The 124,296-nt window shown below is 37.0% G+C and overlaps 6 protein-coding genes and 2 long non-coding RNA genes across 8 annotated transcripts in view; 5 read left to right on the plus strand and 3 right to left on the minus strand.

Moving 5' to 3' along the window:
• The window catches only part of LOC127107144 (7-dehydrocholesterol reductase), a 5,135-nt gene extending 3,055 nt beyond the window's left edge, over positions 1-2,080 (plus strand). Inside the window, exons 8-13 of the mRNA XM_051044422.1 lie at positions 241-341; positions 520-645; positions 795-859; positions 1,143-1,224; positions 1,305-1,387; positions 1,753-2,080. Of these exons, the coding sequence (XP_050900379.1) occupies positions 241-341; positions 520-645; positions 795-859; positions 1,143-1,224; positions 1,305-1,387; positions 1,753-1,819 (524 nt within the window). The 3' untranslated portion in view covers positions 1,820-2,080. The remainder of the gene's footprint in view (positions 1-240; positions 342-519; positions 646-794; positions 860-1,142; positions 1,225-1,304; positions 1,388-1,752) is intronic.
• A 22,105-nt stretch (positions 2,081-24,185) lies between these two features.
• LOC127107145 (uncharacterized) lies at positions 24,186-26,163 on the plus strand. The gene is made up of 3 exons (XM_051044423.1): positions 24,186-24,330; positions 24,602-24,751; positions 25,501-26,163. Exons 2-3 carry the CDS (start codon positions 24,604-24,606, stop codon positions 25,761-25,763), a joined length of 411 nt encoding a protein of 136 aa, XP_050900380.1. The 5' UTR covers positions 24,186-24,330; positions 24,602-24,603; the 3' UTR covers positions 25,764-26,163.
• A 392-nt stretch (positions 26,164-26,555) lies between these two features.
• On the minus strand, positions 26,556-29,935 carry LOC127107146 (uncharacterized). The gene is made up of 5 exons (XM_051044424.1): positions 29,842-29,935; positions 28,778-29,452; positions 28,547-28,675; positions 27,808-28,149; positions 26,556-27,727 (listed from the first exon to the last, which is right to left on the minus strand). Exons 2-5 carry the CDS (start codon positions 28,967-28,969, stop codon positions 27,167-27,169), a joined length of 1,224 nt encoding a protein of 407 aa, XP_050900381.1. The 5' UTR covers positions 28,970-29,452; positions 29,842-29,935; the 3' UTR covers positions 26,556-27,166.
• Positions 29,936-31,490: 1,555 nt separating this feature from the next.
• Positions 31,491-35,287, plus strand: LOC127107147 (uncharacterized). The gene is made up of 3 exons (XR_007795639.1): positions 31,491-31,559; positions 31,672-31,785; positions 35,052-35,287. It is a non-coding gene; the product is annotated as an uncharacterized LOC127107147 (long non-coding RNA).
• A 308-nt stretch (positions 35,288-35,595) lies between these two features.
• Positions 35,596-36,330, plus strand: LOC127104872 (uncharacterized). Its single transcript, XM_051042017.1, has 2 exons — positions 35,596-35,840; positions 35,943-36,330. Exons 1-2 carry the CDS (start codon positions 35,596-35,598, stop codon positions 36,328-36,330), a joined length of 633 nt encoding a protein of 210 aa, XP_050897974.1.
• Positions 36,331-39,122: 2,792 nt separating this feature from the next.
• Positions 39,123-49,979, plus strand: LOC127107148 (uridine/cytidine kinase UKL1, chloroplastic). The gene is made up of 14 exons (XM_051044425.1): positions 39,123-39,439; positions 39,531-39,622; positions 39,709-39,778; positions 40,800-40,918; positions 42,634-42,730; positions 43,688-43,767; positions 43,967-44,161; positions 44,887-44,970; positions 45,064-45,124; positions 45,308-45,368; positions 45,610-45,703; positions 45,804-45,876; positions 49,338-49,420; positions 49,525-49,979. Exons 1-14 carry the CDS (start codon positions 39,175-39,177, stop codon positions 49,669-49,671), a joined length of 1,521 nt encoding a protein of 506 aa, XP_050900382.1. The 5' UTR covers positions 39,123-39,174; the 3' UTR covers positions 49,672-49,979.
• A 2,313-nt stretch (positions 49,980-52,292) lies between these two features.
• LOC127107149 (uncharacterized) lies at positions 52,293-53,017 on the minus strand. The gene is made up of 4 exons (XR_007795640.1): positions 52,898-53,017; positions 52,719-52,811; positions 52,593-52,643; positions 52,293-52,485 (listed from the first exon to the last, which is right to left on the minus strand). It is a non-coding gene; the product is annotated as an uncharacterized LOC127107149 (long non-coding RNA).
• An 18-nt stretch (positions 53,018-53,035) lies between these two features.
• Positions 53,036-67,573, minus strand: LOC127104873 (zinc finger BED domain-containing protein RICESLEEPER 2). The gene is made up of 5 exons (XM_051042018.1): positions 67,525-67,573; positions 66,985-67,417; positions 65,911-66,868; positions 53,211-53,351; positions 53,036-53,095 (listed from the first exon to the last, which is right to left on the minus strand). The coding sequence occupies exons 1-5, from the start codon at positions 67,571-67,573 to the stop codon at positions 53,036-53,038; spliced, it is 1,641 nt and encodes a 546-aa protein (XP_050897975.1).
• Between the last annotated feature and the right edge of the window lie 56,723 nt (positions 67,574-124,296).

A 124,296-nucleotide genomic window follows, 5' to 3' on the forward strand; every position in this document is an offset into this window, starting at 1 on the left:
GTTTGCACATGTTTTATTATTGTTTTTGTTGACATACTTGCTCTTCCCTATCATTCAGCTGTTATGCTTTCTTGACCTCATTAGTTTTCAAAATTTATTAAGATCATATCTTCCATGACAGCTGGATTTCGTATATTATGTTTAAATTAATATTCACATGTTAGTGCTAAATTCATTGTATTTGTTGTATTCAAACTTCTTTATTGTCTCATTAAATCTTAAAACCCCTAAATCTGGCAGCTGGATTTTATATTTGCTGGGGCTGTTTGGTTTGGGTTCCATCTGTGTATACATCTCCTGGAATGTACCTTGTCAACCATCCAGTAAATCTTGGCACCCAGGTACCATCCCCTTCCAGTTTGTGTCTTTGCTCTGTGGTAGTTATACAGTTAGGGAACAATAGGAAACGATAGGGCTGAGTTGTTCAAGTAGTTTTGCCAGCAGAGTATTCCATATTTTTAATATATATTATTCAACCTTCTCCCATTTTTAATGAACATTATCTTCCTTGTCTTCCAGCTAGCACTCTTTATTTTAGTGTCCGGCATTCTGTGCATATACATCAACTATGATTGTGACAGGCAAAGGCAAGAGTTTCGTAGAACAAACGGAAAAGGCTTGGTCTGGGGAAGAGCTCCATCAAAGGTAAATATGCCTTGAATATAGTATATTATCATTTTCTAATGGAATATACTTTCTATTTTCTATGTAATGTAGGTCAGATTGGGAATAACTTATATAAAAAATTGACGTAAGACATGCATAATTCATTCATATTGAAACTGTACTTGCAGATAGAGGCCTCATATACTACTACTTCCGGGGAAACAAAAAAAAGCCTTCTTTTAACCTCTGGATGGTAAGTTTTTTTTAAATTAAAACATTTTTTGAAGCATATTAAACAACTTGCGTACAAGCGAAGTTTTTGTAATGATTGGGGTAGTATGATGATTACCAAAAGACCAACACCCGTGTTCCTTTCTTGGGTAGTGTAAGCTCCCCATTTGTTACAGTTGGTTTATGCTCTAGGTTATATTGTCTCGTAATATATTTTGGATTTTGATATTTGATGTAACCTTATTTTCTTAGGAAACATGTTGTCTCAGATAATAACCAGCTCATTTTTTCTGTGCTACCTGCAGGTGGGGGTTAGCGCGTCATTTTCACTATGTCCCTGAAATACTAGCTGCATTCTTCTGGACAGTCCCAGCGCTTTTCAGTCATGTAATAAGTGTTTATTTCTCCGTACAAGATGAAAGTTGTAGAGAATCTTAAAGCTTAACTGCTTCTTTTTTCCTGTGCAGTTTTTGCCATACTTCTACGTGATATTTCTCACCATCCTTCTTTTTGATCGAGCGAAAAGGGATGATGATCGGTGCAGATCCAAGTAAGCATTCTGCTATATCTATTAGTGTTACTTCTTGGACATTTTCTTTTCAGCTTGCATAGACTAACCATAGACGCCCTTTTTGTCATCATTCTATTCTTACAAACAGTTTGCTTATGAGTCGTGATTTTAACTGCATGTTTGGATTTATGGTGTGTTTGGCTTCCAAATTTCAATAACACCATGTTTTGGTTAAAACATCAAAATGTAGTTTTTGTCAAAGCCAAAAACGAACCAGTCTAGTACACCTACAATTCGCCTGGTTATAAAGCATACAATTCGTAATGTTACTGAAGTCTTCACATTACAAATAGATTAGTAAATTTCATGGTTATGTAGTTGAAAATTTGCATTGCTGCATGCAGGTATGGCAAGTACTGGAAACTCTATTGTGACAGGGTACCGTACAGAATCATTCCAGGAATATATTGAAGAATGATTATTGAAGATGACTTATCTGGAATCCTTCAATTGGTGCCATGTACCTTTGTTGTTTAATGCCTCTGATTGGTGAACTTTAGATGCAATGGTAGACTGTAGTTGTAAGAAATAATTCAGTAGTTACGGAACTCTCTTTTGTAAGACATAGAGACTTGGTTCTAGAGCTGTTAATCAATAATGTCAAACGACTCCTACAGGCTGCTTCTGATTTTTCATTTTAGAGATTACGGAAATAGTTTTGCTTCGGATGAATAGGAATCTTCCCCATTGAATCCTCGTATCTATATGACCTAGTGAGCCAGTTGTTTTTTCATTAATCCAACCGTGATTGAGTAAACCTTCAAGAACATGATTCCTTTTCCAGTAAGAATATAATATTTTTAATCAATAAAATTATAAAATATCATTTTTATTGTGAAAACTAGAATATTAAAGGATTCAAACACAAAAAATAAAAATTATGTGAGTCAAACAATAACATCTCATGCTAAATAACTTCAAACAATAATAATCTACCAAGTAAAGTATAAGCAAACCATAACAACAAGAATAAGATACAAGTAGAGAATTAACAGAGAATTTTTTTTATTCAGTTTGATTCAAAATATCTTTTTTTTGAGATAATATTTTTAGTCAACTAATAATTAAGAGTCTAAATCAATTATAAATGAGTAACAAATTAATTCAGCAAATTACAAAAATATTTTCTAATTTATATTCATTTAGACCAAAATCACTCATCTTAGGAGCCACTCAATTCTAAGGTGTATGAAGTGTTTTTCAACTATTAGGCAACTACACTTGCGTTTGCGCCAAGCACCTTGTCAACCGAAAATTTTATTTCATACCTTACCGTTATATTTATACCTTAATATTTTGTTAAAAATATCAATTTTATCCTTATTTGTTTTTAATTAATTTATTATTTTAACCATTGGAAAAAAAATTACATCCTTCAGTCTCATACCGAAACACATTGGAAAAAAAATTGGTGTATATTTTTTCTTAACCGGAACACTTTGTGTAAGACATCCGATTTAGTGTGCAACGTGTTCCGGAACACATATTTGAAGAGTTCTGATTTAGTTTTGAAAAAGTATCGTTCCGGAACACTTAACATATATGTTCTAGTTAACACACTAATATATACCGGAATCTTTCCTAAAAAGTTCCGGTGTGTTATTTGTAACACCCCGATTTAAAATAAGAGAATTATTTAATTGAGTTAATATTATTTTATTAATTTAATTAAATAAATTGGATTATTGGATTATTATTATTATTATTATTTGGAATAATAATTATTATGGGAAAATATATAAGTTGGAATTAAGAGAAGAATTCATTCATTCTTGGAACAGAAGAGTTTTCACGTGAAAAGTTGAGAAGCTGCAGAGAAGAGGAAAAGGGCAAGAGAAAAAACTGAAGAGCACGGTTGAAGAACGGAAAAGCTAAAGCTTAGAGAATTGCCGGATTATCTCAGGTAAGGGGGGTTTATCGTCGTTTAATGGGTATTATCGATTAACATGTAATGGGTAGTGATAAGCCGTCGATTGACCCTAATTGGGATTTAGAATGCTGAGAAATTATGTTGAATAAGTTGTATTAAAGCTGGAATTGAATTTGTGTTTGAGTGTATTGTGAAATTCTGAGCGTATAGCTTTTTACGGAAGTTGAATCGGAGGTCCGGAAGTCCTCCAACGGCGGAAAATGCGGAAACTCTGCATTCTGCCTTGTGTTAGCGCAGGAACTGCTGTTTCGCCTGCGTTAACCGGTTAACCCAGGGCGTTAACCGGTTAACACTGTTATAAATTGAGAAAATGTTGAGTTTTGCCTGCGTTAACCGGTTAACCTATAGCGTTAACCGGTTAACACTGTTGCGTTTTGCCTGGAAGTGTAATTTTCCTGCGTTAACCGGTTAACCTATAGCGTTAACCGGTTAACACTGTTGCAGTGTGGAAAAATAGTTGATTTTTATGTTGTAAATGCAATTGGTAGTTGGCCTATTGCAGTTAATTGTGATGAATAAAATTGTTGAGTTTATGTTGTGAAATATTGATGCAAATATGTTGATAAGTTGTTTTGTGGAAAACATTAAGTTGTAGGCTGATGAGCCAAAGTTGAATATAAGTTGTTCTGTTGAAAATACTAAGTTGTAGGCTGATGAGCCAACGTTGATTTTAAGTTGTTTTGTTGAAAAAGCTGTTGTGTTGTTGTTGTTATTATGTTGTTGAAGTTGCAAGTCGTACATGCCATATACATTCATATGCATAGAGTCGGGGCTTTTGCTCACACCACGTTGGCCTGGATTGGCAAAATTATGGGGCTTTTGCTCACACCACGTTGGCCTGGATTGGCAAATTTTTAAGTTGAAAGTTGAAGGCTTATGCCTTGATGCCCACTAAACTGGCAATGATTTTAAGTTGGGAGTTTTACTCCAAATGGTACCACATGCATGAAGAGTCGAGTCTCATTTGAGTTGTATTTACGTTGTGTTTGAATATGATGTTGAGTTGAATATGCTGCTACTGAATGCATGATATGATGTGGGTGATTAACGTGTAAAGTTACTTAACATAACATGATGATTTATAATATTTGTTATATCGATTGAGGAACTCACCCTTACAGTTATATTTTTCAGGTAACGAGCAGTGAGTCGAATAGAAGCTAGTGCTTGAAGTCTAGTGTGGTTAGAGGGTCATGCTCTGATAGATGTAACATCGGGACGGGATGTTGAATTGTTGAATAAATGTTAATTTTGATGAATTACAGATGTTGAAATATTTTATCCGCTGCGTATTGTTAAAGAAGTTTTATGTTGAATAAAATTGAGTATGACTGCTTTTATGTTGAAATTTGTGAAGAAGTTGTTATGTGACACCCTTGAGTTGCAATATTTACTCTGATATGTATGATTTAATTGTTGTTGTTTTAATTAAATATTTGGGGTATTTAGAAGGGTGTTACATTAGTGGTATCAGAGCAGGTCGGTCTGTCCGGCCAGTTGTCGTGTCGTTACTGTCTAACAATTGTGTAATTGTTACTAGTCTAACTTTTAAGTTGTGCTGTAGTGACAAGTTGAAATGGCTGGAAGGAATGACGCTGCAATGGCTGCTGCAATGCAAGCAATGGCACAAGCTGTGCAGAACTTGCCGAATGCTGGTGGAGATGCTGGATCACGTAGCTTGGCGACTTTTCAAAGAGAGAATCTGCCGGTGTTTAAAGGGAAGCATGATCCAGATGCAGCTTTAGGATGGTTGAAAGAGATTGAGAGAATCTTTCGTGTTATGGATTGCACTCCAGCTCAGAAGGTTCGGTATGGTACTCACATGCTAGCAGTCGAAGCTGATGACTGGTGGCTAGAGACTCACGAGAGGTTGACTGTGGCAGGTGAAGACGTTACTTGGGATGTATTCCGTAGGGAATTTCTAAGGAAGTATTATCCGGAAGATGTCCGTGGTAAGAAGGAAATTGAATTCCTTGAGCTAAAGCAAGGGAACATGTCCGTCACTGATTATGCTGCGAAATTTGTGGAGTTGTCCAAATTTTATCCTCATTACACTGGTGCTGGTGCTGAATTTTCGAAGTGCATCAAGTTTGAAAACGGATTGCGCTCTGAGATTAAGAAGGCTGTTGGGTATCAGAAGATACGCATTTTTACTGAATTGGTTGATAGCTGCAGGATATTTGAAGAGGACAATAATGCTCATTACAAGATTGTCAGTGATCGCAGAGGCAAGCAACATCAAAACCGTGGCAAGCCGTATGATGTTCCAGCTGGAAAGGGGAAGCAAAGAGCTGCTCCGGCTCAGAGAGCTAGTGGGGGAGGTGCTCCTGCTGGTATAGTTTGCTTCAAATGTGGTCAGGCTGGTCATAAGAGTAATGTATGCACTGCTGAAGTAAAGAGGTGTTTTCGCTGTGGTAAGATTGGCCATGCAATAGCTGATTGCAAGCACAAAGAAGTGATTTGTTTTAATTGTGGCGAAGAAGGGCATATTGGAAGCCAGTGTCAGAAGCCGAAGAAAGGGAATCAGTCAGGAGGCAAGGTCTTTGCTTTATCGGGTTCTGAGACTTCTGCTGATGATCGTTTGATCCGAGGTACGTGTTATATTAATGGCTTTCCTCTTGTAGCTATTATTGACACAGGTGCGACTCATTCCTTTATATCTTTGGATTGTGCTGTGAACCTTAAGTTAGAGATATCTGAGATGTTTGGTAGTATGGTAATTGATACTCCTGCGAAGGGTTCAGTGACTACTACTTCGGTTTGTTTAAATTGTCCTTTGAGTATTTTTGGTAGAGACTTTGGGATAGACCTTGTGTGTCTTCCGTTAGTGCAGATTGATGTTATTCTGGGTATGAACTGGTTGGTGTTTAATCGAGTTTCTATCAATTGTTTTGATAAGACTGTGGTCTTTCCGGAGATTGAGGAAGGAAAGAGTTTGTTTCTATCAGCAAGACAGGTGAATGAAGAAGTAGTTGATGGAGCGGAGTTGTTTATGCTGTTAGCAACCTTGGAGGCTAAAGATAAACTGGTGATTGGCGATCTAGCCGTGGTGGGCGATTTTCCTGATGTGTTTCCGGAAGAGGTGAATGAATTGCCGCCAGAGCGTGAAGTGGAGTTCTCTATTGACTTGGTACCTGGTACTAGGCCGATATCGATGGCTCCGTACCGTATGTCTGCTGTTGAGTTAACTGAACTTAAGAGTCAGTTGGAAGATCTGTTGGATAAGAAATTTATTCGTCCGAGTGTGTCACCGTGGGGTGCACCAGTGTTGTTGGTTAAGAAGAAAGAAGGTACTATGAGGTTGTGTGTGGACTACAGACAACTGAATAAAGTGACGATCAAGAATCGGTATCCGTTGCCAAGGATTGATGATTTGATGGATCAGTTGGTTGGTGCAAGTGTGTTCAGCAAGATAGATTTGAGATCTGGGTATCATCAGATTCGTGTGAAAACCGAGGATATTCAGAAGACTGCTTTCAGAACAAGGTATGGACATTATGAGTATTCTGTAATGCCTTTTGGTGTGACTAATGCGCCTGGAGTATTTATGGAGTATATGAATAGGATTTTCCATCCGTACCTAGATAAGTTTGTTGTGGTGTTTATTGATGACATTTTGGTGTATTCGAAATCGGAAGAAGAGCATGCTGAGCATTTGAGAGTGGTTTTAGAAGTTCTACGAGAAAAGAAGTTATTTGCTAAATTGTCCAAGTGTGAATTTTGGTTAGAAGAGGTTAGTTTTCTTGGTCATGTGATTTCAAGAGGTGGTGTTGCTGTTGATCCTTCTAAGATAGAAGCGGTATCTAAGTGGGAAGCTCCGAAGTCTGTTGCTGAGATTCGAAGTTTCCTTGGTTTGGCTGGTTATTACAGGAAGTTCATTGAGGGATTTTCCAAGTTGGCGTTACCGTTGACAATGTTGACTAGAAAGGGGCAAGCGTTTATTTGGGACTCAAAATGTGAAGGAGGTTTCCAAGAGTTAAAGAGAAGGCTGACTACTGCTCCTATTCTGATATTACCGAGTTCGTCGGAACCATTTGAGGTTTACTGTGATGCTTCATTGTTGGGTTTGGGTGGCGTGTTGATGCAGAATAAGCAGGTTATAGCTTATGCTTCAAGACAGCTGAGGGTTCATGAGAGGAACTATCCGACGCACGATTTAGAGTTGGCAGCCGTGGTATTTGTTCTGAAGTTATGGAGGCATTACTTGTATGGGTCAAGATTCGAGGTTTTCAGTGACCATAAGAGTTTAAAGTATTTGTTTGATCAGAAAGAGCTGAATATGAGACAGAGAAGATGGTTAGAGTTTCTGAAGGATTATGACTTTGGTTTGAATTACCATCCGGGTAAAGCAAACGTAGTGGCTGATGCATTGAGTCGGAAATCATTGCATATGTCTATGCTAATGGTTAAGGAATTGGATTTAATTGAGCAGTTTAGAGACTTGAGTTTGGTGTGTGAGAGTACTCACAATAGTGTTAAATTGGGAATGTTGAAGTTAACAAGTGGTATTCTGGATGAGATCAGAGAGGGTCAGCAATCTGATATGCTTTTGGTTGATAAGTTGACTCTAGTGAATCAAGGTCAAGGTGGCGAATTCAGAGTTGATGAGAATGGTGTTTTGAGATTTGGTAGTCGGGTGTGCGTTCCGGATGTTACCGAACTTAAGAAGAGTATTCTGGAAGAAGGACATCGTAGTGGCTTGAGTATTCATCCTGGAGCTACGAAGATGTATCATGATTTGAAAAAGTTATTTTGGTGGCCGGGAATGAAAAGAGAAATTGCGAGTTTTGTATATTCCTGTTTGACTTGTCAGAAGTCAAAGATTGAGCATCAGAAGCCGTCTGGGCTAATGCAACCGTTGGCTATTCCAGAGTGGAAGTGGGATAGTATCAGTATGGATTTTGTTTCTGGTTTACCGAGGACGAGTAGGAATTTTGAAGCTATTTGGGTGATTGTTGACAGATTGACGAAGTCAGCTCATTTCATTCCGATTAGAATGGATTATCCGTTAGAGAGATTAGCTGAGTTGTATATTGAGAAGATTGTAAGTTTGCATGGTATTCCGTCTAGTATTGTTTCGGACAGAGATCCTAGATTTACATCGAAGTTCTGGGAAGGTTTGCAGAAGGCTTTGGGAACTAAGCTGAGATTGAGTTCTGCATATCATCCGCAGACTGATGGTCAGACTGAGAGGACGATTCAGTCACTAGAGGATCTTTTGAGAGCTTGCGTTTTGGAAAAGGGAGGTGCTTGGGATTGTTATTTACCTTTGATTGAGTTTACCTACAACAATAGTTTTCATTCGAGCATTGGTATGGCGCCGTTTGAAGCTTTGTATGGTAGGAGATGTCGGACACCTTTATGTTGGTATGAGTCCGGTGAGAGTGCTGTGGTTGGACCGGAGATTGTTCAACAGACTACAGAAAAGATTAAGATGATTCAGGAAAAGATGAGAATTGCTCAGAGTCGTCAGAAGAGTTATCATGATAAGAGGAGGAAGTCACTTGAGTTCCAAGAGGGAGATCATGTGTTTCTTCGTGTTACTCCGATAACAGGTGTTGGTCGAGCTTTGAAGTCGAAGAAGTTGACACCGCGATTTATTGGTCCTTATCAGGTTCTGGAGAGGATAGGAGAAGTAGCCTATCGTATCGCTTTACCGCCGTCACTTGCGAATTTGCATGAGGTTTTTCATGTGTCTCAGTTGAGGAGGTACATTCATGATCCGTCGCATGTAGTCCAAGTAGATGATGTACAGGTGAGAGACAACCTGACTGTTGAGACATCGCCTATGAGGATTGAGGATCGAGAGTTGAAGCAGTTGCGGGGTAAAGAGATTGCCTTAGTGAAGGTAGCTTGGGGAGGACCAGCAGGTGGCAATGTGACTTGGGAATTGGAGAGTCAGATGAAAGAGTCCTATCCAGAGTTATTTGCTTGAGGTATGTTTTCGAGGACGAAAACTCTTTTAGTGGGGGAGAGTTGTAACACCCCGATTTAAAATAAGAGAATTATTTAATTGAGTTAATATTATTTTATTAATTTAATTAAATAAATTGGATTATTGGATTATTATTATTATTATTATTATTTGGAATAATAATTATTATGGGAAAATATATAAGTTGGAATTAAGAGAAGAATTCATTCATTCTTGGAACAGAAGAGTTTTCACGTGAAAAGTTGAGAAGCTGCAGAGAAGAGGAAAAGGGCAAGAGAAAAAACTGAAGAGCACGGTTGAAGAACGGAAAAGCTAAAGCTTAGAGAATTGCCGGATTATCTCAGGTAAGGGGGGTTTATCGTCGTTTAATGGGTATTATCGATTAACATGTAATGGGTAGTGATAAGCCGTCGATTGACCCTAATTGGGATTTAGAATGCTGAGAAATTATGTTGAATAAGTTGTATTAAAGCTGGAATTGAATTTGTGTTTGAGTGTATTGTGAAATTCTGAGCGTATAGCTTTTTACGGAAGTTGAATCGGAGGTCCGGAAGTCCTCCAACGGCGGAAAATGCGGAAACTCTGCATTCTGCCTTGTGTTAGCGCAGGAACTGCTGTTTCGCCTGCGTTAACCGGTTAACCCAGGGCGTTAACCGGTTAACACTGTTATAAATTGAGAAAATGTTGAGTTTTGCCTGCGTTAACCGGTTAACCTATAGCGTTAACCGGTTAACACTGTTGCGTTTTGCCTGGAAGTGTAATTTTCCTGCGTTAACCGGTTAACCTATAGCGTTAACCGGTTAACACTGTTGCAGTGTGGAAAAATAGTTGATTTTTATGTTGTAAATGCAATTGGTAGTTGGCCTATTGCAGTTAATTGTGATGAATAAAATTGTTGAGTTTATGTTGTGAAATATTGATGCAAATATGTTGATAAGTTGTTTTGTGGAAAACATTAAGTTGTAGGCTGATGAGCCAAAGTTGAATATAAGTTGTTCTGTTGAAAATACTAAGTTGTAGGCTGATGAGCCAACGTTGATTTTAAGTTGTTTTGTTGAAAAAGCTGTTGTGTTGCTGTTGTTATTATGTTGTTGAAGTTGCAAGTCGTACATGCCATATACATTCATATGCATAGAGTCGGGGCTTTTGCTCACACCACGTTGGCCTGGATTGGCAAAATTATGGGGCTTTTGCTCACACCACGTTGGCCTGGATTGGCAAATTTTTAAGTTGAAAGTTGAAGGCTTATGCCTTGATGCCCACTAAACTGGCAATGATTTTAAGTTGGGAGTTTTACTCCAAATGGTACCACATGCATGAAGAGTCGAGTCTCATTTGAGTTGTATTTACGTTGTGTTTGAATATGATGTTGAGTTGAATATGCTGCTACTGAATGCATGATATGATGTGGGTGATTAACGTGTAAAGTTACTTAACATAACATGATGATTTATAATATTTGTTATATCGATTGAGGAACTCACCCTTACAGTTATATTTTTCAGGTAACGAGCAGTGAGTCGAATAGAAGCTAGTGCTTGAAGTCTAGTGTGGTTAGAGGGTCATGCTCTGATAGATGTAACATCGGGACGGGATGTTGAATTGTTGAATAAATGTTAATTTTGATGAATTACAGATGTTGAAATATTTTATCCGCTGCGTATTGTTAAAGAAGTTTTATGTTGAATAAAATTGAGTATGACTGCTTTTATGTTGAAATTTGTGAAGAAGTTGTTATGTGACACCCTTGAGTTGCAATATTTACTCTGATATGTATGATTTAATTGTTGTTGTTTTAATTAAATATTTGGGGTATTTAGAAGGGTGTTACATTATTTATGTGTTCCGAAACTCTTTTATGAAGTCTTCCGATTTGTATTATTAATTTTTTTTGGATAATTTTTTATTGTGCGGCTGAATATGTGTAGATACTTTTGGTACTTTTTCAACTATTCAAAGATTTGGTACACGAGAATAGGTGATAAGGTGGACTAAAGAGATTGGAATCCATAAATAAAATATCTGTTATTATCACTCGTTTAGATACTAAAACAGACAAGAGAGGGATAAGTAACAAATTAATATTTGGTTGTGATAAAGGTGTGAAATAGAAGGATATTGATAATGGAACTTAAAGTGCAACCAAAAAATATGGATGCCCATTTAAAATCAGGCCGACTCCGGCGAAAGATGGGTTTGGCTGGGAGGTTGATGTAAAATGTGGAGTCCATAACCATGGTTTACCTGATAGATTAGAAGGTCGTTCATTTGTTGGTAGGTTGACCACAAATGAGAAGCAGCATGTCGTTGATTTGACAAAGAGACATGTACCACCAAGACACATATTACTTTTCTTGTAAGACCGAGATCCAGAGAATGTCACTTGGATCACGCAAATATACAAGCATAAGAGTATGATAGAAAAAGAGATAAGAGGTTCTAGAAGTGAGATACCACATTTGTTTAAGTCTATTGAGGATGCAAACTATCTGTATTGGAGTAAAAAAAGAGATGACTCGGAAGTTGTGAGATAAATATTTTGGGCCTATCCCGATTTAGTTAAGTTGTTGAATATTTTTCATATTGTGTTAGTTATGGACAACACCTACAAGACAAACAAATATAGACAATCTTTGTTTGAAATTGTTGGCATGACATCAACCGAGTTGAATTTTGCTGTCGCATTTACGTATATGGAGTCCGAGTAGACAGAGAATTTTTGTTGGATATTGGAGAAACTTAAAGAATTATTTGTGAAGAAAGATTTGTGTCCACAAGTGATTTTGACAGATAGAGATCTTACTTTAATGAAAGCAATTGAAATTGTGTTTCCTAGGTCGATTAATTTGCTATTTAGATTTCACATTAACAAAAATGTTTGTGTAAAGTGCAAGCAATATATGGTGAATGACATGCAAAAGACGATTGACACATTATGGATGAAAGTTGTTTGGGCTAGTGATGAGGTTGAGTATGATCAACGGTTGCATCAACGTGAGAAATCATGTGTTGATTTTAGTGGATTTATTAATTATGTGAAATACACATGGTTGACTCTACATAGACAGAGATTTGTAGGAGCATGGATTAATCGAGTGCTACATTTGGATAACACGATGACTAATCGGTATGTGCTATACTTTTTACTATGTATTTTTTTTAATATGTGATATTTTTAATATTTTCAATATGTATTATTTTTAGGGTTGAATCTGCTCATTGGAAGTTAAAGCAGATGTTGCGAAACAGTATAGGTGACATGGTCAAATATTGGGAAGCTCTGAATAATAGCTTAAGGTTACAATTGAGCAACACTAGAGTTTCTTTTCAAAAACGTTTTTACGAAGTTGAGCACGCACACATAAGTCTATTTTATGGTAATCTACGTGGTTCAGTGTCTCGAGCTGCTTTGAGACGTACTGCCGAAGAGTTATTGAGAGTTGATTATGTTGGAACTAACAGGAAAATATGTGGTTGAACTCTTAGAACATCTTATTTGTCACTTTGTGATTGCGAGTTAGGAAGATACACACTTTGTGGTATACCGATACCAATAGATGATGTTCATGTTCATTGGAGAAAACTACGTATGGAAGTTGGGTTAGAGGTAGATGCAGATGATGGATCAAAGGTGGATATGATATGGGTTACTTGATAGCGAATCACTATAATGTTAACTCTACCAGCCACCACAAAAATGGTTGACTCTACCAGATATGGGCAAGTGAAGTAGACAAAAGACGTAATCCAGAGTAATGCTCGTCTTACCAAACGACATGTGAAATGAAGATGTCTCTAGCTGTCATCTCTCCACAAATGCGGATACCAAGTTTGTGTCTATCTTCGTCAAACTGGTTCTCTGAAGTGAAGATAATCCATACCTAGAACCTAACTCTCCATCTATTGTGGAAGAGCTTATGGAACCCTCAATGTCTGCTTAAGCCCGTGTCCAGCTACCTTCAACTCTTTCTTCGGATCTCTCTCCTGAAAATAATTAAAACACATATTATAAAACACAATATAAAATATTCAAATATTATTCAATATCAAATATACATCGTTTACTTACCTCACCAAACCATAAATGTCGAGCAACATGATGTTCGTACTTTACCAAAAGAGACATATTGTACGACCCACATGGAAAGCCAATAGGCTCTACTGCTGATGTAGATTCGTCTCGTCCTAAACTACGATGTGAAATCCTACCATCCTTGCATCGTCTTCGAATCACTGTTAATTTTTTTTTATTTAAAAAAACAAAAAAAAACAAACATCAGAACACTTCTTAAAAGAGTTTTGATGTGAAAATCAAACCACAAATCCGGAACACTTTTAAGAAGAGTTCCAGTGAAAATAATGCAAAACCGAAAATCTTTTAAGAAGAGTTCCGATTCAAAGTTTGAAAATCGGAAGTCTTTTAAGAAAATTTTCGGTTCAACGTTTGAAAACTAGAGCGAACCAGAACACTTACTAAATGTGTTATGGTATGTTAACTGTGAATCAGAAGACTTACTCTATGAGTTTCGATTTGCAACGACGAATGTGATATTCTGGAAGTCTTGAAGCGAAAGTGAAGTAAAAAATGGAAATTTCATATATATAACTTATTTATATGAGTACATTTTGGTCCAAAAAATTATAATAGAGGGATAGAGGGATAATTGATGGGGTATGGGATAAAAATTTTAAAAACAAAAGTTTTTTACCAACTCAAAAACACCACACAATACTAAGAATAAAGAGATAAAGACACAAGTATTTTTATCCTGATTCGCTTGAAATCAAAGATGCTTCAGTCCAGCCGCCATTGTGATTTTTCCTTATATCCAAGGACTTAATCCACTATGACCAAACAGATTACAGAACAACCACAAAGAATAACTTTCTTTGTCTTCTCAAGGATCCGACTAAACCTAATCTCTTTAAGGAAAATCACAAAGAACACGTGTCTTCTCTAAAATATCCTTTAAAATTATGGTATATGCATACTTTACCTAATATTGTTTTTTACACCATAGCCACTTGTCTTCCGAGTCTTCTCTCAATACTATTCTCTGTGTTTTTTCTTGATTTTATCTTCCAACTTTCTTTCCTCTTCATTAAGGTTCATTTTTCACATAATGTTCAAGTTCCCCTCTGCTCTTCTATGCATCATTTCACCGATCAAAACATCTTTGTTCTCAACCAAGTCAAACATTCAAAATTTGCCCATCTGGCCATGGATCCATCAAGAATTGTGTTTCAACTACGTTCCCAATTTTTCTGCATAGTTTTTTTAAAAATTAATTCGACTTGAAGGTCCAAACCCCACTCTAATTTTTTATATCCTGCCACCATGTTGAGCCCAAGCTCTCCTCTCTACTCACACTACCATTTTTTCCTGATGCGTTTACTTAATAAGACCTTGACCCACAATCTTTATTTCTAGATACGAATTATCCATTTTCACCTTCCTAAAAGTGTAATATTGAACGCCCTTAAGTTTTTCTTATAGCTAGTCCTCCCTTGTGTCTTTCATTACACACCTTATCCCACTGTATTCAGTTTATTTTCCTACTCTCCATTCTTCGTCCCAACAATTTTAAAGAGTGACTCTAGATTAGAAATTATATGTGACGGTGTGTTAGGAACCCAAATTCAAGTGAAAAAGAAATTATACTATTAATGGAAAAATAGTAACTACTACAAAAGATGAATCTCTACAATCTCGGAGCTAAGCTCCTCAGTGCCCAAACCATTATAGTTCCTAACCGAACAACTCTCCGCCCTTCTCTCTTACTACCCCTATCTTTTATATAATTATCGTTATCCTCTAATCAACTAGACACTTTAAAAAATATAATTCATTCCTCTATTTGACACATTTGTTGGGCTTAGACCCAAACCAAGTAACTAACAATATCTACCCCTTGAAAAACATGAGCTAAGCTCCTTAGTGCCCAAACCATTATAGTTCCTAACCGAACAACTCTCTGCCCTTCTCTCTTACTATCTCTATCTTTTATATAACTATCGTTACCCTCTAATCAACTAGACACATCAAAAAATATAATTCATTCCTCTATTTGACACATTTGTTAGGCTTAGACCCAAACCAAGTAACTAACAATATCTACCCCTTGAAAAACAACTTTGACCTCATGGTTGAGATATTAAATATCTTGCTACCAAATCTTTCCTCGGGACAAAAAATTGTCTATGTCAAATATAAACTTGAGCAACGTATGGAACCCTCTTTCTTTCTTTAGAGATCAGAGCTTGAAGAGATCTATGTATGCGAATTCGCGTTTGGCGGTTCCAGTGGGGGTTAGAGTTTGGCGACAATTGCTTGGATTATTTGAATCTCGTTAGCCACCACATGAAGGTCGGCGTTTGGTGGCTCCAACGACGGAGGTGGCTCAAAACATCTATTTCTTTCTTCTTTGCATCCCATTCATTCTTCTATTAAATATTGCTTTTGTTTCTCTCTTCCCAAACAATTACGGTTTCTAATTGAAAAACTCTCCATCCTTCTCTATCATTATCCTTATCCTTTATATAACTATAATTTTCCTCTAACCAACTAGCAACACCAACACCAGCAAATATAGCTCAATCCTCTATTTGACACATTTGTTTGGCTTAATCTCAAACCTGGGTATTGGATACGAGATATGCTTATCTCTCCTCTCTCAAACTGATAACCCTTCAAAAGGTTTAATTAAATTTCTTTTTATATCATTACATTGAATGCTTCCGCTACTATTAGAAAAAGAAAAGATAGACAAAGCCAATTTTATATGTTGGAACAAAATATTTCATTTATTTCTCTCTTTTTTTTATTCCGGTCACTTCATCACTCTTCCATTTGATTTTAAAATATTTCACTAACTAAAAATTCAAGAAAATTTTCTCAAAATTTCTATATTTTTCTAAGAATATTTTTATTTTCAAATTTCTTTAATTTAGAGAGTTTGTTTTGTATAAGATCTTTTAAGATTTGTGAAGTAACCTTTACTAATTTCTTTGGCCAAATCTAAAGGAGTTTAGGAGAGGTCAAGACTCAAAATTGTCTTATTTTGAAGTTTCAACTTTCAAATCTTCTTCAAAGGAGAAATTTCAAAAAAGTGTATCATTTTAACAACTTTTATATAAACACATGTTATTTGTTAGAAAACATGCAGTTTTATCACTAATATTAAATATATGATTAAGAAATAAAATATAAAGTATAATAAATTATTATAACTAAAGATAATGCAATCTAAATTTTGCTTTACTTTTATTGATTAAACTTGGATTATGTTCAGCATAAAGAAAACTTTGGATTTTTTTAATAAAAGATTAAATATACATATTCTTACCTCATTTGTCTTTATAGTAAGATAACTATAGACAACTATGTTAACAACAATCTTATTTAAAAAGTGCTATAGACAAACAATGAAGTGTAGATATTGTCATGTGTCACTATTATAAAGACTAGTTGACTCTAATTTCCACCTAATAAGTGGTCATTCTTTTTAGTTGAGAGGTATGTAGATCAAAGCTATTTCATTTCCTTTTAACAAACAACGAATCCCTAGTCTCAATCTTCTTTTAACAAAATATGTCAAAGGTAGGTGTTGCAAAGGAGTTAATTTGAGAATTATTTCATTTTTGTGTGGTTTGCAATCATATACTATATATACCATAAAATCATAGCAAAAGATATTATCAAATTATGCCATAGTTGTTAGAGACAATAAAAACACAAGTGTACAAAATTAGACATAATCTTCAAAATAATTTTAGGAGAAAAATTAATCGTGTGCAGTCTTTTTTTCATTAAAATTTTTATAGGATGCATGTGTTTATATATATATATATATATATATATATATATATATATATATATATATATATATATATATATATATATATATATATATATATATATATATATATATATATATTAATTTCTTAGAGAATATAAGGATAAATTAAAAATTATATTAATTTATTGATGTTTTTCTATATTTTCAAATAAATATTGTTGTAGATTATTTTACCTAAACTAGAAAATATTACACTTTATAAAATTAATTTTACTGATAATTAGTTTTTAAAAAAAGTTCTTGATTTATAAGTATTAACAAATTATTTCTAATAAATTATTATGAGAAAATAAAAAATTGCTATTTGTAGACTCTTATTCATAAATGATCATTATAAATGTATATTAAATAGTTGTATAACTTCAAAAATTTATATGAAAATATTACACTTGTATAAAATTAATTTTACTGATAATTAGTTTTTAAAAAGAGTTATTGATTTATAAGTATTAACAAATTATTTGTAATAAAATATTATGAGAAAATAAAAAATTGCTATTTGTAGACTCTTATTCATAAATGATCATTCTAAATGTATATTAAATAGTAGTATAACTTCAAAATTTTATATAGTACCAATTCAAGTATTTTTTTAAATAATAATAATAACAATAATATTACATTGAAACACATAAGGACACTTATTTTAGAAAAGAACATAATGATCTGATAAAAAAGAAAGAGATTAATGCTGTACTAAATAGTTGATTAAAAAATTAATAAATATCATATAATTTTATTATAATTATTTATGCTACACATCTTAGTCTTTAGATATTTATACACATATTTTATAAATAGTATTTAAATACATCTAAATGGTGAATTCCAGAGTAATAAATATAAAATGAATTGTATGATCTTCTTACATACTTAAGTTTTGTATGATTTAAATTACATTAAAATTGTATGATAGTATGAACAATTCATACTTATTATATAATCATAAAAAATAAAAATATTATAAAATCATATTTTTTTTAAGGATTTAATTAAAATACACTGATAGAATAAAATAATTTTACACCGTCAATTAATTTTGAACATTAGATATTAAAATAAGTTTGACTTTTATTTTGAAAACATATAAAATAATACAAACGAATTATGATAATGAAACAACAGTGTAAATCTTTTTATTCTGACCGTGTACGGTAATTAATCTCATTTTTTAATCAAATACGTGAGTTATATAATTATAAAGACTTTAATAATCAAATGAATTAAGTTAATTATAGTACAAAAATAATATAAACGAAGAAGAGTGAAAACATTTTAGATTGGAATAGAAGCAAAAATTATATAAGGAAATGAGAACATTATAAGATATATTAACTTATTAAGCATACAACCCTTAAAATGATTGCTAATAGAAAGCTAGTGGGGTTCATATATCTCATAAATTTTTTAGTTTTGTATGGTTTATGGTTTATTTTAGTCACATAAATTTTAAAAAGACTATTTTAATTCTGGCAGGATAATGTCCACAAATTGAGTTTAATTTAGTCTCCATGACATCAATTTGACATATGTGTTATCACCATCATCATTTTTTTTCTTTTCCATACACATGAACGCTTTAAACCCTATGTTGAATTAGGTTAAGAACTTAAATCCTCTTTCTCTTTGTAATCGTTGTAACCTCCATTACAATCCACTTCTTTTCACCTTCTTGTCAAATTCTAGTCATAATCATAAATGATACATTCATGTTCTTCTCTTTATCTTCTCATCTCATTCAAAGAACATGAATGAGTTATGCACGTTCTTCTTCCATTGCGAAACAATATGGTAAACACAAAGAAAGTAATTGTTCCAATTGGAAGATTTACTCAAGCTCGAAGTAGCAATGTAGACTAAGTTGTCAATGTAGGGATATTGACATGCTTCAAAGGGAAACATCAATTATCAATTATGGAAAGCAATTCAGAAAATGTCCACACTATATGGGTTGCCTTCCAAATTCCTTCAACAAATTGGATATTTTTAAAACTGAATGTGTTCTGTAACTTTGAATTATGGGAAATTATTTTCTAAATTAATGCAAGGTTTTACTCAAACTGGTCGTAGTTAATTTGATTGGTTATATGAAGAAGTGGAAGATGAGAAAGATAATTTAATTATGAAACAAAAACGAGGTTGAAATTTTTAACAAAAGCAAACGAAGATTAAGTGAATAAACTTGTTTAATATGAAGGAAGATTTGAAACAAAAAGAGTCCGAAGAGTTAGGTGAACTTGACGTGACTCTCAAGAACACTATGAAGTGGAAGAAATTTTGGAAGAATTTATGTTTTGGTGTTTTTTACTGTTTTGATGTACAAGTTGTTTGTGTAAATTTGATGACTAATTTTATTTTTGGGTTAAGTAGTCTATTGGCTAGAATTCATCCTTTAAAGGTGAATAAGTGAGATGACACGGATTTGAATTTGCATCCTTACTTCTTACACAACTACTAACTGAGATGTCTTAATGAGACGATATCTAATTTATTTTAATAATGTTAATATGCTAGTTTTTTTATATTATGTTTGTACTTGAATAAAATGGAGTTAATGAAATATAATTCATTAATTATGCAATTGATAAAAAAAATGTCAGTTGATTTACTATCAAAAATTGTGTTAGAGTCAAATTATCCAAAAATTGTGTATTATGTCAAAAACAAAATTGACATATGAACATAGTCTATTTTTATTTTGTGTAAGAAATGATAATAAACAACAATGATATAAAAACATATGTAATTTTTCCTTTTGTTTAAAAATTAAAACATGTTTTGCATCAGTTCAGAATTGCGTACATAAATAACACAGACATAAGGAAAAATAAGCTACTTCATTTTAAACCTAACTAGTGCATGCTTTGTATAAGTTCATTAATTGAATTCAAAAAGGTCCAAATAGACTCAAGATAATTATAAAAAAGGTAGCATTCATCAATAGTCTTCATAATGATACAATTTAATTTGTAATGATACAAATTGATTCATAATGATCCAAATTGATACAACATTCATTAACACGACTAAAAAATATTCATTATCTAAATAACATTTATAAAAAAATAAGTGAAAAAATAAAAAGTGATTCGAATTAGATCATACAATTATGATTTTAATCAAAAAAAAGAATGATTGAATCAAGGTGATAAAATTTGTAAATGAATTATTTGATTTGATTCAAGATTTGAATCAAGCAATTTCAGGATTTGAGTCACACAACCAAAGATGATCCTTATTCAAGTAATGTCTGATTGTGGTTCGAGTTAAAGTGTCTTATGATTTGAATCAAGAACTTTCTTGATTCAAATCACAAATGCATAACCAAAATCTAAGTTTCACATTGAATTATTGATTCAATCCAACCATGTACTTGATTTGAATCAAAACATCAAAAACTCATTGTTTCAATATTTTTTTCTTGTGATTTAAGACAGATATACGATTGTCTTTGACCATTTACTCTGACACAAAAAAAAATTTATAATGCTTTCAATCTAAGTGAGTAAGAGGGATAACTCAAAGTACATTTTTACGATAAAACGAAAAAATTATTAACGATTAAAATGATAAAGTAAAATAGAATAAAATGATATAGTCAAATTACATATAAATTGATAGTCCAGAAATATCCAAAAATGAAGTAAAACACCAAAATTACGTAGATTAATTTAAACGAAATTAAAACAGCTATTGACAACGCAATTTCAAGAAGTGGACATATTTTATTTCCCAATTGATTTTATGATAATGGATATCTTGGAGGAGTCAGAAAATCCTCTGATTCTTGGACAACCATTCATAAAAATCGCAAAAATGAATATTGACATGGGTAAACAGAAAATGTGGGAAAAAATGGTCAAAAGGTCGTATTTCATGTGTTTGATAAAGGTAAGAGAAATGACACAAACAAACCACAACTTTCTTAATCAATCAGAAGCCCCCGTAAGAAAAATGATAAGATCATCGAGGGTTAAATGATATCATCCAAGAGAATGGCACAAAAGTTATAGTTAAGCACCTTGCTTGCCCAAGGTATGCATTTCGATCCTCCTAGAATTTTATGAAAATGTACGTAAAGTTGATTATGTAAAACAAGTGTTTGTTGGGAGACAATCAAATCATATTTTAAATTTAAGCACTTTTTATTTTTTAATATCAATTTTTCAACACTAAGCAAATTTCTGATGAAATGATAACCACATAGACCGATGATCGGACCAATATGTTTAGAAACCTAAATTACATTTTTTTGAGGTCTTATAAAAATAACATAAGACTTGTAAAATAAGATGAAAAATAAAATTTTGGCACAACCAAATTTTTATCCCAAGAAATAAATTATACGAAGCTTCATTTTGAACAACTAAGTTAACCGAATAATTGTTCATAAGTTGTGATATTATATATTTGTAACTAAGTTATATTTTTTAGGCCTTTTCCCCCCAAAATTTAAGGCCTAAAGCCCTATTTTGGGTAGCTTGGCACTTGGGTCAAGTATGCCTATACCAGTTAAGTGAGTTAAGTGATACTGTGGATGGTCTAGTCTACTTACTTTGGTTGGTTATTGTCTAGATTGTACTTTATATACGATATTTTGAATCACACTTTCGGCTTTACAAATTATGTTATGTATTAATTTTGGATATTTTTGGTTAATTTTTTAATTTTAATACTATTTTATGTTATTGTTTATGTTGGTATAATTTTAAGGTGTTATTCACAAAAATATGTACTATTTCAAATTGAGTAATGTTAAGAGGGTGCCAAAGAGATTCAAATTGTAGAATATGTGTGGAGGTGCTTAACATGTTTAGATTTTAGAATACGAAAATTTAGATTTTTGTTAAGTTGTTTACTACTTTCCTGTCTCATAAAAAATGTTGTACTTGTATTTTTTTCTCTATTTCAAAATAAATGTCTCTTTATAATACTAATGCGATATTTATTATCATTTTTCCTAATATACTCCTATTTATTAACTTTCATTTTATTCAATCACTCTATTACTTATAATTAATAAGGGTATACTAATAAATGATATTAGTTTTATCATTAAAATCAATACATCTAATCATTTTTTTAAATCGTACATTGCTTAAATAAACATTTTTTATGAGAGGAATGGAATAACAATTTGTGTGTACTAAAATGCACGGTGACATCGATAAAATGATGTGTTTGGATCATTTGTAGTTCATAATGGAAACCAATGAACTCCTCTTACTCATATCCAGTCAGAATAAACTCTAATGTAATTGGAGTTTACTACAACAAAGAGACATCTTTCCATGTGTTCAAGATCAATGTCGGTATTAAATTGTCTGATTTGAATGATCAACTAGACCAAATAAATCATTGTCTCAATCACAATGACACAAGAGTCAGGAAGGATGGTTAGTGTTAACTATCTTTGTTCATCAATCGACGATGATGGACATGTTTGGTTCACCAACATGCAACTTCAAAAATGACAATGATGCGAGAATCTTGTTCATAATATTTGACCAATATAATATCAAGGGAATGCTTGAGTTAGATGATACCTTGATCAGATTCATTTGTGTTATCTGGTCAACTTGATTCGTCCTAGGATATTTGATGAAATCATGTCGTGCATGGTTGAATCAGATGAAGTAACAAGGGGTGAGAATAGATTTGATGGTTCTAGACTATGGCAAGCCCGAGTCTGCCCTGCTAAAAATTCAAAGTCTAAGCATGGCTTGTATTTCAGGTCTGAGCCTAGTCTTTCCAAAGATTTGATTGGGCTACTAGCCTACTTAAAAGCCTAGTTCATTTGAACATTTGTAAATAAGCAATTCAACTAATGTTAAATAGACTAACAAATTAAAAGATCAATGAGACTAAATGTATGTTTTCATTGACTCATTTGAGTTTACCTATTAGCAAGTTTTGTGATATTATTTGTTTGAGAGAACTTATGAAAACAACTTATAACAACAACTTATGACATTTTACATAAGATTTTTTCAACTTAGTTTCATAATTTCTTCAAGATAACTAAATTTTATTTTTGTATTTTAATTAAAAGTATAAAATTCAACATACTAATAATAATAAAGTTATTCATATTTACTTAAAATGACTTGGTTGATAGTCGTAAAATCTAAATCTTATGGATTTAATTGAAATACATCGACAGTGTAAAAAGATTTTACACCGTCATTTAATTCTATACGTTGGATACTAAAATAAGTTTGAATATTTTAAAAATTTATAAAGTAATGCAAACGGATGATGGTGATAAATCGACAGTATAAATTTTTTTACACTGACCGTGTATAGTAATTAATCTCAAATCTTATCTATTCAAAAAAAAAAGTTTAACTTGATGTGAGTTGTGTATGCTAAGTCGTAAAGCTCTTTTAGTTAGTATAGCATATTTTCACCCCTCAAAAAATAACTATATCTTTTATAATTATCTATGTATTTAATTTATGATTTTAATTATTCACAACTTATTTTTAGTATTTAACATGTAACATGTTCTTAAATTTCATTTATTTAATGAGGTGTCTATGTTCATTTGTGTTTGTTCACTATAATAAACACGTTCAAATTTTAGAATTTGAGAGGTTTAAAAAGACATTCTAGATTTTAGAACTCGAAAATATTTTTTTTTAACAAATAAAGTGTTTTAAAGTTTTAAGGGTACAAAAATAGGGTTTTGCTAACTTGTGTCCCAAGGGCACAAGGTAAGGTTACTACTATTAAAAAAATTATGTTGAATAAAACAAAATTTTAAATTTTAAAAAATCAAATACACGCATTTCAAAAGAATATTTCTATAAATATATTATTAACTTATATCATTGGGGCACATATTAACATTAGTCAGAAAAATAAATTCTTTTAATAGATATTACATTTGTGTGCAATAATTTTCTAAAGAAAATGATATTTCAACTATCTATTTGTTTGACTTTGAGATTGGTAAATTTAATTTTGTTGATAGAACTTAAGTATCTTCTAATGCTACATGACTAAAACATAAAAATAATTAAAATTAAAGATAAAAAAAAAATTGTTTTTAAAATGGAGTTATAAGGCATGAGGGTATTTTGGGAATATTTGTAAATAAATTGTGTCGGGGATGTAGTTAAATTGATTTTAATCGAAGCTTTGCAAAGAAAGAATATGAATTGAAGATCGTGTGATTGGCGCTCTGTGTTTCAAGGTTTCGATTTTCTCATACTCTTTCATTTCTTAATTTCAAATTCAAATCAATTTTTTCACTCTAAATTATCTATTCTTTTTCTTAATATTTCTTCTTGTTTGTTTCGTATATCTGATTTCTCTAATCGATAGATTCGATGGTTTTCCCAAACAATGTTCCCGTGATTTCTATAAACCCTAATTATCAGATCGATGTTCTCCGATGCTTATTCACATTTTTAGGGTTTTTGTTATAACTGCCCTAAACATTAATGCTCAATTTTGATTCGCAGAGATGTCGGCGTATGAGAATGTTGTTGGTGGTAAACTGAAGCTGAAGGGAAAAGCATTGGATGTTGCCGGTGGAATCAAGAAGAAGAAAAAGAAGAATAAAAGAAATCAACAACAGTTTTTGCAACCAACTGAAGATGAAATTTCAGCAGGTTAGTATCTATCTCCGTGTCCGCGCACATGTTCATAACTATATAACCTAACAAGAAGAATTAAAACAGCTTTAGGGTTTTGGATTCTTCAGCATGCTATGTTTTTCTTTTATCAATTAATGTCAAAGTGGTTGTATTTGATGTATGGCATATTTTCATGCAATCGAGATGGACGATTTGGATAGAAACATGGTCTTGGATAGAGTATTATGGCGAAAGTTGATTTATGTAGCCGACTTCACTTAATGGGATAAGGCTTGGTTGTTGTTGGTTTATGAAATTGATTCCAATGTGTGAACTTTAATGAATGTCTTAATGCGACTAGTTATTTGTTATGTAAAATGTTTTGCCTTTGGCCAAAAAAACGATGATGAGAATATGAATGGATTTTGGAAGAATATGCGATTGTTGTCTACGTGATTTGATTTAAGTAAATCAGTATCAGGGTGAAAATAATATAATGAAACTCTGAATTTTGAATTAGTTTACTTTTCATGTTGAATATGAGTTTTTTTTACTGAAAATTATAAGGGACAAGGGACATTGTTTTATGGCTATAATCAACAATAAAGATCATTTTCAGAAACTTTTGGGTTTTAGCAAACTGGGAACTGTTGTGCAATTGATTTTTGAACTGCTTAGGTAGTCACAGTTCTTTTTGGTTCGCAATTACGTATTTTTTATGTTGTACTCACCATAAAATGTGCAATATATATACTTATACTTGGTGCTTTATGTATTTGATGTAGGTGGAAGTACGGAACAAGCTAAAGATCCTAATGACGAAGAAGTAAATGATGGGGGTGAATTGAACGGGGAAGAGAAGCCTGCTCATTATGATGATCATCTTACACCAGCAGAGAGGCGGTACATAGAACAGAGGGAGCAACTTGATGTTCATAGATTGGCCAAGATTTCTAACAAATCTCACCGCGATAGGATTCAGGATTTCAATCAATATCTCGCAAACATGAGCGAGCACTATGATATTCCTAAAGTTGGTCCTGGGTGACTCAAGGAGTTGTTCAAGTATGAAGAAGGCAAATCCCTGTCATTTGTATTTGTATGTTTAATACTGACACCATATGCTTGCACGGTAGTTTTTTTTCACTACATTTTGGTTTGGACTAAGCTATACTTCTGATGATAGAATTTGTGCAAGTATGAAGAAGTGAAGGTTTTTATTTGTAGGGAAGTGATGTTATTATTGCCTTCAATGAAATTTCCAAATTTCATAACAATGAAAGGAAAATGCTTATATAAATTGTTAATTGCTCTGATGGTGGGAACTGATTGATCATCAGAAGGAATTTTGCTTGTAAACGTATGGCTTCTTGTTTTGAACAGAGCAAACATCTGAACCTTGGTTTTTTAACTTTCTTGCAATTATGAACTTGATGTTACTGGTTTAATGGCTCATGCTATTATTTGATACGAATAACATGGAGTCTGGCTTATGGCATTATCGAATGTTTCTCATGATTATGCCCATTTGTTTTAATATTTTTTATATCAATGTTTTGAAAAATATTAATTAAGCTTGCACTGTTTTAAAAACACCAGTAATTATACTCAAGATATGCACAAATCACAACAGAACAGATTTATGCGCAAATCACAAAAGAACAGATTTATGCTCAAATTGCAAATATCACAACAGTTAGATTGCAACAATACTATAAAAATATTATACAACAATTAATATGACAGAAAACAGTAATTTGCTTATGCAGTAAAACGGCTCATAAAAAACAACAAAGAAAACCAATATGAGGTTGACCTAAGTTTTTGAAAGAGAGCAGCTCCTATGACAATCAAAGAAATCTAGTTATTCTCTAAACAATACAAATACAAAACACTTTCCTTTTCTTATATCATGAAACTCTCATTCTTAGAACTGTCATATCACATCACAAGTCCATGTATCATAGAATGTCTCCTCAAATTTCAAATACATATATCATACATATAAATATACATAAAGAACAACAGAGTTAGAAATAGAAAACACTATTTTGCTAATATAGCACACTCATTAACCACTACCATCTTAAAACTGTGAGTTTTTGTCCTCTATGGGTAGTTGCATATTCAAAAGGCATCTAAGGGAAAATCCACACTTAGGAAACTTCAATCAATTGGACTAGATATCCCTCTTCATGCTGGTTGTGGATGCAATCCCTGTTTATCATCTGAGATTTTACTTAATGGTGGTTCGTACAGTCCATGGTTATCTTCGAAGACTTAGCAGTGGAGGACTGGTGGCTGGAACATTCGGTTTCATGTATAGTAATATCAGCATGTTGAAGAATTCTCCGAAAAAAATTGAGTCTTGTTTGAAGAGGCTGATTTGCCAAAGATAAATATTCAACAGAGTCTGAATTAAATTTTTGGAGTAACCAAGCCTTCTCATCATCAGTAATTCCTAGAGCAGTCAAACCCCTCTACAGGCCCCGCAAAACCCCTCTCCTTCCTATACTCTCTAATTCCCATTCTATCTGATGTGGAGGGAAGTATCCTTCTCGCCTTCTCCTCACAAACCTTAAGGAGTTCTTCCAACGCCTGGGCATCATTTTTGTACTCTATGATTTCACCACTCAGACTACTTTGCGGCCTAACTCTAGAGTGCACTGTTTCAAGGGCATCAAATGTTAGAGAGCCATATTTGTCAGTAAAGGAGTCAAACACATGACGAATATTGAGCCTGAGAGAATGACTCAACCACTTTTGAATCAATTCAGGGTCACTTTTATACTCCTTATAATATTTGATGACAACTTTCAACACGTCGGTTATCGTGGGATTGTGAAATAGACTACGACTTCCCAATTCTTTCACAATTTCCTCCCATAAGGCAATATCATACCAACTTTCGTATTTGTCATATGGAGGATGTCCAAGTCTAGCTTTGAACAGCTGATTAAAAAGTTGTTCTTCATTCAGATCCCTATCCCCAACAACCTGCTGCTGCATATTCTGCAAAGAAGAAAACAAAACGTAGATTAAATTAGTGAAATACCTATTGCCAAATTACATACAAGCTTGAAATTACATACAGCAGGTCGTCTCTTGATTCTTTCCGACTTCCTTCGGGGTTCTTGTATCTGCTTCATAGGTGGAGGCACAGCAGAAGCCGAAGCATCACCAATGGACAGGGAGACTACATCCAACACCAACTTATCATACCCCTCCTTCGTCACGGAAGCCAAATTGCCGTCCGCCGAACAATCCTGCTCCCCTGAAGCCGAAGCCGAAATGTCATCCACCACAGCATTAGTCGAACTGTCATCCACCACAGCATCTGAAGCCGAAATGTCATCCACCACAGCATTAGTCGAAATGTCATCCACCACAGTATCAACCTCTACTCCATGTTCACACCATGGACAAGCCGTTATCTAAAAAAAATAAGAAAAAAATTTGATTTCGTTGCTAACCTTAATTATAAAGCTAAACAGACAAACTGACTATATAAATACTATGGCATCAATGGTGCTACAGCTGAATAATGATGACAACAGTATAAAGGAATTCGGCAAAGTAGAATACTGAGGAAATGGAATAACGATTACAATAAGAAATAGAAGAAAAATACTAAACATTGGCATGGGCACATGACTTTGAGTCCAAGGCAGCAGCAATAACAACAGCAACATGTTGCTTGTTCGGGAAAAAAAAACAGCAACATGATAGACCTAAGAAACTTAAACTGAAACGAGATCGAACAGTTGATACAATGATAACATCTTTTCTTGTCCTTCTATGATAACATAAAAAATAATTTTATAATAGTACCTCTGAGGCTTCGATCATTTTCAACAGCCTCCAACCGATCCTTTTACTTTTGTAGCTTTGGATGGGAGGATGGATAAAAGCAAGGTCTGGCATTGGCGCTAAGGATTGTATTCTACTAAATACAATTGCCTAACAATGATGTTAACATATATTATCAATAGCAGAAAAAAATTGATGAGAAATATCAGATATAAAAAAAATAAAAATGGACATTGAACTTAAACGAATTACCTCAAAAATTGGAGCGAACCCGCTAAAGAAGTGTTGCACCTTACCCGGCGCATCCTTCAAATTCTTAAGTTTCGCGAATGAGGCATGAAGATTATCAAAGATAACTTTCGGCCAATTAACATTTCCTAAGGCGTCTAAGTTATCTACCATTGCCCAAGACGATGAACGCGGCACTTTCGGATTCGGGGGCATAGTAAAATGAGTTCAATCAAAAAGAAAGAAAGAAGTTTTTTGAAATTTGTTTTGCTTTGCTCGTCTGTTATGTCCATTTGTTCTAAAATAGTTTTAACATCTGATGTTTTTAATTTTTTTGATTCTGGCAAGTTCAACTCTTTTTTCAAGTCAAAGATAAATTGAGGAAATTTTCCTTGATGAGAGATTGCTAAACTACTAGTTCTGGTATTTTCCATACCAATAACATACGCTACCTCTTTAACACAAAAAAGAAAAGGAAACATAGTTGTTAAACACAAAAACTTTTGTTGTCGGTTCATAAATGTCACAGAAACTGGAAATCAATGTAGCAGAACTTTCTCTATCATTTTCTATTTCTAAGAAACCTCTGAAAACAGAGTTGCTCATCAGAGTCTTTTTTTCAGGAGTTAAGTTACGGGTCAGACACACGAGTGTTTGTAAGCTTGCACATAGCTTAACAGGCTGACTCGTTTTTGTATCCTACAAAAAAAATTAACAAAATAAACTGCGGAACTTTCTCCAATATGGCGCGTAACGCCGACTCTCAAAATTAAACATAAATTCCAACAACATATATAAATACTAAACACACAGCGGGTTTTTATCCTGCAAATAGCGGCCGCTCACTTTATGACTTATTTCCAAATAAGGGTTTTTATCAATTTTTTCCATCCAAAACGCAAAAGCAGCCAAATAGCGCTACCGATCCGCTACGCCGCCGCTATTATCCTGCAAATAGCGGACGCTATTTCCGCTTCTCTAAATAGCGGAAAACGGCCTTATAGCATAGCGGAGAGGTGGTCTGACGCCACGCTATAGCGCCGCTATTAACATCATAGCTTTTTACATTGTAATTTGTAATATCATACCTTTGTTGACATTGCCATTGAAGAGGAGCCTCTTGCACCAAATTATCACCACTACAGAAACACACACAAAGTCAAAACCCAATTAAAAAACCAATTAAAAAAAACTAAATTTTAAGCACATTCATACAAATACAAATTAATCAGAATCACATAAACCCTAATTTAATTGATCACTCTAACAAACTCAAATTCATTAATCACATCTAAGTATAATTTAATTGATCACTCTAACAAACTCAGAATCAATACACACAACAAAAAACATATACCAATTGAAAATCCAATTCCAACCACATTCCTCCGTCAAAGTAACAAATCAAATCAAATCGGGCTAAAAATTCAATTTTTTTAAAAAAAAAATTAACAAACACTTGTAATTTTGATCAATATATATATATATATATATATATATATATATATAAATTTCTATTTTAAAATTATTGAATATTTTTGAAATAGAAAATTAGAGATTTTTTTTGTTGTTAGAAATAATAATTTAGACTTTAATGTACAAATATATGCATGTTATTATTGTTTTACTAACTATTTAATTTTGTTGCAAAAATTTGATGAAAATATTTTTTAAAATTTTTTGTTTTCGTTAAGCGAACACACACTCCAAAACTCATTTTTTTAACAAATCAATTGTAAAATTTGTGTGCAGTAAAAATTTACTGTAACAAGTAGACTCACCCAATTAACAAGACAACATCCACCCGGATCTCATTGTTTGAAATACAAGTCAACCTTCTATTTCTCTTACTTCCTACCCAAATACAAGCTCTCTGAGTTGCTATACTCAAATCTTGAGAAACAAGAAGTTATTGCATTAATGCAAGAACCTATGGACCTCCGCATGTGCCTCACCAGGTTGTGCTCCAAGAAGGTTAATCAGCACACTTTGACCCTCATCTTTAGTTAATGCGTCGTGGTCAAGCAGACGGCCGGTGATGGGGATATGCAACAGACACGACACGTCATCTAGTGTCACTGTGACCTCCCCGACAGGCAAACGGAATGTGGAGGTATCTGCGTGTCACCTCTCAGCAAATACGGATATCAGACAAGGATCTAGATGTTCATACCCTATCTTGGCGAGGTCTGCCAACCCGGTCGCTTGCACACGATCCCTAAACCACTGCTCATCCGGCACTAATGCAGCCAACTCCCTCATCTTTTTCCCGTGGCTGACAGGGACAAGTTGCAAACGATGCTGCAAAAAGAAGAAAAAAAATATATACAAATAACATTAAATAAATACCAATTGCATAATTAAGTAACTTAAATAGCATTGCGAAAAATATTTATATCGTAACAATTAAATAATAAACTTACGTAACCTTTGTATACATATCTCGCAATATGGGCTTTGTACGATGCGAGAATGCTGGTGTCCTTCGGCCCTCCAGGAACATAGTTAAAGCTAAAACAGTGCCGTTTAAAACTGATGAAACTCTAGTGTTAAGTGAGGATGATGATGAGGTTAAAGGTGATGATGAGGTTAAAGGTGATGACGTGGTAGAAAAAAACTAAATATTATTACTTAAATATTTTTTTGCACTATATTAATAGAAAAAGTGTAAATAAAAATAAATTATATAAGTAACATTAATCATTATTTCTACTTACGAAAATGTCATCCTATCATTAAAAAAATCACGGCAACGCCATTACCCGTACGAACGCACGGCTATTATACTAGTTTCTTAAGAAAATCGGTACCCGATTCACAAATCCAATATCCATATTGATATTTTGTTTTTTATTATTTATTTTTTTATGAATGATTTTGAACTGACTTTTTTATTTTATTTTCACTCCGTCTTCAAGCTTCGCAAAGCACGATCACAGTCTTCAAGCTTCGTCTCTCAGTCTCCAAGCACATCACGCTCGTGGGTCTGTTCCTCTCTGAATCTCTCGTCGATTCTCTCGTGAAGCTTTTAGGTAAGCGATAATCTCTTTATTTCTCTCAGATTCCCTTTGTTACCAATTTCTTGTTTCATATTTGTTTGGGTTTTCTCCTCTTTGAACTATATTGAAGAAATTAGTGTTTCTCAATGAAACAACAAGCACATATCAAAGTATATATTATATAAACTAACTTATGAAACAACATGTCAAGTGTGTGGATACACAATTATGTATCATTCCAAAACACAACTTAGCAGCAAACAAATAAAAGCTATGTCCTTTCTTTTAATTAAATAAATAAATAAAAGTTATGTCCTTTCTTTTAATTAAATAAATAAATAAATAAAAGTTAGAAGAAGTGAAACGTTTATTTTTATGATAATCAATCTGGTCGTCCTCTCCCAAGAATAACCATGTTTGAGCTTCAGCCATTTGCTTTTTTTCTCAGATCCATTAAAAAAATATTCGAGATAATCATCAACTTGTTGAAGAGAATTTTTTTTATTTTTGTGATGATCAGCGAGTTTATGAGATAACTTCTCCACATCTGATGGAAGCTGCTGCAAGCTGTTACTTTCTTCAAGTTTTTCGTTGCGGTTACTTTCTTCAAGTTTTTCGTCACATCTCAGTCTCCTTTCCAGATTTGAAAATATCCTTAGTGTAACTCCCCAATAATTATATTCGTTTAACCAAAGAAGATGATATAATTATTATTTTTATGATGTTGGTGTTTAAGTGAAATAAAAAGATTTATTTAGGATTAAGGTGAAATTTATATGACGAGCTATTTTAATTATGTGGTAAGGAAAAAATCTTATATAATTTTTTTTTTATATTAATTAAGAAAATAAAAATAATAATAAGAATATTGTTAATATGTAATGTGTGTGTTTTTATATTTATATAAGATAAAGTGGGCATGCAATGTGATTCTATTTGTTTCTACGTACCATGCAAAATCAAATGCCTTTTTTTTAGGTTTAATATATTATATTATAAGCTAATAGTTAATAAAAGGATGGCATGCATATGTGGATAGTATTGGAGTTTTAATAACTTATCTTTCATGTGAATCTGTATGGACGGTGCAAGTGTTCCGAAACACATGTTTAATGTGATGATAGTACAAAAAATTAAGTGGACATGTAACTCATTTTGGCATTCAATTGACGTGGACTGTAGAAGAATTTTTATTCAAAAGTAATAATATACTTCAATTAACCAAGTAGGTCAAGTAGGTCAGTGTACCAATTAACCAAAAGTAATATTATACTCTTTATTAATTCTCTTTGGACGGTAAAATATTCTCCTTCTTTGGAAATACCCATATGTAGTTTTCTCATTCAAAGTCATACAGCTATCTTCATTCACACCAACCTCTATTGTTTGAATTTTGAATAAATAAGAACGGATTCATATGATAAACACGTTTTTACTATGAACTAAAGGCTTCACTCCATCTCATATATATATATATATATATATATATATATATATATATATATATATATATATATATATATATATATATATATATATATATATATATATATATATATATATATATATATATATATATATATATATATATATATATATATATCATGTGTGTGCATGTTAAGCTCATAGATAATTACCCTTGTTTTATACTCTCCATGAAGTAACCCGTACATCATGCATCCCATTAGCAAGAAACAATCATAATCATATATCTCCATAAACAATACCTCATATAGCCTTACATAAAACCTTCAAACTTGAACCTTCCATTAATTTAGTTCTCCCATACTAGAGAATATAAAGTTTCTAGTTAGATCCTAGTTTGGGCCACTGTTCGTATAGAAGATTTTGAGTGCTTTGTTCGAGGGTCAAGGTTGTCCGGAGAGCTTGGAGCTTGATCGAGATTATTATCAGGTGGGGGAAGATCCAGTACTCACCGGGATGGTTAGCGTAAAATAGTTCATTTAATATGCATAGAGTGACCTACGCCCTACAAGAGGTTGAATAACCAGCGATAACTAAAGCCATTTAGTGACTCTTCGGAGTGAAACTAACTGGAGTTTAGGCCATCGAGGGTCTGTTCGATAATATGATAATTTTTATAAATAATTATATATTCTTATGTGTGTTTGTAGTAACATGCTTTAGATAATGTTTATTTATATTCATTATGATATCCTTTACTTGAAAATGTGATATAAGTATTCTATTTTGGTGTTTATTATGTTATATATGATTCAATATTTTGCGGAGGCTTATATAGAGTGAGTTATAGTAAAAAGAATGTTGATGGTCTTATTAATAATGATGGACTTAATAATATCGATAGATTAATGGTACTCCACTAAGATGACGATATGATAATATTGACCGAGATGGTGAGATTATGCTTGAAGGATTGAGGTACCGATAGGTGAAAATTTTGATAATTGAGAGATTCGTATGGAATCTTAGATAATGGATAGGGTTAAAGGAGAAGTCTAAAGGTAGGATGATGAGTTAGATAAATTAGGTAGGATGTATAGAACTCGTGAGGAAATAAACAAGATACTAAATGATAAAGCTTGAGGAATGAGACTTAAGAAAACGTAATGAGCCTAGTAGAGGGAATATGAGATATTAGGGTGTATAAGATATGAGAATAAGACGAACTAATCTAAAATGACGAATGGTGTACCATACATTAAAGAAGAATATAAAAGACGAATGATGAAAGATGAATGACGATTGACGGATGACGAATGATGAATGACGAAAAACTATTGTTATATGATAATTAAAATGACGTGGATTATAAGGATTACATGCCTGCTTGGGAATGTGTTTGTATGATGTTAGTAGAGGTTCATGCATCATAACATATTGCATGACGACGAATGACGAATGATGATGATGAATATATGATTGGTAACATAACTCTGACATATATTATGATGACGATAGGATTCGGTACCGGCATGCATATAGGTCGTAGGGTGTGTCGTCTGGCATATAGGTAAAGTTAGGATCTGTATGTGCTATATGATAAAGGGGTGTATGTGTTATAGTTGTGGAGAAGTTTCCATGAGTATGGGTCTGTATAGGTGCAAATGATGTGTGTGTGTGTGTGATGTTTATAAGATTACTTTAAATAACTTGTTGATGATATGTGAATGCAATGAAGAATGACGAACAATGATGACGTAATTATTTTATTGTTATAACCAATGTAATTCCAAATGTTAATATGTTGTGTTTTCTGACCCTTTGTTTGTTATATGTTGATGGTATCTGTACTCATTGGGGGTACAAATACTCAGGACGAGGAGTCTTAGCTGCTGTGATCGTTAGGAGGTGGCAATGGAGATTTTCTTCTCCCTATCTATTTATTTAGTTCTTGTTTAATTGCTTAGCAATGCGCTACTCTGATTCTGTAACACTACGGGTTAGGGTTGACATTCAGTTGTTTTTTTTCTTCTGTTTTTCTTATGGAACTCGAGAACTATGAGTCTCCTAGTTATGATTTTCTCTTTGGTTTAATAAGTTCCAAAAACAAGGATGTTTATTGGTCATGATGAATGATGAATCTATTTTCCATTGCATTAATTATCTCTTATCCTTCTAATGGTCTCATTAAAAATGTTGAAAGTCGGTAGCATCCTAAACTGTGTTGCTTATATGTTGTATTTTAAAAAAAATATCGGGTTTAGGGTGTTGCATAGTTGGTATCAGAGCAGGTCGGTCCAGCCGGCCTAGGATTTCCCTTACGATGTTTTTACCCTTTGGGCTATATGTGTGATAAGGACACTATAGATGCCTAACTCTAATAATTGTTTGTTTACTTTGAGCGTAGGAGGATAAGAAATGGCAGGGAGAAACGATGCAGCAATTGCTAACGCTATGACAACAGTAGCACAAACACTAGCACAGGCTAATGCGGTTATCCAAGGGCAGCAGGGGGGACCTAATGAACGCAGACTCGACAGGTTCCTAAGGAGCAATCCACCTAGCTTCAAGGGGATGTATGATCCAGATGGTGCACTGAATTGGCTACAAGGAATTGAAAAGATTTTCAGAGTCATGGAGTGTATTGATGAACAGAAGGTCAGGTTAGCTTCTCATATGCTGGCCGAAGAAGCTGAATACTGGTAGGATAATGCTCGACAGAGGTTGGAGGCTGCGGGAACTGAAATCACTTGGGAAATTTTCAGGAATGAGTTCTTAGGGAAGTATTTTCCAGCTGACGTCCGTAACAAGAAAGAGATTGAATTCCTAGAACTGAAACAGGGGACTATGTCGGTGGCTGCGTATGCGGCAAAGTTTGAGGAGCTATCAAGATTTTGTCCTCATTACAATGCAGTGGAGGCTGAACATTCCAAATGCTTGAAGTTTGAGAATGGGCTAAGACCGGAGATCAAACAATTTATAGGCTACCAGCAGATACAATGGTTTTCAGAACTAGTAAACAAATGCAGGATTTATGAAGAGGATAGCAAGGCAAGGGCTATCCTCATCTATATTGATGATGTGCTATTGTTCTCAAAAGATGAAAAGACCCATAAACAATTATTGGGTCGATTCCTTCAAACAACCCAATAGCATGGAATGATGCTCTCTGAAAAGAAAAGTCAATTGGGCCAAATAGAGATTGATTTTTTAGGGATGCATTTCTCCCAAGGGAAATATCAACCCCAACCTCATATTGCTCAGGAACTGTTAAATTTTCATGATGAAAATTTTACTGTTAAGCAAATCCAACAATTTCTTGGTATAATTAATTATATCAGAGATTTCCTTCCAAGACTGGCGAAATACACAAGCCCTCTATCACAAATGTTAAAGAAAAAACCACCACCACGGGGAACAATGGAAACTGAAGCAGTAAAAGCCTTGAAGAAGATCGCACAAACTCCACCTGCCCTAAAAATCCTTGGAAATGGGAAAAAAATTCTGCAGACCGATGTCAGTGATCACTATTGGGGAGTAGTTTTGATAGAAGAACTTGAGGGGAAAATATACTATTATGGTCATGCCATCGGCCAATTTAAATAAGCTGAAAAACACTATCACACCACTTACAAAGAAGCTCTCGCCGTAAAGATGGGAATTCAAAAGTTTGACTTCTACCTAAGAGGCTACCAGTTTGAAGTCCAGATGGATAATTCATCTTTTCCCAAGATCCTTGAACTCAAAAGTAAGATGCCACCCGATCCTCAAACCCTTCGCCTCAAAGATAGGTTTTTTAGATATGATTTCTCTGTAAAACATATCAAAGGAACCCAATATGTGATTCCGGATCTAATATCCCGACCTATGAAACCTGTCCAGATCATCACAGTCAAACACACTTTCCCTTTGATTCTTATGGTCAGACCACTACCAGCTCATGCATCCACAACCAAGAATCTTCCTCTAGGAATAACAATCTCCTCTTCACCATCCCAACTCAAACAGTATGCCAGAAATAATCTCTTTAATTACATGACAAAAATCATAAGGAATAAACTCCCGGAACATACTCCTTATTTCCCTGACACACCTTTCCTCATACCAATTTTAATAAACCCAAATGTCAAATTCACAAAAAACCATTTATGGTATATCTGGTGTGCCACCGTATTGTATTTTATGCCTGTTCTTATTCCCACTGAAGCTATGTATCAACACATAATGAATCCCGGGAACCACAAGTCCTTAATTTGGACTACTCTTGAATGGTATTCTCCATTACAATGGTGGAGAAATAAATTAAAACCAGTCATAGACGAGGTCAAAGAGAGAAGATTAGCCTTAGAAGCTATTAGCAAACTCAAATCTGTTTTCTTTCTACACATGCCTTATCAGACAGATCCCGCAACAAGGTTACTTAATTGTAAGAGTTATGTTCACTTATGGGAAACAATTGATGATTATTCTCCCAGCCTAAAAATCACAAGGGATTTAATGGAATATGTCAACTGCATCAATCTTTATGACCTAAAGAACCTTGATGATAGTACAACTTGTATAAGTCATGAAAAATTCAGAAGACCAGAAGTTGGAGAAAGCTCAACACAAGCCACACAACAGAATCCAAATTCTCCAATGGAAGTTGAATTCTAAGAAGGACTTGTGGAAGAAGTTAATAGAAAATTGATGGATCACGCTTACATGATGGATGACATCTAGCAACATGAGTTATCACGTTTTGGAGATTGCTTTTTTGATGAGAACTTATCCGATCAAAATATGTCCCCATCTCATGAACCCATTTTCAAATACTAGGTGACAAGTGTCCCTTATATGCCATAAGCATGCCTATGAATAGTGTTTTCTCGTCTTTTTGTGTAAAAGCAATTCCAATATGCATGCATTAGAGATAAGGGTGTCAGACTTTTGAAAAAGACATTTCTATAATGACATGCTTGTAAATATTGTTGCTTTTGTCCTTTATGCTCCTCCCTGCCTATAAAAGGAGATCTCTTGTAACATAGTTTCATCAAGCAATCACAAATAAACCTCTTTGTGTGTTCAAGAACAACTATGTTCTAAGTATCTTTTCTTTCTCCCTAAAAGCTTTAGTTATTATATTCATATCATAATTCCCCACATAGATGCAAGTATGCTCTACACCTGCCTCAAATGAGGATCTTATGTATTAGAAAATATTTGACCTTCGATCCATACTACGGTCCTCACTATTATGGAATGTCAGTTTTAATTGATAGTCAATGTTATGCCTATGGTTGGCTATTTGATGACGATTCAATTGAGACTGGTTTCATAATATGTGAGGCTCTCAAGCAGTATGGTATCAGAGCCTCATTAAGAAGAAGGAGTGCATATGGTGTGAATATAGTAGAGAGAAGGAAGATTTTTATATGGTGAGAATAAAAATATTTTCAAATTAGATTTTTATTTTGTGTATGTCAAATATGACGATTGTAAGTAATTTTTTTATAATAATTTTATGAAGAGTTAAATATCCAATAATACAAAAATAAATTATTATTATTCTGTCACATAAATATGTATGTCTTAAATTTATAGTAACGAAAATAAATCAATCATACAATAACTTGAAAATATATTTACCCTACAAATCAATTTCTTGATAATAATGATGAAAACAAAAACTAGAAAGGACAGCATCTTACCAGGCATATTCCCCTAGTGATATAAGAACGGATAGAATCAAATATGTGTTTGCCCAACATTGACGTCATAAAGTAAAATAGTACAAGTAGTTATTTTTGTTTTGTTATATATATATATATATATATATATATATATATATATATATATATATATATATATATATATATATATATATATATATATATATATATATATATATATATATTATCTTAACAATATTATATAATAACTGATTTACACGTAAAATGCATGTGAAGTTTAATATTTTTATTCTTATGATTCCTTTTTCTTCTCTCAAGCTTGTTAATGAAAAAAAAACTCCAATTAGTTTTATTCAGAACAGAAAAGAAAAAATTCACATTTGACTCTGCAGCTAGAGTGAGACAACTGACAAAAGCGATGCCGGAGGAAACGATGTCGATTGATTACGCCATGGAGGCGGCATCCGGGCCCCACTTTTCCGGCCTTCGACTCGACGGCGGCCGACTGTCATCTTCTTCTCCAACCTCTTCTCTCGCTCCCAATTCAACCCTAACCGCAGATTCTCTTCTCAATCAACCCTTCGTTATTGGTCACTCTCTCTTCTCTTTTCTCTCTCCCTCGCTCTCGCTCTCGCTCTCTTTGAATTTGAATGTAATGAACAACGTACGGTGATGGTGCAGGTGTTTCCGGTGGAACTGCTTCTGGAAAGACCACAGTTTGTGATATGATCATTCAACAGCTTCACGATCATCGCGTAGTTCTTGTTAATCAGGTACCCTACTACATTACGCTAGATTCTTAATTCTTTCTCTTCGTTCAATCATACGTTTTATTTTTATAATTTTTTAAACTGTACAGGATTCGTTTTATCGTGGGTTGAAACCGGACGAGTTGGAACGCGTTCATGAGTACAATTTTGATCACCCTGGTAATTAGTTTAATTGATTAATCAATCATTGTAGCTTACAGTTTAGAGTAAATTAGATACACTTTATTCCTCCAATGTGTGGGACTACGCTGATTAAGAAAGTTTGTTGGAGTACTAATTTTGTTGACTATTTATATAATTTTACATGTTTATCTTCAAAAGAGAGAGTTATTTAATGTTCATGTAAGAGTATTTAATGCAGATTATAGAAAAAAATATAATATAGTTAGGGTCTATGTGTAAAGAAATGATTGATGCACCATGAAATGTGAAGAGCATCTTATAAAAACGGATAAAGAAAAAACTCGAGGTCTTATAATTAGGAAGAGGTAGTAAAAAAAGAGAAATAAAATTATCTGAATGTCTTTTATTAGTCGGTTTGGCTTTTGTATGTGTCTTTTATCAATTAATTTGGTGTAACTTGTAAGGGGTGAAGAAGTGATTTACTCTACTTAGAGAGTAGAGAAGCCTCCTAAGAAGAAGATACAAAGAAAAGACTAATTTCTCATTCCATAATCAATGCTTTAGTCAATACAAACTTATATATAAATATTTCTTAACAAAATTTGTAACAAGAAATAACAAAATGCTAACAAACTTATTCTAAATTGTAGATTAGTCCCCCCTTTATCCCACCAAATGGATTTTCTATAGTTGTGAGCCTCCAAATCATAACATTTGGTTATCATATGCGATATTAGTTAGTTAGGTCTATGAAATTACTAACTGACACACTCAGAAATGTTTTTGTAATTCCAATACATTTTGGAACTATACTGACACCGTCTCACATATCTAAGGACCAAAATAACGGTTTACTCTAGAGTTTACAATACATACATTGTGGGTGTAAATCAATTTTAGTCCATTAGTTTGCCATGCCATCCTATTCTTATATAAACTTGTTTTGAAATTGATTGTATGAAGTAGCAAAGTAGTGATTGTTTATTGGATGGCGGTGCAAAACTAATGTACGCTAACAATCCTTTGAATGAGGCTCCTTTGTGTTTGTTTGTTGCAGATGCTTTCGACACAGAGCAACTGTTAGAGTGTATGAAGCAGCTCATCAGTGGCCAAAGAGTTAAAATTCCCATTTACGACTTCAAGAAGCACCAACGCTCTTCTGATAGTTTTCGTCAGGTATACAGTGTGGATTATGTATCTCTGTCTATATTGACATTGCCAGTTTTAGGTCACCTATTATTTTTATTATTAACTAAACAAGTAAAAGCGTGTGTATAAGAATAAGTGTCTTTAGATGGTAAGACGGGACCAAAGTTTTAAATATATGTTGCGATAACATTTGTGTCATAGTACTTGATATTTGGAGAATCGTGGTCAAATGTGATTCAGTCTCATTCGCGGTCGTGTTAGTTTTCCATGGACAAAGCCAAGCTTTAGCATGAAAATAAAAAATCCTTCTCGCTGAAAGGGCTGGTGAGAAATTCAAACACAATGGTCGTTGTTTCCTGTTTAGAATTACTTCATCGTATCACACACAGAGGACAGAACTTAATTGGTTTGATGAATCATACACTTTGTAAGCATTTCATGTTGCACCTAATGAAATCTCTGTCCTATGAGCAATGAAACATATCATTTGGTTTCTGTTTGATTCCTGGATACTTGATATGGCACAAATACTATATGACATGAGTATGGGGATACCATAAGTTCTTAAAAATCAAAGATACGATACAACCTAGATACGTTATCACAGATTTCTGATTTATGATAAATATAAATATTTTACTTAAATGCATCATATTTGCAAAGATGCTTTGAAGTTTTTAATTTACATATAGCTTTATATGTAGGCATATGTAGTAGATGATGACAACAATTTACCTAAAGATACATGTGATTGTAACAAAAAAGAAAAGTCACGTGTATTTTATCTGTCTATACCTAAAATTATTATTTTCCTTGTAAACATGTCACATGTATTTTCTCCAGAGTTGTCAATTCCAGATAGCGGAGAGGCCGATCCCAAAAATGGGATATCGGGACAGCGGATTGCAGGATAACCGCTATTTGACTATTTTTTAGACTAATTATATGAATAATCTATAAAACATATATTTAATGTAAAACCAAACAAATAAAAGAGGAAGAAGAGGAATAGAGTTATTAAATGACTGTTACTTAAAAAACAGAGGTAAAATCAAACCAGATTTATTTATTTTAAGGATACATCTGGGTTTTTGCGTTCAAAACAGTTCAAACCCGCTCGGATCGGGAAGCGCTACCGCTAAGCATCAAATAGCGGAGGATCACCGCTCCGGGCCGCTATCGATAACTCTGATTTTTTTCCTAACCAATGTCCAGTCTTACAAAATATATCACTAGTCCAGTAGTCCTATTTAAATTAAGGCTTGACTCTATTCAATTGCTTATTGTATACTGTCTAAAACTAATTGTATCATTTTCATCTCTCTCATTGTCATCATTTTAAAAAGCATAGCTTCTAAGTTTAATTCACCTAGAGACAACTCCATCAATTCAAGAAGTTGGTCTTCACGGTCTTCAAATAGATCATTACATCTTTACTAGTGTGCCACAACCACGTCTATCCTTTCTTATATGATATCATTAAAGAATGAATTCTACACAAAATGAAGAACAAAATTGTACAAAAAGCTATAGATATTCCTAAAGTGTCAGAAACCGCATCTCAAATGTATCGGTCAATATGTATCTAGGTATCATATCGGACCAATATGAGTATGACACTGATACTTAAGCAATTTTGAAGTAGATGGGCTTCATATGTGCTGTTAACATTTTACTTTTCCTATTTGAAGGTTTTTCTGGTTATTTATGAATGGTAATTGACATTTGTAGTCTATGCTCAGGTTAATGCATCCGATGTCATTATATTGGAGGGAATTCTTGTATTCCATGATCAAGGTGTCCGTGATCTGATGAATATGAAGATCTTTGTTGACACAGGTTTGATACATTTTTATTTTCATGCCAACCCTCTTCAGTGATGTGTCATTTCATGTGTAAATATTTGTATAGTCTACAAATACTGCAGAGTGTGTGAGATAAGAAAGTCTTGAGTTGTTCCCCTCCCCTTACTGTATGCCACATCAGCATAATTAAGCAAAAGTTAGTTATGACAGTGTAGAATAAGGCACCCTGGGTGTTGGATTAGGCTTGCTAGCTATAACTACCCGTGTTCAGTTATGGCTGAATCAATTAGTCATTGTAACAGGTTTCACTGAGTATGAATCACTTTTTCTGTGAATTTTCTCTCATCCTACCGAGTGCTATGATTGCTAATTATTTGGGACCATTTTCTGTCTATTTCATCTACATTTTTGTGTTGCATTCATGTAGGTACTTGGTAAAATTAACTACTTGAAAACATATATGAATCGTTTGTTAAGAATATGAAAATATAAACTCCTAGAAACAGCAAATGCACAACAAAATTGATGTAGAACTGAAGCCGTGGATGAACCAAGGGGACACCAGTTATTATCTTAGTTTTTTAGAATATTTGAAAAATTAAATGAGTAGTGTAACATGGATTATATTTTTAACTGTATAGGATTTAAAATTTTCTAACCAAAACCAATAGGCATTCCACTGATATATTATTAAGATCTATACTACCTTCTCACAAGTAACTTTATTTTGTGAACTGCAACTTCTCTGATATATGGTCAGTGACATGATTTGAGGGTTTAGTAAACTCATTTCTCTATATGTTCCCTAAATTCACGGTTCACCTCCCTTTCATTTCTGTCATTTTGGGGTAAATTCTTTTATCAGCTACTGGTCCTTGATTGAAGACCACTTCACAAGAGGTGGCTATTATTTTATTTTATGCAGTGTTGGAAGCTACCCTACCCTTCCTCTCTTTGTTTAATAATATATTTGGTTATTAATTGCATACAGATGCTGATGTGAGGCTTGCTCGTAGAATTAGACGTGACACAGTGGAAAGGGGCAGAGACATAAACTCCGTTCTTGAAATGGTAAGTCCAGTAGTTTAATCAGGAGTCGCAGTTTTACAACAGTTAGGCTAATGTTTATAACTCTTCCATACAATTTTTTTTTTAAGAAAGCTTGACATGTAAAAAATAAAGACAGAATTTTATATTGTTTATTCTTTATGAGATGTGATCAATCACACTGCATGGTTATTCCTAACTGCCTTAATGTTGGCTTTTGTAGTATGCAAAGTTTGTTAAGCCTGCTTTTGATGACTTCGTTCTACCATCAAAGAAATATGCCGATGTGATCATTCCTCGTGGAGGTGATAATCATGTTGCCATTGATTTGATTGTGCAACACCTCCGTACAAAGCTTGGTCAACATGATCTATGCAAAATATATCCAAACGTGTATGTTATTCAATCTACATTCCAGGTATCTTTGAACATAATTTGTCAATTTCTTTTTCCATTTTAACTAATTGAAAATTTGTAGAAGATCCTGCGTTTTGCTTCTCACCCAAACATATTGGAATACCTTGGATTTTAATTTCAATTTAAGAAAAGGACATGTTCTGTTATGATTTATGACAAAAAAGAGTTAGTATTTTTCATAATACATGCAGATTGATTGGTTTTTATGGTTAAGGTTGTCAAGTCAGTTTAGTCTTTAGTTCCTAAATATTGAATAAGCAGTCATAAGTTATAGGTGCTTACAGAGAAGTGAGATGAAACAACTTCTGAGAGAGTTGAAGTGCATAGGCTAGTCTCAATTTATATAAAAAATTATTCGTTAAAAGAATCATAGGCTCTATTTGGATTGTTTTATTTGAGCTTATCTATTGGCATAAACACTTATGACAAACTATTTCCTAAGTTGTTTTCAACTTATTTCTATAAGCTCTCCAGGACAACGTGTAAAAACAGCTTATGGATTATGCAAAAACAGTTTGACTATCTTGTAAAATAAACAGTTTGATTTTATTTTATCTTGTGTCATAGTTTTCATAAGCACTTATATGATAAGCGCTTATACTATACACATTTTAAATTTTCTTTTCCTATAAGTTCTATTGGAAAGGTTTACCCAATTTGACTCTTCATGTTTAATTTGGACATACACTCAAGATTTTTTTTATTGGTTATGGTTATATATTTCAGATAAGGGGGATGCATACATTGATTCGTGACACAGAAATATCAAAGCATGATTTTGTATTTTATTCTGATCGACTTATACGCCTGGTACTGTATGCTTTATTGCTCTGATGAACATTTTTACTTAATGGGGTTTTAGTACTTACATATATAACTACCTTTGCTGATTTTGGTCATCAGGTTGTTGAGCATGGTCTAGGTCATCTTCCTTTTACCGAAAAGCAAGTTGTTACTCCAACAGGCAGTCATCTCTCCTTGTACTCATTTCTTGCAGTTTTTCACTTTTTATGTTTATATCATCCTCTCTTGTGTGGGGACAATATTTGTGCTTTGTGAACTGGAACGTGTATGGCTAAGAAGCAATAGGACACAAAGTGATTCATGTTGACACCATTAATTAACTGAAATGAGGCTTATATTACAGGATCTGTCTATACTGGTGTTGATTTCTGCAAGAAATTATGTGGTGTTTCAATTATTCGAAGGTGAGCTAAACTCTGAACTAGGTATTAATTTCCGCAGGTCCAGTCCAAATGATAGGTTGCTCCCATAAATGCAACGGTGCAACTAATAAAATTAGTTCCTTTGTTGCACTCTCAGATGCTTGCTTTGGATGTGCTTACCATCTAGAATATTGAATCCTTGTACTAAAACTTATTCACTTTTGCATTCTATCTTAGGCTGTTTCCAGTTGGGTGAAATTTTTTCGTTGTCCTTTTATTATAGTGGTGAAAGCATGGAAAATGCACTTCGTGCATGTTGTAAAGGCATTAAAATTGGAAAAATCCTGATTCACCGGGATGGAGACAATGGAAAACAGGTAGGTAAATTATTTGGAATCCATGAAGTTGACTAGGGCAGCTCTCATCTATATGTTTGCTATGGTAGTTTGTATTTAATGGTAATACTTCTCTGAGCAGCTTATCTATGAGAAGCTTCCCAAGGATATTTCAGAACGGCATGTCTTGCTTCTTGACCCTGTCCTTGCTACAGGTGAAATGTCCTTCCACTATTAATTGTTCCACTTAATCTTACTGTGTCATATTATGAAAGGCTTTATTTGCTTAACTCTTGATAGAAGTGGTAATCATTGAGATAAGAAGAGAGTAGAGAGAGTTAACAGAATTTTAGAAATTTCCAATATGATCAATCCTATTACAGTAGGAATATTTATAGAGCAGTCTTAAGCAACTAACTCTCAACAGAATTCAGTTAGTTGTAACTTGTAACCAATCTCTAACTGAATTCTGTTAGGAACAATCCAAATGAAAGGGAATTGGGCCAAGGCCCAATTCCTAATACAAGTGAAAGCCCAATCCTATATTCCTATTAGTCCTCCATCAAACTCAGGGTGGTTGATCAAGTGGGCACCTGTCAATTATTTATAGTTTGTTCCCCTTAGTGTTACAAACTTATTTGTGGACAAGGGCTTGGTAAGTACATTAGCAGCAGTAATGTGTGACACTATCAAGCTCTTATTAATCACTTTCTGACAAAAAAGATGTCCACTTCATATGTTTTGTCCTGGAATGTTGTACAGGATTGTGTGCAAGAGACATCGCACTTAGATTACAACAACAACAACCAAACCTTATCCCACTAAGTGGGGTCGGCTACATGGATCAAACATTGCACTTAGATTATCACACAAAATTCGGGGGACTTGATGCTTGACTTTGAGTTCCTGTAACAGTGATTGTGTTAGACTCTTGAGTTTTATAACTGATTAAATTATTGGGAGAGTTAGTGGGTAATTATTAGAATTATCATATTATTAATTAAGAGTGTTTAGGTTTAAAATAAATAGGGGAAGACATTAAGGGAGTTGATCAACTTGGAATTGAATAGGAAAAGGGGCCATTTTGGCATTGGGAGGTGCAGACCCTCGAAGTTCTGCGATACTATTTTGTAATTCAAAGGGGTTTTCCCTATATTCCTTTATATATCAGTTGGTTTCTATCAACTGGTATCATAGCACTTTTGATCCGAGAGAGGAAATATAAAAAAAAACAGAGAAAAAATGGAGTTGTCATCAAGAATGGAAGGAATGTTTGACCTTGTTGATGAAGTGTTGAAAGAAATTAGAGATTGGAGAGGAGAACTCAAAGAGTTACGATTAGAAATACCAATCTTTGAAGGAAGGGATGTTGTTGGATGGATGATCAAGGTTGAAAAATATTTTGATGCAGGAGGTGTATGTAAAGAAGAAGATCAAATACCAAAAGTTGCGCAATGGATGAGTGGTAAAGCCGTCACATGGTACCAATTATGGATTTCGGTCAATCTAAGTTCCACTTGGGGAAATTTTAAAGATGCAATTCTCAAGAAATTTGGGTCAGAAATTGATTCAATAGATATTGAAGAATTAAATGAGAGACCCCCGGAATGGTTAGACCAACAACCTCCATTGTCAAAATCACCCGACATCAGCATGGCAGTGTTTACTGATATTCCTAAAATAAGGTCTAGGAACGAGAACGTTCTACTGCCGGTATTGCCGTTGCCTCAACAGCCGTTCACTAGAGGGCCGCTGACAGCAAGCAAATTTGATCCAGGAGAAATTCTTCATGTTTGATGTACTACTCAATCGTTTTGTTTCAAGTTATGGGATCCGGGAGGATATATTTTTCTACTGTGTATTTCTTTCACCTTGAGGACAAGGTGAATCTTTAGGGGGGAGTATTGTTAGACTCTTGAGTTGTATAACCGATATTAAATTATTAGGAGAGTTAGTGGGTAATTATTAGAATTATCATATTATTAATTAAAAGTGTTTAGGTTTAAAATTGTTAAGAGTCCCACGTCAGACAATACATGGCCTGAACATGTGTTTATAAATGGGGGCAGTCCTCACTCTACCAACCGGTTTTGTAGGGTTGAGTTAGGCCCAATCACACATTCTTAACATGTGTGTTTACAAATGGGGGCAGTCCTCACTCTACCAACCAGTTTTGTAGGGTTGAGTTAGGTCCAACCACATGCCTTAACATGGTATCAGAGTCTGGTTTAAGATCCGGTGGACCACCCACCATTTATTTCCACGCTCCATATGTCCAGTCCTGGACGTGAGGAGGTGTGTTAAGAGTCCCACATTGGACAATATATGGCCTGAACATGTGTTTATAAATGGGGGCAATCCTCACTCTACCAACCGGTTTTGTAGGGTTGAGTTAGGTCCAACCACATGGTGTCTTAACAAAAATAAATAGGGGGAGACATTAAGGGAGTTGATCAACTTGGAATTGAATAAGAAAAGGGGCCATTTTGGCATTGGGAGGTGCAGACCCTCGAAGTTCTGTGATACTATTTTGTAATTCAAAGGGGTTTTCCCTATATTCCTTTATATATCAGTTGGTTTCTATCAGATTGAAGCCATAGGATTTCTGCATTTGCATAAGTTAGGCTTCTATATTCTGCCTCGACACTAGATCAGGCAACCAGTGTCTGCTTTTTGGCCCACCAAGACACAAGATCAGGTCCTATGCACCAGAAGTGGATCTCCTGTCATCTGGGTTAGAAGCCCAGTCAGCATCACAAAAATCCTGCGATGGTGATAGGTAATAGAAGATTAGTTGATGCAAGTAGAAGGCCATGATTGGTTGTGCCTTGAAGATACCTTAGGATCCTTTTAACAACTTTCTAATGTTCTTCTAGGGGATTAGAAATAAATTGGCAGACCTTATTTCCGGCATACGAGATTTCAGGTCTAGTCACTGTGGCATACTGAAAGCCACCAACAATTGACCTGAAACTAATGGGATCAGTAACTTGTGCAGAACCAACTTTTGACAATTTTGTGCTTGAGGCCAGAGGTGATACAATACAGTTGGCAATGGCCATGTTGGTCTTATTTAGGTGATCCCTAATGTACTTGCTCTGAGATAGCAGCAATGACCCATTGGAGAGATGATGAACTTCAATGCCAAGAAAGTAGTCCAGCCTTTGGGGATAGGTGAGTAACCAAGGAATATACATTCCTCAGAGTGCATTGCTGGTTTATGAGAGTTATAAGGTCTTAGGTGGGGAAAGCAAGCATAACCAAAGGCTTTATGAAATTTATAGTCAGGAAATTGAAAATTCAAAAGGAAGAAAGGAGAGGAGTTGACTAGTGAGGGAGAGGGTAGTCTATTGATAAATGATAAGTTAGTAGCCAGCCTGCCGTCGGGATAAAAGCAACAGCTTACCATTTTGTTGTTTGCTTTAAAAGAGCAACATTTTAATTATATAAAATACTATTTTCTAGTCAGTTGGTTATGTGAGAGGAGATGGTAAAAATATAATTCGATTTATTTGTTAATTGTATTAGCTAGCTAGATACCACATAATCGGTAAGAGCTGAAAGCAGTGACTGACGATTTGTCTGAATCATGCTCAACTTATGGTTTACTGAATCCATTTTTTCTGCACTGTTGATGATTAAATAATTATAATTAATATCAATAATTTTACTGCAGGTAACTCAGCCAACCAAGCAATTGAATTACTCATTCAAAAAGGAGTGCCAGAATCCCACATTATATTTCTGAATCTCATTTCTGTGAGTTTATTTGAATGCTTTTCTTTACAAATACAATCATGGTTATTTGATTAGAATTTCCCTCTATTAACATGCTATGATTGTGTGAATCTTTGTGATTTCAGGCTCCTGAGGGAATCCACTGTGTGTGTAAAAGGTTCCCATCGTTGAAAATTGTCACATCTGAGATTGATGTTGCATTAAATGAAGAGTTCCGTGTTATCCCAGGATTGGGTGAATTTGGTGATCGCTACTTTGGCACCGATGATTGATCCTGCAGCGTGTCGAATGGTGGATACATCTTTTAGTCAACAAATGTCTTGGCTGCATTGTATTGAAATATTGAAGATTTAGCAAATGGCTGCTATGTGATTAGAATAATATGAATGCAAACTCATTCTTTGGCTGATATGCATGATTGGTTTTCAGCTTATTGAATGTAGAGATAAATTCTAGCTAGATGATGATGATGCTATCATACAGAAGTTCTGAGTAGACAACTCTATCTAGTTCAGCCAAGGTTATTTGGAAAAATATTGGATAGGCGCCAAACTCAAACTATATCAACCGTTGATCACTATGCAAACTTGGTATTATTCCACTAATTTTATCATATATATGGATAGGGCTGGACAACGGGCCGGGCCGGGCGGTTTCGGGCCCAAAACCCTCACCCAGTCCAACCCACGGTTCATATATGAAGGCCCATTTCCGCCCAATATCAACACGGTTTGGACGGGTTCGGTTTGTGCGGATTGCGGATTTGTTTTAGCGGTTTATTCGGGTTAAAAACAAACTTATATATGCAGTTATTACCATTTGTTAGTCTTTCAATCTATAGAGCACATTCCAAGAATCAAGTATACACAAAATCTTATAAAACATCACAGCTGAGAATTTTAAGAATGCAGCCTAATGAATCCATTAATGTACGACAAGTAATTAAACTCAATCTTACAGACACACAACTTAGAGGAAAGATGAGTGAAATGGAAAGCAGAAAATAATACATAGACATTGAGCTATCAACAACTACGTGTTTAATGACTGTTTAATAATTTCCACAATATGCTTCGTCCTCTTTTTAAGCTCTATCGATTCAAGAAGATGTAGATCAGCACTCAAAAATGTGCCCTCGTCAATAGGACAAGTAACCTGTAAAACATATATGCTAAGGTTAACACAGGGAGGACTTGCAGAGATTCTTTGAAAAACCCAATCAAATATGAATACACACATAAACAACTGAGACATAAAATATGGCAAGAGATAAAGACAGATTTACTGTTCCATTAGTAAAGATAGCATTGACACCGGATTCAGACCCAAGGGCTGTATTGTTAGACCAAACATGTGTATAGTGCACATGATTACAGTCAATTCTAGGAAGGTTCTAGATTCTGTTAGATCTAACTTGTGCACTGCGGCACATGACTAGAGTTAGTTAGAGGAATGATCTAGATTCTGTTTTTCCTAACTTGTGCACTATGCCCAGGATTAGATTCCTAAATACAGCGGTGATTCCCAATGAAATCAATGAAAAACAGAATATTCCAAATAAAATTTAGTTATGAATTCTCTGAAATTTAACAACTACTTTAGATATGTTACCCAACAGATCAAACTACAGCTGACCTGAAAACTAAATTCATGAAGTAATCCATTTACATCTGGCTTCAAAAGCTTCTCCAGAATATCAAGAATAACCTTCATGCAACTGCAGATAACGTTTTAAGATCACAGTTATATTTACTAGAATCAAGATATTAAAATAGAAAAGACAGTAGACAATACCTGTAATAAAATTTAGGCTGTAAAATTGTCCGCTCTACAGGTGTATCTAGATCAAATTTAAGTAGTAAGTGAGTGATATTTGGAGCTGGTCTGCTGATGTTGTCAATTAGAAGCTGCAACATGTAGAAAGTAGATATAAACAGCATTTTAAGATGAAAAAAAGGAAAGACAGAAAACAAACAAATGCAAGGAGTGAAGACGAACTTGCAGAATAAGAATGCCCGGACATCATTGTTATTATTATTATTATTATTTTCAACATTCTGAGATTCTTCTGACCGTGCCTCAAGGCAGGCTGCATAATCTTCTATCAAGCTGTTTGAGGCATTAGATTTTAGCAATAGCTGAACAAGCCCAACCATACGAGAGTTGCACCCAACCAATGACAGTCATCAGGCTAAAAGATAGAAGACTATTTAAAAGAAATGCAAATCAGTATTAACCAGATAATTGAAGCCTTGGCGAAGTAACTTAATCCCACTCGCTAAAGTGATGTCAACGACAAAAAGATGTGTCACGGGCTTCAAATCATCCATTGCTGCATTGGATAAAAACATTCCAAATGATAAGACAAAAGACCAGTGTGTAGGAATGGACCTGTTTATTTTAACATATCAAACAACTTACATCAGTGTGAGATTTTATTTGTCCAAAATATACTTGTTCTTGTAATCTCTGAGTCTCATCATTCAAGGCATTTAGTAGAACTTCCTGTTAAAATCAATTGCAAATATAATTATTAGAGTAATTAAAGTAATACCAAATTTTAGTTTATGAAACTAAAAGTTGAGCACATAAAGCAGACTGAAAGTTAAATAGGACATCAAGCACAGTAATAAAATGAGCCTAACAAATGAAAGTTAAATATGGGCAATTGGTAGCCATTAATATTGCCTTTTCAATTAAAAATGAGCCTAACAAATCATGCCAAAATCAAGAATATGCAGTGGATACTGAAATATATGCTTACAATATAATAGGAGTTTGAGATTTATCTGTCTAAAATCATATCGCAATAAAACACAATTTTTTGTCTGATACTTTTTTCACTAATTTAATGAAAATTCTGTGAAATTTGAAAACCAAGCTTACTTGTAATAGCATTGAAGCTTTAGCACATAGGACTGCATTACTGACAGATGGAAATCCATTGGCAAAAGAGAGAGAACAAAACTCTTTGATATAATAAACCGTTTCATCACTTCAGTAAGTTAGATCAATGGTACTTACTGGCCAAAAACTCATATATATAGGTCATGCATGACTCCAAAAAATCAAAAATCATAGTTGACCTGAAAAATTGGACAACATAAACATTAGTTAAAAGAAGGCCTTAATTAATAAACAAATATCAACAAATGAAATATTTCAATTTGAAGTAAAACAGGTGGAGAATCACCATCAACAAAAAATCATGCATGACTCCAAAAAATCAAAAAACATAGTTGACCTGGAAAATTGGACAACATAAACATTAGTTAACAAAAATAATAATAAAGTAATAAGTAAATAATGATATACATACATCCATTTCAAGCACAACCCGAAGGTTGTGGCTGAGACTGTGATGATGAGACACCTGATACTCCTTTTGCTGCTAAAGACATTTGTTGAAACTCTAAAATAATTAAATAAGCAATTTTTAATAAGGCATAATTATACAACATTACATCATATTTATTAGAAATTCAGTAATAAATTCACCTGTTACAATATCTTCTGAAAGCTCAAAATCTTCCATGAGATTCATATCTTTGAAATAGGTAAAAGAAGGCCTTAACCAATTCTGGATGCAAATTAAAGCCTCGGCCATTTCAGCAGTTAGAGAACTCCTATAGGTTTCTATGACTCTCCTTCTTGTGCTAAAAGCACTTTCAGAAGCAACAGTAGACACTGGTGTGGCTAAAATATCTTTAGCCATTGTAGATAAAATAGGATATTCGATTGAATTACGTTTCCACCACACAAGAATGTCAAAGTTAGGATCCCTTTTGACACACTTACTATAATTATACACCTCAAGCTCATTTTGTTGATCAATCGAGTCTTGCTCCTCTAAATGTTGCTCAAAAGCATCGGCTCTAGCCATAAGTGATGAACAGGCAATAGATGCATTTGTTTCATCATTGGAGACATTATTTCCACCACTACCAAGAGGCTGTATGGAATTATGTTCTTGGTCATAAGCTTGCTTATACCAATTGTAATACCCCAAAATTTACCCTTCATTTTTCCTGGAAGCATACGCTTTACACCTCATGTATGCATTCATTTTTTAGGTCATTTAGCATTTGCATTTCATCATGGCAATCGGAATCGGATCCAAGAAGCTTGAACATCATCCATGACACTTTGTGGGCTCTATTTAGATTATCAGTCAACACAAGGGAAAGACTTGAGTTACTTCCAACAGGGGTCTATTCGTCAGTCAAAACGTTAATCTTGAAGGAGCAAAGATTTGTTCATGAGCTGTCATGCTCGCTAGGCGAAGCCCACGTGTTTTGAAAAAAAAACAAAAAACGAAAAAAAAAACGAAAAACAAAAAAAAAACGGAAAACGAAAAAAATAATAAATAAATAAATAAATAAATCTTGGACTTGGACCTCTCTCATTTGAGCCCACAGGTCCACAAAAATCAGGTTATAAATTCAGAGTTTCAGTGAAACAAAAGGCATTTTATTCCTATTACCCTGTCTGGGAAAAAGATAGTGAGAAAAGAACCCTGGGGAAAAAGATAGTGAGAGAAGAGCTAACAGAGTTCAGAGCAACCTCCAGGCAACTCTGAAAGGTTCATTCTGACTCACACACTTTCAGCTCAAGCAAACCCTAACATTGGTTTGCAAATCCAGCCGTGCCATTTGATTTCAACCGATCTCTCCAATCAGGTTTGCCCTTATTCCCATTACCTTTGTGCTTTGAAGTTAAATACTCTGAATGTTTGAGGTATGATGGATGAATTTCATTAGGTTTTTGCCCACGGGTTCATAATTATGTATGAATGTATAAATAATGCCTTGAATGCTTAATCGTTTAATTTCTGAAGTGTATGCCACAGGGTTTGAGGTTTCTGAAACCATACTGTTATCCATGAAAAACCATACTGTTTTGCTCTAATCTGACTTACGTTTGTCATAGCATGTTTTCTCCTAATCCTTATCTTGTTTCACTAACCCTTTTGTTGAGTTTTTGTGAAGGCTCACATGACTTTTGCAGGGATAGCTCGCTGGATATTCCACTTTGCTTGTGGGATACCATTTGGGAGATTTATTTTGATTGCCTTGTTGGCACATTTACTTTATACATGTTTGTTTTGTATGTGTTCGTATCCCCGCAGGTAGCGCGGTTCCTTCGTCAAGGACTGCCTTTTTGCATGAGCATCCCAAACCCTAACCCTTCATTGATTTTTCTTCTCCTAAACACACGTTTACTCCTTCTACTACAGGTGAGTAAGTCTCCAAAGGTCGAGCATCCGGTAGATTGCGTAGTAACGTCGTCCGCCCCCAAAACATAATCCTTAACCCCATAGTTAGCCGAACTACGGCTTGCTCTGATTCTCATTCCAGATGAGATACGTAGGCATAAGACGCGATGTCTTAGCGAGCATACATCCCCCCAACCCATAGGTCAGCCGAGCTACGAAGACTCTGATTCTCATATTCAGATGAGATACGTATGCAGTGGATGCGACATCCGCGCGAGTCATTTTCATTTAACCCCTTTTTTAGTAAACAGCACAAGATAAACTCACACCCTTTAGACAAGAACTACAAAAGTGGATCCCGTAGAGTACTACGGATGCGTAGGGGTGCTAATACCTTCCCTTCGCATAACCGACTCCCGAACCCAAGATTTGGTTGCGAGACCTTGTCTTTTCCTTTCCTCTTTTCAGGTTTACTTCGAGCGTTTCCTTTCCCTCCTTTGGGATAAATAACGCACGGTGGCGACTCTTCTGTCATTTTCTTTCGTCGGTTGTTTTTTCGCACACTGTATTTTTCAGGTTGCGACAGCTGGCGACTCTGCTGGGGACCCGGTTTCCCTAAGCGAGTCCCTCCTAGCTTTTGTAGTTTGTTTGTTTATTGGGTGTTCATGCTTTTGTACAGTTATTTATTTACCTGCTTTACCTTATTTCATTGTGTACATATCATTGCTGTATCTGTTAGCTGGCTATGGCTGCTTGGTGATCTTTGTGAGATGAGTTCTATACCCGAACTCGAGTGCACTTAGGATAGGAGAATGGCATAGTCTTGTCGACTTGTATGGAGTTATTCCTTAGCAAGTTGACTTGCAAGCCCATTCACTTGGTGGAGGTCATGTTGAGATCAATAATGTCACACAAGTAAGTTGTGGTTAGACATTACTTTTTTCAATATAGACCTTAGAAGCCGAGGACCTTAGTTTACCAAACCCATCTTGGCCTATTCGTAGGACGTAGTGCGAAAGTCGTTCAAGTGTAAGATTTGATACGATTGTTACGCGATACTACACTCATAAGAGTCTCTCTTGAGAATATTTTTGGAATACGAGTAGTCGTTCCTCCGATAATATCCGAAAGATGGGATTATGGCTATGGGAACCTTTTGTAGAACATGTTTGGCAGGTTTAAACCTTAGTACACTCCTTTTGGGTGGTTCTTAACCTAAACTCTATGCTCGTGACTTGCAACAAACCCTTGATTCATGGTTGATCCGATCAGGTATCCTTAATATCAATGAAACTTGGGTGTTGATAAGGTGTAAACCATAATCCACCAAAATGGGTGGTTGATATTAAGGATAACATGATCCATCTCATGACCTTTGTTTGGTGTGCTCTTAATTTCTCTCCCGACAGTGCAACCTGACAGATGTTCAAGCAGATACAGCGATCCTGATTCCCATGCCACTGCACTGCATTCACATCATTTTGCATCACATCATTTTGCATTCATAATCATTCACACATGTTTATCCATTTCTGTGGGGTTTATATCTTCTACTTGATTCTAGTCGGAATTTTCTTGGTTCTCATCAACGGCTTAGTTTTTTTTTTTACATCGTTTATCTATTGAGAGACTGGAATCAAGGGGGTAGAATACCTTTGGAATTGATAAACATGTCATTGCATTTACATATTCATTAGCATGTATTGCATAACAGGTACCACCACAGTGTTCTCAGTTTGTTTGGTGTTCCATCAACAGGATAGCTGACCCAGGCATTCACCGGTACGGTACCCGCAGAAACCAACAGAGAGTAATGGAGAGCCTACAGGCAGAGTTCGCCGAGATGAAAATCCGCATGAATCAATTCATGGATGTGGTTCAAGGGGTGGCTCAGGGACAGCAAGAGCTCAGGCAGATGATACAGAGGAATCCCCCTGCTCAACCAGAGACGGTGACTGATCCTCCAGCTGGAGAGGCTAATGGACCCAATGGACCGGGGCCTATCCCAATCCTACATGTCACCTTCGGTCAACAGCCCGTTCATGATGATCAGGACGATCAGTTCCCCCTACTGCAGGAAGACTTTGGTATGGGTCATGGTGTGGACCCCATGTTTAGAAGATTGGAAGAGAGGTTGAAGGCAGTGGAAGGACAGAATCCTCTAGGAGTAGATGTTGCTGACTTGGGGCTGGTCCCAGGTGTGAGAGTGCCACCGAAATTCAAGGTCCCGATATTTGACAAATACAATGGCAACTCTTGCTCGAAGACCCATGTGCAAGCCTATTTCCGTAAAATGGTTGCATACTCCGATGACGAAAAGTTGCTTATGTACTTTTTCCAGGACAGCCTAGCTGGGGCATCCCTGGAATGGTATATGAGGCTGGACAGAGCCCACATCCGTTGCTGGAGGGATTTGGCTGAGGCTTTCGTGAAGCAGTATCAGTATAATGCAGACATGGCTCCAGACAGAACTCAACTTCAAAATCTGTCTCTTAAAAGCAATGAGTGCTTCAGAGAATATGCTCAACGCTGGAGAGAAACAACTTCCCGTGTTCAACCTCCTATGTTGGAGAAGGAAATGGCTAACATGTTCATGAACACTCTGCCAGGACCTTATTTGGAGTGCCTGGTGGGTTGCAATGCCTCCAATTTTGCTGATGTAGTCTCTACCGGAGAGAGGGTGGAGAATTACCTGAAGATATACAAGACCCAGAGCGGAGATGGATCTTCATCAGGGGTGAAGAAGCCGTTCATTCAGGGACAGAAGGGGAGAGAAGGGGATGCAAGTGCCATATCTTCTTATCAAAACAGGGATAACCGGAGGAATAACTTTCAGAACTATCATCAGCAACCGTATGTTGCGGCTGTGACCATTCCAGCTGCAGCACCACTACAACAATAACAACCACAGCGTCAACCAGCTCAGTACCAACCACAACAACCGGGTAACAGACCCGCCTATCAACCGAGGCCAAGGACGATGGACCGGCGTTTCGACACTCTTCCAATGTCGTACGCTCAGTTGCTTTCTAGGCTTCAACAACTACAACTTGTGCAGTTGCGCACTCTGGCTCCTCCCGTTGGCAGGCTTCCGGTGGGTTACGATGCCAACGCTAGGTGTAGCTTCCACTCTGGGGCACCTGGCCACAATATTGAGAACTGCAAAGCTTTTAAGTACGTAGTTCAGGACCTCACTGATTCAAAGGCCGTTAACTTTGCACCAGCTCCTAATGTCGTCAACAATCCCATGCCCCAGCATGGTGGAGCCAACGTTAACATGGTTGAAGGAGAAGTCAAATTAGTCTCTGCGGTCAACAATGAAGATGGGGATAGTGATTGCGACATCGATAACTAGGTGCGTCCGAGGATCCCGGGTGAAGTTCTCAACAATTGGTCTTCTGAGGAGATTGTCCAAGCCACTTGTCTGGAGGAGTAATTTTCTTTGTTTATTCATGCATATCCAAGTCTTACGTTCCGCCAGGGCGTAATGACTCATTATAGGGCTCATCTATGTGACACTTGCATTTTTTATCATAAATAAAGGACGTCTTTTTGCATTCAAATATTTCGTTCCCTGTCTTTCTATTTTTGCAGTTTTTCAAAAAAAAATGGCAATGTTTTATTTAGTTTCCACTTTTTTTTCTTTCACACTCATAAGCACATACCATCACTCATGCAGATGCACATCACCGGATCCTATTGATAACGGTTCTGCTATGGCTCGCTTCGACTTTGAAAATCCAATCTTTCAAGCTGAAGAAGAGGGTGATGAAGACTGTGAACTCCCTGAAGAACTTACCAGGTTATTAAAACAAGAGGAAAGGGTCATTCAACCACATCAAGAGTCTGTTGAAGTGATTAATCTCGGCACCGAGGACGCCAAGAGAGAAATCAAGATAGGGGCTGCTTTGGAAGATAATGTGAAGAAGGGGTTGATTGAATTGCTGCAAGAGTATGTTGACATCTTCGCTTGGTCTTATCTGGACATGCCAGGGCTTGACACAGACATCGTGGTACATCGCTTGCCGCTCAAAGAAGGTTGTCCTCCGGTCAAGCAGAAGCTCAAAAGAACAAGACCAGAGATGGCTGTCAAGATAAAGGAAGAAGTGCAAAAACAGTTGGATGCAGGGTTTCTAGCAGTCACAAATTATCCGCCATGGGTTGCAAATATCGTTTCAGTACCTAAGAAGGATGGAAAGGTACGGATGTGTGTTGACTACCGGGATCTGAACAGGGCTAGTCCTAAAGATGATTTCCCCTTACCTCATATTGACGTTTTGGTGGATAACACGACTCAGTTCTCGGTATTCTCCTTCATGGATGGCTTTTCTGGCTATAATCAAATTAAGATGGCACCAGAAGACATGGAGAAGACAACATTCATAACCCCATGGGGAACCTTCTGCTACAAGGTGATGCCGTTTGGTCTGAAAAATGCCGGAGCAACATATCAGCGAGCGATGGTGACTCTGTTCCATGATATGATTCATCATGAAATCGAGGTTTATGTTGATGATATGATTTCCAAATCTCAGACAGAAGAAGAACATTTGGTGAATTTGCAGAAACTGTTTGAGCGTTTGAGGAAATTCAAGCTGAGGCTTAATCCAAACAAGTGTACTTTTGGGGTGAGATCTGGAAAACTACTGGGTTTTGTTGTTAGCGGAAAAGGGATTGAGGTGGATCCGGCCAAAGTGAAAGCGATACAGGAAATGCCTAAGCCAAGAACAGAGAAACAAGTCTGTGGTTTCTTAGGGAGGTTGAACTACATTGCAAGGTTCATCTCTCACCTAACAGCCACGTGTGAGCCAATATTCAAATTGTTGAGAAAAGATCAGGCTATCAGGTGGAATGATGATTGTCAAAGGGCTTTCGAGAAGATAAAAGAGTATTTCCAGAATCCTCCTATCCTTGTGCCTCCGGTCCCAGGGAGACCGCTATTTATGTATTTGACAGTACTGGACAATTCCATGGGTTGTGTTCTCGGTCAACACGACGAGACAGGTAGGAAAGAGCATGCCATCTACTACCTGAGTAAGAAATTCACAGATTGCGAGTCGAGATACTCAATGCTTGAAAAAACATTTTGTGCACTTGCATGGGCTGCGAAGCGATTGAGATAATACATGCTGTCTCACATAACCTTACTGATCTCCAAAATGGATCCAGTCAAGTATATATTTGAGAAGCCAGCTCTCACCGGAAGAGTTGCTCGTTGGCAAATGGTACTAACAGAGTACGACATCCAGTATACTTCCCAGAAAGCCATCAAGGGGAGTATTCTGTCAGACTATCTTGCTCAACAGCCGGTTGAAGATTATGAGCCGATGAAGTTTGATTTTCCAGATGAAGACATCATGTTCCTCAAGATGAAAGGCCGTGAAGAGCCAGTTGTTGAAGAGGGACCTGATCCAGACGAAAAGTGGACTTTAATGTTTGATGGGGCCGTCAACGCCAGAGGAAGTGGAATTGGTGTTGTCATTACAACTCCGAAAGGTGCCCACATGCCTTTCACCGCTCGTCTGACTTTCGAGTGCACCAATAATGAAGCTGAGTATGAAGCCTGTATCTTGGGTATTGAGCAAGCCATTGATTTGAGAAGCAAGACTCTGGACATATTTGGAGATTCAGCTCTGGTGATCAATCAAGTGAATGGTGATTGGAACACTCTCCAGCCCAATCTGGTCCCCTACAGAGATTACACGAGAAGACTGTTGACTTTCTTCACAACAGTAAAGTTGTATCATATACCTCGTGATGAGAACCAGATGGCAGATGCTCTTGCTACTCTATCCTCCATGATCACGGTGATCCGTTGGAACCATGCTCCCAAGATCGACGTGATGCGCCTTGATAGGGCCGCGTATGTGTGTGCTGCTGAACTGGTAGTTGATGACAAGCCCTGGTATCACGACATCAAGTGCTTTCTGAAGAATCAAGAGTACCCTGCAGGGGCATCCAACAATGATAGAAAGACTTTGAGAAGATTGGCAGGCAGTTTCTTCTTGAACAAAGACGATGTGCTGTATAAGAGGAACTTCGACATGGTTCTGCTTAAATGCGTGGAAAGACACGAAGCAGACATGTTAATGCAGGAAGTTCATGAAGGCTCCTTCGGTACTCATGTCGGCGGACATGCAATGGCTAAGAAATTGTTGAGAGCAGGTTATTACTGGATGACCATGGAATCTGATTGTTTCAAATATGCTCGGAAGTGCCATAAATGCCAGATTTATGCTGATAAGGTGCATGTGCCGCCGAATCCTTTGAATGTGATGTCTTCGCCACGGCCTTTCGCTATGTGGGGCATCGATATGATTTGAAGGATTGAGCTGACCGCTTCCAATGGGCATCGCTTCATCCTTGTTACCATCGACTATTTCACCAAGTGGGTCGAAGCAGCGTCATTTGCGAAGGTCACCAGACATGTGGTTGCCCGATTCATCAAGAAAGAAATCATTTGTCGCTATGGGATTCCCGAAAGAATCATTACTGATAATGGTTCTAATCTCAACAACAAAATGATGAAGGAGTTGTGCCGGAACTTCAACATTCAGCATCACAATTCTGCCCCTTACCGCCCTAAGATGAACGGTGATGTTGAAGCGGCAAATAAGAACATAAAGAAGATTGTGCAGAAGATGGTCGTTACATACAGAGATTGGCATGAGATGCTACCCTTCGCCTTGCATGGGTACCGTACTTCAGTACGTACATCGACCGGGGCAACCCCTTACTCCCTTGTGTATGGTATGGAAGCAGTCCTATCTGTTGAAGTGGAGATTCCTTCTCTAAGAGTCTTGTTGGATGTCAAGTTAGACGAAGCTGAATGGATTCGGACAAGGTTCAATGAGTTGAGTCTTATCGAAGAGAAGCGAATGGCAGCCATTTGTCATGGGCAGTTGTATCAAAGTCGGATGAAGAGAGCCTTTGATCAGAAAGTGCGTCCTCGATGCTTCCAGGTCGGAGATTTGGTGTTGAAAAGGATCCTTCCTCCTCAAACAGATCACAGGGGCAAGTGGACTCCTAACTATGATGGACCGTATATTGTCACCAAGGTTTTTGATGGTGGGGCCTTAATGCTTGCAACGATGGATGGTGAAAACTTCACTTCCCCGGTGAACTCAGACGCAGTTAAAAAATACTTCGCATGAAATAGACCCGCTGGACAATAAAAAGAGTAGTCCAGGCAAAAATGGGCATCCCGGCGAACCAAGAAAATGAAAAAGGTTCGGGCAAAAATTAGGGATTAAAAGTGAAAAGATTGTACACCCGGTAAGTTAAAAACCTGAAAAGGCAACTTAGGCAAAAATGGGTATCCCGGTGGATTGAAAACCCGAAAAGGGCGATCCAGGCAAAAGTTAGGGATTAAGCGAATGACTGCGTTTTGAGTAGTTCTGAATCTCATCTCGTGTCAATGACCGGAAACTTTTGAAGGATAGGAAACAGTCCAATCACTCTTTCAGAAAGCTGATCATCTGGAGGATCTTGAAGACGAGCAAGTCATGGCAAGAATTGGAACCCAATAGAAATCCATTTCACATTGCCATTAGATTAATGTTTGTTTTTATCTGTTGCGCGATTACCTCTTTCCAGGGATTGCTTCCTGATGTAAATGCCTATTCAGAGGCCGTTCAATCAATAAAATCATGTTATTCAGTATATCTCTGTTTTCACTTTCATTTTTCTGTTTTGTTTGCAAAAATGACGTCCGAATTTTTTGATAAACATTGCATCATGACACATAAGAGCTTTACAGGTACATGCTTAATAAACATTTAAAATTGCTGTAAATTTTAAGTGCTTTGGATCGTCTATTCAGAACAGGTACCCTCGGGGCATTTCCTTAAAATCCCCTGCAGATGATCGTGAATGTTTTCCCCCAACAGACGAATTCGGTATCTTATCCCTGCAGAGCTGATCAGAGCGTGGGATTCTTCAATCCCCACCAGGTTCTCACCACTGTACCTCCCCCCAAGCGGTGGTTTCAGATTATGCACTCCCCAGTAGAGTTGACAATGTCAGACTATATACCCCCAGCGGAGTTGACAGTGCCAGACTGTATCTTCCCAGCAGAAGCGGTTGCTCCTCAGGGTTCGATGCCAGATCGATGATCTCGACGCCAGATCCATGGTCTCTTTCCTTGAAGCAGAATCTCGGTACCGTATCGGTGACCCAGTCAGAGCCTCAGTATTTTGTTGTTTGCCAGAACACAGTGTGGCAGATCATTTCCCCACAAAGTTCTTTGTGCTGTGCATCTCCAACAGCCTTTCCAGGATCCAGAAGATGGTGATCATTTCCCCAGCAGATCCCCTTGCCTCAGCTTGGCATTCTACCCAGCATTTCGCATCCCTGCATGTAGAATCATATTGCATTGCATCCTCCCAAATCGCGTAGCATTTCCATTTTCATGGAGCATTACGCCATTGAAAAATTCAAACATACGCATGTAAGCATAAAACATTCTCGGTATCCCAAGTGATAAGCCAAAAGTTGTTTCCAGTACTCAGACTGAAGATTGTTCATGACTTACCTTTGTTATCCCCAGCAAGTGTCATTGGCCCATGCGCCGCCTCTATTATCGTTCCCTATTTCTACCGATGCTGACAGGCATGAAGTTTCCGGTATTCAGACCGAAGTGGCGTTCAGGCCAGTTTTCCGATGTTCAGATCGAAGAAGTTTCCGACGTTCAGGTCGATGCAACTTGTGGCGTTCAGGCCAGTTTTCCGATGTTCAGATCGAAGAAGTTTCCGACGTTCAGGTCGATGCAACTTGTGGCGTTCAGGCCAGTTTTTCGATGTTCAGATCGAAGAAGTTTCCGACGTTCAGGTCAATGCAACTTGTGGCGTTCAGGCCAGTTTTCCGATGTTCAGATCGAAGAAGTTTCCGACGTTCAGGTCGACGCAACTTGTGGCGTTCAGGCCAGTTGTCCGATGTTCAGATCGAAGAAGTTTCCGACGTTCAGGTCGATGCAACTTGTGGCATCCAGGCCAATTTTCCGATGTTCAGATCGAAGAAGTTTCCGACGTTCAGGTCGACGCAATTTGTGGCATTCAGGCCAGCCCCTCGATGTTCAGACCGATATTAATAATCTCATATCTCCCGATGTTCAGATCGAAGTCATTTCCAGTATTCAGACTGATGAGCGGCATTCAGGCCATGGTTATTTCTGTGTTACCATTTATTTTGGTATCCAGGTTAACATTCTTTTTCGGTATTCAGACTGATGAGCGGCATTCAGGCCATGGTTATTTCTGTGTTACCATTTATTTTGGTATTCAGGTTAACATTCTTTTTCGGTATTCAGACTGACTCTCACCGTACCAGACGGATTCTTCTTTCAAGACCACCTCTTTGCCGATTCTAACAGGCATTGTTACTTCACTTCACTTCAGTGCAAATTTTCGGGCTTTTATTGTATTCAATCCCTTGATACCTCGAAAGCACGAAAGCCGCTGCTATCTTCTTTCCAGGTCTCCAGTTGATTGAATAGGGGCAGCTGTAATACCCCAAAATTTACCCTTCATTTTTCCTGGAAGCATACGCTTTACACCTCATGCATGCATTCATTTTTTAGGTCATTTAGCATTTGCATTTCATCATGGCAATCGGAATCGGATCCAAGAAGCTTGAACATCATCCAGGACACTTTGTGGGCTCTATTTAGATGATCAGTCAACACAGGGGAAAGACTTGAGTTACTTCCAACAGGGGTCTATTCGTCAGTCAAAACGTTAATCTTGAAGGAGCAAAGGTTTGTTCATGAGCTGTCATGCTCGCTAGGTGAAGCCCACGTGTTTTGAAAAATAAATAAATAAATAAATAAATAAATAAATAAATAAATAAATAAATAAATAAATAAATAAATAAATAAATAAATAAATAAATCTTGGACTTGGACCTCTCTCGTTTGAGCCCACAGGTCCACAAAAATCAGGTTATAAATTCAGAGTTTCAGTGAAACAAAAGGCGTTCTATTCCTATTACCCTGTCTGGGAAAAAGATAGTGAGAGAAGAACCCTGGGGAAAAAGATAGTGAGAGAAGAGCTAACAGAGTTCAGAGCAACCTCCAGGCAACTCTGAAAGGTTCATTCTGACTCACACACTTTCAGCTCAAGCAAACCCTAACATTGGTTTGCAAATCCAGCCGTGCCATTTGATTTCAACCGATCTCTCCAATCAGGTTTGCCCTTATTCCCATTACCTTTGTGCTTTGAAGTTGAATACTTTGAATGTTTGAGGTATGATGGATGAATTTCATTAGGTTTTTGCCCACGGGTTCATAATTATGTATGAATGTATAAATAATGCCTTGAATGCTTAATCTTTTAATTTCTGAAGTGTATGCCACAGGGTTTGAGGTTTCTGAAACCATACTGTTATCCATGAAAAACCATACTGTTTTGCTCTAATTTGACTTGCGTTTGTCATAGCATGTTTTCTCCTAATCCTTATCTTGTTTCACTAACCCTTTTGTTGAGTTTTTGTGAAGACTCACATGACTTTTGCAGGGATGGCTCGCTGGATATTCCACTTTGCTTGTGGGATACCATTTGGGAGATTTATTCTGATTGCCTTGTTGGCACATTTACTTTATACATGTTTGTTTTGTATGTGTTCGTATCCCCGCAGGTAGCGCGGTTCCTTCGTCAAGGACTGCCTTTTTGCATGAGCATCCCAAACCCTAACCCTTCATTGATTTTTCTTCTCCTAAACACACGTTTACTCCTTCTACTACAGGTGAGTAAGTCTCCAAAGGTCGAGCATCCCGTAGTTAGCCGAACTACGGCTTGCTCTGATTCTCATTCCAGATGAGATACGTAGGCATAAGACGCGATGTCTTAGCGAGCACACATCCCCCCAACCCATAGGTCAGCCGAGCTACGAAGACTCTGATTCTCATATTCATATGAGATACGTATGCAGTGGATGCGACATCCGCGCGAGTCATTTTCATTTAACCCCTTTTTTAGTAAACATCACAAGATAAACTCACACCCTTTAGACAAGAACTACAAAAGTGGATCCCGTAGAGTACTACGGATGCGTAGGGGTGCTAATACCTTCCCTTCGCATAACCGACTCCCGAACCCAAGATTTGGTTGCGAGACCTTGTCTTTTCCTTTCCTCTTTTCAGGTTTACTTCGAGCGTTTCCTTTCCCTCCTTTGGGATAAATAACGCACGGTGGCGACTCTTCTGTCATTTTCTTTCGTCGGTTGTTTTTTCGCACACTGTATTTTTCAGGTTGCGACACCAATCATACAACTTTTGTAAATTATCTTTTATAGATTTTACCAAGTCACTACCAAACTTTGATCCAACTCCATACATGTCCTTAAACGCCCACTCAATGGAACTCAACTTGTATCTTGGATCAAGAATAATACCAAAATATATCATCTTGTTCATCTTATCAGGACTTCCCCAATATCTATTATATTTTTCCATCATATCTCCACCCACACTTGCAAAAAAATCATTTAAGTTCAAAGTGGCTTGCTTTAACTCACAATAAATGGCAGACACTTGGTGAAAACAAGTATGCAAACTCACATTTTGAGAGGTGGAAAAAGTCTTAGTTGCTTCATAGAATAACTTTAGGAAAGCGCTAAAAGCCCTAGCAATGTCCCAATCATCATTACTAGGGGGATTACCTTTTCCAAAGAACTCCCTATAGCTCGACTCTTCATCCTCAAGCTTTTCAAAAGCGAGTTGAAACTTCTCCGCAACCTCTAGCATTAAATATGCCGCGTTCCAACGAGTTGAAACATCAAGACATACTAATTTTTTGCAAGTTATTCCAGCAAATTCAATGCATTCTTTAAACTTGGCTGCCCTATGAGGTGAGGACTTAACAAATCTAACAGCATCTCTAACACTAGTTACAGATAAATGTTTATCTTTCAAACCCTCATTTACCACCAAGTTCAAAATGTGAGCTGAACACCTCATATGAAAACACTCTCCATCCCCCATTAACCCATTCATATTTGCTATTTTTCTCTTTAGATATGTCACAGCAACATCATTTGAAGTGGCATTATCAACAGTTATGGTTGACACATTCCTAATTCCCCAATCCCTTAACACTTCTTCAATCTTCCTACCTACAGTTTCACCTTTGTGGTTTGGAATTACGGTAAAGCTTATAATTCTTTTTTGATACTTCCATTCGTTATCCACAAAGTGTGCCGTAAGGGTCAAGTAGTTGAGATTTTGTATAGAAGTCCAGCAATCAGTAGTAAGTGTTACCCTATTGCAATCAGACTTAAAAAAGGCCTTTAACTTTTGTTTTTCATCCAAGTATAGCTGAAAACAGTCCCTAGCTACCATACGCCTAGATGGGGTGGTAAATTGGGGCTGCATTACTTTGGAATAAACCCTTCACCCTCTACTGCACTAAATGGCTGCTCATCTAGAACTACAAAAACTGACAAAGCACTTCTACAAGCTTTCTTGTCAAATCTAGAGCTAACTTGAACCAGTTTACCATCTACACTTGGGTAGGTTAGAATAGTTTGTGTGGAGTCAGTTGACACGACAAAGGGCTTCTTAGAACATTTTAAAATATGGTGGTTCAAATTAGTGGTGTCGTGAGTCCTAGGGTCACACAAGTATTTTTTATGGCAGTGTTTGCAGGCTGCAGTGGGTGCATCAACTAGGTCATCGGGTAATCTAATAAAATGTTCCCAGCAAGCAGATGTTTGCCTAGAACCACTTGCACTAGATTTCCTCTTCTTTATAGGTTGCATAGCTGAACCTACTTCATTAATTGGTAGATTTTGATTAGGCTCACCAGTCACTAAAATAGCGAAGGAGCCAATCAAGAACTACCAATCAACAAATAACGGTTCCAATTCATAAAACAGAGACAACAATAGAAGTGCTGGCAAATAGCAGTGATAGCACAGTGCTGGCAAATAGCAGTTATAGCAATAGCAGTTATAGCAGTATACATAGCAGTTATGCATAATAGTAAATAGCAGTAAATAGCAGTTGTGCATAGCAGTTATACATAGCAGTAAATAGCAGTTATGCATAACAGTAAATAGCAGTAAATAGCAGTTATGCATAGCAGTTATACATAGCAGTAAATAACATTTATGCATAAAAGAACAGTATACATAGAAGTATACATAACAGAACAGTATCCACATGAATCCACATTTTTTTTTATAAATAATTAATTTACAAAGTTGAAATCCTTGACACTCAACCCCCCAAATCCACATGAATCCATTAAACTGAAGGACGTGTACTGAAGAATGGCTTAGTTTCGTATCTTGTTTCTATGAATGACAATTATTTAAATATCTCATGTTTTAAATTTCAAATCTAATCATGCATATCCTCATTTTCAACTTATACCATCTCAATGTTTTTTATGACTTTGAAAAATCATGCAATGCACGAGATACCTTATAAACCAACTAAAACAAAAAGCCAAAGTTGAGGCATATTAGTATAAAAACGCATAAACCTATGCAAATCTTCTAATGCCATAGCAAAATATTACATACTTCTCAAAACAGTGACTTAACAGTCCCAATTCATATGCAATTCATATTCAAAACAGTGACTTCTCAAAAAAGTGGCTTAACAGTCCCAATTCTCAAAACAGTGACTTAACAAGCCCAATTCATATAGCAGTTATATAGCAGTTATATAGCAGTCCCAATTCATATAGCAGTCCCAATTCATATAGCAGTCCCAATTCATATTTCAAAGACACGAAGTTATATAGCAGTCCCAATTCACATAGCAGTTATATAGCAGTCCCAATTCATATAGCAGTTATATAATAGTCCCAATTCATATAGCAGTCCCAATTCATATTTCAAAGACACGAAGTTATATAGCAGTCCCAATTCATATAGCAGTTATATAGCAGTCCCAATTCATATTTCAAAGACACGAAGTCAAATACACTTACAATTGCATTGCTCTAAGACTCTTTCCGTGCTACTTTGACGTTGATCCATCTATCCAAATCAAATATCAATAACATCAATAACATCATTAGGTAATACATATTGTTGCCATCAATGTATTAATGTAAAATTTATAAACAATTAATGGAAGGGTTATAATACTGCACTATTTTAAAACCTATTTTACACACAATAATACATGGCACACCTCCTTTCTCATGGACAGTGGGTAACCAATACACCATATGAAGTAATGAGTAAGACTTAAATTGTTTTCAATCATATGAGTTTATTAAGAATTAAAAAGAAACATGTAAGACTTTTGGTAGAAACATGTAAGACTATGATACCTTATTTGTTTAATTTGCCAAGGCAAGACTAGCCACTGATATGAGAACTGAAATATCACCTGCAACTATAACCAGTTTAATTGTTATTAATAGCGGATCGCAGAAAACCGGATACATGAAATATCACATAACATAGCAGGAAAAAAACTGACATAAAACTCAATATTTCTAACATAAACTAAAAAAGAAACCGACATAAAACTCAATATTTCAAACAACTAACAAAGTATAATGTATAGTAGCTTATGTTGCGGGAAAGAGATGAAGGAACAGAGTGAAAACAGAGCAAAATCATGAGTTGTGTCTTTACCTAAGTTCCAAAAATCATGGTTCATGCAGGGGTAGCAAAAGTCACATTCCAGTTTCGAAAGATCAACCCAAAGTAATCAAATATTATGCACAAATCAAGTTTTTAAGTTAGAGAGTTAGAGAGAACAAAGAGATTCATCGAAATAGCAACAATATAAGCAAAAAAAACACAAACTCTAATCATCTGTAGAGTGAGAGAACTGGTCCAAAGCCTTTAATCACCTGTAACAACAACAATCATCATTAACCCTAAATTAAAAACCTTAGATTCAGAAACCCTAATTAAAAAATCCTAACTAAGAGTGATTTAACGGAGAGTGTGTGAAAACATTAGAGAATATGGGAAGGAAACAATTAATCACATTGTAACTGGAATGAAAGAGTGAAAGATCTGGAACGAGTGGAGTGAGGGAACGAGTGGAGTGAGGGAACGAGAGAGTGAGAGAATATGGAAAGGAAAAACGAGAGTGAGAGAAGTGAGAACAAGAGAAATCTATGACAAAACGCTGTGTTTCGTAGATGGGCGGGTCTGGGTACCCGTGGGTCCATTTTTGGTACCCGACCCGTTCTTTTGAACCCCCTGTAACCCGGTTGACCCGTTGGCCCGATCCAACTCGCCCAAATTCTTTTTTTTTCCGGGTTTCACCGGGTTGGGCCGGGTGGGCGGTTTATGTCCACCCCTATATATGGATATTACTTTTCAAATACAATTAGTTTATGTTTTATTGCCAGCAGTAGGGGTGGCAGCAGTACCTTTTATTCTGACAAAACTAGGAAGGTACTTGTCCATTCATATCACTCACTTCTAATTTTTATGCATATTTGAAACAAACTTGAATATAATTAGAAAAAGAAAGAAAGAGAGAGAAGTACTACAGTGAAACCAATTCAATATCTAACCAACACTTGAGTGTATTTTCCAATCCAATCAGCAGCAACAGTGACAGTAACAGTAAGTACCCCATTTGCTTGGATAAACCTTTGGTCTCGTGGCTGAAATCATAATGAAAAGTTACCCTAGCTCAATCCAAAAACAAAAATGTCACAGAAAAAAAATATGATCAGTATTATTTCTGTCTTGCAATGAATCATGAAAGGAAACTCAATTCCCAGAAAAATAGTTCTCACTTTGAACTCTAAATCTTAACCTCGTGAAACTACTGGTGATAGAATTTCTTTAAAAAAAGTGATTGAGGTCCGGTGGCAATATCAGTGGTGTTGTTCGTTCTACCAAGTCCATGACTACTGTTGACTATCATCTTTTGCTGAAAAAGATATAGCAATTCGTGCAAAGACATAGCAGTTCTCAAAAAGCTAATTTTTCATAATCCATCTTATGTATTATTAGAATCACATAAAAATATAAAAATATTTTTAGATTTCAGAGATGCATTTTCGGACGCATCTTAAATCTATAGAATTCAGATTTAATATTAAAAAATTATAGAGATACATCTTCGTGTATATTATGGAGATGTACATCTTCGTGTACATATTCGAACGCTAATTGTTCTAAAACGCGCCATAACCCTTTCTCCTTCCCCACTTCTAAAAAAACAACTTAAAACCTTTTCCAAACTCTCTCAACTCACATTCTCTCAAAATCAATCAACCAAGTTCAAAGTTTTTTCCATCAACATCAAATACATCAAAGAGCTCATTCAAAACTGAAGTAAACTCACAATTTGTAAGTTTTTTATTTTTGTAATTTTTTTGGAGTTTTTGTATAGATTTATAGATATTGATGATTAGGTATTGAAATACATAGTTTATGCATGTTTGATAATTGATACATTATGAGAAATGTATTTGATAGTTAAAAGTAAGGATCAATGCATTATTTTTGGGGTGGTGGTAGGCTGCATCAGCGCCATTGACGAAGATGAAAGTTGCAGGAAACTCCGAAGATGCATCTCCGTGATTTTTCAACGTTTGGATTCCCAGGAATTGGAGATACATCTCCGTAATTTATCTGTTTGTTTTTCTTTTTTACTTTTCTTGCTTGTAGGGTTGCTTGTAGTAATTGTGTCACGATTGTATGATTTACTTACATGCATTGTGGCTGATAGAGACGATAGACTGAGACATGGGAGGATTGCACAACATACATCTATCCAAAGGAAAAAGAGCCAGGTTTCAGAGGCTCATGTTCCCTCTAGTCTGGTTCATGCAGAGGCATCGACTTCTAGGGCTCATATATCTTCACATTCTTCTTCTCGTGGGAGACACGTGACACATAGTGACACATCATTGCCTCCATCTTCTCATAGGAGACAGGTTTCACCTATTCAGGTGCATAGGCACCAGAGTCACCGGAGATATCTGAGACACTAGTGCCACCCCAAACAACGAATGTACCTCAGGTTGATGAGCCAGTGCCACCTCTGGCTGATGAGACTGATGAGCCAGTGCTACCTCAGGTATTTAAAGGAGGCCCGTTAGAGTTGTCATTGTTGCCTCTTTACCAGGACCATAGTAACTTGCTCCAAAAGAAATGACAAAAGATGAATAAGCATCCAAGTGGATTAATCTATCAAGGTTGCGTATTCAACTCTGATTCAATGGATTCTGAGTTTTAGGGCATACAAATGTCAAGTGTTTTTCCAAATTATGATTCGGTTGATATTTATAGAAAAATAAAATTTCCTGTCTCGCCTGGAGACCAAGAGCTCTCCAGAGAAATCACCTTTTTGGAAGTCGCTTCTGCCAGCACACACACCTCAAACTGCCCCTGGGAGAATTTCCTTTCTCGCTCGACGACCAAGATTTTGCCCGGGGAGCTTCCTGCTAAAAACCTCGCTCGACGACCATGACAACTTTTCCTACTGGAATTCTTCTTCTTTGCCTCACCTTCACTTCGCTGAGCGAGCTCGCCCTCACTTCGCTCCTTCTCGTTGGGCGAGCTTGCTGACTTCTTTATCCTTGCTTTGTGACATTTTCTTTGTTTTGTGTAGTAATTTTTTTATTAATGCATCAATTCCGGCATACTAACACACACACACACATCAAATATACCACAACTAAATGCAATTAAAGTTAGATTATATCAAAAATCAGGTAACTAAATGATCGAAAACATAAAATTGAGCTTACAAATGCCAAGTTTTTATGTGAAATTATAGTTCAATTTGGCACTCATAAAACTCTCCCCAAATTGAATCTTTGTTTTCCCTCAAATAAAGTTTAAACTCTCTTAAAGAAAACAAGAAGATTTACTCAAGCTTCAAAATCACAAGAAACATGCATGGTTCAAATTTAACAGATGCACGTGTACATGTAATGCTCAATCACTTTCTAGAATCAAAACACGAACATGAATTAAGTTCTAAACATAAAAATCATGTAATACATTCTCAAGTAACAACATTTTCATACTTGAATCACCCTAACTCTCATCTTAATAAAATAGACGAAGAATTTTGTAATCATTCATTTGAGATAAATGCTCTCATCTGATAATCTTGTTAGCGTCCAGATCAATTCATGCATTCATCTCAACAATCATTGTGAAATCATAGAAGCATATATCACTAAGGGCTTTTCATGGTTGAAACTTGGTCGAGTTTCACAACAAAGGGTCATTTCTAGGTTTTTGAAACAACATTGGTTTAAAATTTTATGAAGAACACTTCAAGTTGACATAACATATATTCTTGTTCTTTTCTCATTCTCTTTTTCATCCCTCAATGTCTTTTGATAGCCAATGCAATCTTTTTTCTTTGTTGGCTTTTTCTTTATTTTATTTCTCTTCATTGGCCCTTTTTAACATTTTTCTTTTTCTTATTTCATTCAACTAAAATTTCTCCCAAACTTTAAACATTTATTTCTTTCCTTTCAAGAACGTGTTCTTCATTTTTTCCCAACAAAATTGGGTTGTGTTTACTTTGAAGAAAAATTTGCAATTAATCAATTTTGTTGAACTTTTCAATTCATTTATTCAAGATTTTTATGGCTCAAAGGGTCTTTCAAATACTCACTCTCTCACAAGGTAAGTTGAAGTCATTTTTGGTTTATTGGTATTTCTAAAAGGGTCTTCCATGCTTTCACAAATTTACAACAAATGCAAGATTTAACATGAATCAACTGAGCTAAAACAAGAATTATCAGTTATCCTTAGAAATTTAGTGAACAATGGAGAGTTTTCTCATAATTTATGGTTTAGTCCTAATTTATTCAAGAATTCGAAAAAGTTTTTGCAAAATGATGCATGAAATTATTTTGCACAAAGCACAAAATTCAAATTCATGCTAACATTCTACAAAGCAATAACCATGTACCTTTCTTGCATGCTTCACATCAAAATTTATATCATCACCATCACATTTTTGTTGAAAAGCTTTAAAACTTGATTGAGTCTTGCTTTGCTTCTATAATAAAGTTAGAAAACTAAACTTGAAGACAAACAACAATAAATTTCTTTGCTAAAAAAATTAAAACATGCAACATAATCAATAACAACTTAATAATTACTTAAACATTCAAAGTTTTTGGTGTAAACACCGACAAAAGGGTACTCCCAAAAAGAGTAAAAAGTAGAATTACACATCCCCGAAATAGTTTTGAACTACAACCGAAATAAGAGTAAAAACAAAATTCAACTGGAATAAAAGCATAAACATAAAAAGAAATAATGACCGAAAAGCTTTTAAAATTCTTCACTTTGTAATAGCAAGCTTTCCATCATTGAAACCTCCTCCAATCCTCTATCCTCATCATTAAAACTTTATTCATCATCACCTTCCTCTTCATGACTAGCTGCTGCCGCATCCGCGAAAAAACAACCGGCGGGCTAAAACAAAAACAAACAGAGCCGCCACCGTGCGTTATTTATCCCAAAGAGGGAAAGGAAACGCTCAGAGTAAACCTGGAAAAGACATGGTCTCGCGACCAAAGAGAAAGGGATCGGGAGTCGGTTATGCGAAGGGAAGGTATTAGCACCCCTACGCATCCGTCGTACTCGACGGGATCCACGCTCTAGAGAAAGAAAAGGTTGCTAAACAAACACCACACACACACACACCGAAGACAACACAGGTGGGGGAAGAGAGGAACGGGCTCGCTAGGATATCGCATCCTATGCCTACGTATCTCATCTGGAATGAGAATCAGAGCTACCGTAGTTCGGCTCACGCACGCCAAACAAAACAAACACACAAGCAGGCAAACATGGAACCCGAATGCCAATCGCTGGACTTACATCAGCTTCCGAACCAAACAAACCCACACTGGAAACCAGATGCCACTTGATGGACTTATACCGGACTCCAAGCACACAACAAGAGGATACGGAATGCCAATTGCTGGGCTTACATCCATCTCCTACACACACAAGAACAAACAAGCAACAAGTTACTAAGGAGTCAGGAACTCGAGCCTAGCAATTGTCAAGCAAACACACAAAAAGAAAAAGAAAAAAAAGGGTGCCCGGAGAGATCTCGCACGACCTCCTGCCTACGTACCTCATCTGGTATGAGGATCAGGGCAACGTAGTTCCCCTTAACAGGGGAGAAACTTTCTCCTAACCAGAGACCGGGAAATGACCAACTAAAAGGGAGACTGACTCGAGCCTAATAGTTATCATGTATTCCACAATGGCCCTAGGTTGAGTTTTCTATCTACTTGCACAACAGCAAGTTAATCCTATCCAGGAAAAGCAAGCATGCAAGCATAATTAAAACAAAGCAAACATTCACAGTTAGCACACACTATATCCAGACAAAGTGGGCTCAATACAAGGGTTAGACTGCCAAAGCAAGTCAACTGTATCAGGTGAAGTTAGCTCTTAACCCTAACATTGAGAGTCAGGGTGAAGCTGATGAAAGGTGAGTGAGGGGTGTGCCTCACAGCTCTTATCCCTGGCCAGGGAGAGCTTCAGACAAAGAAGTGTGGGTCCAGAAAGTGGGAACCCTTCTACACTTATGACACTGACTCAACTGTACAACTGTACAAGGATCTTGGGTTAATATCCCAATGCATCAACACCAGTTGTGTGAGCAAAGGGATGACTCAACAAGAATAGCAGGAGATGGATTGCACATCTCTTGTATCTGCCAATTGCCTTATTCAAAGGACTTTTCCTGCTTGGGGACAAAAATAAACAAGCACAAACATCGCCTCTTAAGGAGGACTTCAGACAGTTGCCTGGCCAAGTAACAGGCCAGGTCTTCCAGACTACATGGAGTTAGAGTGTTCTACCTCTATTGGTTAAGCAACCAAGCAATAGCCAATGCAAGTTCAAAAAGAACTGTTAGCAACTAATGTACCTGAAATCAATCAAATATAATCAGTATACCAACCACAAAGTCAAAACAAACAGCATAAGAGCCAACAGACAACACAATCAATCACATGTGCAAAGCACAAGTCCAAAGCAAGTGAGCTAAGCCTCCTACAAAACCAACAAGTTAGTTCACAACAAGCAACCAAACTCAATCAACTTGCATTAATCTCCTTAAAGCATTTGCTTCTTAACCTGAAAAGCAAACTCAAACATGAGAAACAAGACCACTAGGACAAGCCTAGGGTCAAAAGGAGGTGAAAAATCCAAAACAGCAAGTGAAAATTATCCAAAATCAAGATCAAACAATTAAGAATCCAATCCAAGTGGTTCCACATTCCCATCATTCATCATTATCATTTCATGAAGGAAAAAGCATCAAACATGCAATTTAGAACCTCAAAGGACCAAACAGAATGATCACAATCAAATCAATACCAAAACATTTCAATAAATCACCAAAAAATTCATGATCAAACAGCATCCATAACATGTCAATCATACCAAATTTCAGCTCATTTGGATCAAGGGAAGTAGGTCAATGAAATTCAGAAATTCCAGACAAGTTCATACAAGCTCATACATGGCATCAAAACAAGCACCAACTTCAACCAATCATAAAACAGTGAAAAATCATGATAAATGAATGAGATCAAAGCCATGGCAACCTACAATATGTCTAAAATACACATGCCAAATTTCAAGTTCATCCAATAAACCATAAGAATTTCCCAAATCAAATGAAAACATGACTCACAAAATGTCAACAATTGGTCAAACAGGGAAGAAATTATCAAACAAATAGGAAATGAACTCAATAAATCCAGAAAAATTCACATGTTTTCTAAACATTCACAAGTATTCTCATGCAAAAATCCAGCTCAATTCAAGTTCAAATGGCAAGGCAAATAAAATCAAGAAGTTGCACAAAGCATGGCATGGCACAAAATGTAACACATACAAATATCATGTCATAACTCTCAATCCAGGAACTCAAAAATTACAAACCACATATTCAAATGTTACTTGAGATGTCTAGAACATGCTTGTAAAATTTCAAAAATTTCTAATGAAGCATCATCATTTTATGAATGAAAGAGTGAGCATGGTGCACAAAAGGACACATTCACACAAGCCCTAGCCAAATAATTTTTCCACACGTGCACAACATGATTAAAAATAACCAAAAAATAGTACACATCACAAGGAGAATGGCACAAAAAATTGCATCAAATTTGGATTAAAATTGAAGGAGTTATGGATTTTTAATCATGGAGAGAAAATAAAAAAAGGATGAAACAAAGGCATGGAATGATGAATACATGTGGAGAATAAAACAAAATGCAAATGGCCAAAAGTTACACACGCAGGATCGAACCGTGTTCAGGTTCACATGAGCGCGTTTGGACTAAAACTCAGCGTTCTCACTTAACACATGGCACCATCTTATTGGCTGCCTGACGCGGTAAACAACATTTCAAACACAAGGCCAGGTATTGTGGATCTAAGCGCATCTAGAAAGGAAATTCATATGTTCTTCCTCGTGTTCATCAGCTCATCACCAGAAAATTCATCAAGAACAAACATGCACGAAAATGGACAAATTATACATCACTGAACTCGTCTAATCACGTACATCAAGAATATCCACATGATTTAACCTAACTCTCATCATGCTAAACAAATCGATCAAAAGAAGTTTTCACATCCAACTTTCAATTCCAGATTTCTCCATCAATTCTCAATGAAAATCAATTCTACAAGTTGCATGCTACTCCATGAACTTCAATCTATCAAAGCCATATCACGATTACAACAATTATTGAGATCGAATTCTAACCTCTTGGAGATGGCAGTGTTGGATTCGTGCGTTTCAAGATGCCAATTGCCAAAACAGATGTTGAATGATGCTTAGGAAGATGATTGGAACAAGTAGTTCAGCTCGAATGTGCTCCAGATTCAAGAATCTTCAAACTGCCATGGATGCTCTTGGATGCAACAGTCCCAATTCTTCAAGCTTGGCCACGATTTTGCTTCAAACAGATGATCAACACTACCTGTAGATGATGGATCACACAAGAACAAGCACAATAGAGGATGAATTTCAATGGAAATGGTGAAAAAAATGTGAAAAAGTTTGAAGAAAATTGAGAGAATTTTAGTGATTTTCTGTTAGATCTGAGATTGTGAATTGTGATTAGGAGTTTCTGTTATGATTATGAACTTATACCATGTGTTAATCCAAATGCTAATCAAGATTAGGCAAAATTCAAGTGAATTAGCAAAATGAAGTTTATGCACAATTGGCCAAAATGCCCTTTTCACAATGCAGCCAATGCAACAGTAAAAATGCCATGCAAACAAGTCATATTTGATGTTTAGAATGTGTTGGAATTGGTTTGAAGTGCAAATGCCATGTATTTTTCAAAAACACAATTTTTCCCACCAAAATACAAATTTGTCCACTTGAAAAATGCCATTTTGATGTGTTGATTTTTGATGAAATGTAATGATGCAATGTGATAGTACATGTCAAATGTGACTTGCTCAAAGAAAGATCACCCAATTTGGCCTTTCCATTCAAAAGTTATGCCACTTTGAATTTCAACATTTTCTGAAAATGATTCGATCATAACTTGCCAACCACACATGAGAAATTCATGTTCTTGGACTTTTTGGAAAGGTGAGAGCAAGACCTTCAACTTTAATGTTGGACAAAATTTCATTTGAAGCATTTTTGGACATGTAATTTTGAGGTGAATAACTTTCCATTTTTGGCAGTTTTCAATTACAAGTCACTTTCTATTTTTGGAAAGTTTCCACCTGACTTTATTTTCTTCATTCTTGATGTTTGAAATGTCAAATGAAACTTGTTTAGACATGAATGAAGTGTCTCTAACTCTCTCCCACCTCCAAATCCATCAATCCAGACACAGTTGACCACAGTTGACTTTTCTGACTGATAGATGAATTTCAGCTTGACTTATCAACTTGAGCTTCAAACTCCTGATGAAATGGCTCAATGATGAAACCCTAGCTTCCATAAGCTCAATAAAACCCTATGATGATCCCCATATCCATTGTAGACCCCATCTCCTTCACAAGCCCTGATTGGCCCAATACAACTGATTAGGGTTGACCAGTGGTCAAAACCCTAATCTCAAGGTATCTGATCAATCTCTTGGTGATGACAAAACCATGATGATGATGATGTATCATTTCAACCAAGATGAAGCTCAATCTCCTTGAGAATCAAAAAACCCTAATTTGAAACACACATCCTCAGATGTTTGGTGACCAATCCATAAACCCTCGGGCTTGAACCTTAACCTCTTTATCTTCTGACCAAGACTTATGAGGATGACTTGCACAATGTTACCACATGATATGCAATATGCAATGCCTAATGACCTACAAAATGAGATGCAATATGTTAAGCTAGTCCCAAGAGAGGAGGGCAAATTTTGAGGTGTTACAGCTGCCCCTATTCAATCCACTGTGAACCTGTCGATATGAACAGCCTCGGCTTTCAGATGATCAGGATGAAGAGTGATTGAATACCAAGAACAGACGAACAATTTGCACTCTGATGGGAAATAATCAACAACGCCTGTCAGAATCGGCAAAGAAGCAATCTTGAAAGAAGAACCCGTCTGGTACGGAGAAAAGTCGGCCGAAATGCCGAAACAGAAATGTCGACCTGGATACCAAAATAAATGGTAACGCAAGGATAACCATGGCCTGAACACCTGGGGGAATTAGCCTGAACGCCACTTTGGTCTGAACACCTCTTTGGTCTGGATACCACTTCGGTCTGGATACCACTTCGGTCCGAATACCACTTCGGTCTGGATACCGGGAAACTGGCCGGATTGCCGCAAGCTGCATCGAGCTAATCGTCGTGAGCTTCTTCGATCTGGAAATCGGAACTGGCCGGAGTGCCACAAGCTGCATCGAGCTAATCGTCGTGAGCTTCTTCGATCTGGAAATCGGAACTGGCCTGGGTGCCTCAAGCTGCATCGAGCTAATCGTCGTGAGCTTCTTCGATCTGGAAATCGGAAACTGGCCTGGGTGCCTCAAGCTGCATCGAGCTAATCGTCGTGAGCTTCTTCGATCTGGAAATCGGAAACTGGCCTGGGTGCCTCAAGCTGCATCGAGCTAATCGTCGTGAGCTTCTTCGATCTGGAAATCGGAAACTGGCCTGGGTGCCTCATCGGTCTGAATACCCGGAAAACTGGTCTGACTACCATCTCGGTCCCAACACCGGAAAACTTCCATGCCTGTCAGCACCGGCAAAAAGGAATAGTGACACATGAGACGGCACGCGTGCCACAACGACCCATGCTGGGGATAACAAGCCCTGAGCCGGCTACTCTCTGTTCAACCCTAGCCAACGAACACTTTGCGTTTAGCTGGGGATTATTTTTCCTTGTTTTTCTTTTTGGACCCCGAAACTTTTCTGACCATCATTTCCATCTCTGCTCGACAGAAACTCTTCCTCCAATATCGCACTACTGGGGGAATACTGCTGATACAGTACCAAACTCCTCGGAGTAGCATCTTCCTTTTGGGCGAACCACCTCTCAAACAATAACCACGGTCTGAGACTAGCTTATGCTTGCAATATGATGCATGATTGACCTTTTCAGCGTAATGCTCCATAATCATGGAAATGCTACGCGATTTATTATGCAGTATGCTATGCTTATTTTTCATGATGAATGCATAAAAAGGTATCCCCCTCAAGGGACTCTTCTGGGGAGCTCGAGACACTCTGCTGAGGAACTCGTCAACACTCCGACTCCACCCTGCTGGGGAATATCGCTGCTGCTGGGAAAAGGCATCCCTTGCTGGGGATAACCTCCTTTGCACCCGATCCGCTTGGGGAATTGCTGGGGAAAGGTCCACCAATGCACTCTGTGGGGAAACAACAGTCTCTGACTTGCTGGGGATATCAATCCCGACTCTGCTTGAGACACTACCACACACAGATACTTCCGCTGGGAAACTGCAACTTCAGGCCTGGCGACTGGGGAGACATCGATCTGAAACCTGCTGGGGATAACCATCTTGACCCTGCTAAGGAGGACACAGACCCTGAATCTGCTGGGGGGATTAGTCATTCTGACTCTGCTTGGAGAGATACATCCTGACTCGTTTGGACCTTTTCTGCTCCATCATCTTGTATTCCCAATCGCTCCGCACTCGACGAAGATCGAACTCCTGGGATCTATACAGACTTTCAATTTTCAGACTTTGAAGAGTCTTCTTGATTAATTCAAAGGATCGTCGTACGTCCTCGCTATCTTTTCACCGTTCTTCTATCCATTCATCCCTGATCGAACTCCATGGGGATTTGTTTTGTCAACAACTTCCACATCACAACCTGCAAGCGAGTGAAAATACCTAACAGTACCTGCAAAAGAGATCGTTAGATAAAACCGTGCCCCAGGCGTGTCAAGATTTCAACACTTGGGTCACCCAACCTTCCAAATAAGATTTCAAGTTTCAATCTTATAAGCATGCATTGGAAGGGAACTCCATGTTTTAAAATGCAAAGATTCTTTATCAAAATAATCGGATGTTTTTGCAATCAAAGTGGTAATGAAAACAAAAACAAAATTATTTGACTGAATATGCATTTTATTGATTGGAAAAATGTGGCTCAAATTGAGCAATACAAAGGAAGCAATTCCTGAAAAGAGGTAATTGCGCACAAAAGGAAAAATCTATCCTAATGGCAATGTGAAACCGTGATCTCATCGAGTTTCAACTAGGTTACACCCCATATGTCCTCAGACTCTCCTTGCTTTCTGCCTTCTGAATAAGACGCTTCTGATTGATCCCCACTGGGTATTATCCATGATGTTTTAACCAAAGCGAACGATCATGCCAGACGCAATTGTTCGTTTCAATCCCTCTTTTGCCTGGACCGCCCTTTCGGGTTTTCAGTCCACCGGGATACCCTTTTTTGCCCAAGCCGCCTTTTCAGGTTTTCGACTTGCCGGGTGTACATTTTTTCATTTTATCCCTAATTTTTGCCCGAACCTTTTCTTTCTGTTTTTGGTTCACCGGGATGCCCATTTTTGCCTGGACTATTTTGTTCTTTTCGTCCAGCGGGTCTCTCATACGAAGTATTTTTTAACTGCGTCCGCATTCACAGGGGATGGAAAATCCTCGCCATCCATGGTCGTTAATAACAAGGCTCCGCCAGAGAAAACCTTCTTGACCACGAATGGACCTTCATAATTGGGTGTCAATTTGCCCCTACGATCGTTTTGAGGAGGAAGGATCCTTTTCAGCACCATATCACCTACGTGATACACCCGAGGTCGTACCTTTCTGTCAAAAGCACGCTTCATTCTCTGTTGGTATAACTGCCCATGACAGATGGCTGCCAGCCTCTTTTCCTCAATTAGGCTCAACTCTTCGTACCGAGTCCTTACCCATTCAGCCTCTCGCAATTTCACGTCCATCAAGACTCTCAACGAGGGGATTTGAACCTCAACCGGTAGCACGGCTTCCATTCCATATACCAACGAGAAAGGAGTTGCCCCAGTAGATGTGCGCACCGACGTTCGATACCCATGTAATGCAAACGGCAACATTTCATGCCAGTCTTTGTAGGTTACCACCATTTTCTGCACAATCTTCTTGATATTCTTATTGGCTGCCTCAACCGCCCCATTCATCTTCGGACGATAGGGAGAAGAATTGTGATGTTCGATCTTGAATTCCCGGCACAGTTCTGCCATCATCTTATTGTTCAAATTAGAACCATTATCAGTAATGATTCTCTCGGGAACCCCATATCTGCAAATGATGTCTCTCTTGAGAAACCTGGCAACGACCTGCTTCGTCACGTTCGTATAGGAGGCTGCTTCCACCCACTTGGTGAAGTAATCAATAGCCACCAATATGAACCGATGCCCATTCGAAGCTGTAGGCTCAATCTTCCCAATCATATCAATGCCCCACATAGCAAACGGCCATGGGGACGACATTAAGCTCAACGGATTTGGAGGCACGTGCACCTTGTCAGCATAAATCTGGCATTTATGACACTTCCGCACGAAATTGAAACATTGGGCCTCCATTGTCATCCAATAATAACCTGCCCTCAGCAGCTTCTTTACCATCGCATTCCCACTAGCATGGGTACCGAACGATCCTTCGTGAACCTCTTTCATCAATTGGCTTGCTTCTTTATCCTCAACACATCTGAGCAAGACCGAATCGAAATTTCTCTTGTACAGAACCCCATCCTTATTCAGGTAGAACACCATGGCCAACCTCCGCAGAGTCTTTCGGTCCTTTTTAGATGCTCCCTCAGGATATTCTTGAGTTTCTAGATAGCGCTTGATATCGTAATACCACGGCTTCTCATCGTCAGGCGCTGTATCAACAGCAAACACATAAGCCGGTCTATCCAGACGACCCACCTCCACACTGGGGAACTGATTCCACCACTGCACTTTAATCAAGGCAGCCAGAGTAGCCAAAGCATCTGCCAAAGGGTTCTCCTCTCTAGGCACATGATGCATCTTCACCTTGGTGAAAAACGTCAACAATCTCCTCGTATAATCCCGGTACGGCACTAAATGAGACTGATGCGTATACCATTTCCCGTTAACCTGATTTACAACCAGAGCTGAATCTCCATATATAACAAGGTTCATATTCAGCCACGTTGTTGGTGCACTCAAATGTCAGCCGGGCAGCAAAAGGAATATGGGATCCTTTCGGCGTAACCAAAACAGCACCAACACCGCTTCCATTCACGTTAACGGCCCCATCAAACATCAGAATCCATTCGGATTCAGGGTCAGGCCCCTCCTCCAGGATCGGTTCCTCACAATCTTTCGATTTGAGAAACATGATGTCCTCATCAGGGAATTCAAACTTCATCGGTTGATAATCCTCAATGGGTTGCTGGGCGAGGTAATCAGACAATACACTCCCCTTGATTGCTTTCTGAGAGGTATACTGTATATCATATTCTGTCAAAATCATTTGCCACCTCGCAACCCGTCCGGTCAATGCTGGCTTCTCAAAAATGTACTTGATTGGATCCATCTTGGAAATCAACAAAGTGGTATGAACCAGCATGTATTGCCTCAGTCGGCGAGCAGCCCAGACCAAAGCACAGCAAGTTTTCTCGAGAAGTGAATATCTTGTTTCACAGTCGGTAAACTTTTTGCTAAGGTAGTATATGGCATGCTCTTTTCGACCAGACTCGTCATGCTGCCCCAATACACACCCCATAGACCCCTCGAGGACTGTCAGGTACAGAATTAACGGTCTTCCCTCCACAGGAGGCATTAGAATCGGAGGCTCCTGCAAATACTCTTTTATTTTTTCAAATGCCGCTTGGCAATCATTATTCCACCTGACCGTTTGATCTTTTCTCAACAACTTGAATATCGGTTCGCACGTGGCTGTTAGATGAGATATGAACCGTGAAATGTAGTTCAATCTACCCAAGAAACCACGAACCTCTTTCTCTGTCCTCGGTTCAGGCATTTCTCTTATTGCTTTTACTTTAGCAGGATCAACCTCGATTCCTTTCTCACTTACAATAAACCCCAGCAATTTACCGGACCGCACTCCGAAAGTGCACTTGTTCGGATTCAACCTCAGTCTGAACTGTCTCAGCCGGTCAAACAACTTGGCCAGATCTACCAAATGCCCCTCTTCTGTTTGGGACTTTGCTATCATGTCATTAACATAGAATTCAATTTCATGATGAATCATATCATGAAACAAAGTCACCATGGCCCTCTGATAAGTAGCACCGACGTTCTTGAGACCGAATGGCATCACCTTGTAACAAAAGGTGCCCCATGGTGTGATGAACGTTGTTTTCTCCATATCATCTGGCGACATTTTGATTTGATTATAGCCAGAAAAGCCATCCATGAAGGAAAACACCGAGAATTGAGCTGTATTATCTACCAACACATCGATGTGAGGTAATGGAAAATCATCTTTCGGACTAGCTCTATTCAGATCTCGGTAGTCCACACACATTCTCACCTTCCCATCTTTCTTCGGGACTGGCACGATATTCGCAACCCATGGCAGATAATTAGTGACAGCAAGGAAACCAGCATCCCACTGCTTCTGCACTTCTTCCTTGATTTTCATCGCCATGTCAGGCCGAGTTCTGCGCAACTTCTGCTTCACTGGAGGACAATCTGCTCTCAACGGTAGCTTGTGCACAACAATATCGGTATCCAACCCTGGCATATCTTGATAAGACCAGGCAAAGATGTCGACATACTCTTTCAACAGTGCTACCATTCTGCTCTTAACACTTTCCTCCAAAGCAGCCCCGATTTTCACTTCTCTCTTGACCTCATCGGTACCCAGATTCACAATCTCAATCGGCTCTTCGTGCGGCTGAATCACCTTCTCCTCTTGTTTCAACAACCTGGCTAATTCCCCTGGCAGTTCACAATCTTCTTCGTCTTCTTCTTCAGCATGATAGATTGGATTGTCGAAGTCAGATGAGGGTGTAACAGGATTGTTATCAATGAGATCCGGAGAAGAATCGCATCTGCATGAATGTTGATTCATGCATTGCTTTAGAACCGGTGTGAGACAAATTAAAAAGAAAAAATGAAAACATTGCCATTTTTTTTTGTTTTATTTTTAAACTGCAAAAATAAATGAAAAACAGGGAACACCGCTTTTGACTGAAAAACATCCTTTTATTGACGATGCAAATTTGCAAATTTTAAACATGAGGTGGCCCTTACAATGAACCATTACGTGTCGGGCAACACGTATGGCTTTCATGCATATAAAATCGAAACAGGAAAAATATTACTCTTCCAGCAGAGTGACCCGGATGATCTTTTCAGCCTTCTAGTTCTGGACTCCCATCCCTGGTGCGCACGGCTTTATCCATTGGTCAATTTCACAGTCACTATCAGCTTCGTCACTCATCATGCAGATGTGATCTGGATCCAGCATTCCGGCACTAGTGAATGTTACTGACGTACGGCGTCCTCTGCCTTGTCCTGAGCCTCTGCCTGGCTGATACCCCACTCCGAAGCGGTCTTTCTTTGCGGAGATATCCATCATCCTGCCCCAACCAGGAGCCTCTCCATTCTTCACCACCTCGGCGGCCTGTTTGTACGAAGATATGGACAGTTTTTCCTCTTGTTTTGCAAAAAGAGCATTCTCTACCTTAACGGTTTCGAAAGCTTGACTCGGCGTCTCCCATATCTCACCGTCCATCTCAACATACTTGAAAGATGAAAGGTGGCTGACAAAGATGTCTTCCTCCCCACAGACAGTGACAACCTGTCCTTCCCATATATACTTCAGCTTCTGGTGCAAAGTCGAGGTCACTGCCCCAGCAGCATGGATCCACGGACGACCCAACAGGCAACTGTATGCCGGCTGAATATCCATGACGTAGAAAGTCGACTTGAACACCTCCGGGCCTATCTTCACAGGAAGCTCAACTTCTCCAAACACGGCCCGCTTTGACCCATCGAAAGCCCGCACTATCAGATCAGTAGGAGTCAGAATCAGCCCTTCACAATTCAGCTTAGCCAGAGCTTTCTTTGGCAACACATTCAATGAGGAGCCGGTATCAACCAGCACATGCGAAAGCACGACTCCTTTACACTCCATTGCGATGTGTAGCGCCCGATTGTGATTCCTCCCATCTACAGTCAGGTCCATGTCAGTAACCCCCAACCCATGGCTGACATGAACGTTAGACACGACCGTCTCCAACTGGTTAATGGTTATCTCTTGAGGAACATAGGCCTTCTTCAAAATTTTCAACAAAGCCTCCCTATGCCCCTCAGAGCTTAACAGCAACGACAAAATCGAGATTTTGGAGGGAGTCTGTTGCAGATGGTCCACCAGCTTGTACTCAGACTTCTTGATGATCCTTAAAAATTCTTCTGCATCATCATCAAGCTTTTCTTCCGACCCACCTGGCGTCGGTGTCACTACTGGAGTACCATCATTCACCACTGCTTTCCCTTTCGCCCTGGCTAAAGCCTCGGCCTTTTCTTTCTTCTCTTTTTCTCCTTCTTCTCTCCTCAACGCATCAGGAGCAAACAATCTTCCACTGCGAGTGAAACCGCTGGGACCGGCATTATCCATCTTTGACACGGTGGTTTCACTAGCAGTTTGATCTTCCACTTTCTCACCATTACAGTACACTTCTCCACCATAATGCCATGGCACGGCATCATCTTTGTCATACGGAATTGGTCCAGGTACCGTGATGGTAACTGGAGCCGCCTCCGCCAGGGTTGACAAATCCACCGGGTCAAAATAAATCGTTATGGTGGAGACCTCATCTTTCCCCACGTCAACCTTCTCAATCCGGAGAGTCCCTTCGTCCATCAGACCCTGAACAGTCTTTCTCAATAGTACACATCCCTCGGAAGCACCAGTACACTCAGCACAATCATCATTACAGCCTGGGTAGACCCCATTCAACAATAACTGCCTCTTGACTTCAGCCAAAGGAGTCTTCAATTGATGAACATTTGACAGCCCAATTCTATTCTCCTCAGAGATAGCATTCACCCCCCTTTGACCATGCGCGGGCATGGGATTAACATTCACGTTGGGAGATGGTGCGAAGTTGATTGCCTTTGAATCCACCAGGTCTTGAACTACGTGCTTAAAAGCTTTGCAGTTCTCCACGTTGTGTCCGGGCGCCCCTGAGTGAAATTCACACTTTGCATTCTCATCGTAATTGGCTGGCCTCTGATCAGGTCTCAAAGGTGCCAAAGTCCTCAGCTGTACCAATCCCAAGTCTTGCAATTTCTTCAATAGGAAGGAATAAGTCACTGGCGGCCTGTCAAAATGCCTGTCGTTCATTCTCCCTCGCACCTGGTAACCAGCCCTCTGTGGCCTCTGTTGAAATGGTTGTCTTTGTTGTTGAGGTTGCTGCTGTTGCTGTTGTGCAGGTTGATTCTGATTATCAGCAGGAATAGTTACTGCAGCGGTGTGCTGGAAGTAACGATCCCTACTGGGTCCTCTCTGAGCATATACAGCGCTTGTATCACCCTCTTTCTTCCTCTGGCCGTTACCGAAGGGTTTCTTCGATCCTGAAGATGAAGCATTACCCTGAATCTTCCCGAGCTTCAGCCAGCTCTCTATCCTTTCACCAGCCACAACTATATCTGAAAAATTGGTGACCGGACAACCAACCATTCTTTCGGCGAATGCCCCCTGCAGGGTACCCATAAAGAGATCAGACATCTCTCGGTCCACTAGTGGAGGTTGCACTCTGGCAGCCAACTCCCTCCATCTCTGAGCGTATTCTTTAAACCCCTCGTTATTCTTCTGAGACATACCCTGCAGCTGGGTACGACTCGGAGCCATATCAGCGTTGAACTGATACTGTTTAAAGAACGCGTCCCCAAGATCTTGCCAATTCTTGATATCTGAGGACTTCAGCTTGGTGTACCACTCCAGTGAGCCTCCGGACAGACTGTCCTGGAAGAAGTACATCCACAGCTTTTGGTCCATGGTGTATGCAGAGATCTTGCGAACAAATGCTTGCAGATGAGTCTCGGGGCAGGAACTCCCATTATATTTATCAAAAGCGGGCGCCTTAAACTTCTGTGGGATCACAATCCCCTCAACTAGCCCCATGTTTGACATGTTTACCACCCCGGGAGTGGCATAGCTCTCCAAAGCTTTGATCTTCTCAGCCAGCAACTGTATCTCTTTGTTTTGTGGCGGGGCACCGTATTGACCGAATGGCTCATTGTGCATGGAAAACTGATCAGCTTCCCGGTCTTCCTCTCTGTCGTCATCAACCCTAAAGAATGGTGGGAACAGACTGTCTTTCATATTCTGACCCATCGGACCAGGTTGACCACCGTCAGCAGCACCGAAACCTCCAGCATTATTCACTATACCCACTGTCGTTCTTTTACCACCGTCTCGAGAACCACCCAGCCCCTGGTTGGAGACACCATCCAGGTTCACACCACTATTTGCCGCTGAAGCCCGCTCGAGCTTCTCAACTTTGTCAGCTAGAGCTTTCTGACCAACTGCAAAACCTTGCATGATGTTGATCAGCTCATTCATCTTGTCTTTCAGCTCGAGGATATCTGTGTTCGGGAGATCCATTAGTCTGGGAGTATTGCGTCGCGTGAAGTATCTGTGAGGACGGGTTGAGTGCAAAGGTACAACTCTGCGAGCACGAGCAATGATTCCTGAAATAATCAAGCACGTTAGAACTGATACCCGCAAAATAAAACACAAGTTATTATGATTATGCATGAATGCAGTGTTTATCCATATGAGGAACACTTTGTCTCTTGATCCTGGCTTCATCGAGACAAATAATAATCTGACAGCAACATTCTGATATTTAGCATTTGATTTCATCATACAGATCAGAGATATATGATTTAGCAAAATACCCCCAACCATGTGTGTGCTTGTGTGAGTGCATACGGTAAAGCAAATAAAGCTTGAAGATCAATCACTGAATGAAAATAACCATCACATAGCCAAATGCACAATAAGTGTCATAGTCATACATCAATGCGGATACAAGTCTCCAGAATCGGGAAAGGAAATACAAGCAAGTGAATTCCGTCAACAGGCCTGACGGTAATCCACACAAACAAGAAAGGTCTAGCCTGACGAGGGTCCCACAGATGGCCCTATCTCATCAACCATCTTCGCGAACTCTGCGGCGAACCTGAGTTCGGTGTTCTCCTGCTGTAATCTCCCCACCTCCTTCTGGTGAATCTTCATCTGCCTGAAGTAATGATCTCTCTCAGCAATGTAATGATCTATCTCAGTGATGATCTTCGCTTTCTCTGCCTCCCATTCTGCAGCGAGGACTCTGGCTCTAGCCTCTCTCTGATCTCTCACGAGGATTTGCCTCCTCTTCTCATCTTCAATGACCTTTGAAGCTCTGGCTAGCTTCTCCTTCGTGATGTCATGCTCCTTTATGGATGACGCTAATGCTTGGCTGATCTTCCCATAGTAGGCAGTATCCATCTCAAAGCGCTTCGCTTCTAGGGCATATCGCTTGTCTTGATCTTCCATCTTCACTCTAATCTCCTGATTAGCCGTCTGAATCCGAGCAACACTCATCTCCAATTCAGCTTTCTCTGCAAGCAACTGATCTTTGGCTCTCTTCATCTCGAGGAATTCTTCCATACTGACAGAAGAACGCGGACCCTCAATCACAGGACACCAAGGATCACCTCCAGGAAATGGTAGATGTGTGATCTCTATCCTCTTCCGAAGCCAATCATCGAATAGAGGAAAATACCGGCTGTTGACCTTGCCAAACGGAACCTTGCCCTTTCGCTGAATGTCACGCCACTCATCCAAAACTTGTCTCAGCTTGGCCTGATTGCCCTCAATCGGGAAGTAAAAGGACTCCTGAATCTCTCGTCCGAGAGGAGGACCCTCTACAGCAAACCCCATCTGTCTCCTAAGAAGCACCGGGTTGTAATTGACGCAACCCTGAACCCCTATAAGTGGCACATTGGGAAGACTCCCACAACTACATATGAAATCTCGTCCAGCCATACCGTTATGAGTCCACGCTATATCAGCAGCCCGCAAACCCATCAATCTGAATGACCACTTGACAGTCGGATCAAGATGAGCAAAAGCACCTCGGGAAGGCAAATACCCCATAAACCATCTGAATAGTATCTGAGCACAACATCGGATCAAACCCCCACGCCGCTTCTCGTTCCTGTTATGAACCGAATAATAAACATCTCCAATCAGAGTAGGAATAGGGTTCCTCTGCAAAAATAATCTGATGGCATTATGGTCCACGAAGCTCTTTTGATTAGGAAACAAAATAACACCATAAATGCCCACAGCAATCAAAGCACAGACCGTCTTCCAGTTACCCGCAGCAGCATGTTCCTTGGTTTTAGCTTCCAAGAAACCCAAGTGAAATCCGGGTAATTTTCCTTTCTCTTTCAAACCCTCCTTGACCATCTTCGGACTCAAATAAAGAGCACGGGAAATCCCAAGGACGTCAGGCTCTCCCCTAATAGCACAGAAAGGAATCTGATCTCGAATCTGCATACCCAAGATGCTAGCATAGTCCTCCATCAGAGGCCCTAACAAGTAGTCCGGGAACACAAAACATCTCAAACCCGGGTCATAGAACTGGAGAAGAGTATGAATAGCGCTTCTGTCGCTGTCAGTGAGCCTGAAAACCATCTTCAGAATACCACTGTATGCCTCTCTGAACATCCCCACATGGTCGGGCGTAATCAATGCTATCATCTCCTTTAGCACACCGATCTCTGAGTCAAAGAAACTGTAGACAACATCAGGCTTCAAACCAGTCCTCATGTCTGAGCAAAAAGTCTCTCAACCAGGATCTCGATCGAAAATGTCCCTGCATATGGATAAACATGTGTTAGATGCAGGTAAATGCAAATGTTAATGATGCTGATGAATGAATGCAATGCATTGCCATCCTCCAAGTCATCTGATCAACTGTTGCACTGAGTCACAGCCCTGATCTCTGAACCGATCACAACCATCTGAAGGAATATGTAACCACAAATCCGCCTCAAGGGTTCCGAAATAAACGGAACTGAAAGGTACATCATCATCACCATCAGACAATCTCTGAGTAGATAACCATGACAATCTTTGAATCGGCCCGGGGAATCCTGAAATAAACGGATCCCCACTGATAAATAACACGGATAGCGCTCCGGCGTCTCAAAAATAAATGCCCATAAATCCGACTTATAAATAAGACTCTGATCAACGGAACCAAAAGTCACCATCAAAGTCACCATCTGAACATGCATCTGCAAGAATCACCCTCCCCTCACAGGTAAATTCTAATCAGGTCATCCTAAGGCGGATAATAGTCTCGACAATCGGGCAAAGATACTCAATGGATTTGCCCTTTCGGGTGTGCCATTGTAGCTCCCTTAAGATCGTCTAAACCAAAGATCCGGGAATGATCGGTCACCGAAGTCAATAGCTCAGATGAAGTCACTCAACCAAAGTGGATACTCCACAAAGGAAAAGTTCTCTCAAAAGAACCTCGTCCGGCTTGTGGTACATCATGTTGCCAGGCACATGTTGACCTAACATGAAGGAGGCAACATGAGACCACACTAATCCTAAGTGTATACTCGGGCCTGGGTTTTAGCCCCACTCAGAACACCCACCCCAAAACAGAGGAACCACCTGTACAGAGGACAGCAAAATGATAGTATGATGCATGCAAATATTTATGCAAATATATACACAGTCAGAATAATAAATGCAATAAATAAAGCAACACAAGCAACCTAAACTATCTTAAAACGCTAGGAGAGACTCGCTTAGGGAAGATGGACCAGCAATAGGTCAACTTCTATTGTCCCCAACAGAGTCGCCAGCTGTCGCATCCGCGAAAAAACAACCGGCGGGCTAAAACAAAAACAAACAACAGAGCCGCCACCGTGCGTTATTTATCCCAAAAGAGGGAAAGGAAACGCTCAGAGTAAACCTGGAAAAGACATGGTCTCGCGACCAAAGAGAATGGGATCGGGAGTCGGTTATGCGAAGGGAAGGTATTAGCACCCCTACGCATCCGTCGTACTCGACGGGATCCACGCTCTAGAGAAAGAAAAGGTTGCTAAAACAAACACCACACACACACACATACTGAAGACAACACAGGTGGGGGAAGAAAGGAACGGGCTCGCTAGGATATCGCATCCTATGCCTACGTATCTCATCTGGAATGAGAATCAGAGCTACCGTAGTTCGGCTCACGCACGCCAAACAAACAAACACACAAGCAGGCAAACATGGAACCCGAATGCCAATCGCTGGACTTACATCAGCTTCCGAACCACACAAACCCACACTGGAAACCAGATGCCACTTGATGGACTTATACCGGACTCCAAGCATACAACAAGAGGATACGGAATGCCAATCGCTGGGCTTACATCCATCTCCTACACACACAAGAAGAAACAAGCAACAAGTTACTAAGGAGTCGGGAACTCGAGCCTAGCAACTGTCAAGCAAACACCAAGAAGGGTGAACACGCAGACTAACAGGGAGTCGGGAACTCGAGCCTGATAGTTGTCCAGCACAACACACTCAAAAAAAAGAAAAGGGTGCCCGGAGAGATCTCGCACGACCTCCTGCCTACGTACCTCATCTGGTATGAGGATCAGGGCAACGTAGTTCCCCTGAACAGGGGAGAAAGACTAGCTTAACCAGATAACAGAGGGAGACTCAACTAGGGAGACTAACTCGAGCCTAGATGTTATCATGCAAATCATCCCTAAGTCAAGGTTTCTATCTACTTGCACAACAGCAAGCTAATACTATCCAGGCAAAGCAAGCATGCAAGCATAATTAAAACAAAGCAAACATTCACAGTTAGCACACACTATATCCAGACAAAGTGGGCTCAATACAAGGGTTAGACTGCCAAAGCAAGTCAACTGTATCAGGTGAAGTTAGCTCTTAACCCTAACATTGAGAGTCAGGGTGAAGCTGATGAAAGGTGAGTGAGGGGTGTGCCTCATAGCTCTTATCCCTGGCCAGGGAGAGCTTCAGACAAAGAAGTGTGGGTCCAGAAAGTGGGAACCCTTCTACACTTATGACACTGACTCAACTGTACAACTGTACAAGGATCTTGGGTTAATATCCCAATGCATCAACACCAGTTGTGTGAGCAAAGGGATGACTCAACAAGAATAGCAGGAGATGGATTGCACATCTCTTGTATCTGCCAATTGCCTTATTCAAAGGACTTTTCCTGCTTGGGGACAAAAATAAACAAGCACAAACATCGCCTCTTAAGGAGGACTTCAGACAGTTGCCTGGCCAAGTAACAGGCCAGGTCTTCCAGACTACATGGAGTTAGAGTGTTCTACCTCTATTGGTTAAGCAACCAAGCAATAGCCAATGCAAGTTCAAAAAGAACTGTTAGCAACTAATGTACCTGAAATCAATCAAATATAATCAGTATACCAACCACAAAGTCAAAACAAACAGCATAAGAGCCAACAGACAACACAATCAATCACATGTGCAAAGCACAAGTCCAAAGCAAGTGAGCTAAGCCTCCTACAAAACCAACAAGTTAGTTCACAACAAGCAACCAAACTCAATCAACTTGCATTAATCTCCTTAAAGCATTTGCTTCTTAACCTGAAAAGCAAACTCAAACATGAGAAACAAGACCACTAGGACAAGCCTAGGGTCAAAAGGAGGTGAAAAATCCAAAACAGCAAGTGAAAATTATCCAAAATCAAGATCAAACAATTAAGAATCCAATCCAAGTGGTTCCACATTCCCATCATTCATCATTATCATTTCATGAAGGAAAAAGCATCAAACATGCAATTTAGAACCTCAAAGGACCAAACAGAATGATCACAATCAAATCAATACTAAAACATTTCAATAAATCACCAAAAAATTCATGATCAAACAGCATCCATAACATGTCAATCATACCAAATTTCAGCTCATTTGGATCAAGGGAAGTAGGTCAATGAAATTCAGAAAGTCCAGACAAGTTCATACAAGCTCATACATGGCATCAAAACAAGTACCGACTTCAACCAATCATAAAACAGTGAAAAATCATGATAAATGAATGAGATCAAAGCCATGGCAACCTACAATATGTCTACAATACACATGCCAAATTTCAAGTTCATCCAATAAACCATAAGAATTTCCCAAATCAAATGAAAACATGACTCACAAAAAGTCAACAATTGGTCAAACAGGGAAGAAATTATCAAACAAATAGGAAATGAACTCAATAAATCCAGAAAAATTCACATGTATTCTAAACATTCACAAGTATTCTCATGCAAAAATCCAGCTCAATTCAAGTTCAAATGGCAAGGCAAATAAAATCAAGAAGTTGCACAAAGCATGGCATGGCACAAAATGTAACACATACAAAGATCATGTCATAACTCTCAATCCAGGAACTCAAAAATTACAAACCACATATCCTAATGTTCCTTGAGATGTCTAGAACATGCTTGTAAAATTTCAAAAATTTCTAATGAAGCATCATCATTTTATGAATGAAAGAGTGAGCATGGTGCACAAAAGGACACATTCACACAAGCCCTAGCCAAATAATTTTTCCACACGTGCACAACATGATTAAAAATAACCAAAAAATATTACACATCACAAGGAGAATGGCACAAAAAATTGCATCAAATTTGGATTAAAATTGAAGGAGTTATGGATTTTTAATCATGGAGAGAAAATAAAAAAAGGATGAAACAAAGGCATGGAATGATGAATACATGTGGAGAATAAAACAAAATGCAAATGGCCAAAAGTTACACACGCAGGATCGAACCGTGTTCAGGTTCACATGAGCGCGTTTGGACTAAAACTCAGCGTTCTCACTTAACACATGGCGCCATCTGATTGGCTGCCTGACGCGGTAAACAACATTTCAAACACAAGGCCAGGTATTGTGGATCTAAGCGCATCTGGAAAGGAAATTCATATGTTCTTCCTCGTGTTCATCAGCTCATCACCAGAAAATTCATCAAGAACAAACATGCACGAAAATGGACAAATTATACATCACTGAACTCGTCTAATCACGTACATCAAGAATATCCACATGATTTAACCTAACTCTCATCATGCTAAACAAATCGATCAAAAGAAGTTTTCACATCCAACTTTCAATTCCAGATTTCTCCATCAATTCTCAATGAAAATCAATTCTACAAGTTGCATGCTACTCCATGAACTTCAATCTATCAAAGCCATATCACGATTACAACAATTATTGAGATCGAATTCTAACCTCTTGGAGATGGCAGTGTTGGATTCGTGCGTTTCAAGATGCCAATTGCCAAAACAGATGTTGAATGATGCTTAGGAAGATGATTGGAACAAGTAGTTCAGCTCGAATGTGCTCCAGATTCAAGAATCTTCAAACTGCCATGGATGCTCTTGGATGCAACAGTCCCAATTCTTCAAGCTTGGCCACGATTTTGCTTCAAACAGATGATCAACACTACCTGTAGATGATGGATCACACAAGAACAAGCACAATAGAGGATGAATTTCAAAGGAAATGGTGAAAAAGTGTGAAAAAGTTTGAAGAAAATTGAGAGAATTTTAGTGATTTTCTGTTAGATCTGAGATTGTGAATTGTGATTAGGAGTTTCTGTTATGATTATGAACTTATACCATGTGTTAATCCAAATGCTAATCAAGATTAGGCAAAATTCAAGTGAATTAGCAAAATGAAGTTTATGCACAATTGGCCAAAATGCCCTTTTCACAATGCAGCCAATGCAACAGTAAAAATGCCATGCAAACAAGTCATATTTGATGTTTAGAATGTGTTGGAATTGGTTTGAAGTGCAAATGCCATGTATTTTTCAAAAACACACTTTTTCCCACCAAAATACAAATTTGTCCACTTGAAAAATGCCATTTTGATGTGTTGATTTTTGATGAAATGTAATGATGCAATGTGATAGTACATGTCAAATGTGACTTGCTCAAAGAAAGATCACCCAATTTGGCCTTTCCATTCAAAAGTTATGCCACTTTGAATTTCAACATTTTCTGAAAATGATTCAATCATAACTTGCCAACCACACATGAGAAATTCATGTTCTTGGACTTTTTGGAAAGGTGAGAGCAAGACCTTCAACTTTAATGTTGGACAAAATTTCATTTGAAGCATTTTTGGACATGTAATTTTGAGGTGAATAACTTTCCATTTTTGGCAGTTTTCAATTACAAGTCACTTTCTATTTTTGGAAAGTTTCCACCTGACTTTATTTTCTTCATTCTTGATGTTTGAAATGTCAAATGAAACTTGTTTAGACATTAATGAAGTGTCTCTAACTCTCTCCCACCTCCAAATCCATCAATCCAGACACAGTTGACCACAGTTGACTTTTCTGACTGATAGATGAATTTCAGCTTGACTTATCAACTTGAGCTTCAAACTCCTGATGAAATGGCTCAATGATGAAACCCTAGCTTCCATAAGCTCAATAAAACCCTATGATGATCCCCATATCCATTATAGACCCCATCTCCTTCACAAGCCCTGATTGGCCCAATACAACTGATTAGGGTTGACCAGTGGTCAAAACCCTAATCTCAAGGTATCTGATCAATCTCTTGGTGATGACAAAACCATGATGATGATGATGTATCATTTCAACCAAGATGAAGCTCAATCTCCTTGAGAATCAAAAAACCCTAATTTGAAACACACATCCTCAGATGGTTGGTGACCAATCCATAAACCCTCGGGCTTGAACCTTAACCTCTTTATCTTCTGACCAAGACTTATGAGGATGACTTGCACAATGTTACCACATGATATGCAATATGCAATGCCTAATGACTTACAAAATGAGATGCAATATGTTAAGCTAGTCCCAAGAGAGGAGGGCAAATTTTGAGGTGTTACAGCTGCCTCCTCCCGAGAAAATGGCCTGCCCTCAGGCCAATTAGCATGAGCCAGGAATTGATCATGACTAGCAATTTGATGGTCTTCATTAGGCTCCCTTATCTTCATCTACAAATGATGCATGGAATCATGCATCAACACAAAAGATCTCTAATTCACTTCCAACGTATACCAATTATAGTTGCATATAACCTTTTGCCTCAGATCCCAATCCTGAAAGTTCAAATTTCCAAAGCTGGAAGCTTCACCTGCACTTTTCTTTTTCTTAGCCATACAATGCACGACAACATATAAATCATCAATAGCACTAGTAAGTGTTTCATGTACCTTTATAGGAGTATTAACCCAACCATGAGCACAAATAACCATTATGAGAGCACGAAAAACCAAGGGACAATTTACTTTGGCCCCAGGTTGACGTTCACTTTCAGCTACCAGCTTGATCTCATTTTTTATTATTCTGGCTACATCCACCTATTTGTTTTTTAAGATACAGTGAACAAGGTGTGCGATATCGATAGGAGAAAATGAGCGGTGCATCTTGGGCTTGATGTTGTGCAAAATCAAAAGCAGGACAATTTGTGTAGTTGCTTCATGTCTTCCCTTAAGTACCTAACAACAACTAAAGAAGCATTGTATTGCACACCATGTCCCTCAAGTGAGATGGATCTAGAAATCTCCTAAATATTCCTGTGATGATTGAAATTGAGGGTGTATTCATCGAGCTCTCCTATCTCCAAGGTAAGAGGCTCCCCCCAAACCTCATTAATATGATCCTTACCAAACCTCATATTCCTTCCTCGAACAAAAGTAGTGAAAGTAAAAGACTCACCTTCCGACGGAAGGGCGTTTGCATAAAATCTCTCAGTAAGTCATAGTTTATGTGGGTCGGTGGATCAATCAGTTCTCCCCACTTTTTACTCTCAAAGATGTGTGTTACCTCCCTATAATATCCTTTACGGTTGATGTTAAATTTCTTTTTCGACCAAATTTTCCTCTTCTCCAATTCTCTGAACCTATCCTTTTGTTTAGCACCGCGAAAATAAGTTGCATCAAATTGCCTTGGCTGACGAGAAGTGCTTCCTCCCGTCTTCTCCTTTTTTGAAAAACCTGAAAATTTAGGAGCCATATCTGCAAAACAAGAGAAACAACCAGTAATACCCAAACTTTAGTTGTCAGAACCAAAAAGAAATCATATGAACAATTGTTAGTTTCCATACTAAACAAAATCAATCAAAAGTTATGGAAATCGCTTAGCTCGCCCGACGAACTAGGGGCTAATGTAAATAAAAACTACCTCGCTCGACGAAAGAAGGGTGAGCACGTGATTCTGATACACACGAGGACAAAATCTAGAAAAACACCAAGTACAAATCCTAATAGTTCATCCAATCACAAGCATCTTTAATAATGAAGAAAATAAATTACATACCTTATTGGATGATTGAAAAAAGTAAACAAATTGATGGCTTTGGTTATTCTTCAAATAAAATGAACAAGTGAAAGTGACAACACAAATTGATGGTTAGGGTTTTGGTGGTGGAAAAAGTATAAGTGAAAGTGACTGCACAAGACTGTATTCAGGTTGTGGGTGGGCCTCACACATCAATCAACCCAACAAAATGAGAGTTGTAAAAGGCCTTGGTAAAAAAATTGAAAACTGGGTTTTTACTGCATTCATTTAGTTTTCTCAACAAACAAAGAGCGTGACATAAAAAAAATTCCTTCGCTTGGCGAACCTACTAGATCAATTTTTTTTTTTCTGTTTTTCTCCCAAACCTATTATGCGCCATCATTGCTACTATTAACAAAGTAAAGCATAAACTTACTTACAAACATTAGGTTGCCTCCCAATAAGCGCTTGTTTAACGTTAATTAGCTCACGATTCTTGATGACTTCAAGGATCGACAAACGAAATTGTTTTTGTTAGCCAATCAATCTCGCCACCAAGGTAGATTTTCACTCTTTGACCATTTACGGTCCAAATTTATTTTGATACAAGGTCTTCAAGCATAATTGCTCCATAGTGTTTCACCTCTTTGATTTGGAAAGGCCCCGACCACTTGGATTTCAACTTGCCCGGGAACAATTTTAGTCTTGAATTGAAAAATAGCACCATCTTCCTAGGTTTGAAATTTTTGTTGAGAATTTTCTTTTCATGATACTTCTTCACCTTTTGCTTGTAAAGTTTGTTGGGTTCATGAGCAAGTAACTATGAGATACCTACCCTAGATTAAGTCTTTCGTGTTCTCGTATATTCTTTCAATGGTAAGACTGTCCCTATTATTAAGGAATAGGTAGTCATTACCTTGGATGTGTTTAAGGGACGGGCGTAGGGTCATCGTATGGTCAATGAAGGCAACATAAGGGGTGTCTTTAGCAACTCGTAGGGACTATCATCATATTTACCGAAGGGACAAGATCATTATATCGTAGGCAACCTCGTAGGGACTTGATCTTTTAAGTTTATAGGGACTTGATGATTTTTCTGTTTGAAGGGACTTTGCTTAAGACACCCCTATTTTCGAGAGACTTGACCATTTAAAGAAGACAACCAAGAGGAATACCCTAGGAAGTACAGATGGCGATCAAAGATCGACTTACGTGTGTGAGTGTTATTTTTCAGATATTTGTCTTGAGTTTAATTTTCTAAGTTCAATTATTTACAGTTAGTTTTTTGCACTCCCTAAATTACTAACCACGCAATAAATATTTACAAAAATAAAAGCAAGAAAAATAAATTCCTAAACTATTACATGGCTGTGGGACAGATACATAATAATCAGGCGAGAAAGAATAAATTTACAACCTATACATTTGTTCCTAATATTATAAATAAAACAAAATTAAAATAAGGAAAATAATGAAGCAAAAATAGAATAGATAAAAGCAAATAATAATAAAATAATAAATAAACAATGGTAATAAAGCAATAATAACAATAATGATAAAGTGATAATAAAAAGGTTAGAATTTTAAAAGAAATTATTTTAAGTTAAACAAGTTAGATTTTTTTAGAAGTTATTAGAAAAATATAAGTTTAAAATAAATTAGTAATAATAAAAGAATTTAAAATACATTAATGTACAAATTATAAAATAAAAGAGTTATATGAAAAATATTAAATTTGTTATTTACAAAATAAATAAAGGTTATAGAAAATATCAAATTATTAGATTAATAGGTTTATTATTATTATTCAATTAGAAAAATGGTCAATTAGATTTTATTTACAAAATATATAAGGATTTATTATTATAAGTAAGTAATAAAAAAAAAGTTATTAAAATAGTTAGTATTTATTATTTATTTACGAAAAAATATAAAGGTTATAGAAAAATATTAAATAATTAATTTAGTAGGTTTTCACGCCCTACATTACTAAACCACGCAGTTAATATAGGATCAATGGCAGGAATTTAAATGGCAGAAAAATAAATGGCAGAAAAATAAAATGGCAGAAAAATAAATGGCAGAAAAATAAAATGGCAGAAAATCAATGGCAGAAAATAAAACCCTAATTATTACAACGCTTTGGTGCAGTTACATAATAAAGATGGCGAAAAGTAAAACTGAAAATATTACAAGTTAAAACTTAAAATATTACAAGGGCGAAGCAGTTACAGTGTATGAATAACATAAATATGAGCGAAAATAGGAAATAATAATAAGGTTTGTTAAGGTTTAAGAAAAGGTTTATGGTTCAGAGGAAACAACACGGTTAAAGTTTTAGGTTTAAAATTTAGAGTTTGTGGCGAAATTGTCAGGGTTTAGGAAAAATCAGGGTAGTTAGTTATGAAAAAAAAATGTGCAGATCTAAATATATGTATATATAAAGAAAAAAAAATGAATTAAAAAAAACAACGGCGTTGCTAGCGCAATATTGCGATCATCGTAACTGGATCGGATAACACAAATGTCACGCCTCATACACGTATATGTGAAAACGGCGTATTGACACGATCCGATCCGAAAACATAATCAAATTATAACATAAAATAGAAATATATATATATTTAACACACTAGCTACATATATGAACATGTATTTGAAACACAGTAACAAATATATCAACAAAATAGATAAAGTATATATCATATATAAACTATTACCAAACTGTGTGTACGATAGTATAGATCAGCCACTCTCAGTTTCTCTTTTTTGTTCTGTCTTTTTGGCCTCTTTCTATCGGTCATGCTAGTAAATATATATAGGAACAAATTAGGTTAATGATAATGGGCCTAAGTTTATTTTGAAACCCAATATTAAATTAAAAACTGAATAAAGTTAAATAATTAAAATAGTTAAAATTAAAATAAAAACTAATTAAGCTATTTATTTATTCTATACCCAATATAAAAATAAATAGACTCAAAAAAAATAAAAGTCGGGCACCAAAATGCTCGAAAAAATAAAATGAACACGTCAAAATAATCAGCGCGAAATAAATGACTCGGAAAAATACAGCGTTTGGTCGGATTTTGAAATAAAAATTATGACCGTTTAAACCGCTCAGACTGATCAACATATGACCAAAATAGTCGTAAAAATATTTTTAGCATGTCAAATTAAACCACGTGAACCGCAGATTAATGTTACCAACATTTGCAAACTTAAACTTGACATTTTTTCGTTGACTAATTTTAGGCACAGTTAAAAAGTTAATTTGACCAGTCTGTTTGTAAATTCCGAGAAATTATTCCGGCTAATATTAAGACAGAAAAAAAATGTTATGCTATGAAGATGATGCAAATGAATGTGAAACAAAAAATTGGTTAGAGTCAAAAATAGAGGGCAAATTTTGGGGTGCAACAGCTGCCCCTGTTCAATTTTCTGAAACCTGAGGAGTTAGATTGGCTTGTGTGCCATTCGTGACTTGGAAGGTTGAAGGGGATTGAACACAAAAGCCCAAAAATTTGCACTCGCTGGTGCGTAAAGTAACACTGATGACTAGTTGTATATGCTTAAGTGGGCTTGAAGATGCCACTTGGAAGAACTGGAGATGGGCTTATAGATGCCATCCATAATATCAGGAGGTGATAATATCTTGATGTTGATACTGGATATCAGTACTAGGTCTTCGTATAGGCCGTCTCTGAATCGTATCTAAGAACATACTTTTAATTTAAGTGTCAGAACCAAATCTTCGTGGCGATTTCTTTCTGAATTAAGTATCAGCACTAGACCTTCGTATAGATCGTCTCTGAACTGTTTTGAATTGTTGAATAGACCAGTAGAAATAAATCTTCGTGATGATTATCTCTTCTGGAAACATCCTGGATTAGGGAATAGATCTTCGTATAGACCGTTTGCCTACTATCCGAGGACAAAAGAGTATCAAGATTAACTCTCCTGAAAACATCCTGGACTAGGGAATAGATCTTCGTATAGACCGTTTGCCTACTATCCGAGGACAAAAGAGTATCAGGATTAACTCTCCTGAAAACATCCTGGACTAGGGAATAGATCTTCGTATAGACCGTTTGCCTACTATCCAAGAACAAAAGAGTGTCAGGATGAAATCTCCTAAAAATATCCTGGACTAGGGAATAGATCTTCGTATAGACCGTTTGCCTACTATCCAAGGACACCTTGAGTAATGATTAAGTATCAGCACTAGATCTTCGTATAGATCGTTTCTGACCTGTTGTGAATTGTTGATAGTATTTTAACTGTATATAACCATCCTGCAAGGAAAAGGTTAGTTTATGCAATATGTATGCATGCATGGCATGGTGCATCTAAGTAAATGTATTATGCACTTATGGATGTGCCATGGTATGATGTAAATGATGTATGTATGAATCATGCGGCCTGAAGCGTCCGGATATCTTTGTATAACAACTGCTGGCTAGGGAAAATAAATCCCGATTCGTTGCTGAAGAATATGAGGAACTCGTTCCCGTCTTGTTTGATAGTATAGTATTTGTCACTTCCCGTATTCGTTCGTCGTACTTCTATTGAAGGAATAAGTTCCTGAGTATCCCGACTGAGGATAAAAGAGATGGACATAAATTCAAGGGGAGACGTAATTCGAAGTATCTATAAAGATAGATTTGCTCTACTGGGGATTTGTAGTGGGGATGAACCGGCGAAGCTTCGTTGAACTACTATCCTCGTTCGTCCTTAGTAAATACTATTACTGCATTTTATGCATTTCTGGTAGACATCAATCGTATTCAAAAGCATACATACATTCAAACACAACCAATGGACGTTTTCGCTTATGTAAATAGAGTAAAAGTAAATCTGGATTCAAAGATGAAATTTTATTTATATCACAAAGTGACCTATACATAGGCAAGTTTGTACAAGGAGACAGAAATCCTAGTAAGAGGAATTCGTCGTAAATTTTTTTATAAAACAAAGAAAACAGCTATGTGAAAAATGATCCTATTGAGTTTCAATTCTACTATTGCCATTATCTTCAAATATCTCATCTTCTGCTGTTGAGACAGAAACGATTGGATTGATCTTTATCTGTTTGAACTTGATTTAGGTAGCACCATCAGTTGAAGTTACATGAGTGATCCAGACGAGACATAGTCATACGCTTTAATCCCTAACTTTTGCCTGGATTGCCCTTTCAGGTTTTCAATCCACCGGGATACCCTTTTTTGCCCAAGCCGCCTTTTCAGGTTTTCGACTTGCCGGGTGTACATTTTTTTTATATATATCCCTAATTTTTGCCCGAACCCTTTTGGTTTGCCGGGATGCCCTTATTTTTGCCTAGGCCAGTCAACCTAGCGGGTCTCTTTTTATGCGTAGTATTTTTTAACTATGTTTGCGTTTACAGGCTGTGGAAAGTCTTCACCATCCATAGTAGCAAGCATCATGGCACCTCCTGAGAATACTCTCTTGACCACAAATGGTCCTTCATATGTAGGAGTCCACTTGCCCCTAGGATCACCCTATGGTAGTATGATACGCTTGATTACCAAGTCACCAGCCTGATATACCTTTGGCTTAACCTTCTTATTGAAAGCTTTGATCATCCGTTTCTGGTACATCTGACCATGACAAACAGCTGCCAACCTCTTCTCATCAATCGAATTTATCTGGTCGAGTCGAGTCTGAATCCATTCATCCTCGTCTAAACCTGCCTCTTTCATGATTCTTAGAGAGAGAATCTGAACTTCCACTGGTAACACGGCTTCCATTCCGTAGACCAAAGAGAAAGGAGTTGCCCCTGTCAAAGTGCGCACTGAAGTGCGATAACCATGAAGAGCAAAGGGTAACATCTCATGCCAGTCTTTGTATGTTACTGTCATCTTTTGTATGATCTTCTTAATATTCTTATTAGCAGCCTCCACGGCGCCATTCATCTTTGGCCGGTACGGAGAAGAGTTATGGTGTTTTATTTTGAACTGCGTGCAGAGTTCAACAATCATCTTGTTGTTCTTCCGGAGAGAGCAGGTTTCTCAGATGTATATTTGATAAGATCCATCTTAGAAATCAATAAAGTGGTATGATTCAACATATACTGTCTTAGTCGGCGAGCAGCCTAAGCCAAAGCATATCAAGCTTTCTCGAGCTGGGAGTATCTTGTTTCACAGTCGGTACCTTTTGCTAAGGTAGTATATTGCATGCTCTTTTCGACCAGACTCGTCATGTTGCCCCAACACACACCCTATTGAATTTTCTAACACGGTCAAATACATGATTAGAGGTCTTCCTTCAACTGGTGGCATCAGATTTATAGGTTCTTGGAGATACTTCTTGATTTTGTCAAAAGCTTCTTGACATTCATCATTCCATATCATCTCTTGATTTTTCCAGCGAAAACCTCTACATAGTCACGTAACATCCGACTCAATCTTTCTTTGACACTGTTTTCCAAGCCTGCTCCTATTTTGACTTCTTTCTTGTCTACTTCAGTACCCAGACTTACAACCTCAATTGATTCCTCATGCGGCTGTGTAACTTTCTCTTCTTGTTGTAATAACCTAGCAAGCTCTACAGGTACTTCACAATCTTCATCCTTTCCATCTTCAGCTTGATAGATCGGATTCTCGAAATTATAATTGGCAATAGTAGAACTGTTATCAACAGGATCCAGGGTGGATGAGGATCTGCATTTTAGTGATGTGGGTGTGTGTAAGAACACATAGCTGATGAAAATAAAATAAAAGAAAAACAAAGAGCCCAATATTTACGAAAACGAAACGTCCATTGATTTTTATTGAATGAAGTATGCAAATGAAATGACATCCCGAAACAAGCATACCATTGTGCCCCGGGTAAGGCACAAGGCTTAAAAATAACAACGCAGTAATAGTATTTACTCCTGACTATAGGAGATAGGAATAACGTCTTCAGTCTTCCAATTGTTGAGCCCATCACCCACAGTAGGAAAAATCCAGTTATTCAGATTGTAGTCTTCATTATAGTCACCCACAGCATTGATTTGATCTTTCATGTTCCCTGGATTGGTGATACGAACAGCACGAGCACGACGAACAGCTTTCTGGGACTCTGCAGTGAAACCCAAACCAAACTTGTCAGACTTGTAAGGAATGTCGGGAAGCTGACCCCAAATAGTACAACCACCTTCTTCAACCACAACTCTAGCATCTTTGAGGGAAGCCATTGTAGGAGGTACTCTGGTAACCACAGGAACTCTTTTAACCACAGGAGGAGCTTCAGTAGCGGGAACGACCCAAGGAACTACTTCAAATGTCTGGCAAGGAGTCTCAACATATTCACCTTCCACTTCAACATACTTAAATGTATTCACATGACTGACCATATATTCTTCCTCTCCATAAACAGTTACGATCTTTCCCTCCACTGGATATCTCAGCTTCTGATGTAGAGTGGAGGTCACAGCACCTGCCCCGTGGATCCAGGGGCGCCCAAGCAAACAAGAGTACGCAGGACGAATATCCATTACATAGAAGGTAGAATCAAAGACTTGAGAGCCTACTTTGATCGGGAGATCTATTTCTCCATGCACCACTCTTCTTGAACCATCAAAGGCTCTCACCACTATATTACTTGGTCTTAACACAACATCTTCAGGACTGAGCTTGTTCAGAACCTCTTTAGGAAGTACATTCAATGAAGAGCCATTGTCTATCAACACATGAGTCAAGGTAGTGCCCCTACATTCAATGGAGATATGTAAAGCTCTGTTATGGTTTCTTTTGGCAGGAGTCAAGTCAGCATCAGAAAAACCTAACCAATTATCATAAGTCAGATGTGCAACATAATTTTCAAATTGATCCACAGAAATTTCATTTGGTACATGAGCAGTCCTTAAGAATTTGATCAAGGCTCTAGCATGAGCCTCAAAACACAGCAACAAAGACAACATGGAAATTTTGGAGGGAGTATGCCCCAACTGGTCAACAATATCATAATCACTCTTATGAATGGTCTTCAGCACTTCTTCCATCTGTTTAGAGAGATTTTCAGCAGTCGGTGCTTCAGCTTGCACAGGTTCAACCACAAGACCTTTGCCTCGAGCATCAGTACTTGGCTCAGAAGTGGAGGTAGTAGTTGGAGGAATTGTATTTTTTAAGGTAGCTGGAGGAGAGAAAATTCTTCCACTTCTGGTGATCTTACTAGATCCAGCAATATTATCAACATCAAGGTTATCATCAGTAACAGGTGTATCAGTCAAAGGTTCCTGCTTAACACCATGGATATAAACATCAGAACCGTAATTCCAGGGTATAGCTTTATCCGAAGTATAAGGAATAGGGCCAGGAGTGGTAATAATCATGGGAGGCACTCTAACTTCAGCAACAGTCTTCACCAGGCCTTCAGCAATAATTTTGATAGGACCCTTGGAAGTGATCTTGACAGGGCCTTTGGAGGTAATCTTCACTGGCACTTTATCAACCATATCCACATCTTCAAACTTCTTACCTCGAGTTAGGTGTTCACACATACTTTCCACAGAAGGAGTTCTCTCAACCAATATAGTGTAATTGTCCATGAGGCGTTGAATACCATCTTTCAACTTCCAGCAGCTATCAGGTTTGTAGGCACAATAAAAACAGTCTTCGTTGCAACCTGGAAAGAATCCAGCCTGCACCAGCTTCTTCTTGATAATAGATAAGGGAGTAGTCACATCTGCTACTGAGGAAACATATGAAACTTCATCAACAACATTAACAGTCTTCTCATGATTGGGCATGGGAGCAGTAATCACATTTGGAGTCCCAGGAGGGTCAAATTCAATCTCCCCAGCTTCAATCATATCTTGAATCTTATTTTTCAGCACCCAGCAATTGTTGGTGTCATGTCCCGGACAATTAGAATGATAGGCACATCGTGCATTAGGATTGTACCGAGGAGAGGAAGTATTAGGATTCTGAGGAGGGTCCTTCAAAGTAATGAGTTCCCCTTTCAACATGTGTTGCAAGGCTTGGGCCAGTGACATGTTGATCTTGGTGAATTGTCTTCTAGGCTTCTGTTGATTACTCTGTGGTAGCTCTGGTGTTGCAGGAGTAGGATTAGAAATGTGAACAGCTCCTACGGATTGGTGACTTCTGTTACGGCCAGGTTGACCATACACAACATTAGACTCCTTCTTTCCACTAGGGGGCTTCTTTGCAGTGCTTGATGAAGAGGCACCCACCTGTATCTTACCACTTCTTATACCACTTTCCACACGCTCTCCAGTCATTATCAGCTCAGTGAAACCAGATGATGAGCTTCCAATGAGGTGACTATAGAAAGGACTATTCAGCGTACTCATAAACATATCCACTAGCTCCCTGTCAGTCAGAGGAGGTTGAACTCTGCCAGCCAGGTCTCTCCATTTCTGGGCATACTCCTTGAAATTCTCCTTAGCACCCATTGACATGCTTTGTAGCTGCATGCGAGTAGGTGCTAAATCAGCATTGTATTGGTATTGCCTGTAGAAGGCCTCAGCAAGATCATTCCAATCATGGATATTGACACTCTCCAATTGATAGTACCATTCCAATTGAGCTCCAGACAAGCTCTCTTGGAAGAAATGAATCCATAACTTCTTATCAGCAGTATGTGGTTGAATCCTCCGGACATAGGATCTTAAATGCAGCTTGGGACATGAGACACCATCATACACCACAAAAGCAGGAACCTTGAAACCAATAGGTATAACCACTCCAGATATTAAACTCAGATCTTCAAAATCCAGCCCAGAAGATTTTTGTAACTCCATAGCATTCATTCTATCCACCAGCATCTTGTACTTATCTTCATTAGGATCATGATAATAATTTGCTTCAGAATCAGAATCTCCCACAGTATCATGGAGACTAACTCCCTCTTTCTCTGAATTTTCAGACTCATAATCATCAACCTGTTCCTTTGTCTTGATAGGGCCTCTGAATCTTCTTCCCAGATTGATAAGGCCTCCTGATCTTCTAGTCCTTTTCTTCTTCTTAGCCAGCAATGTCTTCAACTCATCTTGCCCCTTGGACAAGTTCAGAATCAACTCTTGGAATTGTGCATTCTGAGCCTGGAGATCTTTGACAGTCTGTTCAAGAGCCATTTCTGCTGAAATAAACAGCAAGAAGATAAGATACCTGTTCATAAGAAACCTGTGATGCAATAATATGGTATGTAGATGCTTATGCAATGTTTTCAAGGACCGTAGGATTTAAATTTGTTTAAACCACCAAAAAGTAACAGTAGGTGACATTAGGGAACTCCCCACAACGGTCAATGATGGTAACATTCTTCATAGATCTAGAGCACCAATGAATATCTGAATGAGAAAGTGACATAATCCTCTTGGACCACCTGAACCCTTGTTCATTCTTCATCACTGATCGAGGAAGGTGAGAAATAAACCACCTAGATAATAGAGGTATGCAACACATCAGAGTTCCTCGTGCCTTCGTAGTACGGGTATGAAGAGAGTGTAAGATGTCTCCAAGTAATGTAGGCACTGGATTGCGAGTCAGAAATATGTTGATGGCGTGTACGTCTATGAACTGGTCTGGGTTGGGGAACAGTACTAAGCCATAAATCGATAGGGCTAAGATCTCCTCAAAAGCATCATAACTCATAGCCTTCAGGAATACTTGAGCTTTCTCCATCAATACCTTAGCAAGAATACCCTTAACTCCACTCCTTGTTTCTAGGACAATGTCTGATTTCTTTAAATGTAAGGCTGCAGCAATGACTTCAGGTTTAGGCTCTTTTTCCAAGCATGTGAAGGGTTTCTGATCAAGAATAGGTATACCCAGAAGCTTGGAGAACTCTTCCATTGTAGGAACCAGCTGATAGTCGGGAAATGTGAAGCAATGATGTTTAGGGTCAAAGAACTGAAACAGGACACTCATCATGTCTTCATTGAACCCTGAAGTGACTAGATCCAGTAGGTGACCATGCCTCTTGATGAACTGGGAGTTTTCAGAAACTTGAGAGACCAATTCCTTAAGCTTAGGAGGTATTCCTACGAAGTTGATCCGGATAGTGTTCCTACGAGCAGAAGCCATGACCTGCAACAAAGATAAATCCTTTGGTCCTTGAAATGGTTAGTGAAAATGCTATGCTTATGATGCATGATGATGCTATGATGTTATGCTCAATCACAAACATGTGGCACACACAAACAAGTCACACAATAGCCCTAGGTTTGAAGGCTTGCATGAGGTTTAAAGGTAAGTACCCTCCCCTGAAGTTTAGTTGATTCATCCTGTCCTACAAAAGTAACCAGGTTCTAAGGGATCTCAAAATCATTGATCCTTCACAAGGGTGGTTGTTCAGTAGGCAACTTACTTGCCAACCAAAACCCTCCAAGTTTTTGATCTCAATGAGTGTAGTATCGAGTATCAATCAACTTCAGTCTTCACCAAAGCCGGTTATCTCACTACTTTCTAAAGGCCAAGATGGGATGACTAGGGTTCTAAAAGTCAGTTAGTGTATTGACAACATATGGCAGCCTCATATTATCCTCAACTTGCTTAAGGAACATAAGCACCAACCAAGAAGTCACACTAACTATGGCCACCAGATCAACCATATCGATATACGTCGTACAGTTTCCTTGGTCTATTGCCATTTACCTAAGGTACACTAGATCCGGGTTAGGGTCTTTCACACATAAGAGCACCCAACAGATAAGTATAAAGCAAACAAGGCAAACAATTTTAAAGTGATCTAATTCCTAAGGGTACCCCTCTTTTATTAAGTCCCCAGCAGAGTCGCCAGTTCTGTAACACGGTGGGAGAACTGACTTTAGTTAAATGTTGCGGATAGCAAGAGTCGCCACCGACTTTTATTTTATCCAAAAGGAAAGGACATAAAAGAACAGGAAATACCTTAAAAAGATTTTGAGTTCGGGGGGTAGGTTATACAAAGGGAAGGTATTAGCACCCTTTATATCCATGGTTATCCATGGGCTCTTAGTTACTTAGCTCACTTTGTTTGTTTGCAAGAGTGTAGTGTGTGATTAGAAAATTTTCTTTAAGTACTTTGTAATGACCCTCGTATGGGTGTATACAAAGCCTAGTTTAGAAATTGTGAGGTGTAAAAGTAATTTTGAAAAGTGTGAGCAAGTAACTATGAGATACCTACCCTAGATTAAGTCTTTCGTGTTCTCGTATATTCTTTCAATGGTAAGACTGTCCCTATTATTAAGGAATAGGTAGTCATTACCTTGGATGTGTTTAAGGGACGGGCGTAGGGTCATCGTATGGTCAATGAAGGCAACATAAATGGTGTCTTTAGCAACTCGTATGGACTATCATCATATTTACCGAAGGGACAAGATCATTATATCGTAGGCAACCTCGTAGGGACTTGATCTTTTAAGTTTATAGGGACTTGATGATTTTTCTATTTGAAGGGACTTTGCTTAAGACACCCCTATTTTCGAGGGACTTGACCATTTAAAGAAGGCAACCAAGAGGAATACCCTAGGAAGTACAGATGGCGATCAAAGATCGACTTACGTGTGTGAGTGTTATTTTTCAGATATTTGTCTTGAGTTTAATTTTCTAAGTTCAATTATTTACAGTTAGTTTTTTGCACTCCCTAAATTACTAACCACGCAATAAATATTTACAAAAATAAAAGCAAGAAAAATAAATTCCTAAACTATTACATGGCTGTGGGACAGATACATAATAATCAGGCGAGAAAGAATAAATTTACAACCTATACATTTGTTCCTAATATTATAAATAAAATAAAATTAAAATAAGGAAAATAATGAAGCAAAAATAGAATAGATAAAAGCAAATAATAATAAAATAATAAATAAACAATGGTAATAAAGCAATAATAACAATAATGATAAAGTGATAATAAAAAGGTTAGAATTTTAAAAGAAATTATTTTAAGTTAAACAAGTTAGATTTTTTTAGAAGTTATTAGAAAAATATGAGTTTAAAATAAATTAGTAATAATAAAAGAATTTAAAATACATTAATGTACAAATTATAAAATAAAAGAGTTATATGAAAAATATTAAATTTGTTATTTACAAAATAAATAAAGGTTATAGAAAATATCAAATTATTAGATTAATAGGTTTATTATTATTATTCAATTAGAAAAATGGTCAATTAGATTTTATTTACAAAATATATAAGGATTTATTATTATAAGTAAGTAATAAAAAAAAAGTTATTAAAGTAGTTAGTATTTATTATTTATTTACGAAAAAATATAAAGGTTATAGAAAAATATTAAATAATTAATTTAGTAGGTTTTCACGCCCTACATTACTAAACCACGCAGTTAATATAGGATCAATGGCAGGAATTTAAATGGCAGAAAAATAAATGGCAGAAAAATAAAATGGCAGAAAAATAAATGGCAGAAAAATAAAATGGCAGAAAATCAATGGCAGAAAATAAAACCCTAATTATTACAACGCTTTGGTGCAGTTACATAATAAAGATGGCGAAAAGTAAAACTGAAAATATTACAAGTTAAAACTTAAAATATTATAAGTTAAAACTTAAAATATTACAAGGGCGAAGCAGTTACAGTGTATGAATAACATAAATATGAGCGAAAATAGGAAATAATAATAAGGTTTGTTAAGGTTTAAGAAAAGGTTTATGGTTCAGAGGAAACAACACGGTTAAAGTTTTAGGTTTGAAATTTAGAGTTTGTGGCGAAATTGTCAGGGTTTAGGAAAAATCAGGGTAGTTAGTTATGAAAAAAAATGTGCAGATCTAAATATATGTATATATAAAGAAAAAAAAATGAATTAAAAAAAACAACGGCGTTGCTAGCGCAATATTGCGATCATCGCAACTGGATCGGATAACACAAATGTCACGCCTCATACACGTATATGTGAAAACGGCGTATTGACACGATCCGATCCGAAAACATAATCAAATTATAACATAAAATAGAAATATATATATATATATATATTTAACACACTAGTTACATATATGAACATGTATTTGAAACACAGTAACAAATATATCAACAAAATAGATAAAGTATATATCATATATAAACTATTACCAAACTGTGTGTACGATAGTATAGATCAGCCACTCTCAGTTTCTCTTTTTTGTTCTGTCTTTTTGGCCTCTTTCTATCCGTCATGCTAGTAAATATATATAGGAACAAATTAGGTTAATGATAATGGGCCTAAGTTTATTTTGAAACCCAATATTAAATTAAAAACTGAATAAAGTTAAATAATTAAAATAGTTAAAATTAAAATAAAAACTAATTAAGCTATTTATTTATTCTAGACCCAATATAAAAATAAATAGACTCAAAAAAAATAAAAGTCGGGCACCAAAATGCTCGAAAAAATAAAATGAACACGTCAAAATAATCAGCGCGAAATAAATGACTCGGAAAAATACAGCGTTTAGTCGGATTTTGAAATAAAAATTATGACCGTTTAAACCGCTCAGACTGATCAACATATGACCAAAAATAGTCGTAAAAATATTTTTAGCATGTCAAATTAAACCACGTGAACCGCAGATTAATGTTACCGACATTTGCAAACTTAAACTTGACATTTTTTCGTTGACTAATTTTAGGCACAGTTAAAAAGTTAATTTGACCAGTCTGTTTGTAAATTCCGAGAAATTATTCCGGCTAATATTAAGACAGAAAAAAAATATTATGCTATGAAGATGATGCAAATGAATGTGAAACAAAAAATTGGTTAGAGTAAAAAATAGAGGGCAAATTTTGGGGTGCAACACATGCCAATTCAAATCCTCAGGTATCCAACCGGTAACTTTGTGATTGGCTAAATCAGCAAACCACAATCTTTCTTGTATCATGAGCAATTTTTCACCGGGAAACTCCTCCATAATCTTACTTTCTTTTCTTGTTATCTCATAGTTCACCAACCTTGATGAATGACCCACCACCAAAATTTCTGACCCATTTTTATCACGAATCTCTAGATCAAACTCTTGTAAAAAGAGAATCCATCTAATAAGCCTTTGTTTGGAATCAGGTTTGGTCAGCAAATACTTTATTGCAACATGGTCAGTATAAACAATAACTTTTGAACCTATGAGATAAGATATAAATTTCTCTAAAGCATACATTATAGCTAGCAACTCTTTTTCTGTGCTAGCATAATTAATTTAAGCTTCATTCAATATTTTGCTAGCATAGTGTAAAGCATTAAAAAATTGTTTTTCTTTGTCCTAAAATTGCACCAACATCATAATCACTTGAGTCACACATTAGTTCAAAATCAATTTTTCAATCGGGAGCAATGATTATGGGTGCAGTTATTAGTTTTTATTTCAATTCCTTAAAAGCAATTAAACAAGCATCATCAAAATCAAAAGACTTATCTTTGTTGAGCAGGTTGCTCAACGACTTGGAAATCTTTGCGAAGTCCTTGATGAATCTCTGATAAAAACCAGCATGCCCCAAAAAGCTTATGATTCCTTTCACGTTCAACGGTGGTGGAAGCTTCTCAATCACCCCCACATTTGCTTTATCTACTTCAATGCCTTGAGAAGAAATCTTGTGACCAAGAACTATGCCTTTGGTACCATGAAAATGGACTTCTCCTAATTAAGAACCAAATTAATTTCCACACACCTTTTCAAAATGGTATCCAAATTCTCCAAACATAAATCAAAAGAAGGCCCAAAAACGGAAAAGTCATCCATGAAGACTTCCATACACTTCTCAATGAGATCGGAAAAGATAACTTGCATGCACCTTTGAAAAGTACCCGGTGGATTACACAACCTAAATTGCATCCTTCTATAAGCAAAAATACCAAAGGGACATGGATCCATCTTCTCATGATCTTTCGGGTTGACGGTAATTTGATTGTATCCTAAATAACCATCCAAGAAACAATAAAACTTTTGACCTGACAATCTTTCAATCATTTGATCCATAAACGGTATAGGAAAATGATGTTTTCTTGTGGCTTGTTTTAGTCTCCGACGATCAATGCACATTCTCCACCCCGTTATGATTCTCTTCAAAATCAACTCATTATTTTCATTAGTAACCATTATCATTCCTTCATTCTTAGGCACCACTTGAACTGGGCTAATCCACACACTATCGGAAAAAAGGATAAACCATATCGTCCTCTAATAGTTTCACAACTTCCTTCCTCGCAATGTTTTTTATTGTAGGAAATCCTCTTCCATCATGATTTTATGCATGCAATAGGCCAGACTAATTCCTTTCAAATCGGAGAGAACCCAACCTATCGCCTTTTTATTTCTCTTTAAAATTTGAACCAATTTATCTTCTTCCTTGGTCAGATAATGACCCACTAATAATAACAAGTTTATTACCACCCTCTTCAAGGAACACACACTTCAAATGTGAGGGTAGCATATTCAATTCAAGGTTATAATCATCAATTTTTGGCTCATTTTTCAATTCTTTAACTTTGACATCAAGAGGATGCATTTATTCCAATGACTCAAGTTCTCTAAAAAATTCTTAAATCTCTTTTTCTTCATCTTTATTGAGAACTTCAAGTGCATCAGTTAAATTTTTATCAAGAGGATTGAATAAGTGAACTTGCCTTCTCACATCCATGATAGCTTCTTCGGTGACATCCATTCTAAAGCAATATCCTTTGTCTTTTGAGTGTTTCATGGCTTCAAAAAGGTTGAAAAACACTTCTTCATCTTGAACATGAACCTTCATTAAACCACCATCTATATCTATCATCACTCTTGCAGTCTTCATAGATGGTCGGCCTATAATCAAAGGTTCATCATCTTCTTCTTCTATATCCATCACAACAAAATCAATTGGAAATAAGAACTTGTCCATTTAAACCAAAACATCTTCAGTTATTCCAAATGGATGAGTGGTAGATTTGTCAGCTAACTGAAGTTTATCTTTGTCTCTCTAGCTTTAATGTTTCTTAACCTTCGAACCACAAATGAAATCAAGTTTATGCTTGAACCCAAATCCACTAGTGTTTTACTAATGTCTACACTACCTATTATGACAGGTAATGTAACTATCCCATGATCTAATTATTTTCTTGGAATAGTTCTTTGAATAATGGCCCTACAACTAACATCTAGATTAATAGTTTCTTGATCCGGGTACCTCATTTTCTTCGAGAGAATATCCTTCATGAACTTAGCATAAGTTTCCATTTGTTCAAGAGCTTCAGAAAATGGAGTATTTATTTGCAAAAACTTTGCATAATGCCTTGAATTTTCTTTTTTGGTAGAAGCATGATGATAAGGTAACTTTTGTATTGGAGGACTCTTCAGTTTCCCTTTCTCCTCTCGAACTTCCTTCTTCTTTTCATCACTCTTTTTCTTTTCTAACTTCTTACTTTAAATGTTCTCATTTTCAGCTAATACCGCCTCTTTATTTTTTTGTTATACTTACCTCTCAACTTATTTCTCTTCTTCTATCACAACTTCCTCCCTCTCAACCACATCACCAATGCCTTTTCCCACTTCTTTACCACTTCTAGTTAAAATTGCCTTGCAATTCTCCTTAGGATTAGCTTGAGTATTTGTAGAAAATGATGGTCCTCCTTGTTGATCGGCCAACTGCTTAGCGAGTTGACCAACTTGGTTTTCAAGATTCTTGATGGCCGCCTCATTGCTCTTTTGATTATCCATAGACATTTGCATGAATTAATTCAAAGTGTCCTCAATATTATAATGTATTTCTTGGGATTGAGGTTTCTGATTAAAATTATGATAAGGATTTTGTCTAATGGATGGTCCTCCTTCTTGTCTCCACCTTTGGCCATATTGTGAATTGTTCCCTCTTTGTTGATAACCAGAATTGTTTTGATACGGTGCTTGCCTTTGTTGGTATTGATTTTGACTTCCCATATAATTCACCTCTTCATTAGCCAGAGGACAATAACCGATAGAATGATCTTCATTGCACAATTCACAAGAAGAAACTTGTTGATGTTTGCTAGGAAGCTCTTGCATCTCTTTGAGTTGTTGTAGAAGCTTTGGCATTTGCTTTATAAGTTCTTCCACTTGTTGAGATAACAACTTATTTTGTGCCAAAATTGCATCATTTTCCCCTAATTCAATAATTCCAGCTTTCTTTTATGTAGGCCATCTATTATGTTGCCCTTGGTGATCATTTAGTGTCATTCTCTCAATAATGCATATTGCATATTTTTCATTCTTAGACATCAAATAACCACCTGCCTTTGCATGCAAAACAACTTTTGGTTGAGGTTGAAGTCCATTGCGAAAGATATGGATTTGAGTAAGTTCATCAAAACCATGGTTGGGACATTTTCTTAGCATTGACTTGTACCGCTCCTATGCTTCATTAAGGGATTCACTTGAACCTTGAGAAAATACCGCAATTGAAGTCTTGGCCTCCATAAATCTATTGTGTGGAAAGAATATATCCAAAAATTTCTCCTCTAGAACATTCCAATCCGTCATTGTTTGAGTTGGTTGATCAAGATACCAGTCTTTTTCTTTTTTAGAAGTGAATCTAACCATGAACATGCTCTATCCCTGAGGGAGAAAGGAAATAATCTTAAACGAATCACATCAGGTGAAACACTATTGGATTTAAATGTGTCGGCCAGTTGGATAAAGACTTTTAAATGTTGATTTGGGTTCTTAGTAGCGAGACCTGCGAATTGGTTTTGTTGCACTAATTGAAGTAAAGATGGTTTTAGTTCGAAATTGTTGGCAAGAATGAGGGGGTTTACTATACTAGAACTAGGTTCCTCGTCAGAGGATTGGGAAAATTCCTTAAGAGGTCTCCAGTCGCGATCCTCGGTCATAGCTTTCTTAATTCGGACGAGTAAGAGGCGTGTACGAGTGTAACGTTCGGGTTCCGCTAAAGGATCTACTAAATTTCCGGTACTACAGGTTCTTCGCATTTACCGGCTAATAATGACTTAGTTTAGACGGTGTAACAACAGGGTACGAAATTTGACAAAGTTGGTCCCCGGCAACGGCGTCAAAAACTTGATCGCTATATTCGCAAGTGCACGAATCGTGTCAGAGTAATATAAAAGAATATCGATTCCACAGAGACCAAATCGTCAATCTATCGATTACTATTGTTACTATGTTTATCTAAGACGGTACAAATGAGATATTGATGTCGCAAAATAACAGTAAATAAAGAAAATGATAAATACAGTGCAGATAAAGACAAACTTGAATGTATTTCACGTCAGTTAAACGATGCTTCGATTGTCTAAATAGAACTACTTATGAGGCAATATTTTTTACTCTTGAAAATAGTCCATTTAACGGGAACTATCGCTTTCGCGTATTCAGAATCGACTTTACCCTTAAATTAAGGCCTTTTATTGTCACTTATAAAAGGTGCGCAGAACGCTAAAGTAGTAAACTTATTTTTAAGAAATAAGACTCGTAAGCTTAGTTGAAAAGTGATTTTGATTCGGAAAGTTTTACCTAAGGAATTTTCTGATTTTGAATCTATCAACGCGTCCGAAAACAGTTTCAAAAATCGTTTTTCCTTAAAGTGATAAACATTCCTAGTTACTATGCCAGGGTGCTTTCGCACTCCTTGAGTAGTTAAAATTAACCAAGTTTGTTTTAGAAAACTTGAATTAAGAATCAAAACAGCCCTTAAAGCATTTCTACATATGCAATATGTGAAACATCTCTTTAACCGTGATCCTTACATTCTAACCTTTGAAAGATTTAGCCAAACATGGTAATACAAACAAATACAACGATATTGAACATGTTGAAAAGTTGTTTAGAATGTAAGACGTAAAGAACAAGTAAAGCGTGTAAAACAATTAAAGCGAGCAATAAAGATAATGGCGGGAAAATTAAATAAAGTAAAGCATGACAAGAAATTAAATAAAGTAAGGCATGACAAGAAATTAAATAAAGTAAAGCATAACAAGTAAAATAAAAATGTGATTAAATTAGAACCTGCTCCAAACGGAGGCTTTAAATCTGGTACAAGGAAGTAAATAAACCTTTGACTTTGAAAATAAAGACGACAGCAAAATCAAAGTGCTCCAACTCAATCTCACTAAGGTGCGATAACCCCTCGATGTGATGGATTACCGCTTTTACAAATGATAATATAGTCTTAGTGTTGTAAACTAAGTTGGATGATTTGGAAATGAACTAGAACAACCTATTTATAGAGGAATTCAGCAGCATGCAAAGACCAGGATGTCGTTCAACTTCTCTTTAGTGAGAACGTGAAATGCAAAGGTGGCGCCCGGCACCCCTCCATGGCGCCCGCCATGTGAGTAAATGGGGAAGTTCATGGGATCGTGGTAGTTCCCTCCTGGTTGAGGGATGATGTGTCATGGCTTCTCCTATAGCGGCCGCCATGCAGAACGCCATGAGTATAATTTTTGCCGAAAACCCTAATTTTATGGTCTTTTTGCTTCGTTTCTTCTAAAAAGGTTCTGAAAGAGCTAAATACCTGAAAACAACACAAAAGAAAGCATAACACAAGCAAAATGATAATAAAGACCTAAAAACACATGTGAAATCCAAGTCAAAAACGCGGTGTGATTCAGTGTGATCAATTCACATATATTATTTGGAGCAATTTGGTCTTTATCTCATGATTTCTTGCATTTTGCGTTGGTCGAACAACATGACCATTTCTTCTTGGACTATTAGCACATGGCCCTCAAGGAACTACTAAGTAAGCCATAGTTGCTTCAAGAATAGGATTTGTTAAAGATTTAGAAGTAGAAGTCCCTTCAAGTTGGCTCCTTCGCTTGGCTAATTGCTTTCTCTTTCTGGTTTTACTATTAAGTTTTCGAGCAGTTCTTTCAATCTCAGGATCAAAAAGAAGTTGCTTGTCTGGAACACTTCCTCGCATAAACAAATTTCTGAAACACTAACCAAACACTATAATAAACACAAATTATTAGAATAAAATCACTTAAAACAATAACAATTGTTGTGATGCTGGAAATATCTAAACATCAATCCTCGACAACGACGTCATTTTGTTAAAAACCTTTTCTTAGTGGTTTTTCAATTAATGGTAAGTATTTTTGTATCGTCCCCACAGGTATTAATGTGACATAACTCCCATTCAGCAATTAATATAGTTTTAAGGAAAAGGTAACAAGAGTTTTGGTTTTGGAAAGTAATGATTGCCATAGTTTGTAACAACGATAAATGCTTTTAAGAAATTAACTATTAGACAAATATGTAAACATCGGATTTCATTAACCTTTCTCATATGTATTTTCTTAGTCTAGTATGTGAACATGTTTATCAATCTCTATTATCGTGTATCCTCTCAATGTCGTTTATGTCTAAAGATATATTGCGAATATTACTGTATTGATTATTAAATGATCTCTCAACCTGATAATCAACACAATAATCTTAAAGCTTGATACAAGTGAATATCAATTTACAAATCTATATATAGAGTTTTCTCATTAATAGATGGTTATCTTAGATCTAGGTTTGAAAGATATTTATCAATACTAATTCAAACCAAAGAAAGACATGAAAGCAAAGATAATATCAATATTAATTAATAACTTAGTTCACAATACCGCTCAAATGCGATATAAGCATCACTCCCTAAAAGCAATCAACCCAGTAGTTCTCTTTTAGTAGAACTACATAGTCTTAAGTTATCCATAGCACCTAGAGATACGTAGGAGCAAGATTGAGAAATATTGTCAGGCAAATTAATGTTAAAAAACACACCTTTAATAAAAAACACCCCTCTAATAAAAATGTCATTTCTTTATCTTTTCTCACTCGATAAGTAGAAGATCGCAAATAACATCATGCTAACAGTCTTGCATGAAACTAACTAAATAGGTCACATCGAGTACGATGGATGTGAGAGGTGATAATATATTCCCCTTGCATAACCTACTCTGAAACCCGATTTGGTTGTGATGACCATTTCTTTTTGTTTTTTCGTCGGTTCTATCGATATTTTCCCTTTCCCCCTTCGGGAATAAATAAAGTTCGGTGGCGACTATGTTTTGTTTATATTCCGAGCGTTTCTTACGCTCGGGTATTTTTTGCATTGCGACACTAATGACCAATTCAAAGTTGCTGGTGATGGACAACACCTTAACATAAGTGTGTTGTAACTTCTTTGATACCACAATTACTACACTTTTGTTTATCATACTCCTCTCATCCTCTAAATTAAAAACAAAATACAATGAGTTTAATCATGTCTATATTTATATTAATGTTTTAGTGGATGTGAGTAGACAATAATACCTCATATGAAAAGGGAAGAAACTGGATCTGGAAGAAGGAAATGAACATGAACCTGAACATCTTCACACCATCTTTACACCAAAAAACTGGATCTGAAAAAATACAACCGAGTAAGCAACATCTTTACACCAAATTCTCTTCATACCCATTTAATGTTTTCTCACAAATTTTTATCTTCAATTTCAAAATAACACTCTTTTTTTTTTCTAGTTACAACACAACCACATTCTATCCATTTCATCCTAAAACCTTAATGGTTGTTACTACTGCTCATATAAACAATAAAACAACAAAAAATAAATAATAGAAACATAGGACATTCCATAAACCATATAAGAAACCATTCTTAACTACACCAAACCAGAAACTAAAACACGAAAATGAATCAACAAAACAAAAATAATAGAAACATAAGACATTCCATAAACCATATAAGAAACCATTCTCAACTACACCAAACCAGAAACTAAAACACGAAAATGAAACCTGAAGGCATATACTGACCTTAAATTTTTTTTGTCAATGTCGAGCTTCAATGAGACGAACGCGGTTATGGGGAAGGAATTTATGAGAGAGATCAAAAAAAGAGTTATTGATGAAAGGAATGAGGATAATCAGAGCAAAAACGTACACTTCAAAAGGATATGTGGCACTGCAAAAAGAAATAAATGCAAGAGTTTATGTTTAACCAGGTAAAAGGGAGGATTGGAATTTTGAAAAAATGAAAAAGTAACTCTCAGTGGTCAGCCACTTAGCAATTTGTTCGGATATCGTTGGTCAAAATCCCAAGTATTAGTGAATTACAATTTAGGGCATTACTAAGTGTGATTATATTTTGGATTTAAGGGTAAATTAGATAAAACCTAGGTATCTTATGGTCTTAGTTAGATAGTTGATTGAAATTGCACTACAACAACACAAATTGTAATACCCCGTATTTCCTTAAATGCCTAAATTCCTATTAATTGAGATCAACTGAGTTCCTATGTGCTCTAAAAGTTGCCAATTAGGATAAATAAAGCAAATAGTGAGTTCAGGTTGACTTAATTAATATTATTTGGATCTGACCTTTTATTAATTGGTACATTTTGATAACATTAATAATGGGTCAATAGCTCCGGTAGAACAAATATTATAAGTTTGGTGCCACTTGGGATATTTGTTTCTACTAGAGACCACTTACCAACCACATGTTTCTATTGGCCACTTGCATTTGGTCTTTGAATCACTCATCACCACATGTTTCTACCTACCACATGCCACTTCATTTGTTCTATGTATCAGAAAGTATAGAAAGATAGAGGAAGCTCAAGAGAAGAAAGGAAAGCAAGGCTAGTGGAGAAGAAGAAGAAGAAGGAAAACTTGGAACCAACACCATCATCTTCATCCTCATCCCATCTTCAACAACTTCTCCTCTTCAATTTCTTGAGGTGGGTTCTAGTTAGAAACTCTAGGTTTCTAGAAAACTTAGGGTTGTAGAATGTTAGACAAATCATGATAATCTATGCTATATAATGAATATGTTCTTGCTCTTGTTGACTTCCATGAACATGTGCTTTGTTGTGTTCTTATATTGGTTATGATAACATGATTTGTTATGGATGTGGTGGAATAATTGGTTGTGATTATGACCTTGAAAATCCTTGTCATTGTGAGCTTGAAACCTTTGATTTATATGTGTACGAGAACATTTAATATGATGGGTTGTTGTTGGAAGAAGTAATGGTAATTTGTAGAGATGGTAGAACAAAGGAAAATGGTGTATGTGAAGTGAAATGAGGAAATGTGAGTGGATCAATCGATTGGCCTCTGTCAACCAATCGATTGACAGCCTTTGGTTTAGCAGAAAAATGAAATTTTTACAGGACCAATCGATTGACACTGCATGTCAATCGATTGCACAGACTTGCTTAATATGAACAATGGAAATTTTTAACAGGACCAATCGATTGACACTCAGGATCAATCGATTCACACTCAACAAATTTTGAAAAACAGAAATGTGAGAGGAACCAATCGATTGGGCCTCCCCAACCAATCGATTGAATCAAGTTAAAAACTTCAAAATCCATTTCTTAAGTGCTTTTAAATGCATTCTTCCAACCATTAATCAATTATGATGCCATGCTTAAGTTGAATACATGTTAATAGTGAGAATTACATGATGAATATAGTAATTTAACCTAGGATTGGTATTAGGTCTTGAGTGAGGTTCATGACTTAGATAACATTGAATGACGGTAATCATTCGTGTGGCGCTTATATGGAGGTCGTGTACGAATTGTTGCCATGATTGAGAACGAGACGCATTGTATGGAACATGCCATGTTATTGTTGTGTATTGTGGTGAATGAAGTCACCTATGATTGATGAATCTTGTTATGGTTCGTGGAACCGATCATGTATTTAGAATGTGTGTTTTCTATGATGGTACACATCTCTATTGGTATGCTTAGACGTGTAAGCATTGGGATGTGGGACCAATGATTCGAGCCTTAATTGGGTTTGAGCCCCAACCATGGCGGACATGGAGGAAAGGTGGACACCAAAGTGGGATAAGACCCATACGGTGAAAGAGACTCAAAGTGGGTAGAGTCTCATACGAGTGATGGTTCTTAATAGTGGGTTTGAGTCCCATAGGGCATGCATGAACCGGGCCTGGCTTAGACGTAAGTCCGTTCGGGAATTGATGTGTCGTGATCTGAATAATAATTGTGGTTGAGTTATGAGAACTCAAATGCATGTTGCCATACAATTGCGAGTTAGTTTCCCCATCGCTCAAGTCTTCGTTCCCTTGTTGACTTGAGTTGGATATGAATTGAATATTGATTAGAAAACCCTGTAGAGCCGAGTGGACCCATAAGATAGGGAACCCACTGAGATTATTATCTCACCCCATGTTGTTGATTATTTTTCAGGTGGTTCTGAGCAGGATAATGGTAAGGGCAAGATAGAGTGATGTCTTGCTTATCCGATGACTGGTGGCTTTTCTTCCGCCGTGTAGATATTTTTGAGATCATTGTCTAATGATCTAGATCAGTAGTTTTATTTTGGGCACTCTTATGTACATTTATGCCATATTGTGTTATTTTGGGCATATATTTGTATATGTACATTGTGCTGCTAGGCACTTATATATTTCAGTACCAGTATTACACTATGTATAATATGTATTCTAGACATATATTATATGTGGGTGTTACACAAATATAATACTAACTTTATGAATACTAACACCATACTTATTACATATAGAAGTCCATATCAACACCAATGATTCAAAATAAAGAATATCACCAAAGAAAAAGAAGAAGAAGAAGAAGAAGAAGAAGAAGAAGAAGAAGAAGAACGTGGAAGACGAAGAAAAAGAAAGAGCGAGAAGAAGAAGAAGAAGAAGAAGAAGAAGAAAGTGGAAAAAGAAGAAGAAGAAGAAGAATAAGAAGAAGAAAAAGAACGTGGAAGAAGAAAAAGAAAAAGCAGAAGAATAAGAAGAAGAGTGTGGAAGAGGAAATGATGATGACAACATCAATGATAAACCATACATGAAAAGAAAAATGAAAGCTCGCAGTGTTAAACGAAGGCTAATCATAACATCACCAGGTGATGAAACACATATCAAAGATAATTTAAAAAATAATAGTAGCAACAATTAACTCCAGATACTATCCTCTGACGACGAGTCACTTCTCATACACAAATTAAAGACTCGAAAATTCATTAAAGCAAAGCAAATGAAAAATAAAACCTCATCTAAGA

The sequence above is a fragment of the Lathyrus oleraceus genome, chromosome 7, assembly GCF_024323335.1.
Source record: "Lathyrus oleraceus cultivar Zhongwan6 chromosome 7, CAAS_Psat_ZW6_1.0, whole genome shotgun sequence".
Taxonomy (NCBI): domain Eukaryota; kingdom Viridiplantae; phylum Streptophyta; class Magnoliopsida; order Fabales; family Fabaceae; genus Lathyrus; species Lathyrus oleraceus.

Bases quoted from the DNA above. Each gene is read 5' to 3' on its own strand.
- LOC127107145 (XM_051044423.1), top strand. From the start codon at position 24,604: ATGTCGGCGTATGAGAATGTTGTTGGTGGTAAACTGAAGCTGAAGGGA. The intron at 24,752-25,500 runs GTTAGTATCTAT...TATTTGATGTAG, and splicing joins TGAAGATGAAATTTCAGCAG to GTGGAAGTACGGAACAAGCT.
- LOC127107146 (XM_051044424.1), bottom strand. From the start codon at position 28,969: ATGCCCCCGAATCCGAAAGTGCCGCGTTCATCGTCTTGGGCAATGGTA. The intron at 28,676-28,777 runs GTAATTCGTTTA...CATCATTGTTAG, and splicing joins GGTTCGCTCCAATTTTTGAG to GCAATTGTATTTAGTAGAAT. The intron at 27,728-27,807 runs GTATGTAATTTC...TCTTCTTTGCAG, and splicing joins GAATCAAGAGACGACCTGCT to AATATGCAGCAGCAGGTTGT.
- LOC127104872 (XM_051042017.1), top strand. From the start codon at position 35,596: ATGGCAGGGAGAAACGATGCAGCAATTGCTAACGCTATGACAACAGTA. The intron at 35,841-35,942 runs GTTAGCTTCTCA...GGAAATTTTCAG, and splicing joins ATTGATGAACAGAAGGTCAG to GAATGAGTTCTTAGGGAAGT.
- LOC127107148 (XM_051044425.1), top strand. From the start codon at position 39,175: ATGAAAAAAAAACTCCAATTAGTTTTATTCAGAACAGAAAAGAAAAAA. The intron at 39,779-40,799 runs GTAATTAGTTTA...TGTTTGTTGCAG, and splicing joins GTACAATTTTGATCACCCTG to ATGCTTTCGACACAGAGCAA. The intron at 49,421-49,524 runs GTGAGTTTATTT...TTGTGATTTCAG, and splicing joins TATTTCTGAATCTCATTTCT to GCTCCTGAGGGAATCCACTG.
- LOC127104873 (XM_051042018.1), bottom strand. From the start codon at position 67,573: ATGTATACTGCTATAACTGCTATTGCTATAACTGCTATTTGCCAGCAC. The intron at 66,869-66,984 runs GTAATGCAGCCC...TGATTGCAATAG, and splicing joins GGTGAAGGGTTTATTCCAAA to GGTAACACTTACTACTGATT. The intron at 53,096-53,210 runs GTGTATAATTAT...AAGATATTTTAG, and splicing joins ATCAACAAAATGAGCTTGAG to CCACACCAGTGTCTACTGTT.